The sequence below is a fragment of the Bubalus kerabau genome, chromosome 2 (genome assembly GCF_029407905.1).
Source record: "Bubalus kerabau isolate K-KA32 ecotype Philippines breed swamp buffalo chromosome 2, PCC_UOA_SB_1v2, whole genome shotgun sequence".
In the NCBI taxonomy this organism is placed as follows: Eukaryota; Metazoa; Chordata; class Mammalia; order Artiodactyla; family Bovidae; genus Bubalus; species Bubalus kerabau.
Genome location: NC_073625.1, coordinates 15,271,597 through 15,415,775, shown reverse-complemented (window position 1 = coordinate 15,415,775; position 144,179 = coordinate 15,271,597). Strand labels below are relative to the sequence as shown.

At 39.2% G+C, this 144,179-nt stretch overlaps 1 long non-coding RNA gene and 1 other non-coding gene across 2 annotated transcripts; both read right to left on the bottom strand.

The window, feature by feature from the left end:
- Positions 1-42,484: 42,484 nt before the first annotated feature.
- Positions 42,485-97,834, bottom strand: LOC129643041 (uncharacterized). Its single transcript, XR_008710031.1, has 4 exons — positions 97,251-97,834; positions 51,241-51,402; positions 45,859-45,920; positions 42,485-42,953 (listed from the first exon to the last, which is right to left on the bottom strand). It is a non-coding gene; the product is annotated as an uncharacterized LOC129643041 (long non-coding RNA).
- On the bottom strand, positions 88,387-88,459 carry TRNAK-CUU (transfer RNA lysine (anticodon CUU)). Its single transcript has one exon. It is a non-coding gene; the product is annotated as a tRNA-Lys (tRNA).
- Positions 97,835-144,179: the final 46,345 nt, after the last annotated feature.

Here is a 144,179-nt window from a genome sequence, read left to right as displayed (position 1 = left end):
TGATAAAGCTTGAAATATATGTTTATAAAACCATCACCATAGTCAAGATAACAGGTGTGTCCACCAGCACTAAGAATTTCTCATGCTCTTTGTAATCTCTCTCTCTCCCCACCTTCATTTTTAAGGAACAACTGTAGTTTGCATTTTCTAAAATTAGGTATACATTATGTTTTACTCTTTCTTTCTTTGTCTATTTCTTAGCATAATGGTTTTGAAACCTTCATATCAATAGCTTACTCTCTTATTTCTGAGTAGTATTCCACAGTATATAGTGTATACAAGATTGCGGAATAGAAGGACGCATGCTCAACTTCTCCTGCGAGAGCTCCAAAATTACAACTTACTGCCAAACAGCCATCGACAGGGGAATGTTCAGTCAGTTCAGTCGCTCAGTCATGTCCAGTCTTTGAGACCCCATGAATCGCAGCACGCCAGGCCTCCCTGTGCATCACTAACTCCTGGAGTTTACCCAAACTCATGTGCATCAAGTCAGTGATGCCATCCAGCCATCTCATCCTCTGTCGTCGCCTTCTCCTCCTGCCCCCAATCCCTCCCAACATCAGGGTCTTTTCCAATGAGTCAGCTCTTCACATGAGGTGGCCAAAGTATTGGAGTTTCAGCCTCAGCATCAGTCCTTCCAATGAACACCCAGGACTGATCTCCTTTAGGATGGACTGGATGGATCTCCTTGCAGTCCAAGGGACTCGCAAGAGTCTTCTCCAACACCACAGTTCAAAAGCATCAATTCCTCAATGTTCAGCTTTCTTCACAGGAGAATGTTGGATCCCACCAAAGAAAGATACCCTACATCCGAGGGCAAAGGAGAAGCCCCAGCAAGAGTGTAGGAGGGGCAAAATCATGTTTAGAATTAAACACTATACCTACTCCAGTATTTTTGCCTGGAGAATCCCATGGACAGAGAAGCCTGATAGGCTACAGTCCATGGGGTTGCAGAGTCAGACATGACTGAGAGACTTCATTTTCTTTTCACTTTCCATAACCACCAGAGATGCTTGGAGGGCTTAAGCAAAACCTTGGGCGAACCAGGAGACTCCACAGAGACTGAACCAGACCTGCTTTTGAGTGTTTGAGTGTCTCCTGTGGAGGTATGGGTCAACAGTGGCTCTGGGTGCCACAGACCTGGGTATGGCATAAGCCCTCTTGGAGGAGGTTGCCATTAACTCCACCATAGAGTCACCAGAACTGAAACAGGACTGGGGAAACAGACTCCTGGGGGGCACAAATAAAAGCTTGTGCACACCAGGACCCAGGACAAAGAAGCAGTGATCCCACAAAAGACTGACCCAGATTTGCCCGTGAGTGTCCAGGAGTCTCCTATGGAGGCGTGGGTCAGCAGTGGCCTGGTTCAGGGTCACGGGAATTGAGTGCAGAAGTGCTTGCATAGGACCTTTTGAAGGAGGTCACCATTATCTTCATTACCTCCACCATAGTTTGGACACAGGTCAAAGAACAGGAGGGAACACAGCCCCAACTATCAACAGAAAATTGGATTAAAGATTTACTGAGCATGGCCTATTAGATTAAGACCCAGTTTCCCCCTCAGTCAGTCTCTCCCATCAGGAAGCTTCCATAAGCCTCTTATCCTTATCCATCAGAGGACACACAAAATGAAAACCACAATCACAGAAGATTAATCAAGTTGATCATATGGACCACAGCCTTGGCTAACTCAAAGAAACTATGAGCCATGCTGTGTAGGGCCACCCAAAACAGATGGGTCATGGTGGAGAGTTCTGACAAAATGTGGTACACAGGAGAAGGGAATGGCAAACTACTTCAGCATTCTTGCCTTGAGAGCTCCATGAACAGTATGAAAAAGCAAAAAGATATGACACTGAAAGATGGGAGTCCCCAGGTCTGTAGGTGCCCAATATGCTACTGGAGAACAGTGGAGAAATAACTCCAGAGAGAATGAAGAGATGGAGCCAAAGCAAAAACAACACCCAGTTGTGAATATGACTGGTGATGGAAGGAAAGTCCGAAGCTGTAAAGAACAATATTGGATAGGAACCTGGAATGTTAGGTCCATGAATCAAGGTAAATTGGAAATGGTCAAACAGGAGATGGCAAGACTGAACATAGACATTTTAGAAATCAGTGAACTAAAATGGATGGGAATGGATGAACTTAGCTTGGTTGACCATTATATCTATTACTGTGGGCAAGAATCCCTTAAAAGAAATGAAGGAGCCCTCATAGTCAGAAAAAGAGTCCAAAATGCAGTTCTTGGATGCAATCTCAAAAGTGACAGAATGATCTCTGTTCATTTCCAAGGCAAAGCATTCAATATCACAGGAATCCAAGTCTATGCCCCAACCAATAATGCTGAAGAAGCTGAAGTTGAACATTTTGATGAAGACCTACAAGACCTTCTAGAACTAACACCCAAAAAAGATGTCTTTTTTTTCATAAGGGACTGGAATGCAAAAGTAGGAAGTCAAGAGATACCTGAAGTAGCAGGCAAATTTTGCCTTGGAGTACAAAATGAAGCAGGGCAAAGGCTAACACAGTTTTGCCAAGATAATGCACTGGTCATGGCAAACATTCTCTTCCAACAACACAAGAGAAGACTCTACACATGGATATCACCAGATGGTCAATACTGAAATCAGATTGATTATATTGTTTGCAGCCAGAGATGGAGAAGCTCTATACATTCAATAAAAACAAGACTGGGACCTGACTGTGGCTCAGATCATGAACTCCTTATTGCCAAATTCATATTGAAATTGAAGAAAGTAGGGAAAACCATTAGGCCATTCAGGTATGACTAAATCAAATCCCTTATGATTATACAGTGGATGTGACAAATAGTTTCAAGGGATTAGATCTGATAGACAGAGTGCTTGAAGAACTATGGATGGAGGTTCGTGACATTGTACAGGAGGCAGGAATCAAGACCATCCTCAAGAAAAAGAAATGCAAAAAAGCAAAATGGCAGTCTGAGGAGGACTTACAAATAGCTGAGCAAAGAAGAGAAGCTTAAGGCAAAGGAGAAAAGGAAAGATACACCCATTTGAATGCAGAGTTTCAAAGAATAGCAAGGAGAGATAAGAAAAACTTCCTCAGTGATCAATGCAAAGAAATAGAGGGAAAAAATAGAATGGGAAAGACTAGAGATCTCTTCAAGAAAATTAGACATACCAAGGGAACATTTCATGCAAAGATAGGCTCAATGAAGGACAGAAATGGTACGGACCTAACAAAAGCACAGAAGACTATACAGAAGACTACAGAGAAGACTATACAAAAAAGATCTTCCTGACCCAGATAAACACGATGGTGTGATCATTCACCTAGATCCAGATATCCTGGAATGCAAAGTCAAGTGGGCCTAAGGAAGTATTACTACGAACAAAGCTAGTGGAGGTGATAGAATTCCAGTTGAGCTATTTCAAATCCTAAAAGATGATGCTGTGAAAGTGCTGCACTCAATATGGCAGCAAATTTGGAAAACTTAGCAGTGGCCACAAGTCTGGAAAAGATAAGTTTTCATTCCAATCCCTAAGAAAGGCAAGGCCAAAGAATGTTCAAACAATACACAATTGCACTCATCCCACATGCTAGCAAAGTAATGCTCAAAATTCTCCAAGCCAGGCTTCAACAGTATATGAATCATGAACTTCCAGATGTTCAAGCTGGATTTAGAAAAGGCAGCAGAACCAGAGATCAGATTGCCAACATCCGTTGGATCTTTGAAAAAGCAAGAGAGTCACAGAAAAACATCTACTTCTGCTTCATTGATATGCCAAAGCCTTTGACTGTGTGGATCACAAGAAACTGTGGAAAATTCTGAAAGAGATAGGAATACCAGATCACCTGACCTGCCTCCTGAGAAATCTGTATGCAGGTCAAGAAGCTACAGTTAGAACTGGACATGGGACAAGGGACTGGTTCCAAATTGGAAAAGGAGTACATCAAGTCTGTATATTGTCACCCTGCTTATTCAATTAATATGCAGAGTACATCATGTGAAATGCTGGGCTGGATTAAGCACAAGCTGGAATCACAATTGGTAGGAGAAATATTAATAACCTCAGATGTGCAGATGATACCACCCTATGGCAGAAAGTGAAGAAGAACTAAAAAACCTCTTGATGCAAGTCAAAGAGGAGAGTGAAAAAGGTGGCTTAAAACTCAACATTCAGAAAACAAAGATCATGGCATCCAGTCCCATCACTTTCATGGCAAATAGATGGGGAAACAATGGAAACAGTGACAGACTTTCTTTTCTTGGGCTCCAAAATCACTGCAGATGGTGACTGCAGCCATGAAATTAAAAGATGCTTGCTCCTTGGAAGAAAAGCTATTACCAACCTAGAGAGCATATTACAAAGCAGAGATATTACTTGGCTAACAAAGGTCTGTCTAGTCAAAGCTATGATTTTTCCAGTGGTCATGTTGGATGTGAGAGTTGGACTATAAAGAAAGCTGACCACCGAAGAACTGATGCTTTTGAACTGTGGTGTTGGAGACAATGCTTGAGAATCCCTTGGACTGCAAGGAGATCCAACCAGTCAATGCTGAAGGAAATCAGTCCTGAATATTCATTGGAAGGACCGATGCTGAAGCTGAAGCTGAAGCTCCAATACTTTGGCCACCTGATGCAAAGAACTGACTCATTGAAAAGAGCCTGATGCTGGGAAGGATTGAAGGCAGGAGGATAAGGGGCTGATAAAGGACGAGATGGTTGGATGGCATTACTGACTTGATGGACACAAGTTTGAACAAGCTCTGGGAGTTGATGATAGACAGGGAAGCTTGGCGTGCTGCAGACCATGGGTTTACAAAGAGTTGGAGAAGGAAATGGCAACCCACTCCAGTATTCTTGCCTGGAGAATCCCAGAGACGGCGGAGCCTGGTGGGCTGCCATCTATGGGGTCGCACCGAGTCAGACACGACTGAAGCGACTTAGCATAGCATAGCATAGCAAGCAACTGAACTGAACTGAATTCTACTGTAAGAAAGTAACAGAATTTATCCATTCACCAGTGCATTATATTTGTACTATTTCCATTTGGGACAATGAGAAATTTAGCTACTATCAGCAAATCAAAAGAATATATGGTAGTATCACTGTGGTTTTGATTTGCATTTCCCCCACTGCTAATAATTTTCAACAATTGTTTTGTGCTATTTGTGACCCTTCCATCTTCTTGGTTCAGTCGGTTCAGTTGCTCAGTCGTGTCTGACTCTTTGCGACCCCATAAATCGCAGCACACCAGGCCTCCCTGTCCATCACCAACTTCCGGAGTTCACTCAGACTCACGTCCATCGAGTCAGTGATGCCATCCAGCCATCTCATCCTCTGTCATCCCCTTCTCCTCCTGCCCCCAATCCCTCCCAGCATCAGAGTCTTTTCCAATGAGTCAACTCTTCGCATGAGGTGGCCAAAGTACTGGAGTTTCAGCTTTAGCATCATTCCTTCCAAAGAACACCCAGGGCTGATCTCCTTCAGAATGGACTGGTTGGATCTCCTTGCAGTCCAAGGGACTCTCAAGAGTCTTCTCCAACACCACAGCTCAGAAGCATCAATTCTTCGGTGCTCAGCCTTCTTGGTTAAGTGTCTTTTAAAATCTACTGTTTATTTTTAAAATTGAATTGATAGAGTTTACATTCAAGACACAAGTCCAGCTTCAACATTCTTACAAATATTTTCTCTTTGCTGAAATAATGTCTTCTTGGTATGCCTTTTCAGTTTCTTCACATAATTATTGGAACAGTGAGTTTTAAATTCTACTGAAGATCAGTTTATAAATTTTCCTTCTCTGTCTCCTGGTTCTTCTTCCCTATTTAAGAAATCTTGGCCTCATTCAAGATCATTATGATTAAGATTTTCTCTTTTTTTTTAACTTCTTGAGGTTCTTTTTTAATTCATGTACTGCATCTATGATCCATTTTTAATTACTTTTTATATGTAGTATGAGGTAAAAGTTAAAGTCTTTTTTAAAAATAGATATCAAAATAATCCTATTCTTATTTAAAAGATTACCATTCTTCCATTGAATCATCTTGACATTTTGTAACCATCATATATATGTATATATAAAGATATTTGACATATATATATATACATATATATGTCATGTTTTATATTTCCCATCTGTTCAAAAAACATAATTTTATGATTTATCTTTGATGCATAAATTATTTCAAGATATGTTTATAATTCCAAAAATCTAAAGACTTTTCAAATATTTGAGTTCCTCTTTAGTTTAATTTTTTTGTACTCAGAAAATCTATTTTATATGACTTCAACTCTTTTAAATAAATAAGGACTTTTATATCTTCAAATATATGATCTATCTTGGTAAATGTTCTATGTATATTTGAAGAAAATATATATTCTGCTGTCTTGGGATGAAGAATCCTATAAATGTTGATTAACTCAAGTTGGTCAATAGTGTTCTATTCATTATTGACAAACGTACAGAATTTTCATGTCTTTCTCCTTGATGTTCTATCAGATTCTATATTATATATACTGAAATGATATTATTAGCCACATAAATATTTGAGATCATTATGCTCTCTTTATGAATCAATTCCTTATTACTGTAAAATGCTTCTTTTTATTCCTTATAAAATTCTTTTTTCCAAAATCTACTTTTTTAAATATATAGCCACTCCAATATTCTTTGATAAATATACACATGATATAGCCTTCCTTTTTATCTATACTTTTCCTTTAACTCTATCTGCAATTTGTAATTAATTTGTTCTTGTTGACAGCATATAATGGGAGCTTTTACTTCCAATATGATTATTTATGTCTTTTAATTGGTAGACATATTCAATTTATTTTAAAATGTGTTTATTGGCACAGTTGATTTAAACTTTTCATATTATTGCTTTCTATTAATCTTATATGCTATTTCATTTTTAATTTTATACCTTTTTTAGACCCAAATTTGATTTTTCCATTTTTTACCTCTGCCATAGGTTTATTAGCTCTATTATTTTTTCTTTTTTCAGTGATTTCTCAAACGGTTACAGTGTATAGCTTTAACTTATTGCAATCTACCTTCAATTTTTATACTATTACATCCATGGTATGAGGACTTTAAAATATTCTATTTTTGTTTCTCCCTTCCAGTCATTGTTCTGTGTTACTTGAGAAACCCTCAAATCCTTAAACAATCACTGAAGATCTACTATCTCATGCTAAACTTCCCTGTGAATTTTATCTCCCACTCTGATGTTTGACACGGAGAAGGCAATGGCACCCCACTCCAGTACTCTTGCCTGGAAAATCCCATGGACGGAGGAGCCTGGTAGGCTGCAGTCCATGGGGTCGCTAAGAGTCGGATACGACTGAGCGACTTCACTTTGACTTTTCACTTTCATGCATTGGAGAAGGAAATGGCAACCCACTTCAATGTTCTTGCCTGGAGAATCCCAGGGACAGGGGAGCCTGGTGGGCTGCCGTCTATGGGGTCGTACAGAGTCAGACACGACTGAAGTGACTTAGCAGCAGCAGCATGATGTTTGACAAGGTCTCTGTTCCTACCAAATATTGATGCAATTATGTGAACTCTTCTAATATTCTCCCCAGTTCATGTTATTTTTCCCCATGCCTCAAAATGTCTATCAACCATATTTTTAGTTTCCCTTATAAACATCTTTTAAGTTTCAGCTACTATCATTTAGCCTTATTAAAATTCTTCAGATATATTCTGATTTCCAAAAACATTAATGTCCTTCTCTGAGCTTTTCTAAAGCTCATTCTGTATAATACTCACAAAGTACTTAATGTATTATAATTATTACATACATATCCAGGTTCTATAATTTAAAAGTGCCTAAACACTTGCAGCTGAAGTTATAGCTAATGATTCTCTGAATTCTTTGCAGTGCCCAGCACAACATGTGTATGTCTCCTAGGTGCCAAAGCAACGTTTTGAAAAAAATTAGTCTTAGATAACACTTTAATCATGAAATGAAAACATTTACTCCCATAAATATGGTAATTATTCTAAGTTTGGGGATCACAAAGCATGTTAGCTAGAGTGCAGTCATAAGAAAAAAAATCACATCGGTTATTTTAACAGAGAATTTAAGATAAGCAATTATTGACCAAGTATTGAAAACCTGAAAATTTGAAAGACAACACTAAGGTTTTCTGTGACAAACAGCTACAGGACACAGCCACAACCCTTAGTCACTGGAGGAAAATGGAAAAGGTTGGAATTATTAAGATTAAGAAGCTTGGTGGAGAACTCCTGAGAGCTGAACTTACGTTAAGTAGTAGGTCTTATCGGTGGGGATTGTTGTCTATTAGTTCAAAGAGAGACCTTAGGGGCTAGGGGACAGACCTCTGTGAAGGACATCAGCTGGCAGGTGCTGAATTACTTGAAGGGTTGTGAGGCTGGTTCTATTAACAGAAGTATGGTTAAAAGCAGAAAACCCTTCAGACTGTAGTTAATTACTGCTATAAACAAATTGTTCCTGTTGTAGTGAAGTATTGCTGGAATGACAGTGTTAAAACTGGGAGAAAAAAAAAAACAAACCAGAAGAAAGTTGTGATTGGAAGAAGTATGTCCTCCCTCTTCCTGGTTTTGAGTCTTTTTCCAGGGCTCCAGATGATCAGGGGCTAAAAGAGAGAAGCTGGAGAAACTGAATGCAGATGGTGGAGTCCTAGCTCCAGCATTACAAAGAGTGAGTTTGAAACTGACAACTAATAGCTTAGTTACTGGCACAGTCTCACAACTCTCTGTGTCCAAATGCTGACTTCTCTCTTACAAACTACACTAAGTGAGGAATGTAAAATGAGCAAAAGAATATCACTTAAAATAAGTGGATGTCTTGGAACATTTAGTGATGTTCCAAAAACATCCCTGTTGTTTTGAAATACCAAGATGCATGTAGAAAGGACAGATAAGAAAAGTTACTGATTTTCTTAGAAAGCTCTTTGAAAGGGAAAACCAGCTTACAGAAAAAAAATAATTTTAGATGCTTATTGAGTGATCTTTGGATTGCCAATGGGCCAATGAAGTGGATTTTGTAATACATTTCTGTTAACTTTTACATTTAAGCGAGTCTCATTTATTTGATAGCATTCTATCAAACTGAAGTTTTTGCTACTAGAATATTCTCCAGTATGTCCCACAGATATCCTTTGGAATAGTTTCTTACACAACTGATCTACCCAAGAGGAACAAGTGTATTACGACAAATCCCTCTGAGACTTGCTCAGAAATCCTCTGAGCAAGGATTTGTCAAAAGAAAAATATATGCACTAGACTGCTGCTTCTCAGAACTGAATTCCTAAGACTTGTCTGTAAGGTCTGGGGAATTGTGAGAGGTACCATCACTAAGTCAGGAAGATTTGCAAACCAAGGAACACATGGTCCTATTATATAAAAATGTACCTTGAGGCTTTTATGTTCTCTGCCTCAGTTCAAGTTTATCAGGGAAATGCCATGTTGTGGCTGAATTAATACTGTTCAAACTGAATTTTGTTTTCAAGAGGAGATGAGAAGCAGAGAATGACAAACATAAATATGATATTTTTCATTAAACCAGATATACTAGTTTCCTTTGGATTATTTCAAATAGAAAAACTTTATTAACAGAAATGTGCTTTGTCTTCTCCAGATCTTTTGCAACCATGGTAGAGGATCCCAAGTGAAGGGTTTTGCACAATAACATGAGCCTATCATGATTGACACTAATGAAATTCTCAATGCTTAGTAAGAATATGCTTTATAGGAAATTATTCATTCATTCATCAAATATTAACTGAATGTCTACTATTCATGAATCACTGAATCAAGTAATTTAAGGCTTTTCTCTCTAATCTAAAAAGGCAACAATCTATTTATTTCTCATTACATTTGACCTTTCAACTTTAATCTATACTACAAATAGATCCTCCCCAAAACACTAAGAATTTCAACTGAAAGATTAGTCCTATTGAAGCAACTAATTCTATTTTTTCTTAAATCCATAAAGCTCACTTTTATTTCTCTAGTTGTCAGCTACACATTTTGCTATTCACTTGGAATAAAATATTACCTTTTCTTGCCTAATGCGCAAACATGGGTAACCATTTTTTTTTTTTTTTTTTTAAGTTCTGGACAATGAGATATAAGGAGAAAAGTTTTGTGAAGCTTGTGGTTAATCTTAAAGGAAGCTGACTTGTCTGCAAGTGTTGTTTTGCCATTTTACCTTTTATTCTTCTTTTGGCCCCAGATTCAAAGCCGCCATCTTAGACTTTGACATGAACTTAAAGAAACCCATAACTAGAAAAGTTAAATAGATGGGGATAAAATCACCAAGTAGTAATCCTGTACTGACCACACCATTAATTCTGTTCAGTATATTTTTCACCTCACATATTTTAGTTTTCACCTTTCAAGTTCAATTTTGGTCTTTCTAAAAGTATCAATATTGTCATGTTTCTACTTGATTTTGTGAATATACAGGGTACAGTTATAATAATTGTCTGAATATGTCTTTCTGCTATTTTTAGGCTATGCATGAGTTCTGGGTGAGTTTTGATGATTGAGTTTCCTTTTTAATAATTTGCTTATTCCTGTTTCTATACATATATCAATTTTTAATTGATGCCATCTTTTATGAATTTTCTCTTGTTGAGAGCTGGATCTGTTTATAGTCCTTAAAGGATTGTTGAGCTTCATTCTTAAATTACTTGGCAAAAAAATAATTTTTCCTTTCCCATCGGTCTTACTAGGCATTGTTGTTGCTCAGTTGCTAAGTCCTGTGATCCCATGGACTGCAGCCCACCAGGCTTCTCTGACCATGGGATTTTCCAGGCAAGAATACTGGAGTAGGTTACCACTTCTACTCCAGGGGATCTTCCCAACCCAGAGATCGAACTCAACTCCATTGGCAGATTCTTTACCACTTAGGTACCAGGGAAGCCATTACTAGGCATTTCCACATTCAAATTTTATCCCATTCAGTTCAGTTAGTCAGTTCAGTTCAGTTGCTAAGTCATGTCCAATTCTTTGTGACCCCATGGACTGCAGCACACCAGGCCTCCCTGTCCATCACCAACTTCTGGAGTTTACTCAAACTCATGTCCATTGAGTTGGTGACGCCATCCAACCATCTCATCCTCTGTTGTCCCCTTCTCCTCCTGCCTTCAATCTTTCCCAACATCAGGGTCTTTTCAAATGAGTCAGTTCTTCACATCAGATGGCCAAAGTATTGTAATTTCAGCTTCAACATCAGTCCTTTCGATCAACATTTAGGACTGATTTCATTTAGGATGGACTGGTTGGCTCTCCTTGCAGTCCAAGGGACTCTCAAGAGTCTTCTCCAACACCACAGTTCAAAAGCATCAATTCTTTGGTGCTCAGCTTTCTTTATAGTCCAACTCTCACATCCATACATGACCACTGGAAAAACCATAGCCTTGACTAGATGGACCTTTCCTGGCAAAGTAATGTCTCTGCTTTTTAATATGCTGTCTAGGTTGGTCATAACTTTCCTTCCAAGGAGTAAGCATCTTTTTATTTCATTACTAAAGCAAAACACTTCTGAGTGTATTACCCAATGCCCCATAAACTATGATGTTTTCAGCCTGGTTGTGGAGCATTGTAGGCACCAAGTACCGCTCTCCTCTGAAACATTTCTGGTTCTTTCCCTGACTTTGAGTATTTTCCTCACACATATGGCATAGGTACAGGAGGGGGCTGCCTAGTATTTGGCTGCATACGTGAGAGGGACCCTATTCGCTTTTTATCTGTGTAGCCCTCTCTTTTCTGGTACTTTGTCCTGTTATCTGTATTTTTGTCTCATTGGATTTTCAACTCTGCTTTGTCAATTTAAGGAATCCACCAGAGTCCAAGTTTCCTCTTCCCTGTGCTATAAGTTAGTAAGCTGGAACAATAACAGTGTTCACTTCAATTTTTTGTATTTTTAATTTTGTTTAACTTTTCAATTTTGTTTTGGAGTATAGCTAATTGACAATGTTGTGATAGTTTCAGGTAGACAGCAAAGGGATTCATCCATAACACGTACATTTATCCATTTCCCCCCAGACTCCCCTCCCATCCAGACAGCTTCATAACATTGAGAAAAGTTCCCTGTGCTCTATGGTAGGTCCTTGTTGGTTGTCCATTTTACATATAGCAGTGTGTACATGTCTATCCCAACTTTTTTCCCCATTTCTCTAGGATCAGTGTCTTTTAGTGGTTCTCATAAAATCTGATAATTTAGGAAAAAAAAACATATGGGTATATTCTGCTGTTATATGTAGGGAAGAACTGGGCTCAAAATACTTGATTTCTCTATTACTTACCAGTGTATTTAAAAAGTGCTTTTCACTATGTTACCTTGTCTTTTACAGAACATACACACTAGAATTGTTTCTATTCTGTTCTGCCTTCATGAACTATCTACTGGAAAATTTCCTCTTTGAGTTGGTAAGCTAGGAAGATTTCTTCTGGTTTTGTGTATGCAATGCTAATTAGTATGATGATATTGAACACTTACATGCAGGATTTTCAAACTTGTACTCCATAGTGTTTTTATTTATTTTAGTTATGTTTGCTGTAACAGTTGGAAAAATATATTGCACTCTCTAAAGCTTGATATAAAAATCTTAAAATATATGGTCCAAAAAACACCAAAGGAAAATAATGCTGAAATATGCCAAGTACTCCTCCAGATCCTTCAGTTCAATCTCTAAAACCTCTCTCAGGCAGATAGAGATAATCATTGGTCATTTTGGACTCATATTTCTATGCACCTTTCCAGCTGCTAGTAACTGATTTCAGATAACAATTCTAGAAAAAAAGATTAAGAGCCAAGCTCAGCATTTTACTTGTTTTCATTTATTTTTAAAAAGTGTTTACAACCACCTGAAAACTGCAGAGCCAAAAGAAGGGAAAGACATATTTGAAATACTCAACTTTAATAAATCTAAGTATACGGACAAACCAAACAGGAGCATAGCTCTGCTGCAATTCAAGAAAATTAAAATTGCCGTGCAGGATCTGAGACAATGTACAATTTCTGAAGGTCAGAGAGTACCTGGAATGTGTAAACAGAGATGAGCAAACTTCAGCTTCATTAGTTCTTCATTGAGGATCTTTATTTCTGATCCCCAAAGAAAATGTACTTTTTAATAATTGTAATATTACTGACCTTTCCCAACAGCTTGTTGATTGATTATATAACCTTTCACTCTGCTGTAGCACTGTGTGTCTTTGGTTTGTGTTCTGGACACCAATTTAACTCCTCGGGAGGAAAGACAGAGGTTGAACTATTGAATAAGAATTGTAAAGCATTTGGGCTATTGGGAATGCCCATTCTCCAAAAAATGATTTTTTTTAAAGGAATTAACTACTGATTAAGAAAAAAAAAAAAATCAAGAATATAGAGGCAAGAGACTCCTGCATGGAATCATAGTTACCCAGGTAACCATATCCTGATTTTGGTTTGTAGAGCTCCAGATCTGAATTTTGAAAGGAGAAAGATCTTTTGAAAACATCTATTTGTTTTGAACCAATAAGAAAATTATCACAGAGAATGTACCATTTGGAAGTCCAGACACAAATCAAGCACAAAACACAGATTAGCTGAACAGCAGAACAAATGTTGTACTGACTATTTAATTATTGCTTGAAGAAAGGAATGATTGAAATAACTGAAAAAAGGTTAAATAATATCATAACAAGTTAGAAGAACTGTTTCAGTCAAGCATTTAGATTGTGGCATCCTCTAATATAAAAGAAGAAACAAAATAAAAGATAAGGAGACACTAATAGATATTTTGAGTTTCCTAGGTGGTTCAGTGGTAAAGGACCAGCCTGCCAAGCAGGAAACATGGGTTCAACCCCTGGGCCAGAAAGATCTTCTGGAAAAGAAAATGGCAATACCCTTCAGTATTCTCGCCTGGGAAATCCACAGACAGAGAAGCCTGGCAAGCTACTGTCCATGGGGTTACAAAGAGTTGGACATGACTTAGCGACTAAATAAAAACAACACAACAACAACAGTAGATATTTTATTACTTTTAAAATTTTATACTTGCTTTTAGATCTATTTTTCTTGTATTTTCATATCTTCCAGAAGTCAATGATCAAATGTGTGCTGTTTTATCAAAAGCAGTTTTAAATATACAATATAAAATAGACATTATATTATCTCTAGGATGAAGAGATCCATGCATTGAATAAAATTTCCTTTTGAGCTTAAGTTGCCCTAAAGAGCAGCTCTTCCCCTCAGTGATAGCAATTGGGATTGAAGGGACAGGTTGTTAGTGGAAGAGAAAGAATGAACAACCAGCTATGAGCTTGTTTTGTGAACACAGTCTCCCTTGGTAATGTCAAAAGTCATCGCATCTTTCAGAATCAAACAATTTTTTTTTTTTTGAGATGAGGTATTTAAGGGATTCAGAAAAATGTAGTGTATTCACCTGGGGATCCCTTAGCAACACCTCTTAGAAAATTTATGTTCTTCCTAATCCTGAGTTCTGAGAATAAATGAATTGAGAAATAAGGAAATAAGAAATTATAATTCTGAGAGAATTAAAGCTGAACTATCAACACATAAATGTTCATGCTTTGAAAGAATTCACAGAGGTCAAGTTGAAGCAGAGTTAAAAAAGAAAAAAAAAGAAAAGAAAAAAGAGGCTGCAGGAGAAGTAGGGGTTTATGACCAAGATTTCTGGAAACCAGGGTAAGAACTGCTTAGGAAAGGACTGTGTTCATGATGTAATCAGTCCCTCTCGGTCCCTCTCACTTGTAGCCACTGGTATGTTACTCATGTGTACTGAGACCCTGTCTGCTGCTAAGAGCAATGCATTATTTCTTGCAAATAAAATACATATTAGCAAGTTCATACTCAAAGGGTACTTCATACTAATCCAGGAAATAGGATTCCAAGAAATAATAAGTTTAGATGCAAAAGAAACCTTGACACATGACCACTTGTAGAGATGTTATCTTTGCCGAAATATATTAATGCTGCTGTGTTTGCGTAGCATGTAAAAATGACCACTGGCATTCCCCAGTTTTGCATGTTGGCTATATTTGATTCTTCTTTATAACCCATTAGCAGAAGAAATGCGAAGAAAAGATGAGCACATAAGATGAAAATTTGATCTAAAATATGAATTAGCAAAAAACAATATCAATATCAAAATCAGGGCAAGCACACAAAATACTTAACTTAATCATTAAACAAAAAGAAACAAAAAAGAGCTTATATAAAACAATTTGTATTCAAATGCCCAGAATAAATGTGTTTTAGACACTTGATATTTCAACCAATTTTACTGCAAACTGGAAGGCATTTTTCTACATCTAGAATTTTTGTCAAGATCAAAACTAAAGGATATGGCAATCAATGTTTTAGATGTTTTAAAACTTCATTTTGAGTGTGATAAATTTTTGTGATATTATTTTTCAATTTGTAAAATGACTCCTAGTAGGCATTTTATAATCATCTTCGCATCTATCATGAAATATACTATTTAGATACTGATTATGTGTACATGATATTGAAATTTATAATCTAAACAAAATGTTTGTTGATAACAAAACATGCATCTGTTAATACTGTATATTTTAATAGAAAAACTCCAAAACTTTCTGTCATAGATTTCTATCACAGAAAAATGATTAATTTTTTAGTATTATAATCATTTATTATTATTAAAGATATATGTTATGGGAATTATAACATATATCTTTAATTATAATATGATTTGGAGACTTCTCAAGAAATCCCTGGAACTTTATTTTAAAATCCCCCAAATTAATATTTGTTAAGTATTTGCAAACACTAGGAAATCATAATTTTGTTTTTTTAAACTCCTGACCAACTTTTATTTCTACCTCCTGGTTATATTGTCCTAATATTCATCTGAAGACTTGCTTTCACTCCTCACTCATTCCATTTTGTTCTAACATGCCTCAAGCCCCACTCACTCTGTGGCTACAAAGCTGAGATTCTGATCACTCAGAGCTCTTCTCTGGAATTTCCCGAACTTGAGACAGAGCTGCAGCTCTCTCTTTCAACTTTTATGCTGTGCTATTGTACAGTTAAAAGTTCAGAGTGCTGGCAAAGAAAAACTGGAGAGAGGGTCAACACAATGACAGAAACTGTGACAAGGCAGAGAAAAAAAGGGAGAGAACAGGAAGCCAGACACTAAATTCCCGATACTGCTTGAGATTATGGATTCAGTTCAGCAACAAGACTAACTGCACCTCTTAATTTGTAAGGAATGAAGTCAATGTCTATTCTAGTACCATCCTGAGAAGCCCCACCCTTGTGATCTCACCTAAATCTAATCACCTCCCAAGGGCCCCAGCTCCTAATACCATCACACTGGGAGTTAGGGCTTCAACATGGGAATCTGAAAGGGACACAAGTACTGTTCCCTCAAATATTCAGCATTTCTCTTTCACAGAGATAGCATTTTGCTGACTCAAGACCTCCGGGATTTATACTTAATAAACAATACTTTTCTAAATTAAACACAGGGGATCCCGACCCAGGGATTAAACCCATGTCTCTTGTGTCTCTTGCATTGGCAGGTGGATTCTTTACCACTGAGCCACCTGGGAAGCTCCACATTTGGCAAGGCATTAGCAAATAATTTCTCTCCATTTGGATTTATGGATACACACAAATCATGCTTGGCCCTTCTCCATACTCTTGATAATATTTGTAATATGGGAAATGTTACTTTTATCCCACTTTTATTCACAGCTTTAATTAAACAAAATCAATATTGATTTAGTTTTCTCCATTAAAAAGAGGGGAAAACGGCTTATCTTCAACCACAATATCCAATCTTGTGCTTGTCCGATAATTGAACAGGTAAAGAGATTTAGGATCTCATGCCCCACTTATTTGGGCTTCCCAGGTGGCTCAATGGTAAAAAAAAAAAAAAAAAAAAAAATCCACCTGCCAATGCGGAAATGCAGGTTCCATCTATGGGTCAAGAAGATCCCCTGGAGGAGGAAATACCTACCCACTCCAGTATTCTTACCTGGAGAATCCCATGGACAGAGGAGACTGGCAGACTACAGTCTGTGAGGTGGCAGAGTCAGACATGACTGAACATGCATGCACACCCCACTTATTTGCTGATATTATGATAAAGTCTACTGAACTTTCTCCATCACCTTTTCTTTTTGAATTTAGGTAAAGAAGTGAAGTTAATTAAACTCTGATTCATGACCAATTGTCATCCTTACACCCAGCAAGTACTCTCTTGTTTTATTTATTCCCTTTACCCACATTTCTCTTTTCTGTTCTCCCAGCAGAGACAAACATTTTAACATGTTTCATGTGCACCTTTTTTTACTACATGTGTGTCATATATGACACATGTCTCTTCATAATCAGTTTTCTTGAACCTTGCCTACTTGCTCTACCTCGGCCATGGCCGGAGCCAGGAACCCAGGCGTGCCCATATGCATCCTTCATCTGAAGCTTGGGATTTTTAAATTCTCCCACCACTCCACAACATGCCACCCAGGAGGCATGGGGTCTGACTTCCCAAAGAGCCAACTACCTTTCTCAACCTTAAATTGAAGTGGAATGATTTACCTGTGAAGGATTTTGACCAACGGAGACAGGAGATGAGATCAACAAATTCCCTCTTTATTCCAAACTTCTGTTGACTTTTCTAAAGCATTGTTCCATAGAGTCTGTCCAGAAACATCTCACATGGCCACGCACGTGCACAGGACACAGGAGAGACAAGCTGTATCTTTTCGTAGCTCACCATGAAGCAGTGGCCACAGCAGTAACCATCACTCTGCTTTAGCATCTTATCCTTCGCCACCTCGCTTCTGTTTTCCCTGGACTTGTGCCTTCCAATAAATAATTAGGACTGACAACTTGCTTCTGCTCTGCTTTGCTAGATTCTCAAACCAAGATAGTATGAATTATGCATTCTTGCAAACTAAGAACTGTTATTTTGTGCGCATGAAATTTTTATTTACCTAATGGTACTCTGTTTATTTTTTCTTACCCAGCACTTGACTTTTAAGATCTGTCACGCTGCTATCTCTACTCTATTTCTTCTAACAGGTGCTTAGTACTCTTGTTTGCATTCACTGCATTTTATACGGACACTTTTCCTGTGCTGGATGGCCAAGTCTCCTTTTCTAAATGTGTGGCCCTCTGAATAACACTGTGAGAAACATCCTCACGCGTGTCTCTTCATGTATCTATGAGAAATCTCCATAAGGCTCCTACAGGAGTGGAACACAGTACCGGATGGCCAGCACTGTGTATGTTTACTTCAGTAAAAACTACTAGCCTGCTCTCCCACACTGTTTGATGGAGGTAACAGCCTACATTCTCACTGGCAGTATAGAAGCGTTCCAGCAGCCATTCATCACTGCCTGCTCTAGAGAGCATCACACTTTTCAGCATAAAGTAATTTTTCACAGTTGGTTTCACTTACATTTTTCTTATTGTTAATGAAATTGGATATTTGTAAACATGGCAGCCTTTTGGGTTTACTCTTATATGAATTGCCTCATCATATACTTCATATTTTGACCAGTTATTCTATTGAAGTGCCTTTCTTCATGTTGATTTGTAGAACATTATATTATGTACAACATACAATGTCATCTGTCTATTAACTTTATTCAAGTCTTCATTTTTTAAACAGATACAACATATATTTCGTATTCTTTAATGGCTATTGATGGGGTGGGATGCCTAACTTCTTTTCATTCCTGAATACTGTGGTATGGACGAACCAATGTTTGTTTATTAATTCCATCTATTGAAGCACATCCTGGTTGTGTCCAGATTTTTTTCAATTATGAATAAAGTTGCCATGGACTTCTCTGGTGGTCCAGTGGTTAGGAATCTGTGTTTCCACTGCAGGGGGCTTGGGTTCAGTCCCAGATTGGGGAACTAAGATCCTACATGCCACCCAGTACAGACAAAAAAATACAAAATACAGTTGCTATAAATGTACAGAGCTTTGTGTGAGCATACATTTTCAAGTCAATTATGTAAATATCTGGATGAGTGGTTACTGACTCATAAGAAAAAGCTATGTTTATCTCTGTAAGCAGTAGCCAAATGGGCTTCCCTGGTGGCTCAGTGGTTAAGAACCCACCTAGCAGTAGAGGATCTCTAATATGGGAAGATCCCACATGCTGCTGCGCAACTAAGCCTGTGTGCCACAGCTGTTGAGTTTGTGCTCTAGAGCCTAGGAACTGCAAGTGTTGAGCCCACATGCCTCAAGCACTGGAGCCTGTGCACCCTACAGCCCGAGCTCCGCAACAGGAGCCGCCGCTGCAGTGAGAAGCTCGCACACCACACTATGGAGTAGCCCCAGCTCACCACAACTAAATAAAAGCCCGGGCAGCAATGAAGACCCAGCACAGCCAAGAATAAATAAATAAACATTTTAAAAATAAAGTAGACAAATAGAAATAGTCAAACTATCTTTCAAAGTAGCTGTACCATTTTTCATTCTCATCAGCAATGAACAGAGTTCCTACTGATCTACATGCACGCCAGCAATTTATATTAGCAGGGTTTTTTTTTTTTTGTACCAATGTAATAGTTTTTAGTTATATTTCACTGTTGCTTTAATTTGCAAAACCCTAAGGACTCAAGCCCGCTTTTCTGGTGGCTCAGTGGTAAGAATGCACCTACCAATGCACGAAGCACAGGTTCAAGCCCTCGGTCAGGAAGATCCCCTGGAGTAGGAGATGGCACACTCCAGTATTCTTACCTAGGAAATCCCACAGACAGAGGAGCTCGGCGGGCTACAGTCCATGGGGCCACAAAGGAGTCAGACACAACTTACTGACTAAACAACAACAGGATACAAGACGCTGAACACTTTTCATGTGCTTGTTTATAATTTGTTTATCTTCTTGGGTGAACAATCTGTTACACCCATTTTTAACCTAGATTGTTTATTTTCTTATTGTTGAATTCTAAAAGTTCTTTGCATATTTTGGATACAAGTCCTTTATAAGATATGAGGACTTTGCAATTATTTTCACCTTTTCCTTGCCTTTTCATTCACTTAACCTTGTCTTTTACAAGGCAAAATTTTTTTGTTAACTTTTAATAAGTCCATCTTATCAACTTTTGTTTCATGGCTCATACTTCTGATGTTATATCTAAAAATGTATAACCAGACCTACATTTTCTCCTGTTTTTTCTAAAAATGTTTTAGTTTGCACTTTATTCATTTATTCATTCATTGCCTCTTATTATATTTTTGGTTCTTAATTTTGAGAGATGTGACATTTATAGCATATTCTCCTCCACCATATTGGCTTTATACACTCTTTTGAGTTAGTCTTCAACCTTTATTTGTGTATTTTTAAGTATAATTTTATAGAGAACATACTATCACATTTTCAAATTTAATCTGAGAAATATTGCTTTTAAGTATTTCCACTTATACAATATTAAAATTTATTTCTGCCATCATTTTTTCATGTTTTCTATATAATATTTTTCTTTATTTCCATTGTCAAATTAAGTTTCGTTGTCCTGGTTAAAAAGTTACACATTTTATTTTGAAAAGCTTTATTGAGATGTAATTCACACACCATATAACTCACCCATTTAAAGACATTCTCTTTTTATCTATAGCATGGTGGCCCTTGACCAAGGGCCCATTAACTAAGTAATTAATTTTTAAAGTTACATAAAGTTGCTTTGAGCTTGAACAGTTCTGAATTCTTATTTATAAATAGCATCCAATATCTGTGTTTACCTAGTGTAAAAGAACTGATCAGTTTCTTCATTAATAAGGCAAGAACTTATTAAAAAAAACAAAACAACTTCCCTCCTGCTTGAATGACCAATATTTAGAAAGACTCCATTTTTTAGAAGAAATTCTTCCCCTAACTCTTAGGAGCAGAGATTTAATCTATAACCAAAAACAGAAAAACTTATCAGAATAAAGATGTCAATTACCACATAAGGCATACAAAAGATCAATTTCTTATTCAACCAACACACAGATGAGTGTAGGAGACGGAAAAGAACATGAAATTTGACCTGGGAATTCTAGGTGCAGTTATATCCAATATATACTGAATTACTAAACTCAGAAACTAACAATAGTTGCATAAATCTACTCTGGTTATTTCAAAATGACATTAACACAAGTAAATATCATCAAAAAGCAAACACATATCCAAGCAGTTATTCTTTATTTTGGAAATTAAAACCCACTCCAGTATTCCCTTGCTTGGAGAATTTTATGAACAGAGTAGTCAGGCAGGCTACAGTCCATGGGATCCCAAACAGTCAGACACAACTATGCAACTAACTTTTAACTTGGACTTTCATAAAATCAATAAATGCTCATTATGAAAAAACAGAATATTTACAAGTTTATACAACAGAACATTCCATTTCTAGCTCTAATGATACTGTAGCATCTTTATTTTCAGTAATGTTAAATAATCTGCAAATAAAATCAAAATAATATACAGGACTTTACCTTATTTACATGCTTATAATTTTATTATAAGCATCTTTTAATGTCATTAAAAACAGTAACCTATCGCTATGGATCATACCACATCCAATTCTACTGTTGGATACAAATTATTTCCTTACCACTAAGTTAATACTGACATTTTTGTTTATAATTATTCAAAATGTTATATAATTCTTCAATTTCTGTATTCATGCTGCTGCTGCTGCTGCTAGGTCACTCAGTCGTGTCCGACTCTGTGCGACCCCATAGATGGCAGCCCACCAGGCTCCCCCGTCCCTGGGATTCTCCAGGCAAGAACACTGGAGTGGGTTGCCATTTCCTTCTCCATTCTGTATTCATACTTTTCTTTAAATTTTCTTAAGAGTATTTCTAAACTTAGAATCTTTTAACCACTGAATATTAATATTTTATATTACTTAAAATGGATTGTCAAATGTTTTTCCAAAAATATCTACTAATTTACACTTTCATCAGCAGAATAATGTAGTGTTTTTCATGCTGTGCTCTCACCAATATAGTTTTTAAACTTTGCTAATTAGAAAGGTGACAAGTAAAAACTTTGCAGTTATAATATTTATTATTCTGATTTATACTAAATTTGAATATTTATTTAGATATTTCTTCTTTTCTGAAAATTCAGAAATTTCATGATTAATCTATTTCTTGGCTTCTCTATTTCTCATTGTTTTTCATGTTCAGTTTGACTCCTTAAATATTAAGAATTTTAAAATTTTCTTATCTGAAGTAAATATTTATTTGTATTTTCTTGGTGGCTTTTTGGCATTTTGTGCCAGCAATTTAAACATTTTTATGTAATCAAATTAACTCTTTTTTTGAGGTTTTCTTCCCCCCTCATTTTCATTGTAATATGTGCATAATGTAGGAATGGGAAAAAGCTTTTCTCAACCCCTTAGGGTCTTTGGCTGCATCTGAAAGTAAAGGGACAAACACAGATTAGGAGAAAAGCATACAAATTGTGTTAACTTTTCACATGCACAAGGGGGCCTTCACAAGAGAATGAAAAGGTCTCCAGAATGGGAAACTTTTATAGCATTTAGATGAAGAAACAAAACATTTGTGAAGAATTAACAAGACAAAAGAGTTTGGGAGTGGGTAGTAAATGGTGAAGGAATAAGTTAGGAAGATAAGGGTTAGTATAACGAGGTTTATTTGTACCGCTTTCTCAGCCCTAAATTTCCAGTTTCTAGTAATAATAATGACTTCTTTCCTTCTGGTACTGGAAGGGTAAATTCTACATGAAAGATAGATGACCATTTCAGGGAACAAGGCTGAGAAAGGTGGGGAGGTCAGCATGACCTTTCTGCTTCTGCTGTTTCTCAGACTCCTTCAACTTAAAGATATTCGATTTGCCAAGGAAAAACATTAACATTTTGCAGTAGTATGTTCTGAACCCCATCATATAACAATGCAAAATGTATGAAGACAAAACAAATTGTTTTCTACTATTTACCCACTCCCCTAACAGCCTCTTTTTCTTTCCATGAATTTCTTTTTACTGATACAAATACATACACACCTATACACACATCTGAGAGCATTAGGGTTTTACTTATGGAATTTAAACACATTGAATATACTATACACATAACTACATTGTTCCCTGGTGGCTCATATGGTAAAGAATCTGCCTGCAAAGCAGAAGACCTGGTTCGATCTCTGGGTCAGTAAGATCCCTTGGAGAAGAGAAGGGCTACCCACTCCAGTATTCTTACCTGAAGAATTCCAAGGACACAGGAGCCTGGCAAGCTACAGTCCATGCGGTCACAAAGAGTCAGGACATGACTGAGTGACTAACACTTTCACTTCACATAATTACTAAATAAAAGAAATCCATGTTTCTTCTTAATGTAGTTCTTATTTCTCCATTTTCATCTTTGCTTGTCTTATTTCTAATCTCTTTTTGTTCTTTTCCAGCATCACCTATAACCCTATGTCAAATGATTTCTTCTAAAAAGACACATCTTCCATTTTTATCTTCTCACTCATAAACATGTGTCACTGTGGTTTTAAAAGGATGCTGATCTTATATAATGGCAAGTCACTCAAGTCCAGTCATCTTTCTGCTATATTCTTTAAAAATTATGGCATACTATTATATAATAAAAACATCATGATTTATTAAGCTACTTCGCTCACAATGATAATATGCATTCACTTTTCCCCAGTGTTTGGTCACTGTCAAAGTGTTGAAACAAAGATCTCCTTCATAGACTGGAGGTTTTACATATATGTGAGATATTTTAAAGGTGATATGTCTGAGTCAAATGATAATTTACTTCTTTTATTTTTTAACTTCTTTGGCTGTGCCAGGTCTTAGTCGTAGCATGTGGAATTTTTAGCTGTGGTATGTGGGATCCAGTTCCCTGACCAGGGATCGAACCTGGGCCCCCTGCACTTGGAGTACAGAGTCTTAACCCCATGGACAACCAGAGAAGGCCCTAATTTTTTGTTCATAAACAGTTATCTCTTGGTAAGTCTCCAGTTAGCCTTTAAAATTTCTGTTCATTGATGTCAGCAATAGTTCTCCCCCTTTCTTAACCAGTTTAATGGTTACACACTAGCATCTTCATATGACTTGTTCTTGCATTTTCCAATCTGAGAATATGAAAAACTTTAATAAATCTGTCAGCTTTTAAAATATCCTTTTCTTGAATTACCCATTTTTCTATTAGATCATTTTGTCCCTTATTAAAATGAAAAGCATTAATTATATATATCCTTTTGTATTAGATTACATATATTAACATTTTATGAACAATGAGCTTTACAAATATCATTTCCCTAAATATTTATTTGGTGACTTTGTTTCAAGTGTCTGCTTCTGTATAAAAACTTGTGTTTGTTTTTAATTTTTATATGATCAAGTGTGTCAATATTTTTTTATAGCTGCTGGAATTCTTGTCTTGTTTCTCCCAAGGTTATAGATATTAAATGTAGTGTCAGAGTTCTTTATTTCAAGAATTTTTAAAACATTTCAGTCTTTACTATGTCTGGATTTAATTTCTGGAGTAGGTTTGATAACAGTCCAGCTGTCTTTCTCTTGATGAAAATCTGCTGTGCCAGTATTCAGTTCAGTTCAGTCGCTCAGTTGTGTCCGACTCTTTGCGACCCCATGAACCACAGCACTCCAGGCCTCCCTGTCCATCACCAACTCCCCAAGTTTGCTCAGATTCATGTCCACTGAGTCAGTGATGCCCTCCAACCATCTCATCCTCTGTCGTCCCCTTCTCCTCTGCCTTCAATCTTTCCCAGCATCACTCATTTCAAATGAGCCAGTTCTTTGCATCAGGTGCCCAAAGTATTGGAGCTTCAGCATCAGTCCTTCCAATGAATATTCAGGACTGATTTCCTTTAGGATGGGCTGGTTTGATCTCCTTACAGTCCAAGGGACTTTCAAGAGTCTTCTCCAACACCACAGTTCAAAAGCATCAATTCTTCGGCACTCAGCTTTCTTTATGGTCCAACTCTCACATCCATACATGACTAATGGAAAAACCATAGCCTTGACTAGACGGACCTTTGTTGGCAAAGTAATGTCTCTGCTTTTTAATTTGCTGTCTAGGTCGGTCATAACTTTCCTTCCAAGGAGTAAGCGTCTTTTACTTTCATGGCTGCAATCACCATCTGCAGTGATTTTGGAGCCCAAAAAAATAAAGTCTGACACTGTTTCCACTGTTTGCCCATCTATTTGCCATGAAGTGATGGGACTGGATGCCATGATATTCGTTTTCTGAATGTTGAGCTTTAAGCCAACCTTTTCACTCTTCACTTTCACTTTCAACAAGAGGCTCTTAAGTTCTTCACTTTTTGCCATAAGGGTGCTGTCATCTGCATATCTGAGGTTATTGCTATTTCTCCTGGCAATCTTGATTCCAGCTTGTGCTTCTTCCAGCCCGCATTTCTCATGATGTACTCTGCATGTAAGTTAAATAAGCAGGGCAACAATATACAGCCTTGACGTACTCCTTTTCCTATTTGGAACCAGTCTGTTGTTCCATGTCCAGTTCTAACTGTTGCTTCCTGACCTGTATACAGGTTTCTCAAGAGACAGGTCAGGTGGTCTGGTATTCCCACCTCTTTCAGAATTTTCCACGGTTTATTGTGATCCACATAGTCAAAGGCTTTGGGATAGTCAATAAAGCAGAAATAGATGTTTTTCTGGAACTCTCTTGCTTTTTTGATGATCTGGCGGACTTTGGCAATTTGATCTCCGATTTCTATGCCTTTTCTAAAACCAGCTTGAACATCAGGAAGTTCACAGTTCACATATTGCTGAAGCCTGGCTTGGAGAATTTTGAGCATTACTTTACTAGCGTGTGAGATGAGTACACCACTACTATTTGTGAATTAATTTGCCTTTTGTCTCTGAACCCAATTAGGATCTATATATTAATTTTTCATATATTCTGGGTCTATTTCAAATTCATGTACTTTGAAAAATACCTGAGTCATAGTCATAATTGTTTTGTAATTATTTAATGGCAAGTACTTTATAATACTGTCTACCATCTGATAAGCCTGTGGTGCTTTATTATACTACTTTTTCATAATATTATTTGTTGTTCTTGGTAATTTATTCTTACATAAGATTTAATATCATCTTATCTAATTCACCCAATTCAGTGTATATTCTAATTACTATATTAGTTTCCTAGGACTGCCATAGTAAATTATACACTTGGTGGCTAAAAGCAACAGGAATTTATTATCTCACACCTCTGTAGTCCAGACATCCTAAATCAAGTTGTCAGCAAGGCTGCTCCCTTTTGGAAACTCGGAAGAAGAATCCATTTGGTGCTTCCATCCTAAGTCCTGTTGCCTGATAATGGTAGTATTGTAATAAAACTCAAAGAATAAAAGGTTGTTATTTAGTTGCTAAGTTGTCTCCGATTCTTTTGCAATCCCATGGACTATAGCCTGCCAGGCTCCTCTGTCCATGTGATTTCCCAGGCAAGAATACTGGAGTGGGTTGCCATTTCCTTCTCCAGGGGATCTTCCCAACCCAGGGATCAAAGCCGTGTCTCTTGCATTGCAAGTGGACTCTTTACAACTGAGCCACTGGGGAAGTTCAAAGAATAAAATGTGTCAACACATATATTACTGATATAAATAAGTAATTATGCAAGTAAATAGAGGAGAAGGAACAAATCTTCCTTACATATTATTTCCCAATAATAAATATAAAAACAATGAGAGAAACAGAAGATCACAATTAGAACACTGGTTAAAAGGACTTCAGGCAATATCCACCAATGAATGCTGAAATCACTGGGTTAAAGTAACAAAGTAACAATATTTGCCCAGTCCCAGACTAACTGCCCCAAATTGCTTATTAATTATTGTGGCAATTCTACCAGACAGCTGCAAGGTCATTGCTACTCTTTCTTCCTGAAAGGGGAGCTTAATTGCTCTCCCTTTGAATGTATACTGTGTTTAATTATGCATTTTTAATAAACAGAATATGGAATGGGGGATAAAGGTAACTTCACAGTGCAGAAACCAGGCAGACACTCTTAACAAACATAAACATTTTCAATGATTAGTGATGTGTCTATCATGAACTTCCTGATATATGATGTGAGGAGAATAGCATTTCATCTCTGTGGTATTCTTCCTAAAAGCCATTATGTCCACTCTAATCATGAAAGAACATCAGACGAATCCAAATTGAGGGACATTCTACAAAATTATTGACCAGTACTTCTTGAGGGCATTGTATCATAGATAACCAGGAAAGACTGGGAAAATGGTGTCAGATTGGAGGAAACTAGGGATACATGAAACATGACAGCTAAATGCAACATGGTGCCTGCGTTGGGTCCTGGAACAGGAATAGGGCAAAGGATGGGAAAATGCTAAAATCTGAATAAAGACACCAGTTAAGAGTATTGCTGCTGCTGCTGCTGCTAAGTTGCTTCAGTCGTGTCTGACTCTGTGTGACCCCATAGACAGCAGCCCACCAGGCTCCCCTGTCCCTGGGATTCTCCAGGCAAGAACACTGGAGTGGGTTGCCATTTCCTCCTCCAATGCATGAAAGTGAAAAGTGAAAGTGAAGTCGCTCAGTCGTGTCTGACCCTCAGCGACCCCATCGACTGCAGCCTACCAGGCTCCTCCTTCCATGGGATTTTCCAGGCAAGAGTACTGGAGTGGGGTGCCATTGCCAGAATATTGCAGTAATGTTAATCACCTCCTTTGCCTATTTCCAAAAACAGTCAGAAGGGAACTTAGGTTTTCAACATACAAATTTTAGGGCACACAATTTCGTCTACCACATAAGCATTTACTTTCCAAAAGCCTGAATCATAAATCATCAAATGTAAGAAATAGAATTCTGCATCAGTTGTTCCAGACTCAGCTATGGATAAGAACTTGGCAGAAGCTTTAAAAAATAATAATAAATTGTTGATCTCACTCTTGGAGGCAATGAATCAAAATCTTCAATGACTTCAGAGGATATCAAATTCAATTTTCACGTTGTCCAGATAAGAAATCTAAGGTTCAAGTTTTTGAAGTGACTGTACCGAAGGCTGCTGATGCCACAGTAAGCAGGAGAACTCACATTTCCCAATGCTTAGCCCAAGGAGGGTTCATTTCCTGCACATTGTTATTCTTAGTCCAACTCATGAAGATGGAATGAGAGTTGAGATGATATGTAAAGTAAGCAATTAGAAGCAAAAAACTAATTTCCCCAAATTGTCTAGAAATCTAATTCTAACTTGCAAATGTTATAACACCTCCACCTTCACCAATTTTTGTAAAGATAAATGTCTACAATAAGCCAATTTCATGTCATGGAAAGGAATGTGTGGAATATTAGCCACCTCAACTATAAGAAGTTTGATTTGTAAGAGTCCCAGTTTAAACTCATGGCACTCTGTAAATAATTGTTTTGTTCAGGCAGTCTTCACACTATCTGACTTTATTTAAATTCTGCTTATTCACAAGAATTTTATCAAATATTTGAAAGGCAGTGATTGGAAAGAAACACTTTTATTTTAGAAAAGACTTTTGAATTAATTGGAAACCACAAAATGGCAACTGTTGTAGGCTTGTTGTGAGAAGACTATGTTGATGGCACCCGAGCAATGTACCAGCGTAAGGATCAGAGTTAATCTACCTGTTCCCACCAGAAATGTTTTAAATCATTTTTTTCAAATTATGTTTGATTCATGACAGTGATCCGAAGTAAAATATAGTTTGGTTCCAATAACTAAAGTTGCTTATGGAAAAGAATTTTCACCTCTTACCAATCACATGCTACTCATTTCTTTGAAATAAACTGACTATTGAAAGTAACTCAACTTTATAAAAGGATACATAACAGACACTTACAAATCCACACACACACACAAGCACACGGCAGTAAATTTAACCTTGATGACAGTATTCCCCTCCTATTCCCTGCTGATAGGTAGGAAAGGTACTAATCTTACTAGCCAAATTAAAATTTTATTTTCCTGCTTTTCCTATGTTGATCAAATTAGGTGGATGGGTGAAGTTGAAGTGATTGCTTTATGCCCAAAAGGAAAAAAAAAAAAAAAGGAGAGAAGGGGATGTGGGGTGGGGCTGGAGATCATGTGAAGATTATAAGAGGGAATTAAAGAGGTCCCATGAAGAAGGCTCCTACCAGATGGAGCCATTGTTTCTGGGAGACTGCCCTCTGCATATCCCAGGAAATGTTCTGTAGCCCCAGCTGTGCCACCAATCTGTGGGTCCCAGCAAATATCCAAGAGCTCCTGGGCGTTAGAGAATGATGTTACTGGTATGGCAAGTCAGAATAGTCCCTAAAACTCTGAGGCCTTTGGATTTCACAAAGAGAGAAATATAGGGAAAGAACAGGGAAAGATGGGAGTGCAAGGTATTGAGAGATGGAATTGACACATACCCTATTTATACTAAGTATAAAATAGATAGGGCTTCCCAGGTGGCTCAGTGGTAGAAAATCTGCCTGCCAATGCAGGAGATGTAGGTTCAATCCCGGAGTGGAGAAGATCCCCTGAAAAAGAAAATGGCAACCCACTCCAGTATTCTTGCCTGGAGAATCCCATGGACAGAGGAGCCTGGCAGGCTACAGTCCTTGGAGTGGGAAAGAGTCAGATGCAACTTAGCAACTAAACAACAACAACATAAAATAGACAATTAAGGAGAACATACTGCATAGCACAAGGAACTCTACTTAATGCACTGTGGTGACCTGAATGGGAAGGAAGTCCAGAAGGGAGGGGATATATGCATATATATAGCTGATTCAATTTATTGTACAGTAGAAACACAACATTGTAAAGCAACTATACTGCAATAAAAGTTAATATAAAGAAAAAAACTTGCTTTTAAAAGAAAAATAACTCTGGCATCTTTCAAGGTTTCTATATTGATGGCTTCTGTCTAAACATAAAGATTAAGAGCCAATGCTCATATCATCTCAGGTCTTGGCTCCAGGATTTTAGTTTTATTATTTCCAATTTGGTCTTTGCTCACATCATACCAAGTCCTAGCTGCTCCTGAGCCAAGGAAGTACCATATTTGAGGCTCATTCTTCACAATGATTCTACTGTGACCTTCCCGATTTTATTTCTGATGGTTTAGCCTCAACTTTGTTAGAGATCTAGGTCCAAGTTGATCTTTGTCTATAAAACTATAATTTTCAATTCATCCTTAATTTTTTTTTTTTTCAAGCAAAAGCCAGAGGTTTATGTCAACTAGTAACTTCAGTTAATTGAATTTGTCTCCTGGAAACACTATAATAAGAAGGCTTTTGAAGGTTCAATGTTGGAGAGTGCTTTGATGAACAAAAAAATACCTTCCATTAAGCATGGCAAGTAGTGTGACATGCATTTACTGTCCCTGTCTTGTCCTTTCTTTTGAATCTCCACCAAGATACTGTGTTACTGTTTGGCAAATCAAGCTGTATCTACACCTGGTTGCCCATTTTTAAGCCACTGCTACATTGAAAGAAATATAATTAAAGAAATGTTAGCAAGTACAGGATTGGAGCAATGTAAACTGTTAAAAGTTTCTCCCCAAGACAATTCTTTTCCAAGAAAATCTTAAATATATTTACTCTATTCCCACCATTACTAGCTCCTAGCTTCCTTTCTATTTTACCAAATCCTGCTACTAACTGAACTAACTAGTGGTCTGTGTCTAATAACTAGTCTTTAGGTCTAACTGGTTTCTCTATAAACTAGGCAATTAAACAAGGATTACAATGTTAAAGATTTAGTGTAACATCACTTTCCATATCTCTGTGGAGTCAACACAATTGAGCATCACTATAAAGATACATAGTGATTAAGTAGTAAAAATAAATATAGTATAGCTATTTCATGCCAATAGAAATATTCTCAGAATCTGTCAATTAGCAGAGATTTTATGACACAAATAAAAAGAATGTTAATACATTACATATCCTCTCTTCTCTTCAGCTTTGGTTGATATTCATTCTTGAATGTACATGGTTAGTATTGCTTACATGGTCAAACTGTTTATTTTAAAACATTTATCTAACAAGACTCAACTGCAGTAAAGTGGCATATAGAAAGACCTTCCCATCTGAAAATGTGAACAGTGCAAAAGGTCGATGTATCAAAAATTTGACTAAACGACAGATACACAAAATGAAAAGAAACTCTGAGTAGAACTCTTCATAATGCTCTCACATAACTTTGACTTTTATGATGCAAATTTATCAATAAAAATTTAAGGTTTTATAATCTATATGAATAGACAATTGATTCATTTACTAAAGCTCAATAGCTTCTTTATGTTTTTAGATTAAGAAAGAAACACATACAGAATTTAGCCTATTTTTGTCTGCTCTCTTCTTCTAAGATACACTACACCATAGAGACTTCTACATTTAGTAAAATGATTAATTATCCAATATGCTTGTTTTCAGAAAGTAGCATAGGTCACAAAGAAGAACAAAATTCATAAAAGAAAAAAAAAGTAAATTGGACTTGATCATCATTTAAACTGTTTATTCTGTGAAAGATTCTGATCAGAGTATGACAAGACTAGCTAGACACAGGAGAAGGTATTTGCAAACCACCTATCTGACAAAGCACTAGTAGCTAGAACATATTTTATATATTTCCCCCAAAACTCAACAGCAAAAGAAAAAAAAAAAAACAAAAAACAAAATGTCTAACTAGAAAAGAGCAAAATAAATTTATCTCCCAAGAGAATTCAGATCTGACATAAGCACATAGGACAATTTTCAACATCATTAGGTATTAGGCAAAAGCTAGTTAAAAGTATAAAAAGGTATCCTTACAAATCAGAATGACTGAAATTAAAAACAGTGACAACTCTAAATGCTAGTAAAACGTGAAGAACCCAGGTCACGCCTATATTGCTGATAGGGATGTAAAATGACACTGTTACTGCTGCTGCTAAGTCGCTTCAGTCGTGTCCGACTCTGTGCGACCCCATAGACGGCAGCCCACCAGGCTCCACGTCCCTGGGATTCTCCAGGCAAGAACACTGGAGTGGGATGCCGTTTCCTTCTCCAATGCATGAAAGCGAAAAGTGAAAGTGAAGTCGCTCAGTCGTGTCTGACTCTCAGTGATCCCATGGACTGCAGCCTCCCAGGCTGCTCTGTCCATGGAATTTTCCAGACAAGAGTACTGGAGTGGAGTGCCATTAGTGAAGATGTAAAATCATACAGCCCCTTTGGAAAACAGTTGGTTGTTTCTTTAAAAAAAAAAAAATAAATGACATACAACTACTATATGATTTAGCAATTGCACTCCTGGGCTTTGTACCAGAGAAAAAAAGACATGTTTGTAATAGAGAAGAACAAACCTGACTCCATATTGGATCTTTCCCTTCAGTTCTAACCCTTGTGCTCTGCTGTCTGTGCTGAGTCATGCTGACTCTGCACCTTTTGTAAAAGAAAGTTACCTAAACCCTGAAAAACACATGGTTCTTAAGGCTCTGCCTCCCAGGCTTGACCTTTAAAGGTATAACACTTTTCAGTCATACAGATATAAAACGTTGCAAAACTGAGAATAATGTTTGTTTTGTTGGAGGCTTCTGGGAACATTGTGATTATATGTGGACAGGTGCAAGAACAAAGGATTATCACATCCCCTCTGGGGTCTGACAGGTATCAAGAAGTTTGCAGCAACCAGTTTTACGTCCTCCCCTTTCAGTATAAAAGAAGCCTGAATTCTAACTCCGGTAAGACGATTCTTTCCGACACTAGCCTGTCATCTTCTCCACCTTCTGGCTTTTTGAATGAAGTTGCTATTGTTTGCCCCAAGACCTCATTTCTCAATGTATTGGCTGGTTGTAATAAAACAGTATGTGCTTGCACTCAGTAAAATGTTTACAAGAAACCCTATCCAAAGATGTATATAGCATTTTTATTCATAATAGCCAAAAAAATCAAAACAACCCAGATGTCCTTCAGTGATGGTTAAATGTTAAATTGTGGCACATTCATGCTATGGAATAAGAACAAGAAAAAGAAATAAGCTACTGATACACATGAAAACCTGTATGAATCTCCAGAGAATTAGGGTGAATGAGAGAAAGCCAATTCCCAATGCTTGCAGAGTGTATGATTCCATGTATATACTAGTCTTGAAATGACAAATCTGTAGAAATTAAGAATAGATGAGCTGGTTTCAGGGGTTAAGGAAGGAGTGGAGGAGGGAGGACAGTGAGTGTGCTTATAGAATATAACACAAGCTAGTCTTTTGGTGGTGACTGATGTGTAAATACTTTTACTATATCAATGTCAATACTGTGCTTATGATATGGTACTACAGTTTTGCAAGTTGTTATCATGGAAGGACCAGGGCAAAAGATACAAGGGACCTCTTTCTATTTTTCCTTACAAATTCATGAGAACTTACCTATGATCTCAAAATAAAAATTTCAATTAAAATAAAGAAGATTCCAAGAGTTAGGGAGGAGGGAGGAAAGAACAGAGAGAGCGCAGAGGAAATTTAGGGCAGTGAAGCTACTCTGCAATACTATAATGATGAGTTCGTGTCATTATACATTTGTCAAAAACCACAGAATGTGCAACACCAAGACTTTGATGCCAATTATAGATTTTTGGTGATGGTGATGTATAAATGTATGTTTATCAATTATAACAAATATACTACTCTGGTGGAGGATTTGATAATGGGGGAGGCTAGACAGCATATTAAAAAGCAGAGACATTACTTTGTCAACAAAGGTCCATCTAGTCAAGGCTATGGTTTTTCCAGTAGTCATGTGTGGATGTGAGACTTGGACTATAAAGAAAGCTGAGCGCTGAAGAATTGATGCTTTTGAACTGTGGTGTTGGAGAAGACTCCTGAGAGTCCCTTGGCCTGCAAGAAGATCCATCTAGTCCATCCTAAAGGAAATTAGTCCTGGGTGTTCATTGGAAGGACTGATGCTGAAGCTGAAACTCCAGTACTTGGGCCACCTGATGGGAAGAACTGACTCATTGGAAAAGACCCTGATGCTGGGAAAGATTGAAGGTGGGAGGAGAAGGGGACAAAAGAGGATGAGATAGTTGGATGGCATCACTAATATGATGGACATGAGTGTGAGTAGGCTCCAGGAGTTGATGATGGACAAGGAGGCCTGATGTGCTGCAGTCCATGGGGTTGCAAAGAGTCAGACACGACTGAGTGACTGAACTGAACTGAGGCATGTATGAGGTAAGGTCTGTAAGGAAAATCTCTGTATCAATTTTAAAAAAGGAAAAAAGATTTTGAATAAAATGGAGATTTGCTTTGTTTTCTGTTATAAAGGCACACTAAAAATACTATATCACTCAAACAAACAAAAAAACAATCTGATGATTAGAGTAAATGGAATAGTTTGCTCATTTTTCTTTTTCTTCTTTTTGGTGGATTGTTGGTACTCAAAGTGATATTTCTTTGACCCATCATCATGGATGCAAAGCTATCCCTAACTGATATTTAAGCAAATAATGCAACATATGAATAGAATTCCTAAAACATCCAAGTCTAAAACAAATACTTTGATCACTTAACTAGTACGATTTTAAATTCATTCACCAATATCAGTATAGTCAATGAGTGTTTTCAAGTATTTTAAAACACTAATTATATAATGTTGTTTCTATTAGGTAATTTAACCTTTTTATTAGAAGTCCTGTTTATGTAACTCATTTCCTTAGGAGGGAGACATATTTATCCATAAAAAAGAAAAAGGAAACTTTAAACAAAGTAGTTCATATTGTCATATATTTTTACTTACTCACATATGGAATTGTCACAGAATCTTATAGATATTAGACATTAAACGGCCAAATCATGTGTGAGAGGGGCTTCTAATGTCTTTATTTGGGGGGAAAAAAAGATAAAAATATTACAGTTACAATTGACTTCCAGAGTTGCCAAAAGCATCGTATGAAATCATGCAATTTAAGAAGCTTCATAACCATAAAACTTTGCATATATAGTAGCTTTTACTATCAATAATAATTATTAGTATTTTACAATTATGGTTTGTTTTCTGAACATCAGTCTCCCTGAAATTCACTATATACCATTCTAAATTTATTGCAACTCCTCCGTAGCCTCAAGTTGCCTTTCATAATTCATGAAAAAAGTCTGTTTCCTCACTCTTTGTTATACTTGATGGTATAAGAAAACTGTGGTTTTAAACCAGCCTTTAAAAAAGTGGTTATAATATTTCTGTAAATTCTTAGCTCATTTCTGAGCCAGTGCTTAAGCAAAATATGATGATAGTTGTTTTTTTTTTTTTTTTCCAAATTGTTTACCATGATTTGAGTCATCATATTTTGCTTAAGCACTGGCTCAATGCACTTTAAAGGCTATCATTTGTCTACCTTGATTTGACACCTTCAATTTAATCTCTTAAGTGTTAGAGAACAAAGCATAATTTAAAAAGGGGTGGAAAGGGTTCCTCTAGAAGACTGTTTCTTGCATACAGATGAGTAATTAGAGTGACCTCAATATGGTGGCTTCCCTTTGTTGCTGAGAGGCAAATAGTTTTGTGTGGCATATAAACAAGCTTCCCTCTACAAACCCTTAATGCGAACTAACCCCCTGGATGTGAGTGAGACTTTGGTGTCTTTGCCCATAGATGAAAGGGAGCAGAACCTGCAGGGAAACAAGAGTAGGGAAGTTTAAAGTTTGACTTTGTTGTTATCTGGCCGTGCAAAGTTAACTCATTAGAAGTTTGCTCCTGCCAGAAATCCAGTCAAGATTCCACCATATTTCCTTTAAACACATACACAGAGGGGGAGAGAGAGAGAAAAACCAAAATAATTCTTTGAAAGTTTAGGAGAAAACAAGGTACGGTTTGTTTGGGTTTAGAATGTGTCATCTTAAAAACAAACTTTTCTAATGGTGAGAGTTATGAGCAATTAGAATTTGGTTTTCTGTAATGTGAGCAGTGGATTTTTGTTTGCTTTGTCTCTTGTTTGTTTGTTTGTTGCCTTTTATAAGGGTAGACTGTGTATAACACAGAACCAAAGATGTGATTATTAAAATAATGTGATTATTTCAGAAATAGTGGCAACCTACTAAAAAATGAATAGATTGAGTGGAAGTTATAGATATATCTAAGGAAGAATATTAATCTTCATTCTGTGTCTTTAAACAGATGTAAAACAGTCTTCAGTCTGGAATTGAGCATGGCAGGACCCCATAGGCAGCAGTAGAGCCTTCTAATGACTTAGCAACTGGGAGTGGATAGGGTGGGTGTTGGAATTAAGCAGTTGAGTCTCAAATCTTGGCTCTACCACTCAATTACATAATGACTTTAAATGGGACAGCTGACCTTGGGCTCTCAGGTTTTTCTTGAATAATAAAATTTATGAAAGCCCTACTCTAATTATTCTGAGATTTATGCATCTCTATCTAGCCAGAGTGTAGTTCAGGTTTAATACTCAAAAGCTCTTATTTTTCCTTTTCTGTGATCACTCCCTTTTATCTCTAATCCCAGGCCAGGAACACAGCCCAACTAAAGATTGGAATGTAACTGAGTAAAAACCAGCATTAACTATGGTATTGATGAATAGTCAAAATGTTAGCAAAAAGAGTTTGATTAGTCAGTCTACGCCAAGCAGAGAGAATAATGAAATTATACTGTCTTGGCGATACACACCAGTTTGTCCTTAAAGTCAGAATGTTAGATCCCCAAGGGATTCAAATAATGGTTTAGTCTGATCAATGCCTTTCATGAATGAGAGAATTAAGGCCAAAAAGATGAACTGTACTGTTTTCAGCAAATTAGTTAATGGAAAATCTGCTATTTAAGCCAACAAAATGGTTTCATGAATGGCAGTTGGATGTTCAATCTAGCACATTAAGAATACACTTTCTATGTGGTACATAGATATATTATAAGAATGTATATAAGAACCATTTGCTGCTGCGTCACTTCAGTCGTGTCCGACTCTGTGTGACCCCATAGACGGCAGCCCACCAGGCTCCCCCGTCCCTGGGATTCTCCAGGCAATAACACTGGAGTGGGTTGCCATTTCCTTCTCCAATGCATGAAGGTGAAAAAGTGAAAGTGAAGTCACTCAGTCGTGTCCGACTGTTCGCGACCCCATGGACTGCAGCCTACGAGGCCAATCCGTCCATGGGATTTTCCAGGCAAGAGTACTGGAGTGGGGTGCTATTGCCTTCTCCTATATGAGAACCATTAGAAAGAATGAAATAAGACCACTTGCAGCAACATAGATGGATCTGGAGATTACCATACTAAGGGAAGTCTGAAAAAAACAAATACCGTATGAGATCACTTAAATGCAGAATCTTAAAAAAAAAGATACAAATGAACTTATTTACAAAACAGAAACAGACTCACAGACTTAGAGAACAAACTTCTGGTTGCCAAGGGGTAAAGGTGGTGGGGAGGGACAGATTGGCAGATTGGGATGGACATATCACACTGTTATATTTAAAATAGACAAGCAACAAGAACCTACTGTATAGCACAGGGAATTCTGCTCAATATTCTGTAATAACCTAAATGGGAAAGGAATCTGAACATGTACAACTGATTCACCTTGCTGTACACCTGAAACTAACACAACATTGTTAATCAATTATACTTCAGTATCAAATAAAAATTTTTAAAAATTTCCTGCCTGGAGTAGAAGATGGCTACCCACTCCAGTATCCTTGCCTGGAAAATTCTATGGGCAAAGGAGCCTGCCTGGTGGGCTATAGTCCTTGAGGTCGCAAAGAGGCGGATACGACTAAGCACATATACATACATATGCATTTCCTGCCTAATATTCTGTTCCCAGGATAGTGGAATGTCTATGACCCAAAGAATCAGAGAATATGTTCTCTTGTTTTTTTTTTTTTTTTTTTTTCACAGAATAGGCCACAAATATCTGTTTCATGAGGAAGATTTGAAACTTAAGAATCGAATATGTTGTTCAGTATGGAAGCATACACGATGTACTGTTTGCACGCGAAATCTACATTCACTCTTACCTGAGAGGCTGAATCCAACATCAGAGAATTGCTGGAAACCACTGTAATCTTTACATGCTGTCATCTATGCACCCATTGTTTAGTTTTTCTGTTTAAAGTGACAGATTCGCAACTTTAACACAGCAACCAATTCATTCAACTAGTTTCCAAAACCATAAGCTTTTAGAAACAAGTCTAAAGAGAGAATTTTCAAATAGTAAGGCAAGAGCAGCAATTCACAAATTCGTTTCTTTTTTGGAAAATTTTGTTTCTGACTGTGTGATTTTCAGTGAGCCAAAAGCTCTTTGTACCACCTGCATTCTTTGTCACCATCAAAAGAAAAACATATGAGTAAGATTTTAATGGAAAATGATTCGTAGTAAAATTTTCATGAGACAGATAAAAAGGATAAATAAAAGGGGAACTAAACCAGGTATAAGACAAACAAGAAAAGGAATAAATGCAAGGATAGAAAAGCCCACAAAAAAGTGGGTAAGAGAGTCAAGATAGAAGATTGTGTCTCCTTAATCTTTTCATGGTTTCATGACCTATACACGACGGCCATTGACTCACACTTGGAATTATTCTCAGTGTTGGTCCATCTAAAGCCTCAAGACATCTCCGTACCCCAAACTCTGCTTAATGGATTCCCAAGAGGCAATTCTTTGGCAACTTACTGCTGAGGCTGTTTGGATTCCCAAGAGGCAATTCTTTGACAACTTACTGCTGAGGCTGTTAGCACCGTGAAGGGTTTATAATGAGGACTTTCTTGTGTGATCATTTATCCATTACATGTAGACCTGTCTATAAGAAGAAGTAGACAAGGAAGTGTTTCCAACAAGAGGGGCAACCTCCATCTTCTCCCTCTACCCTCCTCTGAAATAGCATCCATCAAGGAGAAAGTCTAGAAATCCAGGATCTGAGTCCATCCCTGTTGTTCTGAGGGTGTGGTGCTAGAAAAGGAAGCACCGCCATCTTTCTGCTATCACTTTTTTTTAAAGTATCACTTTTTTTAAAAGTATCAAAAGTGATACTTTTGCTATCACTCCTTAAGCCTAGAACCATACAAGGAAAACCACTTGGAGTGTTAAATCAGATATTGCTCCTCTTGAGACTGGGTAAGGTTGTACACCAGACTGCGTTTAACTAATAGGGTATTTTCTTTCTTTTTCTGCTACTTCAGAGAGAACAATATGATGGATTCATGGATAACTCTCACACTTGCTGTCATGCAGCCATGAAGGAAGAGGGTAATATTGGAATTGTACTAAAGTGTACTAGATTTGACTGAATGGCTGGTAGGCAGTAATTCTTCCCAGCCCCGTGAATCCCAGCAATCCATCACGGAGCATTACTGGTGAAAATGACAGAAAAATGTCATAAACCTTCCTTTCATTTGATTCCTGTTGATGTGAGGACTCGTGCAGTTTAAGCAGATTATGCTCCTGAACTGGAGCTTGGTTGAATGATTAAAAGATAAAACACATCCATTTAAATCTTTACCTAAATTTATCAGCCTGGATTTTCTGAATTGTACTGTGAAGTTTTGTCATAAAATGGAAATGTTTGATTCAAAGGTAATAAAAGCTATTGATCTACAGTGGAGCAATATTAATATTAACATACAGCTTTTATAATTAATTTGGTGCCAGATAAAAGAAAAAATCAAGATCTTTTAGCTTTGATGATTAAAGGGGGACCAGACCTTTGAAAATATATTTGTATGTATAGCAAGATGAATTTGTTTTAGAGGAGGTATAGAAAGGATTAGCTATTTGAATTGCATCCTAGATGTCCAATTAGCAGTGAGTTAGCTAAATGAGAAAGCAAAACATGTACATACTTTTGGTAAATTCCCATTTAAACATGTTAACACAGAAATATACTTTTTTGTGTTAAAGCCAAAGCAGCTTTCACTTGACCTAGAAAATCTAAAAATGGCTTGCCATCATGACACCATGAAAGTCCACCAAATGCTACTACTGTTTGTCTTAAAAGAGAACATGTCCCAAGGCAAAGATAGCAGATACAGTGGAGAAGAGAAAGGTTTATTCATTTATTTATCTTTTGCTTTACAGTAGGTCCTTGTTGGTTATCCATTTTAAATATAGCAGTGTGTACATGTCCATCCAGAACTCCCTAACTATCCCACCCCCCCCCCTCCCCCGACGCCATCCTCCCCGCAGCAACCAAAAGTTCATTTAGGATAGAGGTTTATTCTGACCCCAAGATCCTTATCAGTAATCTTACATAGTGAACACTGAACAATGTGAAACGGCATTGTCAGCCTGGGCTTCCAAACAAATGCTAGCTCAATATATATATATATATATATATATATATATATATATGCCCAGGAACTTCCCTGAGAAAAATTTCCCTCTCTCCAGAGGTCAGCTGCCTAGATTGTGAGAACAAATGGTGCCCTCTTTGTGATAGAAGGGGTCAATTTAAGCACCCTGTCATCAGGGACATGACCGCTCCCTAGAAGTTGTGGTACCACATGTAGGCTCCAGGTTGGTTACTGCTGGTGGTACATCAGGAAGTCAGCCATATCAAGAGCTAAGCCTGAACTGAAAAGAGAACATGAATGTATGGCCTCCACTTTCGCCATGAGTCTTGCTCGCAGTGAACACTTTGTTCTCGGCGACCACAAAAGTAACCATGCCAACTAATTTACTATATCATGCCATATGCTTCAAGGGACTCTTTGGGAACTATAATAAGGTTCTGAGCGCCCTCAGCTCCAAAGAGAAAACAAAGGCGTGTCTATGACAAAAGGCAAGCAAGTCTGAGGGGTGAGTCTTCTTTAAATATTTAAATCATTTAAAGCTGGATGAGAGACAGAATGAAACAAGAGTTATTAAAGGACAAAGGAAGGAAGTGATTGCTGATGAATAATGAACAGGAAACAAGGAGCAAAGACAGAAATAAGACAGAGAGCTTAAGAGGGATGCTCTAGGCTGGAACTCGCCTCTAATTAAGAAGGTGACATTCGGTAAATCACGTCAGGACTTTGCCTGCCTAATTGCAGAATGATATCACTGGACTGAATTTTATTTTCAAGGTAGCATCCTATTCGCTTTCATTTCACATCTGCACAGAAGTCCTTTTCTAGACCTAACCGATGTGCTCGAACTTTCAGAGCTGTGATTAGTGTTTGAAAGCATTAGTAAAGGCAAGATGTTCCTTTTAAAAAGTGAAATGATAATGGAGAAGCAGACATAGAGAATACACTTATGGACACAGGGAGAGGGGAGGAGAGGGTGAGATGTATGGAAAGAGTAACATGGAAACTTACATTACCATATGTAAAATAGATAGCCAGCAGGAATTTGCTGTATGGCTCAGGAAATTTAAAAAAAAAGTGAAATGATAGATTAGTATAAAATCACATTTTTATCTGTCAGTGGGATTCTCTTGGATGGAAGAAACTTGCAGGAAGCCACAGAAACTCTCATTTTCCTAAATATGGGGAAGGGGCACATACTATGATTCATGAATTTGGATGATGGCTTCCCGGTGACTCTAGGGAAATTCATCCAATATTGAAAGATTCAATTTATTAAAAAAAAAAAACAAATTAAATGCAATGATTCCTGCTACTGCATTAATTCACGATAATTGGATACTTAATTGAGACTATTTTAAGCCTTTCACAATATAAAACAGAAAATGATACAGAACAGTTAAGGTATTTGGAGTCACATTAACTGTGGTTAAAGTTATGTTAATGATCTCAGCTGAAAGGTTTATGTCTCTAAATTACTTCTCTTAAGTTCTTTTAGGCAATATTATCTGTAGAAAAATTAAAGAAAATTACTCCACTTTGTAAAAGAAAGCAAATCATAGCATAAATAACAAAGTTATTTCCCCCATGCAAATGTGAACCCCTCTGAGAGTTTTGTAAGCTTTTTCTTACACTTAATCTTCAGTGTTATTTGGTAATTACACTGCAAAGTTGTCTATCCTTACTCTCCAAACCCTATTAAATAGTTAATAAAATATTGAAACAATGATATCAAATTGTTGTTTATTTCAGTAACATTCTCTCTAATCTTGACCTATGGGTAATTAAACATTCCATTTCAAAAGTGGTGCATGGCACACACTCCTGCCCTTCCATTGTAAACTGTGTACATACACAGATCCATTAATGTGATCTGTATCCTTATTTACATACATTATTGTAATAATATTCTGAGTTGAGAGCTTCTTAGAAATTCTCAGTAAAATAGGTCAGACATTACCATCTGTTATTCTCATGGTGGAATCACCCAATCTGAATGAGAGTTTAAATCTTGGCAATGATGAGATTTTTAGTGCCACATGAAGAAGGAAGGAAGGACTGGGAAGGGAGGGGAAGAAAGGAGAAAAAGACTTGCTCACCATAATAGGTGCTCTTATTTATATAGAGTGGAAATTTCTACCTTCTTACTCTACACTTAAAGATAATGGGTCACTATTTCATTATATCATCACCACTGGGAAAAAAAAAACAAGTAAAATAGTCATTGATTAATAAAACAAACAAAATAAAACAATAGACCATTATTTATCTTTAATTTAGTTCTTTATTATTTTAAAGAATCTTAAATCATAGAAAATAAGATGAGAAACAATAATAAACACTGTAATTTCATGTCCAGGTGACCTAGCTTCAAATCCTCCACTTAATGATTATACAGTCCTCCACTTAATTATACAATTATACAACCCTCCACTTAATGATTAGGTGAATTTGGAGGGGATCATATATTTTCTCACATCCATTTTCTCATCTTTACAATGCAAATAACATACTTATGTCTCAAAATTGCCTACAAAGGTTAAATGAGATAATAAACCTCACTTAGTGCATAAGTCTTGTGAACCCATGGACTGTATCCCGCCAGGCTCCTCTGTCCATGGAACTCGCCAGGCAAGAAGACTAGAATGGGTAGCCATTCTGTTTTCCAGGGAATCTTCCGGATCCAGAGATTGAACCAGGTCTCCAGCATTGCAGGTGTATTCTTTACTGTCTGAGTCACAGGGAAGCTCTAGATACATAGTAAGAGCTATAAATGTTTGTTTACATTTAAAGTAGTGGATCACCAAGGCAGGATCCCCTCAATGAATGGCTCCAAAATTGGCAACTGCATTGTCACTAGGAAATATTCTCAAATGATTTAAAAGCACTCTTAAACAGCTTTTGCTGCTTCAGGAAAAACATAAAGTGAAGCACAGTTGAAATAAGAGGTTGAGGGAAAAACCTTGCAGGTTTCAGTGAAATAGACACTAGGAATGAATATGAAAGGCATGGGCTTTCTATGTGACCATCCTCATCTGTTTAATATTTTGAACTGTCAAGGTGACACTGAGTTGCAGAATAGATATTGCCTTGCTGCTGCTGCTGCTGCTAAGGCACTTGTCGTGGGGACCCATAATTTATGGAAAGTCAACAACACTTACTGATGGGAAACTTAAGGGATCGTTATGGTACATAGTTTTTTCCAATCCCTTAGTCCCAGATACAGTCTTGGTACTTAAGATATTACAAATAGTGAATATATTTTTCACAAGGCAAAAAGGAAAAGAGATAAACAGCTCTTATAAATAACCCTGCTGTTAGCCCAACCTGTGATTTCTAGATCTGGTTCATCTATTTATCCACTCAGTGGGTGGGATTTTATGATAAGACAGGGATGGAAATGATATTCTGCCTTTCTATTTTCAGATGCTTCACATTGATACCAATCTCAGAAACACAGAAATCAATTACAATGGAGACTGAGATCACATTAAGTAAAGATTTGTCCGTCAGGGAAAGTAACCCCATTGGTTTCAGAGGTTAAGTACCTTTCAGGACTTGGACAAATTGTAACTAATTTTTATTAATTTAAATAAAGGCTATATTTGATTTTGCACCTGATTCTGAAGAATCACACCCAGTTTACATTTGTCTCCATTATAGTGTCCTTGCAACTTAGCTGTGGAAACCAAAAAAAATGGAAAGAATAAAGCAATTTGATTTCCTATTTGGAGTCTACTTTTTTATAAAATCATAGCATCTTTTTTCCTAAATTGAAGTAATTCAGATTTTATAAGAAAGGAGGAGGAATGGGTATCACCATATTCACTATATAGCTGTGGGCATTTGGTTTCTTTTACAAATGCAATCAGATAGAGTATCATATGTATCGTCCTTGAATCTAAGAAAATGTAAAAAACGAAAGAAAAACAAATAAAAAGAGAAGGTAAAAGTTGATACCACTTGCACAGATATCTCCAGGATATAATTATATCAGAGTTACAATAATTCTAGAGGGGTAGAAGTTTCGTGAGCATAAAAGGGCTCAAAGAAAAACCATAAGGAAATCACTTTACTTAATTACATTTTAAAAGAATAATCATGGTCAGTGTCTCTGTCTACAGACAAGAGAAAGCAGTTAGTCCCCTCATTTTAATGGGTCTATTCTTCCCTGCACACTCTGCAGCACTCTGTTTTTTCCTACCCCGCAAATGCTTGCCTTCTCTTCTCCACTATTATCTGCACGAAACTGACACTGGTGATCAGGTCATGTGAACTGAGAATGAAAGTCGGTGGGGCTCTGTCATTGCTGCTCAATATGACTTGCCTCAGGGACTTCCCTGGTGGTCCAGTGACTAAGAATTCAGGCTCCCAAAGCCGGGAACTAGATCCCTGGTCAGGGAACTAGATGCCATGTGCCACAACTAAGAACGGCACAGCCAAATAAATAAAATATGACTTGCTGTTGGAATCCCTCTCTAGCAAGGCAGCAGAAAGGAACTGGGAACAGAGACTGGATTGAGAGATGAGGGCTGTTTGGGACCCTTTCCACTATTTTCATGTATCATACCAACAACGACAGTTCGAAGTCCCAACTAAACCTCTCAAATTTGTGATGGCTCTTTACCTAGCCGTTGTATGTATTTTGTAAGAAAAAGAGTTCTGAACCCTTAGGACGATTGTATTGAGCGGTTTTAATCCAAACTTGAGCCAACTGTGGGATGAGTATATTGTTTGGATTGGTTTGCTGGAGATGTAGAGCTTAGTATTGAATAGTTCAGTTGCAGCAAAGGCTGCCTAGACTCTCACACACAAAAAATTACCTGTGCTAATGTTTCCCACTCTATGGCTGTCACAGCCAGTCAAAATACTTCCAAGACTGAGCAGAGGGCAAGATTCTTAGCCTTCTCTTTCCAGCTTATGAGTAAGGGCAACATGTAGATCATAACCTCCACCTGTAGCTGAGGATTGGCTTGTACTACACAGCAAAATGCACACAGTCCTGACTGATGGTTCTGGCAATTGAGGTCCTCAGTTTCTAAGCAACAGGGACCTCAGACCAACAATACATGAGTCTTTATAGTTTATAGTTTTGGGTACACTGTCAATAAAAAAAGAAAACTAGCAATTATGGATTAAAAACAAGGCAGAGATGTGCCTTCAAACATTTCAATGATGAAATACCAAAGTGTAGATTGGTTATGCATGGTGAAAGGGTAAAGTTCAAAGGTTAGAACAGAGGCTATTTGTCAAATATCAACAAAGCACATTCAATTATTCTGTAGGAAATGAACTGAATTTCCAGAATAAGAGAGAGAAAACAGTCCATTAAGTTTTTAATACCAGTCTTTAAATGGCTGTAATTGAATTCGCATTGACTCATAAGTAGGATATTTCTATCAGCTTGTGCAATAAGGGGAGTGAACAGGAAACTAAGGATGATTTCCATTGGTATAAATAATAATAGATGACAGGAGAAATTATAAGCCAATTATAAGCCAATCCTAATCAGCTGAATGAACCTTCTTTATGGTCAAATATGGCTGTACAAATACAATACTGGGCTTGGAGTAGGAAAATTACTGTTTCAATTCAATTGAAAATGGGAAACGCTATTAGTCTGAAACATCATCCAACAAGATTTCTTTGCTTACCTTATTGGATTTTTGCAGTGGAAATCACAGCGGTTGAAAGACAGTGACAGTTTGTGGAAAAGCTAGAGATTGGAAGGAAAAATAAAAAGAAGCAAAAAAAAAAAAATCAATGAATTATAGTTACCTAAATACCTAAATTGGAGAAGGAAATGGCAACCCACTCCAGTATTCTTGCCTGGAAAATCCCATAGATGGAGGAGCCTGGTGGGCTATAGTCCATGGAGTTGAAAAGAGTTGGACACAATTGAGCGACTTCACTTTCACTTTTTACTTTCACGGGGACTTTGGAGAAACACTGGACAATGAATTTATAACCTCCAAGATTCTGTCCCTCCATCACTTTTATCTCTCACTAAATTCCACATTTAACTATGATGCCATATCGCTAAAGGAGAAATGACACGAGCTTAGAACTGTGATGAATTGCTTCCCAACATACTAAAGTCACATCTCTGTCAGGTTTGTGTTACTTTCGGGGCTCAGAATGGGAATGATAAAGAGGCAAAGATCAAAGTCAGGTAGAAAAGAGTGGAATTACATCAGCTAGAGGACGTTTGATTCTGTGGATGAGATGGAAAGCTCTACAATGTTTCTTTTCTAACCTTGGGAAGGTATCAGTTCAGTTCAGTCACTCAGGTGTGTCTGACTCTTTGTGACCCCATTAATTGCAGCACGCCAGGCCTCCCTGTCCATCACCAACTCCCGGAGTTCACTCAAACTCATGTCCATCGAGTCCATGATGCCATCCAGCCATCTCATCCTCTGTTGTCCCCTTCTCCTGGTATCCACTGAAGTCCTGGAAAATGCTCTCTGTTCTTCAGGCAGTGGCAGAGAGAATTCAGTTCACTATTTCAATTTTTATTTATTTGGCTGTGCTGGGTCTTCGTTGCATCACACAGCATCTTTAGTTGCAGTATGCGAACTCTTCATTGCAACATGTAGGATCTAGTCCACAAAGAGTTGGACACAACTGAGCGACTAACAACAATAAAATACTTAAATACTAGCCCAGGAGTCAAGACACCTATATTTACTCTAGATTTTGCTTTTTCTGGCTGTGTGAACTGGGCCAGGTCTCTTGCTTCCTCCAAACTTTAGTTTCCTCTTATTTAAAAATAGAATATTGTATACACGATCTCTAAATTGTCTCCCAGCTCTAAAATACTTCTGTATTATAAATTATTTTGAAACAGCTTTCACTTTAGCACCACCATCTTGAGTTCCATTTGGAAAAACCTCCACTGTATTTGGTGTGTTTGTCTATCATTTTAAATGTGTGTTGTTTATTTTTTGAGGGGGAAAAGGCATGCATTCCTAATGGTAAATTCAAAAAACAAGTTTGAAGACAAAATTCAAATTGTGGATGGAACAAGGAGAATCAGAGTATTACAAGACACTGAATAAACATTTATGCCAAAGGACTCCGCCTTTATCTCATAATCGTTAATGGCCATATTGCATTCAGAGCATTAGTTAAATATCATGTGTGCCGTCTCTGGGGGTATAGTTAGAATGGACTCAAACTCTAAAAGGAAGTAGTTCCTAATGTTGGAAGAAACAAGAAGAAGAAAGAGGAGGGGGAAGAGGGAGGGAGGGGAGAGAAGAAAGAGGATGGGAGAGGAGGAGAGGAGGGAGGAGAAGGAGACAAAAAATGAGACGAAGAAGCAGGAGGAGAAGGGGCGGGGTGAGAGGACAAGAGGGAGGAGGAGGAGGAGGAAGGGAAGAAGGGGGAAAAAGAGTGTGGCATCTTTTGGCAAAAGTCCAGTGGGCACCATTTCTACAGACAACAAGGGGAGTGTCTCTTCCGCCCTGCAATAAAGAGGCTCTTCTTTGCCAGAGCCACCATTATCCATGGACAAAACTTGGACAAAAGCTTTCTAACGTTTCTCTTTACAATTCCACACAACTCTCTCACTCTCCCACTCATGCTTCATGAAGACATTAGCAATTTTCCTGAAAAGAAAGACTGATCTCATTGTTTTCCTGCTTACAAACCTCAGTAGACTTTCCATTAAACTTGGAGTAAAATCTCAAAAGCTTCATTACATTGACCAAGGTCCTGGACAATCCAAGTCCTGACAAGTTCATTAACATCTTATGCCCAGTTCCAGCCACATTGGCCTTAAAAGTCTTCAAATACCAATCAGATTATGCCTTGGACAGAGTCTTCACACACAACATTCCTTTGGCCTGGAATGTTCCTGCTTGTCTTCCCATCACCTGGACCATTCCTTTGGATTCTGCTTGAATATTGCTTTCTCACAAACCTTTCTCTTGACCTTCCCTCTTTGTCCTACAACCCACATGGCAAACAAATTATCCTCCTATACATGTTGATTATATTCCATAATACTTTTCTCAAACTGGAATTATGTATTTGTGTCATTATTTGTTTGATTTTTATCTCCTCCACTAGCAAATAAACATCATACCTATTTTGTTCAGCTGTATATGTATATCCCATGGATGTAGAACAATGCTCAACGTATAGTTGACACTCAAATTACTGGCTGAATGAATGAATGAAATCTAGTCTCATGTTATAGAGAAAGTGAAATATCGAACTGCCTGGGTTGTTTTACTGGGACCAAAACCTCCAATTATGAGAAATCTGCAGAAAAGGACAACAGGGAATGGCAGGTGTGACATAAAACCTTTGGGTAATAACAGGGCCGGAGAAAGATGGCTCCATAAGGGACTGACTGGTTAACTTAGCAGAATATTGAAGGGTTTTCTCTGATCCTGTGTTTGTAAAGTAATAAACACTATATAATAAAAGTGCTTCTGGGCTAGAGAAGAAAGCAGGTCCCCTGAACACAAAATATCAAACGAAATAGAAAAACTAAAGATGAGGGAGGGAAAAGCCAAGGAAAAACAACAATGCTACCCTAAGGGAGCATAAATAAATTAAGGACAGAATTTGCAGGACACAGTCTGAGATGAAGGATGAGGACATGAGCAGTGGAATTAGCATTAAAATAGGAACTAAATCATTGAGCGGTAGAGACATAAGAGCTAGAGTCCGGAGGAATTCCTTGAAAAGAGCAGGGATCAGTGGAAAAATACTGAATTCAGGACATTGATCCTAGATCAGCTCCAGATCCTGCATGTGGCTGGAGTAGATGGTGGCATCACATATTCATAGGGGCTTCCCCAGTGGCTGAGCGGTAAAGAATCCACGTGCAATGCAGGAGACACAGGAGACGCCAGTTCGATCCCTGGGTGGGGAAGATCCCCTGCAGGAGGGCTTGGCAACCCACTCCAGTGTTCTTGCTGGGAAAATCCCATGGACAGAGGATCCTGGCGCACTACAGTCCATGGGGCTGCAAAGAGTTGGACATGACTGAAGCGACTGAGCATGCCTGCATGTTTATAGATATAATGAGGGCTTGGAAGTAAGGCTAGAATTTAGACAATTTCTGGGCTTTCCAGCTACAACAGTCTAAAGAAAATCAAGCACATCAAATTCCTATTTCAAGACAAAAGCCAGGGGGTTTCGGATAAACATGGAGAGAGCCCTCCAGCCAGTAAACCTCAGTGCTTGGTCCTTACTGCTTAGTCACTCTGTCGTGTCTGACTCTTTGCAACCCCACGGACTGCAGTCGGCCAGGCTCCTCTTTCCATGTGGATTTGCAGGCAACAATACTGGAATGGGTTGCCATGCTCTCCTCCAGGGGTTCTTCCCAACCCAGGGGTTGAACCCAGGTCTCCCGCATTGCAGGCAGATTCTTTACCAACTAAGACACCACAGAAGCCCATAAACCTCAGGGTGAAACACAAAACCCCAGACCCGTTCCTCACCTTGGTGACACTACGTTTACTCACATGTCCCATCACTGCTCAGATACTCACATGTGGGAGCCTGTTGGAAAGTTTGTAGGACTGATACAAATCTGTGTGTTCAAATACATTTCTAGCTTTCTAGAGGGCTGCATTATTTTTATTACTGCTGTTAACAATTTCTATGGAGTTCGACTTAGCGCCTGGCTATGGATGGCTTTTACTGCCCATCATGGTGATTCCAGGATGCAGCCTGAGGTGGTTACCATATTTTTCTTTTTACTAGGGTGCTTTGCTTTACCAAAATTAATACCGCTATTTTCAAATGAATGGCGGTTGTATCAAAAGGGCAGGATGATGGGACCCTTATGGCAACTCTCTGCAGGTCAGACCACCACACATCTTGAATCTTTATCTTCCTCTGTATCCACACGGCCTACTTCAGAAGCCTCCCGTCTCTCTTTTTTTAAGCTTTTTAATTTGTATTGGAGTATAGCCGATTAACAATGTTGTGATAGATTTGGATGGACAGGAAAGCGACCGCCATACATCTTTACATGTATCTATTCTCCCCCAAACTCCCCTCCCCTCCAGGCTGCCACATAACATTGAGCAGAGTTCCCTGAATTATACGGTAGGTCCCTGTTGGTAATCCATTTTAAATACAGCAGTATGTGTAGGCTGATCCCAAACTCCCTAACTATCCCTTCCCCTCAAGCTTCCCAGAACCCTCCCATCTCTTGATCAGATTATTTTAGCAGCATGCTAGCTGTTCTTCTGTGTCCCCTCAAATCCAGCATGCCTTTTGCCACTAAAGTGAATTTTCTAAAGTAATCAGGTTGTATCACTCTCCTGCTTAACAATTCTGAAGGATGAGGCTCAAATTCTTTGCATGACAGGGACATATGTTCACAGAGACCAAGTCTCCTTTCCAGCCACTTCATGACAAACCAGATGATTCTTTTCTGCCACATGTGCCATTTCAAGTCTCTTCATCTTGCTGTTGCTGTTTTAGTTGCTAAGGCATGTGCAACTCTTTGCAACCCCATGGACTAGCCCACCAGGCTCTTCTATCCATGGGATTTCCAGGCAAGAATACTGGAGTTCGTTGCCATTTCCTTCTCCAGGGGATCTTCCCGATCCAGGAATTGAACCCGTATCTCCTGTGTCTCCTGCATTGGTAGGCAGATTCTTTACCACTGATCCCCCTTTGCTCATGCTGTTCCTTTGCCCTGACAGGTGTTTCTACCTAATAATCACTGACTTACCTTTCAAACCCTAACTCAGCAATACCTTCCCCTCTGCAACCTTCTCTGATATTATGCTTCTCATAGCCTCACACCAACATTAGCTGTTTTCTGTCTATGCTCCTAAAACACTTCATTCATACTTTTCTGAGCTCTTTTAGCACCTTGCCAGATTTACTGTAATGGAAGCTATTTCTAGAAGGCATCTGTGTTTGAACCTCTGATGTTTTGTATAGTGTCTGACATCTAACCGGCATGCAACAAACAGTGATTGAATTCTTCAGAACCCAAATAAATTAAATTGAACTAAACAATAACAGATAGTCATGATATTGAGTATAAGAGATTGGGAGACCTTTTAACGTCAGGAGAATGATGGTAATGTGCCCTTTTGAGTTTACAGAGGAATGGAGCATCACTTGTTCTCTTCTTAAAACAAACATTCTGTCTTCTGCAGCCAGCTTGGCTGTCAAGAGAGGCACAGCTGTTTCCTCTTCAGAGATAAAATGATTTGGATCTACCAAAAGAAGGTGAGTGGGTAAGATAAATAGGAAAGCATTCACGAGTATATCAAGACATTTTCTATCAATCTTACTTTTTTCACATGCCCTTTGGTAGAACACAATAGCTTAGAAAACCCTGCAGGTAAAGTTATTTTGTGCTGAAATTTTTATGACACTGCATAAATCAGGAAATTAAGAAAAACAAGGGGCATACAAATACACAAGTATAGATGTGTATGTAAGAGCTCCAATGTCAAGTTGTCAACTGTCCTTTCTTAAGAAGCACTATCCTTCATTCCAAGATTAAATCCTTTCCAGTTTCTGCCTGTCAGTATTTGCTGGCTTATGAGAAATGATGGTGATAGTGTTACATTTGTTCTTTGGTTTCTATTTTGTTTTTGTTAGCTTTTTTATTTTTTCTTTTAAAAGACTTCTACTGGGACAAATTAGAATGTAGTAATATTTCAAACGAACTTATTTACAAAACAGAAGTAGAATCATGGATGTAGAAAACAAATTTATGGTTACCAGGGGATTATGTGGGGAGGGATTAAATTTGGAGACTGGGACTGACATATACACACTGCTATATATAAAATAAATAACTTTTAAGAACCTGATATTTAGCCCAGAAAACTATACTTGATTCTCTGTAATGGCATATATGAGAAACAAATCTTTTTAAAATAGAATGGATATATGAGGGAAAAAAGAAGATAGCAAAACTTTTGTGGAAATTTTAAGGATTTTTGAAATCTAACTGATCCAGAAAAGCCCATGTCTTAGGAATAAGAGAGTTTTCAAGAACCCAAAGTGTCATTGTTGATAGCTGGAAAAACAGCGAACTGGGGGTCAAAGGGCCAGGGTTTAAGCCCAGATTCTGTTACTGTCTGAATAGGAAATCATTTGCTAATTGCTTCTATGTAAATACAGGGAACCCATGTTTCTCCTTGGACACTGCGGAACTCAAACCAGTCAATCCTAAAGGAAATCAACCTTGAATACTCATTGGAAGGACTGAAGCTGAAGCTCCAATACTTTGGCCACCTGATATGAAGAGCCAACTCATTGGAAAAGACTGATGCTGGGGAAGATTGAGGGTAGGAGAAGAAGGGGGTGACAGAGGATGAGACGGTTGGATAGCCTCACGGATTCAATGGACATGAGTTTGAGCAAACGCAGGGAGATAGACAGTGAAGGACAGGGAAGCCTGGTGGGCTGCAGTCCACAGGGACACAAAGAGTCAGACATGACTTAGGGACTGAACAACATGTTTCTACATTTATAAATGAGGATGGTGAAGTAGGTTAATTTTTTCAAGATTTATTACAAAGGCTGCTGAGAAGGTACAGAGTTACGTCTAAAGCTGCAGAACCGGAAAGGTGAGTAAGCATGGAGAGAGTATTTATCCACTGTTTCTCCACTCATCCTCTCACTTCAACCCTACTAGTTTCTCTTTCGTATTTAAAACAAACCCCTGTGTATTGGCATCCCTACAGAGATGTCTAACAGAAGTCAAGTCCAAACTCAAACGCCAGGCTTCACCTTTATCTGCTCCATCCATGGCCTCTGCACCAGCTGATGCCACTCCACAAGTCTGGAGGCTCAGCCAGGAAACCTGAGAAGTCATCCTGATCCCTCTCTTTGTCTCACAATCTACAACAGGTTTTCTGCATATCTTGTCTGTGTCTTCAAAACACATCCAGAATCATACCACTTTACATTAGCTCTTTGGAGGCTGCCACCATCGTCTCTCACCTGGACCCACAGAAATGGCAACTTTCTCTGCCTTGACCTTTGTGCTCAAACAGCCCATTCTTCCCACAGCAGCCAGATGAATATAAGTACAATGGTAGTCGAATTACACCATTCGTTTGTTCAAACTCTCCACCTTCCTTGTTTTACTCACCTGGAGGGGTTAGGAATAGAAGTTTTTCAACAATCTTAAGGGGACTTTCTTGTGGACTTCCCTGGTGACTCAGACGGTAAAACGTCTGCCTACAGTAAGGGAACCCCAGGTTCAATCCCTGGGTTGGGAAGATCTTCCGGAGAAGGAAATGGCAACCCACTCCAGTATTCTTGCCTGGAAAATCCCATGGATGGAGGAGCCTGGGAGGCTACAGTCCATGGGTTCGATAAGAGTTGGACACAACTGAGCGACTTCACTTTCACTTTTCACTTTCACGGGGACTTTGGAGAAACACTGGACAATGAATTTATAACCTCCAAGATTCTGTCCCTCCATCACTTTTATCTCTCACTAGATTTCCACATTTAACTATGATGCCATATCGCTAAAGGAGAAATGACACGAGCTTAGAACTGTGTTGAATTGCTTCCCAACATACTAAAGTGACATCTCTGTCAGTTTTGTGTTACTTTCGGGGCTCAGAATGGGAATGATAAAGAGGCAAAGATCAAAGTCAGGTAGAAAGGGGTGGAATTACATCAGCTAGAGGACGTTTGATTCTGTGGATGAGATGGAAAGCTCTACAATGTTTCTTTTCTAACCTTGGGAAGGCATCAGTTCAGTTCAGTTCAGTTGCTCAGTCGGGTCTGACTCTTTGCGATCCAATGAATCGCAGCACGCCAGGCTTCCCTGTCCATCACCAACTCCCGGAGTTCATTCAAACTCATGTCCATCAAGTCAGTGATGCCATCCAGCCATCTCATCCTCTGGTGTCCCCTTCTCCTGGTATCCACTGAAGTCCTGGAAAATGCTCTCTGTTCTTCAGGCAGTGGCAGAAAGAATTCAGTTCACTATTTTAATTTTTTATTTATTTGGCTGTGCTGGGTCTTCGTTGCAGCACACAGCATCTTTAGTTGCAGTATGCGAACTCTTTGTTGCAACATATAGAATTTAGTTCCTCGACCAGGGATGGAACCCAGGGTCCCTGCATTGGGAGCAATGGATCACCAGGGAAGTCCCTCAGTTGACTTTTTGAAAAAAGTAGTGAAGGGAAGAATATTTGAGATGAATTTCTCATTTAAAATCTCAAAAATCTCAAAATTTTAAAAAATCATTAAAATCTCATTAAAAACTTCAAAATTCATTATAGGGTGAGCACACAATACAAAAGCGTACAACCTTAAGATGATTGTACAAACTGATTTTTGAAATCAGTGAAATTCCACCAGTCTGAAAGGCATTTGGAGAGTATGTTGGAGATTTTTACTTATTTGAATTCAACTGAGGAGAAAAGGAAAAGTTTTCAAATGGTGTGTCAGGTTGGCATTTCTGGCACATTTTGCCTTATTATCAGCTCTGAGTAGGCGGGATGTGTGGAAGCAGAAAAGTCAGTTTGCACCCTGAGGTCTTACTGATTTTACCCTCCTAACACTCTCTCTCCGTGCCCCTTTGTCTCTGTCTGGAAATGAAAATGGCACATCGAGCTCTACAGAATTACTGGCCATAAATTGGATGATGCAGTTGGCAGACGTCTAAGGTGACCCCTGGTGATCTCAGCTTCCTGGTAGTGAGTGGGGGCGGGACCACGTAACTTCCTTCTAACAAATATGGTACGACAAAAGTGGCAAAATGACTCCTGAGATTAGGTTATGAAACACGGTTACTTCCATTTGCTTACAATCTCTCTGGCTCTTCTCTTTCTCGGATGAAGAAAGCCGTGGTGTTGTGAGCGCCCCTACAGAGAGGTCCCCGTGGGAGGGGCTCAGAGTGGTCTCCAGGCAACAGCCAATGAAAACAGAGGCTGCAGTCTAGATGCAACACCCGGGTGAATTAGCATGGAAGAGGACCCTCCCCAGTGGATCTTTGCAATGACCGCTGAACCAGATGTCATCTTTTTTTTCTTTTCTTAATGTTTTTTATTGTAGTAAAAGTCACATAATATAAAACATACTATTTTAACCATATTTAACTGTGCAGCTCAGTGGCACTAAATACATTCACATTGCTGTGCAACTCTCACCATTATCCATCTCTCAAATTTTTCACTTTCCTGAACTGAAACTCTGATCCCTTTAAACACTAATTCCACCCCGCCCCCTCCCCAGGCATCTACCAATGCACCTTCTGACTCTATGAATTTGACTATTCCAGATACCTCGAACAAGTGGAGACTGCCATACAGAGTGAAGTAAGTCAGAAAGAGAAAAACAAACATTGTATAATAACACATATATGTAGAATCTAGAAAAACAACACAGATGAACCTATTTGCAAAGCAGAAATAGAGACAAAGATGAAGAAAACAAATACATGAACCAACTTCATCCTGATCACAGCCTGTAAAGTCCCTGAACACAGGACCCATCTAAGCCATGTGGGAGTCCTGACCCATAGAAACTATAAGAAAATAAATGTTGTTCTTTTAAGCCACTGAGTTTTGCTACTTGTATGGACCTTGCCTGAGGTGATTAATAAGCTTCTTCCAATTAGTTTGTAAATCTCATTTTTTGTAATTGAAGTAGGCACAGCACCGCACTTAGGTGTGAAAGATGCCTTTTCCAGCCTTCTGCAATGCAAAGGAAAGAGTGTGGAAGAAGCATTCCTTTTTTTTCCACCTCCACCACAGGGCATGGTAGGGGATATAGATATGGTTTTTATTTCAGGTTACTGGCAAAAATCCCCTAATCCTAAAACCTCTGGAATCTCCTGAGTCATTAGAGGGATAGAAGCATCTTTTGTTATTCATAAGCAGCACCTTTCAAAGATACCAGGGTTTACGCTAATGAGACTGACTCTTCCCAGGGGTCCCCAAGACAGTTTCTGGATGGAGCTGGTTACCAGTAAAAACAAACCTTGTTTAGAAAAACTTTCTGCCCCACCTCCTAATTTCTGAGAAGGAAAGAAGGGCTGAAGACTGAGTTCAATCACCAATGGCCAATAATCTAATCAATCACACCTACATAATGCTGTTGTTCAATTGCTAAGTCAGTCTGACTTTCTGCAACCCCAGGGAACTGCAGCACACCAGGCTCCTCTGTCCTCCAGTATCTCCTGGCATTTGCTCAAATTTGTGTCCACTGAGTTGGTGATGCTAACCAGCCGTCTCTTCCTCTGCATGAGACACCTCCATAAAAAGCCCTTAAGTGACCAAGTTCAGAAAGCCTTCAGGCTGGTGAGCACACTGAGGTTCAGGGAGGATGGCTCATCCATCAAGGACAGGGCAGCCCTCCTCCACCCCCACAGCCCCATCTTGGCCTATGCATTTCTTTCATGTGACTACATTTGAGTTGTATTACATCCTTCATAATAAACATGTAATAATAATTAAAGTTCTTTCCTGAGTTCTATGACTCCTTCTAGCAAAGTCTTGAGCCTGAGGGGTAGTCATGGGGAGCCTCACATTGCAGTCAGTGGAGCAGAGATATGCAGTTCAGTTCAGTTCAGTCGCTCAGTCATGTCCGACTCTTTGCGACCCCATGAACCGCAGCACGCCAGGGCTCCCTGTCCATCACCAACTCCCAGAGTCCACCCAAATGTTCATTGGGTCGGCGATGCCATCCAACCATCTCATCCTCTGCCATCTCCTTCTTCTTCTGCCCTCAATCTTTCCTAGCATCAGGGTCTTTTCAAATGAGTCAGCACTTCGCATCAGGTGGCCAAAGTATTGGCCTTATCTTCAACAGTCCTTCCAATGAACACCCAGGACTGATCTCCTTTAGGATGGACTGGTTGGATCTCCTTGCAGTCCAAGGGACTCTCAAGAGTCTTCTCCAACACCACAGTTCAAAAGCATCAATTCTTCGGCACTCAGCTTTCTTTATGGTCCAACTCTCACATCCATACATGACTACTGGAAAAACCATAGCCTTGACTAGACAGACCTTTGCTGACAAGTAATGTCTCTGCTTTTTAATATGCTGTCTAGGTTGGTCATAACTTTCCTTTCAAGGAGTAAGCGTCTTTTAATTTCATGGCTGCAGTCACCATCTGCAGTGATTTTGGAGCCCTCCAAAATAAAGTCAGACACTGTTTCCATTGTTTCCCCATCTATTTCCCATGAAGTGATGGGACCAGATGCCATGATCTTCATTTTCTGAATATTGAGCTCTAAGCCAACTTTTTCACTCTCCTCTTTCACTTTCATCAAGAGGCTCTTTAGTTATTCTTCACTTTCTGCCATAAGGGTGGTGTCATCTGCATATCTGAGGTTATTGATATTTCTCCTGGCAATCTTGATTCCAGCTTGTGCTTCTTCCAGTCCAGTGTTTCTCATGATATACTCTGCATATAAGTTAGATAAACAGGGTGACAATGTACAGCCTTGATGTACTCCTTTTCCTGTTTGGAACCAGTCTGTTGTTCCCATGTCCAGTTCTAACTGTTGCTTCCTGACCTGCATATAGGTTTCTCAAGAGGCAGATCAGGTGGTTTGGTATTCCCATCTCTTTCAGAAGCAGAAGATATTAAGAAGAGGTAGCAGGAATACACAGAAGAACTGTACAAAAAAGATCTTCACGACAAAGATAATCACGATGGTGTGATCACTCACCTAGAGCCAGACATCCTGGGATGTGAAGTCAAGTGGGCCTTAGAAAGCATCATTATCAACAAAGCTAGTGGAGGTGATGGAATTCCAGTTGAACTATTTCAAATCCTAAAAGATGATGCTGTGAAAATGCTGCACTCAATATGTCAGCAAATTTGGAAAACTCAGCAGTGGCCACAGGACTGGAAAAGGTCAGTTTTCATTCCAATCCCTAAGAAAGGTAATGCCAAAGAATGCTCGGTAACCTGTGCTAAGTCACTTTAGTTGTGTTCAACTCTTTGCAAACCCACAGACTGTAGCCTATCAGGATCCTCTGTTCATGGGGTTCTCCAGGTAGGAACACTGGAGTGCGTTGCCATTTCCTTCTCCAGGGGATCTTCCCCACCCAGGGATTGAACTCACATCTCAGATGTCTCCTGCATTGACAGGTGGGTTCTTTACCACTAGCGCCACCTGGGGTAGCCTGGGCAACCCATTTGTGGTGCGTGTGTCTGAAACAGGGCTGTCTGGTGCGATGGAGGGTCTGATCTAACTCTGACAGTATCAGAATTGAACTGAACTGCTAGACACCCAGAGGATGCCAGAGAACTGGAGAATCAGTAGTTGATGTGTGAAATAAACAGCATGTATGTGTCATCCAGGAGGACACCAACCTCAAAACTGCCCACTGTATGGAACTGGGCTAACCACAAAATTGTCTTAATCTGTTTCCTCATTTAGGCACAGTGCTTCCTTTGGAAGGCTATTGAACATCTCAGAACAAATATATAGCATCGTCAAATAAACCTTGACTTTAATAGGTGATCAATAAACTGTAGCTGTAATTATTTTTGTTTTTATCCTTTTCCCTATTCTCATTTTCAAGTGTGTTTTCCGGTTTCTTTTATTTACTGAGGGATTCTGTGTTATTACCAAGAAGCTAAGTAAATCATGAGAAAATATTTCTAAAATCCCTTTACACGATTTTTCTTTATTTGGGTGAATGATTTAGTGAACAATAATTAAATGTCAGGAAATGAGTCATAGATGAGCTACCAGTGTTTGGTAGTGTTTTGTAAATAAGGGAAATGAGTCCAGGGAGAGGTAGAATCTATTGATGTTTCCATAAAATGTCCATAGGGTCTCTGGAAGGTAACTACATCATTCGCTAAAAATTCATGAGCATAAACAGTGGCTGCAGAAGACTTTTCCAAATATTTAGTATACAGAGGAATAGCAACATCTGCTTAGCAACATCTGCTTCATTTTCTATCCTAATTCTTAGGTTTATTTTCTGATAATTAGCATTGTTTAATATTATTTTGCTTATCTTTTTATGTCTTTGTTTGATGTCTATTTCCTAACTATCAGCATGTCAGTTTTACAAGAGCTGCTTAGATGCTCATTCATGTCTGACTCTTTGCGGGCCCATGGACTGTAACTTGCCAGGCTCCTCTGTCCATGGAATTCTCCAGGCAAGAATACTGGAGTGGACTGCCATTTCCTCCTCCAGGGGATATTCCTGACCCAGGGGTCAAACCTGCATCTCTTTTGTCTCCTGCATTGGCAGGTGGATTCTTTATCACTAGTGCCACCTGGAAAGCCCTTTTACAAGAGTAGGAATGTCATTTTTTTTATGTCCATCACCCTCTGATTAGCATCCAGCACAATGTCCAGGTGACATTTCTAAATTCAGTGGTCTAGAGTAGAGTGAGACTGAGAAATATAGCCGGCCTGGTCACTCTAAATCCAAGCTCATGCTTTGCTCACTGCTCCAAGGCCACTTAGTGACAGCTTATCAGAAAGAGAACCAGAAACAACTCTGCTACCCAAACCCAAGACATCCCAAGAGTTCCGTCTGCAGCAACTTCCACATCTGCCACCAGATAATTCCTTAAATGTCCCATTACTATCCATGGAAAGTGGGCACTACATATTTTCTATTTTTTAAAAAATGAGTATTGGTGTTATTTTCGCATTTACACCTTCCTTGCCAACTACTGGGGCTTCCCTGATGGCTCAGATGGTAAAGAATCTGCCCATAATGTGGGAGATGCAGGTTTGATACCTGGGTCAGGAAGATCTCCTGGAGGAGGGCATAGTAACCCACTCCAGTATTCTTGCCAGGAAAATTCCATGGACAGTGGAGCCTGAGCAACTAAACACTTTTGCCAACTATATTAAATTTAACACAATTATAGTACGTTTTTACTCTTTCTCTAGATCTGGTTGAGACAGAAGGGTTTTCTCTAATTAGCGTATATATTAGAGTTTATGTTTCTTTCTGGAACTGTCTGGAGACTCACTGGTGCTTGTAGGTACAATATGTTAGTTCTTATCATGATAAAACCTCAATAAACACTGACTCAATGTAACATTATAATTTGGGGGAGTTAATGGAGGAATCTGAAATAGTTCAGATCATGAAAGATCCCATTATTAGAGGCTGCTGGGGTGGTTTCAGTAATGCATAGTGCTTCGTTCAGTTTTACCCTAGCTGTCCTCCCACACTATTTTACAGGCAAAAGCAATTAAAGTCACTGTTTTGGAACTTAGTTCATCTTCTTCGCCATTCCTCCTTCCAATCTTCTCTCTCATCCAATCTGTCATCGGCACACTCAGTGTTCTCTGGCCTTGAGCTGGCCTCAGCAGAGCTGTAGAAAGAGAAAAGCAATTTCCAGGAAAAAGGAAGCCCCATCACGAAGTGTGAAGGGCTTTGCATGAGGACTCAAGGGCCTAGAGGCCGCCTGTGCTTGCTGGTGCTTGAAGGTGTGTGTAGCACCAACTTAACCGGAAGCACAAATGTGCACACTCCTGAGGGCCAAGCTCAGAGAGACAGAGAAAGAGAAAGGTGGCCGGGGTTAAAGGAGGGAGCCTGATGAGACGCTGAAAGTTTGGGATGGACATGTACATGCTGCTATATTTAAAATGGATAACCAACAAGGACCTACTGTAAAGCACAAGGAACTCTGTGCAAGGTTAGGCGGCAGTCTGGATGGGAGAGGAATGTAGGGGAGAATGGATACATGTATATGTATGGCTAAGTCCCTTCGCTTTTCACCTGAAACTATCACAACTTTGTTAATTAGCTATACAATACAAAATAAAATACAAATAAAAGTCTTTTTAAAATAAAACCGCAATACAAAATAAAAGCCTTTTTGAAACACGACTACTTCCAGCTCTCAATAAATGCTGACAGCCTGGGCAAAGGCAAATGTAAAGGAGAGACTTGTGAGGCTGTATCATGGCTTTTTCTCATGTGTACGCGGTAGTCCGTTGCACACACAGAGAGAAATAGGCTTCTACAGCAAGAACCTCCTAATGCTGGAGTGATTATTGGAGGGGAGAACTTTGTCTAGTTTATTTGAGCCCCAGAACCTTAACTCTAATAGGTAAGTTCTAATAAACCATGCTAACTAGCTATACATTCAATATCTAGAGGGAATAAACTTGTTTAAAATGTATTCTCAAACTATATTAAACATACAAATCCTAAATGTGCAGCGATTAATTCACATATGTGCTGCTGCTGCTGCTGCTGCTAAGTCGCTTCAGTTGTGTCCGACTCTGTGCCACCCCATAGATGGCAGCCCACCAGGCTCCCCCGTCCCTGGGATTCTCCAGGCAAGAATACTGGAGTGGGTGGCCATTTCCTTCTCCAATGCATGAAAGTGAAAAGTGAAAGTGAAGTTGCTCAGTCAAGTCGGACTCTTAGCGACCCCATGGACTGCAACCTATCAGGCTCCTCTGTCCAAGGGATTTTCCAGGCAAGAGTACTGGAGTGGGGTGCCATTGCCTTCTCCGCACATATGTACACACCTATGTAACTACCACCCTCATAAAAATATACATTTTCATCATGCCCAATAGGAGGACCTCTAGGTCCTCCTCCAGAAGGGGCTCTGTACTATATGATTTTATGAAGTTGAGAAATTGTTTCAAGAAACGAATAATCCCACATTCTGCAATGGTGATATAGAAAGAAATAATATAAAGTGAGCGTAACCCTGTATTTCTGGTCAATTTCCAGATGCTTTTTGTTTAACCAGGAAACTAATAACTGTTCAATCGGGGTTCTTACAGGAACAGCTCTGACAGTCTGAATTTCTACTGGGAGCTCTGTCTTTTTGCCTCTTCTCTTTAGGGCCTTGCACCAGGGAGTCAATTTCTTACATCAAGGCCTCTGCCAATGAGACTTATGCATTTGGTCGAGATGAATTTCTTAAGATGCAACTCTTTTTTCACTTAATTTGCATGGAAAGAGTTACTTTCTTCTAACATAACCACCAAAGTACTGGGAGCGGCCATGGGGTGTTGTAACTGTCTAATCCATAAACAGAACACTCAGTTCTCTGTGTTCCCTATGACTGTCACATTTTTTTGTAGGATCTACACTCTCAGTGCTTCTAATATGATGAGTGGCACTTGATCATTTTGTTTTTATAGGAGTACAGTAGCTTTAAGATGTTGTGTTAGTTTCTGCTGTACAGCAAAGCGAATCAGCCACACATATACATGTATCCCCTCTTCCTTGACCTTCCCGTTTAGGTCACCACAGAGCACTGAGCAGAGTTCCCTGTGCAGTACAGTTGGTTCTCATTAGTGATGAGAGGCACTTCAATCTCTTTTTACAGATAGCATCACCTTCTGCTTGCATTCTCCATTTTCATAGTGCTGAAAGCCCCGCTGCGTGCACCCTCCCCACAGCAGCGGCTTCCACTGTGACTGTGATCAGGGGGTTATTGGATGGTATTACCTTGTGCACTCAAGGGGAGAAGGAAGGACGGAAAGAAGAAATAGAGAAAAAGTAACAGAAATGATCAGGGAAGACAGACTGGCCATGGCCATAAGCAAGAGGGAGGAGTCAGAAATGACCCCAAAGTTTCTGATGGGGAGACTGGGAAGAAAATGCTTATTTCCTAAGAGTGGAAATACACAGGTGTACAGAGAGGGCCAGACTTAGGGAAAAAATCATTTCAAATTTGTCTTATCAAACCTGAGTTTCCAGATGGAGATGTCAAATATCCAGAGTCTGGGATAGCAGGTTAAAGGTAAAAGCTGGTGTTTGTCTCTTTTAGTATTTACATTTTAGATAGAAAGACGTAGGAGTCAGTGATATAGCCAAGGATGATAATATGGAATAAGAAAAAATGGATACAGAGTACCAACTGTAGAAAAAATGACATTTGAGAGGTGAAAAAAAGATGACCATTCACCTCAGAGTATTCGATGGGAAGGTGTTTGGGGTGTGTGTGTGACAGCATTGTTAGTCATTACAAGATGATACGATAGACCTTATATCCACTTAATGCTGAGTCAAAAGTCTGTCATCTCAGTTACACTTGGGCTGCACGCTGTCTGCTCTCCCACCTGGGGACTGGCGCAAGTTGTATCCGAAAGCAGAGCTGCAGACTTCCCAAGTGTCCAGTGGTTAAGCCTCTGCCTTCCAAAGCTAGTGTACCTGAACCTGGTCATCGTCTGCTCCACAGTACTTGTCTCTGGTCTTTGAGAGGTGATATTTCTCCTAAGTGTGGCTGCAGTAGATTCTGATTCCAGGATTTCTCTTTCACCCACCTTTCACTCATATTTTTCATCTTCCATTAGAAAAAAAAAATTCTGCCTCCAGTTTAGCTATGTTAAACTCTGGGCAGATTTTTAGTAGATAACAGAGAATTCTTCTATCGGATTCTATTTTTCTAAGAGTCAGAATCTCTTAATTGCCATGTGAAGATTAATACGACAGTCACCTTTGTCTACAGGTTACCTGTTAATGACAATATCAAAACTGAAACTAAAAACAGATGCTCTTCATCATCATTTCAGCCCTCCTAATTATCCCAGATATAAACTAGGTAACTGAACGGAGTGTCTTTGAGATTCTCAACTGGTGACCTTATACTGAGGATAAAACCCCCGGAGGACTGCAGCCACATTGATCTCTCTGCGGTTTGACTCACTTTGTATTTATTGGCAGCCTGCACATCTGCTAGGTATTATATGTTGTTCTCCGCTTTAATTGTTCTGTAAAGCTATTGTTTGTCATTGTCTTCTGTAATAACTCATTAATTGTTCTGTGTGTGTGTGTACCTTCTTTCACAACAGTTAGCTTAAATTCTTCTTTGGAGGGGAGGAAACATGTTTTATACTTCTCTTGAATTCCACAGTTTGAGGCACAATGCTGATAAAGGAAAGTACTCAGTAAAGCATTTTGATTTATCAATTAATGCTTCAATTCTTTACTACCCGTATTAAATGAGCATGGGAGGTCAAACTGAAATACCGACGATGCCTTTGCCTGCCTCATATGGTATCCCGAGGATCAGGTATTAGAAGGAAAATTACTCCAATGATACACTACTACTATGGACGTGCATTAGATTATTACAGCAAATTCAGTTGAAATTGTTCTTTATTTTATAGGCTATACTTTCTTGCCTCCCTCTTTGAAATATCATCAAAGCAAAGAAAACAAATTTCGAATATGCACTGAATGGTTTGCATCTAAGTGGATGACTTTGGAGGTTTTTTTTTCCCCAGATCTGAGCTAAATCCAGTAGTGAAGACAACCCTGCAGGCTCGTTAGGAAATTGTTATGCAACTTAAAAGACAGAAAGAAGAAAGAGCTTTTTTGCATAAAATATTCTACTGTAGCAGGGAACTAGTTGTGATTTTGTTTTGAAGGTTTAAACTCTTTCCCTTGATTACCATGAATAAAGATAGTCCTCTAAGGTCAAAACAAAAATTTTGATCTGTGGATCCCAATCCCTGTGCCAAGGTGCCCCATAGACACTCCAGTGGGATATTTAAATTTTTCAAGGTAAACATGATAACAGTTGACTTTTATTGGATCCTGTGTTAACTACTAGTTCAGAGCTTCAACACTAAATCATGCTGTCCTCCTTTCAATGGCATGATTCATATATCTTTTGTCTCGGTGGTTGTGATAAAGAAGCAAACAGGGTGTGAAAATTGACACGGAACAGGAAATGATAATTGCAATGTACAATCTGATTCCAAAGTTTGGGAAGTCATGCAGTGCCCCAGAGGTACACACATCCTGTTCTTCAGTACTGGAGTTAAGAATTAAATAAACATATATCTTATCATTCATGTGTGTGTGTTTTTTTTCCTTCGGACAACTAATAGGTGGTTAAGACATAAATACTAAGTTTTTTGGGCCTATCTTCTTAATGAACAACTTGTGAGGTGTTTCTTTTCATCTGAGAGTGCTGTGAAAAAATTACTGAGCCATCAAGGACACTGAAAACCAAGAAAAATTGGGAGTCTTTTGCCTAATGCAATAAAATGTTTGATTTTCCTATGTAGCTAAGTACGCCACAGTTGATTCATTTCTGTGTTAAAGTTTCCTTCTTCTTTTATGGGGGTTTCAAGAAATTATTTTTTACCCAATCTAAACATAATAAAATAATTTACATGTGCTCCTCCCGGACAACTTGCAGAGACATCAGTGTTCTGATGTATTAGTGCCACCTTGGGATTAAGATAGTCACATCACCACTGTTGATCTTGACCTCCTCACCTGTGAAATAAGCCTGTATTCTATACCCTCAGATCCTTTCTAGTATTATACGGTGCTATAAACTTGAAAAATTCTTGAAATCTCATGATAGAGTCATCCAGGGTGGTAGGATGAGGAGAACCCCACCCCACTGCAATCCCACCACAGTTTAGGTGGAAGAGAATACATCTTCTGTCTAAAAGCAATGGCCCAATAAGGGCGTATCCCCCCCGCCTACCGCTTGGCAACCACAAACTCATTTTCTACATCTGTGATTCTATTTCTGTTTTATAAATAAGTTCATTTGCACCATCGTTTTAGATTCTACATATAAAAGACATCATGTGATATATATCTTTCTCTGACTTCTCTCAGTATGAAAATCTATGTGGTCCATGTTGCCGCAAATGGCATTGTGTGCTTAATTGCTCAGTTGTGTCTGACTCTTTGTGACCCCATGGACTGTAGCCTGCCACGCTCTTCTGTCCATGGGGATTCTCCAGGAAAAAATACTTCTCCAGGAGATTTTTCTGACCCAGGGATCAAACCTGGGCCTCCTGCATTGTAGGCGGATTCTTTATCATCTGAGCCACCAGGGAAGCCTGCAAATAGCATTAGGCTGTTCTTTTTTATGGCTGAGTAATACTCCATCATGTGTGTGTGTATACATATCCATATGCATGTGTGTGTGTGAGTGTATATATATATATATATATACACATACATATACACTGCATGCCAGGCTTCCCTGTCCTTCACCAACTCCCAGAGTTTACTCAAACTCATGTCCATGGAGTTGGTGATGCCATCTAACCATCTCATCCTCTGCCATACCCTTCTCCTCCTGCCTTCAACCCTTCCCAGCATCAGGGTTTTTCCAGTGAGTCAGTTCTTCACATCAGGTGGCCAGAGTATTGGAGTTTCAACTTTAGCATCAGTCCTTCCAACAAATATTCAGGGTTGACTTCCTTTAGGATTGACTGGTTTGACTTCCTTGTTGTCCAAGGGACTCTCAAGAGTCTTCTCCAACACCTCAGCTCAAAAGCATCCATTCTTTGGGGCTCAGCTTTCTTTATGGTCCAACTCTTGCATTCATACATGACTACTGGAAAAACCATAGCTTTGACTACAAGGACCTTTGTCAGCAAGGTAATGTCTCTGCTTTTCAATATGCTGTCTAGGTTGGTCATAGCTTTTCTTCCAAGGACACACACAATACATCTTCTTTATCCATTCATCCACCAGTGGACACTTACGTTTTTTCCATGTTCTGCTACTGTAAATAGTGTTACAGTGAACACTGGGGTGCATCTATTGTTTTCAATTATGGCTTGAAAAAATATTTTAAAAATCATAATATATTTGACATATTAATGACAAAGACATTGATTTCTCCCACTGTCTGGCTAAAGAGTGACATTTCACTTTAATTATTATTTTGAAGGTAATAATTTTTTCTAGATATTTTAGAAATAAATAAAACTGCATTTTAACAGTTTCATTCTGAGCACATGGGTTTGATTTCCTGTTTGCATTTTGTTTAAGGATTGTAAGGAAACTCAAATCTGTTGAATCTGTGGTTTATTGTCTATTTCCCCCTCTGGATATCTATCAGTCACTATTGAAGACCAAATTTGTGATATGTGTATGAAGGTTGCACTTATTCAGGTATGTACAAAATAAAGCACACCAGGGGGAGACCCTGGGTACCTGGGTATTGACACCTAGGTACCTACGGTTACCCAGATGCTAGGAAGTAAGCGATTCTTCTTCTCTTTTATTTTCAATTGGGTCTTCAAGTTGGAGGAAGGGTACAGAGGAAGAAAATGCCCACATTGTAGAGAACCCTACACTTAGAACTCAGTCTTGTTTTTCCAAATGTCCTGAAATTCATGTCATATCTATGAAGAAAAAGTTCAACACCATTTTCCTTTGATACTGAAATGCAGACTTCCAAGATACTTGCTTCAGGCGATAGAAATCTGTTCAATTTCATGTGCAGACAGTCAGTTGGTTCTCTAGATGTTTACGAAGATATAAGGGTCCGTGACTTTTCTAATATTGCAGTTGCTGCCTTTATGCATGAACAAACTCCTAATTACAGTTTTGAAAATACTTTTTATCATGTCAATGCTATGTAAAGCAGGGAATGCTTTCTCAGTAGATTTATTTTTTTTAAAAAAGCTCCGCCTATATGCTGCATGCATTTCTTTTCACGCCTGTGTCTGTCACCTACCTCCCCTCTTTTATGCTTTGAATAGATCTCTTGTGCCTTCTGTGTATTGTAATAATATCTGTCACTTACTCGCGTCTTTTATCCTTTTTATCTCCATCTTCTCGGTTCCTCTGTGGGCTGAACTTTAAATTATTTTTCCTCTTTTTATTTTCCTCACTCTGCTGTGTCTCTCTGATGTGTTCCTCTCGCACTGCTGTAATGTATTTATTGTTCCTTGCAAACGCTTCTTGTTGCTGTGTTCATTCATTTTCCAGTAATCTTTATTAGATCTTTCACTGTAATTTTTTCACTTCTTTTAATCCCTTTTTATGCAAATTTTTTTTTTTTTTAATTTAATGCCCTTTGTTTGCCTGTCTCTGATCATCCTTGGACAATTTTATTACAGTTTCCTCTCGATGTCTTTACTTTTTTTCCTTGATGTCTCTGAAACAGGATTCCCCTCCCCGCTCCACTTTCTTTTTAATGTTTCTATGGTTTTATCCCATCTGTTCCATCCCCTACTCAACCTTACAGTTTTAAATTCTTTATTCTCTTAGTTAATTTTTATCTTCTACTTTTCTGGTTTTTTTGTTATCGTTATTGCTGTTGATCTGTTTGTTTAGAATCCATCCCTCCAATTGGTCCCCAGGATTTCTTAGTTATTGAAAGGAGGATCAAACTGATATTGTCAACTACAAACTGGCACTTGCCATCTACCTCCTCAAGGATTAAATCAGGTGCTGCTACAGCTGCTGACCTTCAACACCCTCTGAAAGGAGTTCAAGGTGGAGATCAGGAATGAGACACTCTGTGCTCTGGGAAAAACTAGCACAACAGGTCTTCAGATAGTTAGAAATTTTCAGGAGCTGATTTTATGAGGTCAATTCTTTTATCTCCTCATATCTAGAGAAGCACTAAAATCGTTCATAGTAACTTCTGCTCCTTGTGACTAGCAGAACCTTCTGCAAAAAAACAACAATAACAAAAAAAAACCATGTGCTTGATTGCATGCACTTCCCCTTCACAAAATCACATACATACTGACCTTCCCTGGCCCCCACCCCCACCTCTTTGGAGCAGTCTCTCAGAGCTATCTGAGATGCTGTCTCCTGAGCTATAGTTCTCACTTGCCCCAAATAACACTTAACTCACAACTCTGACGTTGTGCTTTTTTTTTTTAGCTGGCAATATCCCTCAGCACCTAAAGCAACGAGCAAGACCTGAGAGATGACAACTTGAGAGACAGAGCTAGATATCAGCTATGACTTCAAAGTTCAAGTTAGGTTAAGGTGTAGGATTTTATAGGTCTCTTGCACCATATACACTCAGTGGTTTTCGATATCAGCCCAAGAAAACACAGCAGCCTGGTGGGCTTCTGGTGTCTTTTACTTTCTCTCTCTCCATTGGAAACTAAAATCCAAGTTTCTGACTCAGACATAAGGCTTGCACTTAAAGTGAAGACAATCCTGTCTTCAACCTGTGTATGAGCTAACTTGGGATGGGGGAAAAAAAAAGATACAGGAATAAACAAGTTGTTACATTCTGGTTTTCTCATCTACGCTTTTAAGGCTTAGCTGCTGCTTCTGTGTGATGTGAAATAAATATAAAGATAATTTATGCCCTCTTGTAACAGAATGCTCCATGAATAACAGCATAATTGTTCAACAGTACTTGACTCATTTGTATCCTCCAAGTAAGGTATTCACCATTTTCCTCACCACTTCTAGATGCAAAGTGTTAATGTACTTTAGGATAAAATGCCTGGAAGAGAATACCAGCTCTGGGTCCTGGAAGCCAGGAAGCTGATCCAGCTGCTGTTGCACATGAGTATTGGGTAGAAAGGACAGGAAATCTTTATTGCTGGTGGTAAGGAAGCTCCTAAGGGTTCCCACAGGGCACTTGCGACTTCAAGCAGACAAGCCTGTTATGAGTCTGAAAAGCAGGGTCTACTGGGTGTGACCTGTTATTCTCTCTCCTAAGTTTTCTCATCCATAAGATGAATTGGTTGCACTCAGTGAAATCTAAAATCCCTTTTAGCTCTTCTCCCCTGTCATAATGTTTCAGATTCCACCATTAAACATTGATTTCTTTTGGTTTTTAAGGCTTTTAGGTTTTTAAGGATTGCCATTAAAACATGTACCTTAGGGGAGGAATAACGTGTTAGAGTGTTTCTAGTCCATATACTTGAAGTGGTTTGAACGCTATCCTAAGAGGAAGGTCATTTGGGAATAAGTCACACATTCATCCACCAGAAAGAAGCAGGGCTACGAGGATCAGGCAGAGGCACAGATACGGTGCCAGAGTGCCAATGACACACACAAAGAACAACCAAATACTATTTTATTGTATATGTATTTGCCAGTTCTTACAGAGAATTTGAGAAGTAATCATTACCAAACCCATTTATCTTACAAAAAAAACACAAAATACCCAAAACTGAAGTTCAGATATGAAATGATTTATCTACAGTCACCCGTGGAAGAAGGAAAGCAAAGGCCCCAAGGCTGTCGGTCACCAGAGTCTGTGCACACATTTCCTCCGGAAAAGCATGTTGCTTTTTGCCTTGCTGCTTATTATTCACATCGTTATCTAAAGTGAGCTCTAAAAAATAGAAGAATTTCACATGGATCAGCACATTTAGCCCTAGTTAGGAGCTATCTTTCGGAGAAGGCAATGGCACCCCACTCCAGTACTTTTGCCTAGAAAATCCCATGGACGGAGGAGCCTGGTAGGCCGCAGTCCATGGGGTCACTAGAGTTGGACACGACTGAGCAACTTCACTTTCAGTTTTCACTTTCATGCATTGGAGAAGGAAATGGCAACCCACTCCAGTGTTCTTGCCTGGAGAATCCCAGGGACGGGGGAGCCTGGTGGGCTTCCGTCTATGGGGTTGCACAGAGTTGGACACGACTGAAGCGACTTAACAGCAGCAGCAGGAGCTGTCTTTATTTCCCCCAGTTTTCAGATAAAGATCCTGAAGTTTAAATATTTAGTTGTCTGACTAACAACTCATAGCTGGTATATGTCAGGGAGAGATAAAACGGGTACACACACGGAAAGTATGTTTTGGAACTTACAACAAAGACCCTAGCTGGTATCATACTGAGTTACTACTGCCAAAAACCCTTTCTTTCCACCTCTACAGATTTTCTATAACATTGGTAATTTTTTAATGTTTTTTAATTATGGTAAGAGTCACACAACATAAAACATACTATTTTAACCATATTTAACTACACAGTTCACTAAGTACATTCACATTATTGCACAACTCTCACCATCATCCATCTCCCAAATTTTTCACCTTCCTCAATTGAAACTCTGTCCCTATGACCCCTCTCTACCCTTCAGCCCCTGGCATCTGCCAATATACTTTCTGACTCTATGAATTCGACTATTCTAGATATCTCATATAACTGGTATCAAATGGTATTTGTCCATACTTAATGTTCTAACATTTAATAAATTAACTGTGCTAATTGCTCTTCTTGTGCAGAATGGTACAAATAACTTATCTCCTTCCCTATCCTTATTTTTTTATTAGCAAACTTATTCCTTGCAAGCCTCTTTTAATTCAAACTGTTCTAGTCTTTCATCTGAAAGACAGGTTTCACATCCTGATTTGTTCGAGTTGTACCAATTCAAAATTTAAGGAGACCCTTTTTCAAGCATCACATATTAAATTTAAATTCTTCTAATACTTGTTGATGAACAGCTGCTCCATCTCTGGAGCCAAAGATTTTATAAAGTTTGTTTGCTTTTAACATCACCAGAAGTAGATTTAAGTACATCTAAATTTGATGCTTACCCCTTGGAAGCAAAGTTATGACCAAACTAAACAGCATATTAAAAAGCAGAGACATTACTTTGCCAACAAAGGTCCATCTAGTCAAGGTTATGGTTTTTCCAGTAGTCATGTGTGGATGTGAGAGTTGGACTATAAAGAAAGCTGAGCGCTGAAGAATTGATGCTTTTGAACTGTGGTGTTGGAGAAGACTCCTGAGAGTCCTTTGGACTGCAAGAAGATCCATCTAGTCCATTCTAAAGGAAATCAGTCCTGGGTGTTCATCGGAAAGACTGATGTTGAAGCTGAAACTCCAATACTCTGGCCACCTGATGCGAAGAGCTGACTCATTTGAAAAGACCCTGATGCTGGGAAAGATCGAAGGCGAGAGGAGAAGGGGACGACAGAGGATGAGATGGTCGGATGGCATCACCAACTCAATGGACATGAGTCTGAGTAAACTCCGGGAGTTGGTGATGGACAGGGAGGCCTGGCGTGCCGTAGTCTGTCTCGAAGAGTTGGACACGACTGAGCGACTGAACTGAGCTGAAATTTAACATAACATTATAGGATGTCAACTGTATTTTGATAAAAAAAAAAATCTGTAACTATATATTAATAGTATTGGAAAAATTACATCATCTTTCTGAAACCAGTTTTCTGAGTATAAAATAAGGAGTTGTGCTAGACAGACTTTAAGATGCCTTCCAGCTCCAAAATGGCTTGCTTCTTATCAAGCCAAAGCCACCATTACTTCATTCATTTCAAAGATATTCGTCGAGAGCCTGGGGCATCCCTGGCAGCTCAGATGGTAAAGAATCTGCAATGCAGGAGACCCAGGTTCGACCCCTGGGTAAGGACAATCCCCAGGAGAAGGGAATGGGTGTCCACCCCAATGTTCTTGCCTGGAGAATTCCATGGAGAGAGAACCCTGAAAGGCTACAGCCCCCAGGATTGCATAAAGGTCACTCGTTTGAAAGACATTCTTTGAGAGCCTATGATATGCCAAATACTGTACAAAGCATTATAAACACAGTTATTACCTCTTGTATTTAGGGACTGAGAATCTGCTGGAGAGCTCATTGCAATAGAATAACATTTATGTTTGTATGTTTCTTTCCACGTTTTTCATGTACCTTTTCTATGTCCCTTCTCTTAGCCCTCACAGTATTCATTCCATAACAGAAGGCATCCTTGCTATTCTTTCATTTCATGATCAATCAATTTTAAATCTGCCCAACTTTCAGAGTTTTTCAGCTCCCCCCCGCCATTCCACACATGAAACCATAGTAGGAGGTAGGCTTAATTACAAACTGGGTAGGTATTTAACATCCTAATATGATTTGAGGGGCTTTCTCCTTGAATTTTATTTTGTATCAGTTTTAAAGTATTTAAAGATATATAGAGACAACAGAGGTTTCAGTTAGAGATATGATAAGCTAGGCAAAAAGTGATAGACAAAAGATGTAGTGATAAAGGGGTGTTCTGGTATGATGGTTATGTCCATTCAAGGTCTTTGGTTTACCGCAATTATTTCTGACTCCACTGTAGTTTAAACTTAATAGCCATAAATTGGGATGTAGTTGTCAGTTAGGTTAGAGCTCTATTACTGCCTTGGACAAGAAAAGGGAGAGTTCTATTTCACCATGATCATTATGTCCACTGTGGGGTACCAGCTTTTTAAAGCAATGATACAGAGGTCACTTAAAATAGAAGATCCATATAGTGGATAGGTTCAAAGCAATACATATAACGTGAAACAGTTGGAATAAATTATAGTTGTTGTGTCATTTTTAAGGATTTTTACTTTTTAAAATAGATTTTTATACAGTCTTAAATATTAGAACTAAATTTTCATGGAGATCAGCATTAACTCTTTTTACCATTTTAAAATATATTTTTTCTTTTTTTTAAACAGTTTTATTCATATATAATCCATACACCATAGAAGTCACCAGTATAAAAAATGGGAGAAAATGTTTGCAAAGCATATTTCAAATAAGGGGGTTAATATCTAAAGAACTCACATAAATCAATAGAAAAAAATTGCTAGAGAATCTGAAGAAACATTTTTCCAAAGACAGACAAATAACCAATAGATACATGAGAAAAGCCTCAACATCACTAATCATGAGGGCAGTGCAAATCACAGCCATAATGAGGTATCTCCTTACACCTATTAGGATTGTGCATTGTCTTTTTTTTTTTTTTCTGCTGCAATGCACAGCATGTGGAATCTTAGTTCCCTGATCAGGGATCAAACGTGTACCCCCTGCTTTGGGAGCACAGAGTCTTAACTACTGGACCACCAGGGAAGTCCCTTTCCCTTCATTTCTGTGAGACTTCTGCTTCATGTATTTTGATGCTGTTATTTGGTGCCAACATGTTTATAACTCTTCTAGCTTTCTGGGTTGGTCCTTTCATCATTACAAACATCCCCATTTATCTCTAGCTACAGTTCTTAGTTTAAAGTCTATTTTGTTTCATATTAGTATAGCCGCTTCTTTCTGTGATTACTGACTGCATGATATAATTTTTCTGCCTTTTTACATTCATCTATCCTTACCTTTTAATCTGAAGTGTGATAGCATATAGTTGGATTGTGTTTTTTTAGTTCAGTCTGACAAACTCTGACTTTTGAATGAATTTTGTTTAATTCATGTTATTTTTGATGTATACTTGACCCTTGAACAACACAGTGGTTAAGGATGCCAAACTTTCAATGGTTGAAAATTTATGAATATCTTTTGACTCCCTCAAAACTTAACTACTAATATACTACTGTTGATTGGAAGCCTTATCAATACAATAAATGGTTGGTTAATACCATGTTTTGTATGCTACATGCATTATATGCAGTATTCTTACAATAAAAACTAAAAATTAAAAAAAGTGTTGCTAAGAAAATCCTAAGAGAAAATACATTTACCAGCTGAGCCACAAGGAAAGCCCCACATTTACAGTACTATACTATATTTATCAATAATCAGAAGTTTCATATTCTGTTTGTAGGATAGTCTGTTAGTACCTACATCAATATTGTCTTTTTTTAAAATGAAGTATAATTGATTGACAATGCTGTACCAATCTCTACTGTACAACTAAGTGACTCAGTTTTACACATATATACATTCTTTTTTTGATATTCTTTTCCATTGTGATTTATCCCAGGCAATATTGTCTCACATAGAACACTGTGGAGTATGTTATCTGTACTACTTACATTACGCATTAAAAATGAAAACAATTTTCTGGAAGAGTTTGAGTAGGATAGGTGTTAGCTCTTCTCTAAATTTTTGGTAGAATTCAGCTGTGAAGCCGTCTGGACCTGGGCTTTTGGTTTGCTGGAAGATTTCTGATTACAGTTTCAATTTCCGTGCTTGTGAAGGGTCTGTTAAGATTTTCTATTTCTTCCTGGTCCAGTTTTGGAAAGTTGTACTTTTCTAAGAATTTGTCCATTTCTTCCACGTTGTCCATTTTATTGGCATATAATTGCTGATAGTCTTTTATGATCCTTTGTATTTCTGTGTTGTCTGTTGTGATCTCCCCTTTTTCATTTCTAATTTTATCAATTTGATTTTTCTCCCTTTGTTTCTTGATGAGTCTGGCTAATGGTTTGTCAATTTTATTTATCCTTTCAAAGAACCAGCTTTTGGCTTTGTTGATTTTTGCTATGGTCTCTTTTGTTTCTTTTGCATTTATTTCTGCCCTAATTTTTAAGATTTCTTTCCTTCTACTAACCCTGGGGTTCTTCATTTCATCCTTTTCTAGTTGCTTTAGGTGTAGAGTTAGGTTATTTATTTGACTTTTTACTTGTTTCTTGAGGTATCCCTGTATTGCTATGAACTTTCCCCTTAGGACTGCTTTTACAGTGTCCCACAGGTTTTGGGTTGTTGTGTTTTCATTTTCATTTGTTTCTATGCAAATTTTGATTTCTTTTTTGATTTCTTCTGTGATTTGTTGGTTATTCAGCAGCATGTTGTTCAGCCTCCATATGTTGAAATTTTTAATAGTTTTTCTCCTGTAATTGAGATCTAATCTTACTGCATTGTGGTCAGAAAAGATGCTTGGAATGATTTCAATTTTTTTGAATTTACCAAGGCTAGGTTTATGGCCCAGTATGTGATCTATCCTGGAGAAGGTTCCGTGTGCACTTGAGAAAAAGGTGAAATTCATTATTTTGGGATGAAATGTCCTATAGATATCAATTAGGTCTAACTGGTCTATTGTATTGTTTAAAGTTTGTGTTTAAAGAGACACTGATGTATAAAACAGTCTTTTGGACTCTGTGGGAGAGGGAGAGGGTGGGATGATTTGGGAGAATGGCATTGAAACATGTATAATATCATATATGAAATGACTCGCCTCATTTCATATATTGTGCATATATGAAATGCACGATACTGGATGCTTGGGGCTGGTGCACTGGGATGACCCAGAGGGATGGTACGGCGAGGGAGGAGGGAGGAGGCTTCAGGGTGGGGAACACGTGTATACCCGTGGTGGATTCATGTTGATATATGGCAAAACCAATACAATATTGTAAAGTTAAAAAATAAAATTAAATTAAATAAAAAAAATTAAAATGAAAACAATAATATGAAAAAGAAATTCACATATATTTATAGTTATAATTATTCATGCATTGATAATAAAGAAGCAGCAATATGACTTCTCCAGGGTAACCTAGTATTATCAATACAATTGATACAATTATTTCATGGCAACCTACTACAAACAGTAATGAAAGAATCATAAAACTTTTATGGCATACAATATTATAATCATATTAATAATACACCTTTAGAAACATTGTTATATTGTTTCTAGAAACCACTTCAGATCAGATCAGATCAGTCAGTCATGTCCGACTCTTTGCGACCTCATGAATCGCAGCACGCCAGGCCTCCCTGTCCATCACCAACTCCCGGAGTTCACTCAGACTCACGTCCATCGAGTCAGTGATGCCATCCAGCCATCTCATCCTCTGTCGTCCCCTTCTCCTCCTGCCGCCAATCCCTCCCAGCATCAGAGACTTTTCCAATGAGTCAACTCTTCGCATGAGGTGGCCAAAGTACTGGAGTTTCAGCTTTAGCATCATTCCCTCCAAAGAAATCCCAGGGCTGATCTTCAGAATGGACTGGTTGGATCTCCTTGCAGTCCAAGGGATTCTCAAGAGTCTTCTCCAACACCACAGTTCAAAAGCATCACTTCTTCGGTGCTCAGCCTTCTTCACAGTCCAACTCTCACATCCATACCTACCTATGGTTATATGCAGGTACAATTTCTCCAATTACATGAAAGACATGCTATACAGTAATGTAATTCTTTGAAAGCCAAATTATAAAGCTTAAGAAAATTAACAAATTATTGATTTTAAATAACCATTTTATAGTGCTATTTATTTAATGCAGCATATACAATATTAGTTCCCTGACCAGGGACTGAACCTGAGCCCCCTGCATTGGAAGCATAGAGTCTTAACCACTGGACTGCCAGGGAAGTCCTCAAATTATTAATTTCATGTGAAGTATGACTCATTTCTATTTAGGAACAGAATATCCACTTCAGTATAGTTCTTCCACATGAGGTTCTACACTATGGATACTTGGGTGATGATGATGCAAGACACAAAGGTCTCATTACAGTGCTTGCCATATAGTCATCAGGTGTTCATAGGAAGATACACACACACACACACACACACACACACACACACACACACACAACAGATGAGTTTCTTGGCTGCATGGCATGATGATGATTTACTATTTATTAAGTGGAAGTGAGCACCTCAAAGTCTTCATCCTCATCACCTTCACATTGCATAGGCCAAGGAGGAGGAGGAGGAGGAGGAGGAGCTGGTCTTGCTGTCTCAGAGGAGACAGAGGCAGAAGGGGTGGACAAGGTGGCTGGAGAGGCAAGCAGACTCAGCGTAACTTCACAGAAACACACTGTGCTTTCTGTCATATGTTTGCGTTACGGTTCTATACAGTACCAATCCTTCTTATATCATTTGCTTTAATTTCAGTGCCCATATCACAGAAGGGTCCATGTTGGAAAAGAAGTCAAAAGCAGTCTTGAATAAGCAGAACCATTTTGCTCGATTTCCTAACGTCAGTTTCTTTGCTGGCATTGCTTCTTCTATATCTTCTTCCTCACTATCTGGCACTGCTTTGGAAGCATTCATTTACATCATCTTCTGTTAATTCCTCAAGTGTGGCATCTATTAGTTCCTGAATTTCTCTAAAATCCCTATCTTAAAACCCCTCACTCTCCATCTTTTTTGCCATATCCACAATCTGTTTCACTATTTCCTTGACTATCATAAAGCCTGTGAAGGCACACACAACATCTGGACACAGTTTCCTGCAGCAGGACTTTATTGTTCCTGGCTTGATGGCTTTCACCGATTTTTCTATGGCAATGGCATCTTCCATGGTGTAATACTTTTAGACTTTCATGATGTTCTGTCCATCATCAATGATCCTTTCTGTAGAGTACTCTGTATAAAGAGTCTTAAAAGTCCTCATGATGCCCTGATCTAGCTGCTGCTGCTGCTAAGTAGCTTCAGTCGTGTCCAACTCTGTGTGACCCCATAGACGACAGCCCACCAGGCTCCTCTGACCCTGGGATTCTCCAGGCAAGAATACTAGAGTGGGTTGCCATTTCCTTCTCCAATGCTTGCATGCATGCTAAGTCACTTTAGTCATGTCTGACTCTGTGCGACCCTATGGACAGCAGCCCACCAGGCTCCTCCATCCACAGGATTCTCTAGGCAAGAATACTGGAGCGGGTTGCCATTTCCTTCTCTGCCCTGATCTAGAGACTAACTTAAAAACTTTCTTTTGGGTAAGAAAACCATTTTGACTCCTTTGGTGTTGAACTCCTGGGGTTCTGAGTAGCCAGGGGCATTGTTAAATATCAAAAGAACTTTAAAAGGAAGTCCCTTACTGGTGAGGTACTTCTAACTTCAGAGACAAAGCATCAAGGTGGAAACAATCCACCTTGTACAAACAAAAGACTGGCAGTTGCTGTTATACTTTTCGCTTCAAATCTCAAGGGTTAGCAGCTTTATAGATAAGGGCAGTCTTGGTCATACACCAACTGAATTTACACAAAACAGTAAGTTAATCTGTTTCAGCCTTAAACCCCAGTGCTTGCTTCTCTCCCTTTTAATGAATGTCCTTTGTGGCATTTTTTTTTTTCCCCCAGAATAGGGAAATTTCATTTGCATTAAAAACATGTTTACGGCAGATATCCTTTCTCTTCAAAGATTTTCTTAACAGCCATCTGTGAACTCTTCTGCTGTCTCTGCTGGCATATGCTTCTTCTTCTGTTATCTTGACATTTTTTTAAGCCAAACCTCTGTATAAAATGATCAAACCATCCTTTGCTGGCACTAAATTCTCTAGCTTCACACCCTTCACCTTTCTTTTGCTATAAGTTGTCATACAGTGACTTCACTTTTTCTTGAATAATGTTAGAGTCTATAGGGATGCCTTTCTTATAGCAACCTTGCACCCACATAAAAGCTGCATTTTCAATATGAGATTAAAAAAGTCACCCACAAAAAGAGCAAGGTTTTTGTGCCTGCTGGCATGGCTGCAGGGACAGCCTCACAAATTTCCTTTTCTTTTATAATGATGCTGGATTTCTCTTGAAATGGTGGGCAACAACAACCACAGACCTGAATCTTTGGTGCCTATCAGCCATTCTACTGTTTCTTGTAATGCCATCACTTTTCTCTGTTTCTTGGGAACACTTGCAACATTATTAGTGGTACTCTGTATGGGTTCAGCAGATTTATTCAAGGTTTGCTGTATTGCACTCAACACAATGAAAAACACAGGAGAACCACGAGAGGTGAGTTTTTGCTGTGATGCTCAAGTTACTGGAAAGATGAACTGCTCACATGGACAGACGCTTAGTGTCACATGGCACTTTAAGTGAACATTCAGAGCACGTGCAATCACCCAACAGCAACAGACGGCTGTGAAACTATTTCAGCAGTACAATGTGTACTAGAGTAAGCCTTATGCAGTTATAATATAATATACATCTTCACATTTGTATATATTTCCCTGGACTGTGAATAGCTACACACATATGATCCATGTTTGTGCACACAAGTTTTTGATACATTTTAACTTTTTATGATGGATTTGTGCAGATTTTATGTAAGCAAATGATAAACAGATGGGTATCTACTATATCTACATACATGTATTCAGATCACAACTTTTTCTTAATTTTTAAATTTTTTTATACTCCTAGGCTATGTGGTTTGTCAGTGAGATTTTTTAAATTTCAAAAACCTTCAAATGTTTTTTTTTCCAATGTATTTATTGAAAACAAATTTATGTATATGTGGACCTGTGCTGTTTCAGGATAAACTGTAGTTAGATTTTTATCTACCACATAATTTTTACCTTCTTACATGTCTCATGTCTATTTTGTTCCCCTCGTTCATCTTCTGACTTTGACATTAAGCAAATATTTTCTAGTGAAGTATTAAATTCTAAATTTTTTTGCACTTTTTAAATTTAGTTTTTTACTGGTTACTATACTGCTTATAATATACGTCATAACTAATCAGAAATATAATTGGAAATGTAACTAATAAGAACACAACTAATCAAAATGTAACTAATCAGAACATAACTAATGTTCAAGCTGGATATAGAAAAGGCAGAGGAACCAGAGATCAAATAGCTAACAGCCATTAGATCATAAAAAAAAGCAAGAGAGTTCCAGAAAAAGATCTACTTCTGCTTTATAGACTATGCGGAAGCTTTTGACTGATCACAACAAACTGTGGAAAATTCTTCAAGAGATGGGAATACCAAACCACCTGACCTGCCTTCTGAGAAATCTGTATGCAGGTCAAGAAGCAACAGTTAAAACCAGACATGGAACAACAGACCGGTTCCAAATAGGGAAAGGAGTACGTCAAGGTTGTATATTGTCACCCTGTTTTATTTAACATCTATGCAGACTACATTGTGTGAATCAGGACTGGAATCATCATGGAATCAAGATTGCCGGGAGAAATATCAATAACCTCAGATGTGTGGATGACAACACCCTTATGGCAGAAAGCAAAGAGAAGCTGAAGAGCCTCTTAATGAACGTGAAAGAGGAGAGTGAAGAAGTTGGCTTAAAACTCAACATTCAAAAAACTAAGATCATGGCATCTGGCACCATTCAGTTCAGTTCAGTTCAGTCACTCAGTCATGTCCGACTCTTTGCAACCCCATGAATCGTGGCACGCCAGGCCTCCCTGTCCATCACCAACTCCCAGAGTTCATTCAGACTCACGTCCATCGAGTCAGTGATGCCATCCAGCCATCTCATCCTCAGTCGTCCCCTTTTCCTCATGCCCCCAATCCCTCCCAGCATCAGAGTCTTTTCCAATGAGTCAACTCTTCGCATGAGGTGGCCAAAGTACTGGAGTTTCAGCTTTAGTATACTTCTTTCCAAAGAACACCCAGGACTGATCTCCTTTAGAATGGACTGGTTGGATCTCCTTGCAGTCCAAGGGACTCTCAAGAGTCTTCTCCAACACCACAGTTCAAAAGCATCAATTCTTTGGTGCTCAGCCTTCTTCACAGTCCAACTCTCACATCCATACATGACCACGGGAAAAACCATAGCCTTGACTAGACAGACCTTTGTTGGCAAAATAATGTCTCTGCTCTTCAATGTGCTATCTAGGTTGGTCATAACTTTCCTTCCAAGGACTAAGCGTCTTTTAATTTCATGGCTGTAGTCACCATCTGCAGTGTTTTTGGAGCCCAAAAAAATAAAGTCTGACACTGTTTCCACTGTTTCCCCATCTATTTCCCATGAAGTGATGGGACCAGATGCCATGATCTTCATGGCAAACAGATGGGGAAACAATGGAAAGAGTGACAGAATTTATTTTCTTGGGCTCCAAAATCACTGCAGATGCTGACCGCAGCCATGAAATTAAAAGACACTTGCTCCTTGGAGGAAAAGCTATGACCAACCTAGACAGCATTATTAAAAAGCAGAGACATTACTTTGCCGACTAAGGTCCATCTAGTCAAAGCTATGCTTTTTCCAGTAGTCATGTATGGATGTGAGAGTTGGACTATAAAGAAAGCTGAGAGCTGAAGACTTGATGCTTTTGAAGTGTGGTGTTGGAGAAGACTCTTGAGAGTCCCTTGGACTGTAAGTACATCAAACCAGTCCATCCTAAAGGAAATCAGTCCTGAATATTCATTGGAAGGACTGATGCTGAAGCTGAAGCTGAAGCTCCAATACTTTGGGCACCTGATGCAAAGAACTGACTCATTTGAAAAGACCTGATGCTGGGAAAGATTGAGGGTAGAGGAGAAGGGGATGACAGAGGATGAGATGGTGGGATGGCATCACTGACTCAGTGGACATGAATCTGAGCAAACTCGGGGAGTTGGTGATGGACAGGGAGGCCTGGTGTGCTGCAGTCTATGGGGTCACAGACAGTTGGATATGACTGAGTGACTGAACTGAACAGAAATAATCAGAACAACTTCAAGTTTATATTATTTTAACTCCCTGATAGCTAAGTTGATGGAGAAGGCAATGGCACCCCACTCGAGCACTCTTGCCTGGAAAATCCCATGGATGGAGGAGGCTGGTGGGCCACAGTCCATAGGGTCGCTAAGAGTCAGACACGACTGAGTGACTTCACTTTCACTTTTCACTTTCATGCATTGGAGAAGGAAATGGCAACCCACTCCAGTGTTCTTGCCTGGAGAATCTCAGGGATAGGGGAGCCTCATGGACTGCCATCTATGGGGTCACACAGAGTTGGACACGACTGAAGTGACTTAGCAGCAGCAGCTCAGTTGACAAAGAAGCCACCTGCAATGCAGGGGACACCGGTTCGATTCCTGGGTCTGCAAGATACCCTGGAGAAGGGAAAGACTACCCTCTCCTGTACTCTTGGGCTTCCCTTGTGGCTCAGTTGGTAAAGAATCTCCTGCAATGCAGGAGACCTGGGTTTGATCCCTGGGTTGAGAAGATCCCCAGAAGAAGGGAAAGGCTATCCACTCCAGTATTCTGGCCTGGAGATCCACGGACTGTATAGTCCAGTTCAGTTCAGTTCAGTCGCTCAGTCGTGTCTGACTCTTTGCAACCCCATGAATCGCAGCACGCCAGGCCTCCCTGTCCATCACCAACTCCCGGAGTTCACTCAGACTCACGTCCATCGAGTCAGTGATGCCATCCAGCCATCTCATCCTCTGTTGTCCCCTTCTCCTCTTGGCCCCAATCTCTCCCAGCATCAGGGTCTTTTCCAATGAGTCAACTCTTCACATGAGGTGGCCAAAGTACTGGAGTTTCAGCTTTAGCATCATTCCTTCCAAAGAAGTCCCAGGGCTGATCTCCTTCAGAATGGACTGGTTGGATCTCCTTGCAGTCCAAGGGACTCTCAAGAGTCTTCTCCAACACCACAGTTCAAAAGCATCAATTCTTTGGTGCTCAGCCTTCTTCACAGTCCAACTCTCACATCCATACATGACCACAGGAAAAACCATAGCCTTGACTAGATGAACCTTTGTTGGCAAAGTAATATCTCTGCTCTTGAATATGCTATCTAGGTTGGTCATAACTTTCCTTCCAAGGAGTAAGCGTGTTTTAATTTCATGGCTGCAGTCACCATCTGAAGTGATTTTTGGAGCCCAAAAAAGTAAAGTTTGACACTGTTTCCACTGTTTCCCCATCTATTTCCCATGAAGTGATGGTCCATGCAGTCACAAAGAGTTGGACGATTGAGCCACTTTCACTTTCAAGATACATAAACCCTACTCCTGTATAGCTCTATTAATTCTCCCTCTCTTTATGGTATGATTATATATATATATACATATATATATATATATCCCATATACTAATGTTACAAATCCAACAATTCACTTTTATAATTATTACTTTATATGCTGCTGCTGCTAAGTCGCTTCAGTCGTTTCCGACTCTGTGCGACCCCATAGACAGCAGCCCACCAGGCTCCCCCATCCCTGGGATTCTCCAGGCAAGAACACTGGAGTGGGTTGCTATTTCCTTCTCCAGTGCATGAAAGTGAAAAGTGAAAGTGAAGTCACTCAGTCGTGTCCGACTCTAGCGACCCCATGGACTGCAGCCCACCAGGCTCCTCCGTCCATGGGATTTTCCAGGCAAGAGTACTGGAGTGGGGTGCCATTGCCTTATCCATTACTTTATATAGTTTTCTTTTAAACCAGCTGAGAGAAGAAATGCGATCAAGTACATGTTTATAGGTTTTGACATATTAACCTTTTTTAAACATTTCTGATGGATTCAAGCTACTATTTGGAGTCACATTCTTACCCCTGCACAACTTTGTTCTTACCCACATATTTCCTTCATTAACTGTAACTTTCCTTAGCTCTTTAAACTTATTTCTCTTTTTTTCCCATAAGTTCCAGTTGCCATTCTGTCTCCTTCTATTTTTTAACATATTTTTAATTGGAGGATAATTGCTTTACAATGTGTTGGTTTCTGCTGTACACCATGAATCAGCTGTAAGTATACATATGTTTTCTCCCTCTTGAACCTCCCTTACATTTCCTCCCTATCTCACTCCTTTAGGTCATCCCAGAGCACCTGAGCTGAACTCCCTGTGTTATACAGCCACTTCCCATTAGCAATCTATTTTACCTATGGTAATGTATATGTTTCCATGCTACTTTAAACATATTTATAACAGATTATTTTGAAGTCTTTTTCTCCTAAATCCAACATCTGGTCACTTTCACAGTCAGTTTCTGTTGCATACTTGTTTCTTTCATTCCTTGCAAATAGGTCATACTTTGTTTCTTGGTATGTTTCATTACTTTTGTTGTTGGAAATTGGATTTTTAGAGAAGAGACGGTAGCAATTTGGGGTACTGTTTCTTGTCCAGGGCTTGTTACTGTTACTAGCTTGTTTATTTCTTTAGTTACTAGTTATATTATTTTACTGACACGTATTTCTCTCTTTCAATATTTAGCTTCTGATATGGCCCCGAAGGCAATGGCACCCCACTCCAGTACTCTTGCCTGGAAAATCCCATGGACAGAGGAGCCTGGTGGGCTGCAGTCCATGGGGTTGCTAAGAGTCGGACAAGACTGAGCGACTTCACTTTTCACTTTCATGCATTGGAGAAGGAAATGGCAACCCATTCCAGTGTTCTTGCCTGGAGAATCCTAGGGACGGGGGAGCCTGGTGGGCTGCTGTCTATGGGGTCGCACAGAGTTGGAAATGACTAAAGCGACTGAGCAGCAGCATGGTCCCCAGGGAGACTCAGCTTTGAATATGCACCAGAAGAGCCTCCAGAAAAGGCCAACACCTGGAGAGCCAACACTTGCTTTCAGACTGGTGAGACCCTAAGCTACAAATTCAGCCAAGCTCGCTCAGATTTCTTTATCTACAGAATTGTGAACCGGTAAATGAGTTTTGTTTAAGCCACTACATCTGTGGTAATCTGTTCTGCATTAATAGAAAACTAATACAATGGTTAACCAGTGTCCAGTGTTATTCAACTCTAATCTATTCCCCAGAGAATCTTGTCTAAAAGGGAAATTAGATTGTCATTCATCTTTGCTTCCCAGTAACTTCAGAATAAAATTTAAACTTAGCATCGTGTCCAAAGCTTTACCTAAATATATCATTTGTGCTGATCAAAAGGTGAATTTGTACCCTTGTAACATGCTGGGTTTCTCATTCACCTCCAGGTGATTTCACAAAGCATCTTGGTAACTTCATGGGCCATTTAAAATGAAATCTGAACTCTTTACTCTTGTCATTTTTTACCTACACAATCTGTCCCTCCTCTCGTTAGGTCACTGGGTTTATCTAGTCTCACTGTCTTAATGCTCACTACACTCCAGTCACACATGTTCTCATATACAGCCTTTGAACTACCTCTTCTCTCTGCCTTAAATATTCTTTTCCAGATCACTGCTTGGCTGGAGAATTCTTACCACTCAGAGCTTAGCTTAAATGTTGTATCTTCAGAAATGCCCTTCCTGACCACTTATGCTAAAAGGGCCCACAAGTCACTTTCACAGTATCCCCACTTTATTTTAATCACACATACAACTATATCAACTCAGCAGAAAGATAAAACAATTATAAACATGTAGTCACCTAATATTTGTTATTGTGTGGATCAAAATAGATGAAGCAAAAGTCTGAGAAAAACGAAGGGAAGAAATTGACCATTTACCATTCTAACAGGTGTAAGATAGTATCTCATTGTGATATATGTTCTTGATTATTTATTTCCACCCCTCCCCACATACACTAAAATACCAGTTCTATAAAACAGATAATTAGATCTTGTTAAACTACATCTTCATTCTTTTAGGAAGAGACACACAATTAGCCCTCAATGTTTGAATGAAATAATAACTGTCCTCAGTGTGGGTGCAAGGTCATTAAGTATGATTGCACAGTGCACAACCTGCCCAACCACCCATGGGAGGCAGCCACTGAAGGATAAAGCATAAAAAACCCATTATACTATAATTTAATCTTCATAAAAGAGTTATAGAGTTATAAGGGGTAAGTGAGAAGTTTTTATTTAAAACAGTTTCTCCCCAGTACTCAAGATAACATGATTTATTACCTTGACAAAAGTCTTGATCACTCTAATATCAGAACTGTGGCCAAGTATTACATCCACAGAAAGGCAGGTCAGGGGATAGTGGTTGATTTATTCAGCAGGAGAATATAATTACACTAATTATTATTTTATAATAAATTAGCAGTGATCAAATTCTATAATGGAGCTGTTCAGCACTTTTGGCCTGGAAACCAGCAGGCTTAAATTCATTGGGCAATTTATAAAATAGATCTATTAAGGAGTATACTTTTCTAAAAGCTCAGAGGCTAATATTGGCATAGTAGTCTTTATTAAAACCAGTATGGATCACTCAAATCATACAACATGAACTCTAAATCAAATGAAATTCGATAGTCATAGGGTACCACTTGCCAAGAAAACCCTATTAAAAAGGGGAAGATATTTAGTGAATCAGGAGTTTGAGACTCATTGGCATAAGTGTGCAAGATTTTTCTATGAGAAATATTTTGGAGATCTATGCCAACAAAAATGTAACTAACCTTCATCGCCACTGACTAGCATTTTCTAGAGGAAGGCATCTCTGGATCTAGTATTCAACAATCATTGCTGCCTTCATAGTTTTGTATAAATAAAGTTCCATGAGTCTTCCATTTTTTACTACCAGGGACAAAAAACGCATAACAACAGCAATGTGCCTTTCCATTACATATGCCAGTTAGAGGCTCAAATGCAAAAACTATGATACCATTTCATAAACTACAAGGCAATAATAAAAACGAGCTATGCATTTTAGTAATAATGATACTAGATTTGCTAGGCATTGAATCCTCCAACACATAGCAACATGCCAACTCACTTATATTTTGTTTTCACAGCACCAATTGCTATCACCATTGAATGAAAATTTAATAGAGTAAGAGATACAGCAACAATATACTGAACCCGCTGTCTCCTTTTACACCCCAGGGATACCAAAGCCCTAGGATCAAAGGCCAGGGTGAATTTCTGTGGCTAGGTTAACACATCAGAGGTCAGGGTTGTAAACTTCTTGCCCCCGTGTTCAAATCTCAAGAGTCTGTGTGACTTTAAGACTTCCTCCCTGTCCCTGAAAGGGTCTCTGGTCATAAGGTTATATGTATCTTGTGGCCTCGTGCTTTTTTTTCTCTCCATTCCCTTCACGTGGCATTTCTGTCACTGCATCTAAGTCCCTTGAGGCCTCAGCGTCAGCAGTCACAGCTGGCAGGAGTGATGTCTGGAAAGCCTTTTGGGGTGAAAGGTGCTCTATCCCCCTACAATGCTATCATTATCAGTCATCTCAGCAAAATCAGAGCTGAGCCTCCTTCCAGCGTGACAGCAGCTGCAGGCTGCTGATATCCTCTTGATATGGATTCCTTGATTGTTAACCCAGAATAAAATGTATATTGCTTTGATAAAAAATGCATGCAGAAAAGCTTCTTATTTGAAGGATTAAAAGTAAAATCGGTTTTTGTTCTAATTTCCTTCTGTTCTCTTTGGACAGCGGGAGTACAGACTTATTTTTTTTTTACTATCCTTCTGCTCAAGGCGATGGTATTTTTATATTAAACAAAGGAAGGGATTTACTGCAAATATCCAGGCTGAGGCTAAGGAACCAGGGCTACCAGTCAGTGACATGAAAACTGGACTTTGTTACATGAGATGCAATGCTAGATATTTTCTTCCTTAATTGACTCAGTGACTGCACAAAAGTTCATTTACTGCAATCAATATTCCTTTACATTGTGCCTCAATCAAAAACTACTTTCTGTGGTCAATAGCAATTAGACAGATGTTAAGAAATGGCAATGTGAATGGTGATGAAACTCAAGATTTATACCTGCCATTCTTCTCAAAAAAAAAAAAAAAAAAGCCAGGGAAACAGCTAATGGCATTATATTGAATTCGCCACCTTGCAGGGAAGACCTATAACAGGCTTTGGAAAAAAAGTCAGAAAGATCACAGGCCAGGAAAGTGAGATGAAAAATCTTGCTAAAGCTTTATTTCTGATGTCTTTCTAAGTTAAGCAAGATCTAATAAACAACAGGAAAAAATATCAAAGCAGAAAAAACACAAAGGACACAAGAGGGATATAAAGTGTTACATTATAGGAATTTTCAAAGAAGTAGAATAATTTCACAGGAGAAGAGCTTTACAGACAGTTGTCTCTGGTGTTAGTAGTAAAGACTGATAGTTGGTGAACACTGGAAAGATAATAAAGATGAAAGGAAATCAGAGCAGGAGGCATATTAAACAGAAATGATGAGACATGAGTGAGCACCTGTAAAGAATTGAATGGTTTCCCTGAATCAATTCACTTTTCCCTAACAGAGCTTTTTTCTTTTCTTTTTTTTTTTTTTTAGATAGAAGTGGACAACTGGGAACAGAAAGCAAACCCACATAGGACTGGAATCCACAATAAGCAGTGAAAACCCCACCTGACCTTGGACTCGAACCAAGGACCCTGAGATTAAGGGTCTCATGTTCTACCAACTGAGCTAGCCAGACAGCCATTACCTAAAAGAACACAGCAAGGTATTTGCCTCCTGCCAGAGTGTGTCGGGCTTCCCTGGTGGATCAGCGGTAAAGAATCTGCCTGCCATGCAGGAGATACAGGAGATGCATGTTCAGTCCCTGGGTTGGGTAGATCCCCTGGAAGAGGGTATGGCAACCTACTCCAGCATTCCTGTCTGTAGAATTCCATGTACAGAAAAGCCTGGTGGCTACAGTCCATGGAGTTGGAAAGAGTCAAACACGACTTTGCAATTAAACAGTGACAGCAACAGCATGGTATATATGAATGTTGTTAAAACAGTGGATGGGATCACTGACTCAATGGACATGAGTTTGAGTGAGCTCTGGGAGTTGGTGATGGACAGGGAAGCCTGGCATGCTGCAGTCCATGGGGTCGCAAAGAGTCGGACACAACTGAGCAACTGAACTGAAAACAGTAAATCCTAACAGTTCTCATCACTCTGTATCTATAAGAGATGACGGATTGTTCACTAAACTTATTGTGATAATCGCTTCATGATGTATGTAAATTAAGTCATTATGCAGTACACCTTAAACGTATACAGTGCTGTATATCAATAATATCTCAATAAAACTGGAAGAAAAAAATAAGCAGCTATATTTGATCAAAGCAAAGTTAAAAATGAAATGATGTTATCAACTCTAAGATACTGAAGGGGAGCTGAAAAGGCCACCCCAAAATGTGCCACTTTGTCATATGAATTATTTTGAGCTGAAGGCAATCAAGACCCAGCAGATTCAGGAGGAACTTTTACCTTTTCCTAACTCCCTAAAATAATCCCGATAGGGCACCTGGCTCAGAAAGACAACTGTTACCAGAGATGTGTGTGTGTGCTCGGATGTTCAGTCATGTCTAACTCTGTGCAGCCCCATGGACTGTAGCCTGCCAGGCTCCTCTGTCCATGGGATTTCCCTGGCAAGAAGACTAGAGTGGGTTGTCACTTCCTCCTCCAGGGGATCTTCCCAGCCCAGGGATGGAACCCACATCTCTTATGTCTCCTGCATATGGTCAGAGATAACATTTTCATTTGAAAGACTTACCTGTGTGGTGGGGCAAACATCTAATTACCAAACATTTGCTCATCTTATCAACGTGAATTATCTTCCTCCCCTTTGAAGCCCCATCCCGCATCCCATTCCTTAGCTCAGGATGATAGCATATAAACACTAATTGCCTGACTTGCCCTTGAGTCTCAAGAGTTTTATGAGTGTCTCAAACACAAGAAATTAAGCCGCTTTTCTCCTATTAATCTGTCTTATGTAAACTTAATTATTAAATGACCTAAAGAATCTAGGAGGGTAGAAGGAAATTTTTCTTCCCCTATAAATAAAAAGACACAGCAGTTCACAAAGTAGCAAGATACTGGAACTGGAAATCTAGATGACGTCTGTTAGGTAGACTGCTTATAACCCAAGTTACAGTGGGACGCCAAGCCTTGGGAAATACAAGAAGAGACATACTTGGATTCTCTTGGTGGTCCAGTGGTTAAGAGTCTACCTGCCAATGCAGAGGACAAGGGTTTTATCCCTGGTCCGGGAAGATCTCATATGTCACAAAGCAACTGCACCTGCAAGCTGGAACTATTGAGCCCATGTGCCTAGAGCCTGGCTCTGCAACAAGAGAAGCCACCTCAGTGAGAAGCTCGAACACCACAATGAAGAGTGGCCCTCACTCACCGCAACTAGAGAAAGTTCACGCAGCACCAAAGACCCAGCATAGCCAAAAATAAGCGAATAATTTTTTTTGAAGAGAGATATACTTGCACCACAATCATGCTAACTCTCTGATTTTTCTGGAGACTTTGCTGTCTGCTAATAGAAATTCCTCTGGGGTAGTGGGGAGAAAGAAAATCTAGAAATAGAAACCTCACTTTTGTGTCCTGGTTTGAAGATGCTATTTAACTGTTTGAGAAATGTCCACAAATACTTATGAGCAGACTCTTTCACCCTGCACCAGGGACCCTTAACTTTCTTTGAGCATCTTGTCTTTTAGCTTTTATCCTTGTCATCCTCTTCATTCATTTTTCTTGACACACTCAGAAGAATTTTTCGAAAACAGAGTTAATTGGTAATACCATTCTTCTATCTAAACTCTTTCAATAACTTCCTGTTAGGTTCTGAATACATTCAAAACTTCTTCTAATGGCCTGGAAGAACCTGCAGGATACACCTCACTCAACTGGATGGCTGTACCCCATGCTGTTCTCCCCAGGCTGAGATTCTCAGTACCCCAAATACCTCTACACCTGAACAACCTAACATCTCATTCTCCCTTCCTTTCCCTTTTGTTAAGAACTCTCCCTAGTGCCTGAAGTTACCAGATGATGTATGGATGTTTGTCCTAGAGAGAGAGAGAATTAGCCAGAAGTCTTGATGATCTCCCATCATATTTATTTTATTCTATTCAAATCAGCATTGATGGGCATTCCATCTTAATTCTTAGTGGTACAGACTCAGCAATCAGCATCAAAGGGGATTATAGGAAGACCTAAGGGATAGGAAAAAAGGGAGGCAGATGTAAAACCAATTATTAGAGTTATAGCTATAAGTATGGAAAATTATCCAGGATTCAGGATGAGTAAAGAGGCTGTTGTCTACAGGAGAAACCTCAGCAAGGAATGAATATGAAATTAACAAAAGTAAAGTATCAATGGACCCAAAAAGTCAAATGGAATTACTGAATGATACAGTCAGGGAAAGTCTGTCAATGTAAATAGTGGAGTGAGAATGAATATTGAGAAATATCGTTTATATTTTGAATTGACTTGTATAACAGGAGAATGAGTAAAAAAAATAAGTTTAAATCTTTTTAAAAATTATGATTCTTAAAACGCTAACCTGATATAAATTGAGCCTAGAGGCCAAGATGTCATTGCTCCCAAACTAAGCTGCATTAACATTCTTACTATATCCCAAAGGGGCTAAATAGATATTAGTGTTTCAGATAGATTTGTTTTCCTTCAGTTGCGCTATTTACTTTCTGCAGTGCAGTGCCTTTTGTGAATGATCTTCTGCCAAAAAATATGCTCCAGGTACAATGCACACACATCCTGTTGAAAACAGGACAGGGCTTTTATTGTTCTAGCTTCATTCAGGCATCTAGCACAAGTCTGCTGTTATCTTAAACTGTATTGTGCCCCAACCTTCTCACTTAACAATGACACAAAGATCCAATTTATAACCAGCAGAGAGGAGGGGGTGCTCATCTCGTGTGAGGCTACACACAAGTGCAGGAGGCACAAATGGGTTTGCAGCACTTGTCACAGTCCACTGGAAGCTGAAGATGAATCAACGACAAAGAGGACATTTTAAATTATCATTTTGATTTCAATTTGCTGCTACACCCACAAGTAAAAAAGCAAATAAATAATCATTCTATAACAGAAAAACCATCCATCCTTTACACCAACCAAAAGGGCTGTAATCATTACAGGAGACTTAAGTGGGATGATATTGTGAATTAAAAGCCAGAAAAAGCAACATTAATACTTTGAATCCAAACCTAAGCTCAGAAGATATTTTATTTTACTTTATTTTGAGTTTACTCTGCTATTGAACCATGAACCAAACAAAAGTGTTGGGGGTTTGCTTCTTTGTTCTTAATGTCTTAGAGAAACAAGATAAACAAAATATACATATATACACACACAATATAGTTTCTATATACAATATATAGTCACATGTTCTTGTTTAGTTGCTAAGTCATGTTAGACTCTTCATGACCCATGGACTGTAGCCTGCCAGGCTCCTCTGTCCATGGGATTTCCCAGGCAAGAATACTGGAGTGGGTTGCCATTTCCTTCTCTAGGGGATCTTCCCAATCCAGGGATCAAACCCTCCTCTCCTGCACTGCAGGCAGATTCTTTACTGTGGAGCCACAAGAGAAGCCATATATATAGTTCCTAAAATGATTCACTTAGAACTAAACAAGAATATAAAAACAGTCTCTAAACTAGAAGAACATTTTCTTTCAGTACTTCAATTATATACTATATAATCAGAGACACAATCCTAATCATATGCAGAATGTTGGGTGTGTGTCAATGTGTGCACACAGTACATGAGTATTAGCTATTTGAAGATTAATTTGGGGGGAGTATAAACTGGTATCCATATTTTTCTGTCTTGCAACATAAAAACAAACAGCATGACATGGAAATGTTTTTTCTTTTACATTAATTTATTTTTTAATTGAAGGATAATTGCTTTACAGAATCTTGCTGTTTTCTGTCAAAGCTCAACATGAGTCAGCCATAGGTATACATATATCGTCTCCCTTTTGAACCTCCCTACCATCTTCCTCCCCATCCCACCCCTCTAGGTTGATACAGAGCCCCTGTTTGAGTTTCCTGAGCCATACAGCAAATTCCCGTTGGCTATCTATTTTACATATGGTAATATAAGTTTCCATGTTACTCTTTCCATACATCTCACCTTCTCTTCCCCTCCCACCATGTCCATAAGTTTATTCTCTATGTCTGTTTCTCCATTGCTGCCCTGTAAATAAATTCTTCAGTACCATCTTTCTATATGCATTAAGATAAGATACAATATTTCTCTTTCTGACTTACTTCAGTCTGTATAATAGGTTCTAGGTTCATCCACCTCATTAGAACTGACTCAAGTGGGTTCTTTTTTATGGCTGAGTTATATTCCATTATGTATATGTACCACAACTTCTTTATCCATTCATCTGTTGATGGACATCTAGGTTGTTTCCATGTTCTAGCTATTGTAAATAGTGCTGCAATGAACAATGGGATACATGTGTCTTTTCCATTTTGGTTATCTCAAGTTATATGCCTTGGAATGGGATTGTTGGGTCATATGGTGGTTTTATTCCTAGTTTTTAAAGGAATCTCCATACTATCTTGCATAGTGGCTGTATCAACTTATATTCCCACCAACAGTGTAAGAGACACCCTTTTCTCCACACCCTTTCCAGCATTAATTGTTTGTAGACTTTTTGATGATGGTCATTCTGACTTGTGTGAGGTGATATCTCATTGTAGTTTTGATTTGCATTTCTCTAATAATGAGTGATGCTGAGCATCTTTTCAAGTGTTTTTTAGCCATCTGCATGTCTTCTTTGGAGAAATGTCTGTTTAGGTCTTTTTCCCACTTTTTGATTGGGTTGTTTTTCTGGTATTGAGTTGTATGAGCTGCTTGTATATTTTGGAAATTAATCCTTTGTCAGTTGTTTCACTTGTGGCCCAAGATGTGGTCTATCTCGGAGAATGTTCCACGTGCACTTGAGAAGAAGGTGCATTCTTCTGCATTTGGAATGTCCTGAGGATATCAATGAGATTCATCTCATCTAATGTTAAGAATTGTGTTTCCTTATTAATTTTCTGTTTTGATGATCTGTCCATTGGTGTGAGTAGGGTGTTAAAGTCTCCTACTATTGCGTTACTGTCAATTTCTCCTTTTATGTCTGTTCGTGTTTGTCTTATGTATTGAGGTGCTCCTATGTTGGGTGAATAGATATTTACAATTGTTAACGTCTTCCTCTTGGATTGATCCTTTTATTATTAGGTAGTGTTCTTCCTTATCTCTTGTAATCTTCTTTATTTTAAGGTCTATTTTGTCTGATATGAAGATTGCTACTCCAGCTTTCTTTTGTTTCCCAATTGCATGGAATATATTTTTCCATTCTTTCACATTTAGTCTATATGTGTCTCTAGGTCTGAAGTGGGTTTCTTGTAGACAGCATATATATGGGTCTTATTTTTGTATCCATTCAGCCAGTCTGTGTCTTTTGGTTGAAGCATTTAATCCATTTACACTTAATTATTGATATATAAGTTCCTATTGCAATTTTCTTAATTGGGGTTGATTTTGTAGATCTTTTTTCTTCTCTTGTATTTCTTGACTACATAAGTTCCTTTAACATTTGTTGTAAAGCTGATTTGGTGGTACTGAATTCTCTTAACTTTTGCTTGTCTGAAAAGCTTTTTATTTCTCCATCAATTTTGAATGAGATCCTTGCTGGGTAAAGTAATCTTTGTTGTAGATTTTCCCCTTTCAGTACTTTAAATATATCCTGCCATTCTTGTCTGGCCTGCAGAGTTTCTGCAGAAAGATCAACTGTTAAACATATGGGGTTTCCCTTGTATGTTACTTGCTGCTTTTAATATTCTTTCTTTGTGTTTAGTCTTTGTTAGTTTGATTAGTATGTGTCTTGGCATTTTTCTCCTTGGGCTTATCTTGTATGGGACTCTTTGCACCTCTTGGATTTGACTATTTCCTTTTTCATGTTGGAGGAATTTTCAACTATAATCTCTTCAAAAATTTTCTCATACACTTTCTTTTTCTCTTCTTCTTCTGGGACCCCATATAAGTCGAATGTTGGTATGTTTGATATTGTCCCAGAGGTCTCTGAGACTATCCTCAGTTCTTTTCATTCTTTTTACTTTATTCTGCTCTTCAGAAGCTATTTGCACCACTTTATCTTCCAGCTCACTGATTTATTCTTCTGCTTCAGATATTCTGCTATTGATTTCTTCCAGAGTATTTTTAATTTCAGTAACTCCGTTGTTCATCTCTATATGTTTATTCTTTAAATCTTCTAGGTCTTTGTTAATTGATTCTTGGTATTTTCTCCATTTTGTTTTCAAGGTTTTTGATCATTTTTACTATCATCATTCTGAGTTCTTTCTCAGGTAGCTTGCCTATTTCATCTTCATTTATTTGGACTTCTGTGTTTCTAGTTTGTTCCTTAATTTGTGTAGTATTTCTCTGCCTTTTCATTATTTTTTTAAACTTATTGTGTTTAAGGTCTCCTTTTCCCTGGCTTCAAGGTTGATTTCTTTCTTCCTTTTGGTTTCTGCCCTCCTAAGGTACACTTACTCCTTGGAAGGAAAGTTATGACCAACCTAGATAACATATTCAAAAGCAGAGACATTACTTTGCCAACAAAGGTTCGTCTAGTCAAGGCTATGGTTTTTTCAGTGGTCATGTATGGATGTGAGAGTTGGACTGTGAAGAAGGCTGCGCACTGAAGAATTGATGCTTTTGAACTGTGGTGTTGGAGAAGACTCTTGAGAGACCCTTGGACTGCAAGGAGATCCAACCAGTCCATTCTGAAGGAGATCAGCCCTGGGATTTCTTTGGAAGGAATGATGCTAAAGCTGAAACTCCAGTACTTTGGCCACCTCATGTGAAGAGTTGACTCATTGGAAAAGACTCTGATGCTAGGAGGCATTGGGGGCAGGAGGAGAAGGGGACGACAGAAGTTGAGATGGCTGGATGGCATCACTGACTCAATGGACATGAATCTGGGTGAACTCCGGGAGTTGGTGATTGACAGGGAGGCCTGGCGTGCTGCGATTCATGGGGTCGCAAAGAGTCGGACACGACTGAGCGACTGAACTGAATTGAACTGAAGGTTGGTCTGGTAGTTTGTTTAAGTTTCCTACAGGGTGAGATTTGTGCTGAGTTTTTGTTTGTTTGTTCTCTGATGGGCAAGGTTGAGTGAGGTCATAATCCTGTCTGTTGATGACTGGGTTTGTATTTTTGTTTTGTTTGTTGTTTAGATGAGGCATCCTGCACAGGGTGCTGCTCATGGTTGGGCGACGCTGGCTTTTGTATTCAAGTGGTGTCCTTTGTGTTAGTTCTCACTATTTGATACTACCTATGGTTCGTTCTTTCATAGTCTAGGGTCTTGGAGTCAGTGCTCCCACTCCAAAGGCTCAGGGCTTGATCTCTGGTCAGGAACAAAGATTCCACAAGTGGTTTGTTATGGCATTAAGTGAGATTAAAGCAAATACCCAAAAATGAGAAACCAAAGATGAATCCCAGACAAATGGCAGTTACAAAATCAGGCAAATAATAGTTAAAATAATGGAATATATACATATACACCCATAAGCAAAGTCAAAACAGTCCAACAAAAATAAAGTATAGTAGATTTACCTGGTGAACAAAGTAAATAAAAAATTATACTTCCCAGTTGAGAACAAAACTAACTAAAACACAAACTAGGAAACAAAACTAAAGCAAGGTGTCAAGTGTGGAATAAAGTAGGTTTCAGTTTTTTAAATCAGCTTGTTTTTATTTGCCTTTCACTTATAGCATCTCATCTCCACATTCGGCACATGAAAGAGACATCAATAGCTCAAAAGAGGCAGATTTTTCTGATTTCCATTTAAAGAGCTGAGAAAACAAGAGCATCTGACTTGATCTAGGTGGATTTGTTTTAACCCCAACAACTCTTGCTTCAGGCATTAAATTGAGCTTAAAGTCAAGGCCTCTTCCTTCTTCCACAACCCCTCCCCGCCCCCAACCCCCACGCAAGGCCAATTCGGCCTTAAGCAAGTTTTAAGAGTTAAAAAAATATTCCATCCATCCCAGAACAAGTAGGTAATTTGAAAAGGGAAAAATTTTTTCAGTAATCCTTCGTGTTGGTCGGTTTGTGCTGCATGAGTCAGCAAAACTCTTAAATGGAAGAAAAAATAACATTAAAAAAAAGAATCGGCGAGTAGAACTTTCGGTTTTCAATTGCTACCTCTGATTTGAAAAGCACAGCCTCTGTGAGGCGGCAAAGCGGCGAACACCTTGGTAAATGAAAAAGCCTAGTCCAGCTTGCCACACTTGGCCTTGAACGCCAGGCCTCTGAATACAGCATCTCAAAAAATCAAAGAAAAAAGGTCATTAGAGATTCTTCCCCTCTCTTCCCGTGTTTCTTTTTAATTATTTAACTTAATCTAACTAAGTTAAGTTGATCCAGGAAGAGCTCCATTCGCCATCTCACCGGCATCCTTACCTTCAGCTTGGTCCCCTCCTGCAGTTGACTGCTCCTCGTCCGCGAAGCTGATCAGAACGGCTGGGTTTGGCCACGCGAAAGCCTCCCGGCTTTCGTCACCACAGAGTGTAAGCCCCTCCAGGGCCCCGTAGAGCTCCACCAGTTTCTGGTAGTGGGGCCCAATTCAACAGGAAGTGGACGCTCAGCTCGAGTCTGGGGTGGAGGGCTTCAGGGAGCGCAGGAACCGGCAGACAGAGCCCTCCCTTTAAAACGGGCAAGTCTGTCAAAAGTGCACTTTGGTAAATTAGTCAAAGTGCGGGGCCTGTGGCTCTTAGAACTTGGTCTAGACCTCTTAGAACTTGGTCTGCACGTAGCCGTGAAAAGTGCTGTGGATCGACCTTTGAGGTACGTACTGCTGCTGCTGCTAAGTCATTTCAGTCGTGTCTGACTCTGTGCGACCCCATAGACGGCAGCCCACCAGGCTTCCCCATCCCTGGGATTCTCCAGGCAAGAACACTGGAGTGGGTTGAGGTACCTACAGGGAAACGCTAATGGTCTCAAAATAGATTCTGCCGCATCTTGCGGGCGCCTCCCACCCATGCCTCCTGAATAGTTTCTTAAAGAGCCTGATTGGTTACAGGCCCTGAATTCATGCTAGCTTTTTTTCCCCTGTGTTTTTCCTTTTGTTTTTTTTAATTATTTTTACAGGAGGTCCTTGTTGATTATCTATATTTTAAATATAGCTGTGTGTACTTGTCAATACTGACCTCCCAATCTATCCCTCCCCCTTCCCCCACCCTTTGGCCCTGATAACTATAAATTTTATTCTTTTGCATGTGAGTCTGTTTCTCTTTTCTAAATAAATTCATTTTTATCATTTTTTTTAGATTCCACATGTAAACGATAGTGTATGATATTTGTCTGTCTCTGTTTAAGTCTGTAGTATGATAGTCTCCAGGTTCCTTCATGGACAGGTGAATGGATAAAGAAGATGCGATACATATATACAATAGAATCGGAGAAGGCAATGGCACCCCACTCCAGTACTCTTTCCTGGAAAATCCATGGACAGAGGAACCTGATAGGCTGCAGTCCATGGGGTTGCTAAGAGTCCGACATGACTGAGCGACTTCACTTTTGACTTCACTTTGATTTTTCTCTTTCATGCATTGGAGAAGGAAATGGCAACCCACTCCAGTATTCTTGCCTGGAGAATCCCAGGGACGGTGGAGCCTGGTGGGCTGCTGTCTAATGGGGTCACACAGAGTCGAACACGACTGAAGCGACTTAGCATACAATAGAATATTACCCATTTAAAAGAATGAGATAATGCCATTTGCAGCAACGTGGATGGGCCTGAGAATTATTTTCCCCTTTGGATACTGGTTAAGATAGGGATTTTTTAATATTACTTCTCTGTGGACTAACAGTGTTGAATACCTGCCTTATAAGAGGAACCTATAAGTAAAACATTTCATTGGTTCTTTACAACAAACCAGTTATTTGGGCACTGTAAGTTATGACCAACCTAGATAGCATATTCAAAAGCAGAGACATTACTTTGTCAACAAAGGTCCGTCTAGTCAAGGCAGTGGTTTCTCCAGTGGTCACGTATGGATGTGAGAGTTGGACTGTGAAGAAGGCTGCGCACTGAAGAATTGATGCCTTTGAACTGTGGTGTTGGAGAAGACTCTCGAGAGTCCCTTGGACTGCAAGGAGATTCAACAAGTCCATTCTAAAGGAGATCAGTCCTGGGTGTTCTTTGGAAGGAATTATGCTAAAGCTGAAACTCCAGTACTTTGGCCACCTCATGCGAAGAGTTGACTCATTGGAAAGGACTCTGATGCTGGGAGGGATTGGGGGCAAGAGGAGAAGGGGACAACAGAGGATGAGACAGCTGGATGGCATCATGGATGTGACTCTATGGATGTGAGTTTGAGTGAACTCTGGGAGTTGGTGATGGACAGGGAGACCTTGGCGTGCTGCAATTCATGGGGTTGCAAAGAGTTGGATCTGACTGAGCAACTGAACTGAACTGAATTCCTAGTTTGGAAAAGAAACAAAGAAGACCTAGTAAAAATAACTTGTCTAAATGCACACAGTTGGATAGAGGTGAAGGTGGTAGGGAACACAATTTTTGACTCCTGTTATGGGTTGAATTGCATCTTGCTCAAAAGTTATATTGAAGTCTTACCCCCTAGTACTTCAGACTGTGACCCTATTAAGAAATAGGGTGGTTACAGATATAATTGGTCAAGACAAGGTCATATTATAGTAGGATAATATGTTAACCATAAACCACATGACTGGTGCCCTCATAAAACAAGGGTAGAGACCCACAAGGACAAAGTTTCTATGTGACAAGGAGCAGCTATTGCAGTGATGTATCTCCAAGCAAGGAACTTCAAGGATGGCCACCAAAACACCAGAAAGCAGAAGCCCCTAAGATGGAGTCACCGTCTAAGATTTCAGAGGGAGCAGGGTGCTGTCACCATCTCAAAGTCTGGCCTCCAGAGCCATGTGGTTTTCTAGACAACATGATATTTAATCCAGAACCTTAAGAAAGAATAAGTATGTTCCAGGTGAAGTAAGTTTAAAGTCATATTTCTGTTTTATTTCTGTTGTTGGAGGTGAAGTTGGTAGTGAAGGTGGTATTTGAACAGCAATACACTCAATATGGTTACCTTAAATTATGGTGAGTGTATTCTAAGGATACACATGAGAATAAGTAAGCAAGGATCTTAGCCATATGCCCGAGGCTGGAGAGAAGCTAGGCAAAGCCAAACACCCAGGCAGGGGAGAGCAGGAACAAAGCAAACTAAGGGCCCTGAGCTTGAACTAGGGAGATCATTTGAAACCCAAAGCAGATCTAGGAATCTTGGAAGCAAAACTTCTGAGGTTTCACTCTTGTTGTCTACCATTAATTCATATCCTTTGTGATTGCCCACTTTTCTGTTAATTTGCTAATTTCTCCCCTTGTTTTCTAGCACAGATTCCAAGAAGTAAATCAGATTGGCTCATTTAATAATCATCATTTATATTAGGGCAGTATTTTTCCCACCAGGTTGTGTCATAAGCTACTGGTCATCCCATTCCATTTTTCCAGGTCGACCCACTGAAAGAGATAACAGGTGGGACAATCCTAGAAGAGGCTGTACAGCAGTAGACTTTCTGAAGGACACTTCTGATATGGTTGTGAGGGGCCTTATATGTCTGTCTAAAGAATTCTAATTTTATTTTATTGCAATTAAAAGATGTTTTTACACAGCGAAGTGTCATGATTAATGTTGCTTTTTAGTAAGGCCTGGGGAAACAGTGTCAGACTTTATTTTTTTGGACTCCAAAATCACTGCAAATGGTGACTGCAGCCATGAAATTAAAAGATGCTTACTCCTTGGAAGGAAAGTTATGACCAACCTAGATAGCATATTCAAAAGCAGAGACATTACTTTGCCAACAAAGGTTCATCTAGTCAAGGCTATGGTTTTTCCTGTGGTCATGTATGGATGTGAGAGTTGGACTGAGAAGAAGGCTGAGCGCCGAAGAATTGACGCCTTTGAACTGTGGTGTTGGAGAAGACTCTTGAGAGTCCCTTGGACTGCAAGGAGATCCAACCAGTCCATTCTAAAAGAGATCAGCCCTGGGATTTCTTTGGAAGGAATGATGCTAAAGCTGAAACTCCAGTACTTTGGCCACCTCATGCAAAGAGTTTACTCATTGGAAAAGACTCTGATGCTGGGAGGGATTGGGGGCAGGAGGAGAAGGGGACGACAGAGGATGAGATGGCTGGATGGCATCACTGACTCCATGGACATGAGTCTGAGTGAACTCCGGGAGTTGGTGATGGACAGGGAGGCCTGGCGTGCTGCGATTCATGGGTCACAAAGAGTCGGACACGACTGAGTGACTGAACTGAATTGGGAGAAGAAAAGACAAATGCACTGAGAGCAGTGGGTAAGATATTAGTGAGAGGCTTTGCAAGCATCCAAGCTGGTTAAGGGCAGAAGTCTGACTAGAACACAGGGCTTTTCTGCCTTCTGCTCCTTGGTGGTGTCACACAGAAAGCTGATCAAATATCTCAGACGTGGATCACTTGAGATAGTCTGCCTTGTGGTGGTGGTGGTGGTTTAGTTGCTAAGTCATGTCTGACTGTTTTGCAACCTCATGGACTGTAGCCCCCCAGGCTCCTCTGTCCATGGGATTTCCTAGGCAAGAATACTGGAGTGGGTAGCCATTGCCTTCTCCAGGGGATCTTCCTGAAACAGGGATCGAACCCACATCTCTTGCTTGGCAGGAGAATTCTTTACCAATTGAATGACCTGGGAAGCCCAGTCTGTCTTGACCTTTGCTTTTTATCCAGCTTTATTTAGCAATAATTTATCAGTACAAGGGATGTGTGGATTTAGGGCGCTGGACACTGATATACCATGCCTCTACACAGGGGGAGAAAACACACACAAAAAACAAAAACCTGTGCTGTCCCTCCCCATGATTTTAACAGCTGAGTTATATAAATGCTTTTTGGTTCAGAAAAGTAAAGCATCAACCAGAAAGCTTCCACAAAATGGCACTGTAATAAAGATTAAGTGCGGAGAGACCCATTTTGCTTTAGGTAAAAGACACCCTGCATACTTACCATCCTCCTCTGACTTTCTTCTTTTTTTAATATTTATTTTATTTTTAGTTGATTGACGATTGCTGTACAATATTGATTTGATTTCTGTCATACATCAAACAACTTTGCTTGAGTTCTAAAGATTCTAATCACATTGCTGTGAAGCCACTTCAGAGAGGGAGGAAGGTTTGACAGGAGTTGGGTGTGTCTGAATCCCCATGTATTCAATACTATGGACACAGAACAGAAAACATTGACTCATGTCACCCAGGGATTTTCTGTCTTACATTTCAAACAGTTGTTCTAGATGGAAAAATACAGATATTTCTGAGCAACGGGAAAAGGCAAGCAGGCTGTTGTGGTTGTCGTGGTGGTTTGTTTCCACTTTGCATCTTAGTGAGTTTCCTAATAGTGCCTTTGACAAGTAACATGGTTTTCCACTTGTGATCAAAATTGTTACAGAATAGGTACCTCTCCTCTCCCTATCAGCTTTCTCTGTTGCCCCAGGAGATTTTTTGTTTTTATTCATAAATTAAATCATCTAAAGCCACAACTAGAAAGGAAGATGTTTTATAGTGAATAATTACAGCAAGATCATTCCATTAACCCTTCATTGCCCTCAAATCTGATTTAAAACTTTCCCCCAAAAGAACATTATTGGAAATATAGGAAATCTATCACAGTAAATGACAGAGCTGGAAGAGTCATGCTCGCATGGCGTGTGATGGAAAAAATGCACCTTGAGGGACACTGCCTGACCTTTTCAAGAAATCAGCAGTTGTAATTATGCACTAGAAACACACTGAGTTTCCAAAGAGACCAACGGAGGAAGGCATGAGGACAGCATATTAGATCCAATGCACGTCTCTTCCTTTTACACCGAGTGTGTTGTGTAGTTTGTAAGAGCAAGTCAGACGGAAAGCCTGGATTTAGATTTTGCATGTTGTCTACCACCTTCCAAGTTCTCCTGTGATAATGGAGGTTATGCTAGTTTCTAATCCGTAAAGGACTCTGATGATTCTGTGCAGTCATGTACATAAATTTATAAGCAGAGAGGTTGGTGCATAGAAGACCCCTAAGAAACGTTAGCTTTTTAAGGTAAAATAAGCTCCTTGCCTTGCACTAAAGGAATTTGTCATCTAATGGAAAGCATAAAGATCTGGAAGAAGTTACTGTTCTTGATTAATTTGGTTAATTGATGTTGATTCTAGGTATATTTGGAACCACTTATTTCCTCAATCACTGTCCGTTTGGTTGTGATATTGCAGAACTATTCCTGGCCTCTGTTGTCCTCTAAAGTAGGAATATGTTATTGTTAGTGTCTGTTGCATTAGGTGATGTGAATAAAAGAGATGATACTTATCTCATTCAATTTTAGAGCTCATCAACCAGGGAAAGATTTAGCGGTTTAGCTTATTGGGAAAACCTGTTCATAGTAGTCAGCTCAATTTGGGTCTAACATCTTATTTGTTTAGTAATATTAATGTATATAATTTCTATCTGTTCTTACTCTCTTTATCCTTGCCTACAACAGTTATTAATATGCTGAGTATGGTAATTTCTTTTTCATTCCATTATTCTTGCTTTTTAGTTGGAATTTTACTATAAGGAAGAGCTGTTCTTCATTTATTTACTTACATCAGTACAGACTTGTGCATCATTAGTTTATTCTGTGGATTATAATCCATTATTACTGTTACATATTTTGTTGCTCAGGTGTCCAACAGTTGGCCTTTGGGAGTACATCTTGGCCCCTGTACTATTTGGACATGCCCCTATCTTCTTTTGAACATTAATCTACTTTCAGGCACCACAAAGAATTATCCCAAGCTCTGTTTTTATTTTTTTCTACACCAGCCTTGAAATCAGCTATTTTTCCAGGGAGCTCTGGTTCCTTTTATTGAAGAATGGAATTTAGAAATTAAAATCTGGATACAAGGTGTGCTAATTTCTATCAAAATAGCATTTCTTCTAGGTCCTCTCATCAGACAGAGCTAGGAAATTCTTATCTATATATTCCTGCATTCACACATCTACATTTTTGTATTTATCTGTCTTTATATATATAGGAACACACAGATTCATTCTGATTCCTATTGTCCTCTAAGTTACTGCTACTGCTTCTGCTGCTAAGTTGCTTCAGTCGTGTCCAACTCTGTGCAACCCCATAGACGGCAGCCCACCAGGCTCCCCTGTCCCTGGGATTCTCCAGGCAAGAACACTGGAGTGGGTTGCCATTTCCTTCTCCAATGCGTGAAAGTGAAGTCACTCAGTTGTATCCGACTCTTAGCGACTCCATGGACTGCAGCCTCCCAGGCTCCTCCATCCATGGGATTTTCCAGGCAAGAGTCGTGGACTGGGGTGCCATTGCCTTCTCCACCTCTAAGTTAGGAATTCAATTAAGTACTACAGAGTTCAGTTTAACATTCCTTCTTTCCTTATCCAGAATTCCTTTTTCCAGCATTGAGGAATGTGACTCTCGTTACTTGCAGTCTATTTACTTATTTGTTCAGTCTCTGTATGTGCACAAAGTTGTTTCAGAATTGCTAGACTATACTCCTATGAAAACCGAACTTAGAAAATAGAGGACACTATCGTGGACGGATTCTTTGGTCTTTTTGAATTACAAAATACATAGTCAAAATGTTATATTCCAGTTATTTAAATTATTTATTTTCTTCCTTCACGTATTTCAATGTACTTATTTACTTTTACTACAGTTGGATTCATTTGTTTGTATTCCCTTTTGCATTCCCCCAGCAATTCAGTGCATTTCATTGATTTATGATTCATTCATTCTTTCATTTTAGGATATTCTAAAGGTCAGGACTGTAACAAAAGCTGTCCTCAGAGCTGTGCTCTCCTCCCTCATCGTATTAGCTCATTGCCATTCTCACAGTCTTTTCATCCCAATCCCACCTTCCCCCTTTAAGTAATCAGTCTCATAAGTTTCTAGTTTAGTCTTCCTGTATTTATTTTTGCACATATAATCAGAGACATATATAGCTTCTTATATCCCTTTTTTTTTCTTCCTCAAAAGTAGCACACTGTAGATACTTGTATGTGCTTTTTTGTTTTCACTTGCACTTAATAGTATATGCAGAAAATTTTTCCATATCACTTTTTAGAGATCTTTCTCATTCTTTGGTAGCTGCATGGTTTCTGTGCTGTTAGGATATATCATAGTTTAATCAGTCCTTCTTCTATGCATGGACATTGGGGATATTTCCAGTATTTTGCTTTTAATAAAGAATGCTGAAATTAATAAACTTGTATAGATATATTTTTGTATTGTTGAAGGTATTATAATATTTTTATAGTTTCTGGTATATAATAAATGTTAGTTACCAATCCTCCCAAGCATGAGAGGGCCTGAGCTACATTCTAGGAGGTTATTATTGACTGCTCATGTCCAGTGTCTAAAGAGGAAAAAAAAATGTTCTAGGTTGGAAATCAAGAGACAGTCTAAAGGACAAAGTCTACTAAAAGGAAAGAGGAGGATTAAACTCGACATGACTTAAAAAAATCTGCAAATCCAGTTGAACCAGCTTGTTTGGGGAGAAGAAAATCAAAGTCAGAAGAAAAAGTCCAAGGCCACAGTGAATGGAGTCCTTTTCCGGGAATGGATAGCAAACTATTGTTAAAGCCATAAAGGAAGTAAATGACTCATTGCAGAAGGGCTGGCAAGTGTGCTTTTTTGGGGGGAAAAAAAAAATTCTCGACTATTATTGATGGAAATGTAATGGATTTAGGCTATGGGAAGTAAAATGATGACTTCTTCTCTTTCTGACTTTTTTTGGTGACTGCATCTAGGGCTTCCTGACCCACATCCCTCCATTCAAGAATTCTCCCCTAAGACAGTTCTCCAATTTGTATAACTTCAAGTTGATGCATATTAAAAAATTATTTCTGGCTCTGTGACTTTTCCTTTTATCTTTATCCTGGTTTGCCTTAAATCAAAAAGATATTACAAGTCCATTAATGTAACAAAGGATAACAGAAAATTGTTAAAAGTTCTCATTATGGTATCCAGGCATTTCTCCCACTAGGTGAAAGAGGTGTTTGAGGCACCAATAAATACATTCATCTTCTGTGTCTAAATTCTAAAATAATTGAAAGACAGACACAGACATCAGAAGGCAGAAAACAAAACAGCATCTTTAATACAAACAAAACAAAAAATGAAGTAAACCGAAAAAAAAAAAAAATCCGAGAATGTGGTTTAATCTCTGTGATAACAGTGATCTTGTTAACACCACATCTCTATTAAAATTTCTGTGATACAGCGATCTTGTTAATGCCATGTCTCTAGCACAGAAGCAACAGGAAAATCAAAGGCTTTCTTCGTGGGGATCTGTCTAGCAGAAAATAGAAGCTTCCTGCCAACAGATTGAGTGTAAAAGGGGTGGAACTGAGCACACTCAGGTATACTTTCCAAATTCATCAATCAAGTAACTTAATTTCTGTTTCCATGTTCAGACTGATTAAAGATGGGGGAAGAGGCGAGTGTCTCTCTCTGTGCATAAATTAGTAGTGAGGAAAGTTGGTTCTTCTCTAATACTGCACACCCATCCACACCACTGGGAAAATAACTCCCAGTACACACACTTCCAAACATGAGAGAGTAGAGCTTTTATACTCCAAGTGCATTTTTCAAAGACACACTTTTTGCCTTCTGAGGTGGCCATATGTTCAGACTCTGGGTTTTATTGTATATATTTTGGTGCATCAGGGCCCAGCTGGCTCCTGATCTCAGAAGAATGCTTGGTGGCAAAGCACTTAGCGAGGGTCCTGGGCTCCTAATCCATGATAATTAAACACCCTGGACTCCCACTGCTTCTGTCTCTCGTTTTGGAAGGGTTTTTACTTATTTTTAATTTTTTTAAAAGTCAGATGCTGCTTTTACATCTTGAACTAATTATTCTTCCAGAGCTCCTTGATTTGTTTGTCTCATGCAGGGAGAGACAGGTACGAGAGTTAATTAAATATCCTCTTGTCAGACAGCTGATGAAATCTTCAGTGCCACTGGTTTCTGGTGTGTGTACGTGGCTGTGTGTGTTGATGTTGGTAACTTATTCTTCTGTGAGGAGACTGAACGGCCATATTGGCCTCCTTATCTATTTTAATGGCTGGGTGGACTTTGCTTTGAAAAAGATCAAACCACCACAGCACAGAAGCAGGGTGGCGGCAGGGGTCTAACTGGGTGATTGAGCTGACAGCGCTCATAAGTAATTAGGGCCATGTCATCGCCAAAACCTCTTTCCTTGGCTCCGCACTAGACCGTGTGTCTCCAGATCTATTTCATTGTGTCCTTTGTGCTGATGGGGATGGACACAGCCCATTGCCTACAGGGATATAGGAGGCTGTTGGGGAGAATTCTGTTGCTACAAGAGGAACAAGATTATTACAAGAGCAGATATCTGGGTGAGGGACAGGGAGTGAGTGATTGGGATACTGGCAGGGCTTAAATGTCATCTGGGAGGGGAGGGCACTTTGTTTTCAGCTTTACGTACAACAAAGAATTATTCCCAGGCTTTTTATATTTATGGTCACAGATATTGTTTATTTTAGTTTCTTTTTAAAGAAGTCCATGTGTTGTCTTTGGGGAGAGGATAAGTGAGAGGAAGAAATAGCAGATATAAGTCTTTGAAATTTATCTCTAATTCTAGTTTATTTAAGAGACAAACTCTTATTTCTTGAACGTTAAATCAATTTATCACAGTTAGCCAGATATATTAGGCTAGGGGCACTTATTTATTTATTTTTTTTTTACTAGAAGGATATAATTTAGGAAAATAAGTTTATTTCCTGTTTTATTTATTTTTGGCTTTGAAATTCCCTGGCTCAGCTGGTAAAGAATCTGCCTGCAATGTGGGAGATCTGGGTTCGATTCCTGGGTTGGGAAGATCCCCTGGAGAAGGGATAGGCTACCCACTCCAGTATTCTGGCGTGGAGAATTCCATGAACTGGATAGTCCATAGGGTCACAAAGAGTTGGAGACAACTGAGTGACTTTCACTTTCACTTTGAAATCGCGAAGAAAAAGTGCCACACATTTCTTCATTTTAGTAACAAGGAAGTTTCCTGCCCACCCCCCACCACCCCACATCATAAAAAACCAATAATGAACTCCCTGGAAGGGCCATGGCTGCCTTATCTGGCATCCCTTCCCTTATTCATGCAACAAGATTTGGGGTTCATCATCCACACGTCTTGAAGAATATCTAGCTATACTTTCTCCAGGATCATATTTATCTAAAACCAACTGCAGGTCTCAGACCCTTGACCAATTAAGTAAAAGACCTCCTGCATCATGAAGTTTTCCCAATTCATTCCAGCTACAAGCCATCTTACCTTGAACACCTATACTCTGTGGCCTGACCTCATCTATAATACTTTTCACATGTTATCTTTAATGGCTGTTTTGTTCTACTTTCTACAGGAAGGGACTATGTCTTAAATGGGCTGATGTATAAACTCAACATTCATTCAACAAGGTCCTGATCACATGAGCTTATTTCTAGTTGGAGATGGGGGGTGGGGAAGATAGAAAAATAAGCAAGTTAATAAAAATATGAACAGATAGTAATAATTTCTGAAAAAAAATAATGAGATGGCAGAGAGTGAGCTGAGGAGGGGGAATTGTCTGCAAGCATAAGTAGGCTGTAGGTAAGTTGAATAGTCAGGGAAGACCACTCTGTTGTGCAAAATGAAGCCTGAATGAAAAGACAGGAAGAAAATGCCAATATCTGGGATCAGGTGATTTTAGGGAAAAGAAATAGAATGAGAAAGTCCCTTAGATAATCATGAGCTTACTATTATGTGTGGAAAGAGAATGGAAAATGGAAGAGGTTGAAGGTGAAGTTGGAAGAGCCATCAGGTAGCAAATAACATAGGAACTTGTCGGCTGTGAAAAGGAAGATCTTAGGTCCAGGGGTTACACAGACTGATTCTCATTAGTAGAGATCATTCTGGATGCTGTGTAGGTTAGGATTGTGAGGGAGCCACCATAGAGGAGGAGGACCAGTTATGAGGATGAAGCATTAGTCCAGGTGAGAATGCATGGGGCTTGGACTAGGGTGGATTGTAGCATATAACGCTGAGCTTTGTTGAACAGTAACAAATTTATGGGAGGTTAAATAAATGAAGAGGAAGCTTTTCCTGGGATGAGAATATCTCCATTTTGGAAATTTCCTTTCATAAATCGAAAATCTGAGGCAGTCTTAACCCAAACCCTAATTCACTCTCTTAATGAAGTGAGTGAGGTCGCTCAGTCGTGTCCAACCCTTTGCGATCCTGTGGACTGTAGCCCACCAGGCTCCTCTGTCCATGGGATTATCCAGGCAAGAATACTAGAGTGGGTTGCCATTTCCTTCTCCAGGGGATCTTCCCAACCCAGGGATTGAACCCAGGTCTCCCACATTACAGGCAGATGCTTTAACCTCTAAGCCACCAGGGAACCCCAATTCACACTCTTACCCTAACCCAAATCTTAACCCTACTCAAACTAAAAGGATTATACTGGGAAAAGCCTTATTCTTCTTTGGACATTTTGATACAGGTTTGGAAAAAAAAAAGAAAAGTGCAATTTTAAAGATGGACCGAAGACTCTGAAATTTATTAGAGCAGAAAACACAGACTCTATGTCTTAATTAATATTCCCCAAGTAAGGGGCTCTCCTCTCTCTTTTTGTCTGAACAGAGCTGAATCAACTACTGAGAATCTAGGCAGATGCAGTACTAAATTAGTCCAGAAATTACAGGAATCAAGAGAACCTATGTTTCATTGCCCTATAATGCCCCTGATTACATCAGTTGCAGATCCTTGAAATACCCACCTCAGTACTCCAGTAGAATTCTATTTACCTGGTTTCCTTGGGCTTTTTTGTCCCCTTGAGAAATCACTTCTCTGTTTATCTATGAATTTTGCCTCCAAAAACTCAAATGAAATATTTGGAAAAGCATAGTTGGAGTCTTAACATTGTACTCTCAACACCTGTGAAGTCATGCGTACAGCAGTGTTCAATAAATGTTTTAGGGTGCTACTAATGAGAAAATCACCACCTCTAAAATGACCTCTGTACTTTGACATGAGGGAAGGGCCTTTACCTAATGAAGGAATTCTTACTAGGTCATCTCAAATCACACGCAGGTGGATAGTTCTCTCTAGAGGATTATGACCCATGACCTCCTGCTTGGAAATCTTGACCCTGGTCCATTGATCTTATTTACATAGCATTTTTGACAATCTCTTCTCTGTCCAAGGGCAGTGACAGGCTGATACGCTAAAAGCTAATAGTTCTTTCTTGTGTCTTCACTATTCAATCCTAAGAAGAAAGATGCCATGTCAATAAAATACGTTTTTATTCCTTTTGCATTATCCAGTGAGAATAAGATGAGCCAAGCCACTTAACTGCCTTGAAGCTGTGGCATTCAGCAACCCTGACCGCTCTCTTAGCCTGAGCTAAATGTGCAGTGACCTCAAGGTGAAGATTTTCATTGACCCTTCCTAAATGCCTAACCCTCCATTCCTCCAGCATCTTAAATGTTTTCTTTGCAAACAGAAATGTCAAAAGGTTTATTTATGAATTTATATCACTAGAGTGACCCAGCAGAAAAATTTGGCCCAAGAATTAATTTATTGGGGGAATGGTTCATAAGCTCAGAGTTAGCTGGAGGGGTGTGGATAAAAGTAAAAGATGGTCATGGTTTCCTAAAAGGCAGTGCCCTCCACCCTCTGTGTCACCTTGTCAGAGGCGCTGGCCTTTGCTTTGAGCTGGAGGATGAGCTGCCCATTTACTCTGCTTTGGGGAAGCGTGATGAGAATCAGCACAGCGATGGAGATTTTTAAAGATGTTTTATTAATGTGTCCCTTGACTGTTCATTTGCAAAGGGTTTACAAATGCTTTATCAATTATTAATGGTCTTGATACCTAGCTTTAAAAAAAAAAAAAATCCTTAAAGTTGGGAAGGATATGGGCATTGAATAATTCACACCCAGTGCTACTTCTACTAAACTAATGCCTTTTAACAGATAAGGCCAGAGTAATCTGGATTAAATTTGTTTATATCTGGGTTTGTCTCCTTTCCCTTCCTTTAAGCATAGGGACTATACCTTCCAGAACAAGGCATGCCATCTTGCTGTTAAAATTGGAACCTGGGAGCCAGGACTTTCATGGTTTCAAGCTCATGTTTCCCCTGACCTTGGGTAACAGTTGGAAAGTCATTTAATAGGTCTCTCTTCTTGACGTTTTCAGATTTCTCTGGCTTTTTTTCTGCTACTCATTTCTAAATGAATTATTGAAGATGAATTTAACCACCCACCCGTTAGTTTGCACTTTTCTCACTCTTCATATGTCACTTTTGGCCTCTTTTGATTTTTTTTTTTTTTGCTTGCAAAGATTGAAATCATGACTAGTTCTGCATTCTGACTCTCAGAGATGTTTATTCTGCTTTCTCACTTCCTCACACTTCCATTTTGTTGCTTTTAACCAAATGTGGTTATATATCAAAGGGCATTTTACATTCCGTGCATGTGTGTGTGTCTAAATATATGGATTTTTCAAGGTCAAGAAGCATAGTGCATTTTCAGATAGATAAGATAGTAGGAGTTTAGAATGGGAAAAACTTAAGATGAGCGTCATGCAGTGACTCAAGATGAAGCCTCTTGGTTGGAGTCCCTTGTCTGAGTTGTGAATACAGGCCTGGGGCAGCTAACTTGACTATAGAAATTGGTCTCGGCAAGCACATCCAGGAAACTATGCTTATTTTTTTAAAGTTTTATTGGAACACATTCAAGCCTATTTGTTTACTTATTGCTTTGGGCTGCTTTCACATATCTCCAGATGGGTAGTTATAACATCTGGAGGGGTCATGTAACAAATCATGTGACCAACAGAACTCTGTGTGTGTGTGTGTGTGTGTGTGTGTGTGCGCTTGATCACTCAGTTATGCCCAGCTCTTTGTGACCCCATGAACAGTAGCCCACCAGGCTCCTCTGTCCATGGGATCTCCAGGCAAAAATACTGGAGTGGGTTGCCATTTCCTTCTCCATATATATATATATATATATATTTTTTTTTTTTTTTTTCTCTTGGTTTTTATGGAAAAAGTTTGCTGGCATTTAATCTGCAGAAACAGAACATGTAAAGTGCCCTGTATTGTGTGTAGGGGTAGTGGTGCTAAGACAAGGTTGCCGGTTGGTTTTCTCCCCCTAATCCCTGTATGCCTTTCTAATAAGTGCTTCTGTGCCCCATAAACAGTGTTTACTTTGTAGTCAAAGACATCACAGTGGTTCAACCCTTGATTCCACTACAGTGGAATCTACTTTGCTCATCTGGACATCTTTTTTTAATTAGTGAGTAGGTTGAAAAATTATAATAGTAAGACAGTATGGGATCTTTCAGAAGTCTATAAAAATTGCAATGGAAATAATAAGAGCAGTAATAAATTCCTACAAAGTTCCCTATACTCTGGGCTCTATTCTAAATGTAAAATAAGTTGTTCAAAATTTAAAATAACGTTAATGAGTGGTTACTTTTATTATGATCACCACCATTTTATAGATAAGGAAATAAAAGTACACAGAGGTTAAGTCATGAGTCCAAGCTCAAGAAGCTGGTGTGTGACAAAGTTGGGATTTAAATCCAGGTAGTCTGCCTCCAACAGTCCTGTTTATATTCCCTATAAAATGTACTTCAGCTTTTGCAGTTGATAATATCCAAAAGTGTCATGATGTCCAATAGTATGCTCTGATGATGGACATGTTTCAGCTAATGGAAAGTAGAACATACCAAATGAGAATTACCATGCTAAACAATTTTTATAGTAGATTTATCCCCCATACTCTATGAACTATCTAAATTAATAATTTAAAAAGTATGTCCAGAGTTCACGGCCCTGAATTATAATAAACTGCTTAGTTGGCAATGAGTGAAGCCTTGGCTAATAAAGGTTTCTAGGAAGAAAAATAAAGCCTTAAAATAGGAAACATGAAGTTTTTTTAAATCAAATTCCCATAACACAGTTGGGGATAGAGGAATATATATGGACATGACTGAACAGCTGATTAGTTATATGACATAAGATGGAGAAGTGGAAATTTACAAGCCTATCCCAAAGTCAAGACATTGGGCTAGTTCATGACTTGATTCATGCAGTATTCTCGTGTCAAGTCTCTTTTTTTCTAGTCTTAGGTTGAAACAAATGATGTACATGCATCATTTTCCCTGAAGCTCTCTCAGAAATGTCTTATCACAAAGCAGTTGCCAAACTCTTCTTTCCAGTCTCTGATTTTAATTGGTTCACCTCTTGTCATTGAGAAATCACTTTGTTTGGAATTTTCAAGATACCTTTTATACTGCTCACACAAATACATTAATGTGTTCTGTGCTGTGGCGGCAACATAAAATAAAACTTTTTTCTTCCTGCTCTGAAATTACCATCTTAGTACTGAGAATAATGATGTGCCTTTAAAATGCCAGCAATTGAAAAAGGAAATGCTTTCTGGATGAATTGAATTCTTACTTGTTTTTACTCCTGTGATCTTTAACATCCCCCACTCCTATGTCATCACTGAATCATAAAAGCATTAGAAATGATTCCCTAAGTACTCTTCCAGGCCCTATTCCTATGTTCAGAAAGCGCTTCCTGTAGACCGTCTTGGGGAGATCCATTCATTCTTTCATTCAATAGTTATTGAATGCTTACCATGCGCCCAAAACTCCCACCTAGCCCAGGTGACACAAAAGATGAAAGGACAGTGCCTCTTCTTTTGATGAGCTCACTCTCTGGAGAAGACAGATACAAAGGATAAAAAGAAAAGTGGACATTATGATAAATACTTGCGTAGATCCTAGCTGGGGAAAATCTCAGAGGACAGAATAGTTTATTGTGCCTCAGGGAGGGAGAAGAAACAGCTTCACCAGGAAGCTGATACTTAAAGATGCACAAGTAAGGCCATTAACAACCCTTTTTTAATTTAAAATGATAGATTTAAAATCAAATGAGGACATAGTTACAGTTATTTTTAAATTTTAAAAATTAAAAGTATGTATTCAAGAAATGGGTTGGCTAAGTCAATGACAATCCTTGGCATTCACTGGAGAGTAGGCCCCATAATGAAGCAGATTCATTTTTGCTAGCCAAGGACTTAAACTTTTTTTTTTTTTAAGGTTACTTTGAAATCAGGGTTTTCTTCTAAATGAGCTTTATATTCTCTTTCATCCATGGACCCTGAAAGATGTGGATTGGATTGAAGCTTTCCTGTCTGTTCCTCTGTGATAATGGTTTACCTCTGGATTCACAACATTTCTTTGTCACTGGAGCTTTAGAAAAAGTCCTGATCCAGGAAGGCAAGAATGTCCCTCACTGCTCCAGAAGTTCCTGTCTATTCTTGGCTCCTTATTCTTCCAAGTAAATTTTATGATGATACTATGTTGTCCATATCAAGTTCATAAAAGACTTAGGAATTATTACCCATGGATTGAAGGTATAGGTAAACTTAGAATTTATATTATCACAATATTCTTCTCCATGAAATAATATATATTTTCATTTACTTAGATCTTTTAAAATGTCTCTTCCTGCAGTTCTATACTTCTTTTCTCTTCCCTTTCCTTCTCCTCTCTATAGAATTCTGAAAGTAACCTCGAGACACCTGCTCTCCCAGGGCCCAGATTTCTCAGTTCAGTTCAGTCGCTCAGTCCTGTCTGACTCTTTGCACAGGGATTGCATCATGCCAGACTTCCCTGTCCATTACTAATTCCAAGAGTTTATGCAAACTCATGTCCATTGAGTCAGTGATGCTATCCAATGATCTCATCCTCTGTCATCCCCTTCTCCTCCTGCCTTCAATCTTTCCCAGCATCAGGCTCTTTTCCAGTGAGTCAGTTCTTCATATCAGGTGGCCAAAGTCTTGGGAGTTTCAGTTTCAGCATCAGTTCTTCTAATGCATATTCAGGACTGATTTCCTTTAGGATGGACAGGTTGGATCTCCTTGCAGTCCAAAGAACTCTCAAGAGTCTTTTCCAACACCACAGTTCAAAAGCATCAAGTCTTCAGTTCCCAGCTTTCTTTATAGTCCAACTCTCACATCCATACATGACTACTGGAAAAACCATAGCTTTGACTAGATGGACCTTAGTCAGCAAAGTAATGTCTCTGCTTTTTAATAATGCTGTCTAGGTTGGTCATAGCTTTTCTTCCAAGAAGTAAGCGTCTTTTAATTTCATGGCTGCAGTCACCATCTGCAATGATTTTGGAGCCCAAGAAAATAAAATCTGTCACTGTTGCCATTGTTTTCCCATCTGTTTGCCATGAAGTAATGGTGCCAGATGCCATGATCTTAGTTTTTTGAATGTTGAGTTTTAAGCCAACTTTTTCACTCTCCTCTTTCACTTTCATCAAGAGGCTCTTTAGTTCTTCACTTTCTACCATGAGGAAGGTATCATCTGCATATCTGAGGTTATTGTATTTCTCCTGGAAATCTTGATTCCAGCTTGTGCTTCTTCCAGCCCAGTGTTTCTCATGATGTACTCTGCACATAAGTTAAATAAGCAGGGTGACAATATACAGCCTTGACGTATTCCTTTTCCTATTTGGAACCAGTCTGTTGTTCCATGTCCAGTTCTAACTGTTACTTCCTGACTTTCATAAAGATTTCTCAAGAGGCAAGTCAGGTGGTCTGGTATTCCCATCTCTTTAAGAATTTTGCACAGTTTGTTATCCACACAGTCAAAGGCTTTGGCATAGTTAATAAAACAGAAGCAGATGTTTTTCTGGAGGTCTTGCTTTTTCCAGGGGATGTTGGCAATTTGATATCTGGTTTCTTTGTCTTTTCTAAATCCAGCTTGAACATCTGGAAGTTCACAGTTCAAGTACTGTTGAAGCCTGGCTTGGTGAATTTTGAGCGTTACTTTGCTAGCATATGAGATGAGTGCAATTGTGTGGTAGTTTAAGCATTCTTTGGCTTTGCCTTTCTTTGGGATTGGAATGAAAACTGACCTTTTCCAGTCCTGTGGCCACTTCTGAGTTTTCCATATTTGCTGGCATATTGAGTGCAGCACTTTCACAGCATCATCTTTTAGGATTTGAAATAGCTCAACTGCAATTCATCACCTCCACTAGCTTTGTTCGTAGTGATGCTTCCTAAGGCCCACTTGACTTCACATTCCAGGATGTCTGGCTCTAGGTGAGTGATCACACCATCGTGGTTATCTAGGTCGTGAAGATCTTTTTTGTACAGTTCTGTGTATTCTTGCCACCTCTTCTTAATATCTTCTGCTTCTGTTAGGTTCATGCCATTTCTGACCTTTATTGAGCCCATCTTTGCATGAAATGTTCCCTTGGTATCTAATTTTCTTGAAGAGATCTCTAGTCTTTCCTATTGTATTGTTTTCCTCTATTTCTTTGCATTGATCACTGAGCAAGGCTCTCTTATTTCTCCTTGCTATTCTTTGGAACTCTGCATTCAAATGGGTATATCTTTCCTTTTTTTCTTTTGCCTTTCACTTCTCTTCTTTTCACAGCTATTTGTGAGGCCTCCTCAGACAACCATTTTGCCTTATTGCATTTCTTTTTCTTGGGAATGGTCTTGATCCCTTTCTCCTGTCTAATGTCATGAACCTCCATCCATAGTTCTTCAGGCACTCTGTTAGAGCTAATCCCTTGAATCTATTTCTCACTTCTGCTGCATAATCATAAGGGATTTGATTTAGGTTATACCTGAATGGTCTAGTGGTTTTCCTTACTTTCTTCAATGTAAGTCTGAATTTGGCAATAAGGAGTTCATGATCTGAGCCACAGTCAGATCCCAGTCTCATTTTTACTTAATGTATAGAGCTTCTCCATCTTTGGCTGCAAAGAATATAATCAATCTGATTTTGGTATTGACCATCTGGTGATCTATGTGTAACGTCTTTTGTGTCATTGGAAGAGGGTGTTTACTATGACCAGTATGTTCTCTTAGCAAAACTCTATTAGCCTTTGCTCTGCTTCATTCTGTACTCCAAGGACAAATTTGCCTGTTACTCCAGGTATCTCTTGACTTCCTACTTTTGCTTTCCAGTCCCCTATAATGAAAAGGACATCTTTTTGGGGTGTTAATTCTAGGAGGTCTTGTAGGTCTTCCTAGAATCATGTAACTTCAGCTTCTTCAGCATTGCTGGTCATGGCATAGACTTGGATTCCTGTGATATTAAATGGTTTGCCTTGGAAACAAACAGAGATCATTCTGTCATTTTTGAGATTGCATCCAAGTACTGCATTTCAGACTCTTTGGTTGACTACCATGGCTACTCCATTTCTTCTAAGGGATTCTTGCCCACAGTAGTAGATATAATGGTCATCTGAGTTAAAGTTGCCCATTCCAGTCAATTTTAGTTCACTGATTTCTAAAATGGCATTCACTCTTGCCATCTCCTATTTGACCACTTCCAATTTGACTTGATTTGTGGACCTAACATTCAAGGTTCCTATGCAATGCTGCTGACTTTAATTCCATCACTACTCACATCCACAACTGGGTGTTGTTTTTGCTTTGACTCCATCTCATCATTCTTTCTGGAGTTATTTCTCCACTGATCTCCAGTAGCATATTGGGTACCTAACAACCCGGGGAGTTCATCTTTCATTGTCCTTTCTCTTTGCCTTTTTGTACTGTTCATGGGGTTCTCAAGGCAAGAATGCTGAAGTTTGCCATTCCCTTCTGCAGTGGACCACATCTTTTCAGAACTCTCCACCATGACCCATCCATCTTGGGTGGCCCTACAAGCATAGCTCATAGTTTCACTGAGTTAGACAAGGCTGTGGTTCATGTGATCAGATTGGTTAGTTTTCTGTGATTGTGGTTTCAGTCTGTCTGCCCTCTGATGAAGAAGGATAAGAGGCTTATGGAAGCTACCTGATGGGAGAGACTGATTGAGGTGAAAACTGGGTCTTGTTCTGATGGACAGGGCCATGTTCAGTAAATCTTTAATCCAATTTTCTGTTGATGGGTGGGGCTGTGTTCCCTCCCTGTTATTTACCTGGGGCCAAACTATGGTGGAGGTGATGAAGACAATGGCGACCTCCTTCAAAAGGTCCCATGCATGCACTGCTGCACTCAGTGCCCCCAACTCTGCAGCAGGCCACCACTGACCCATGCCTCCACCAGAGACTCCTGGACACTCATGGACAAGTCTGCGTCAGTCTCTTGTGGGGACCCTTTCTCCTGGGGTCTGGTGCACACAAGCTTCTGTTGTGCCCTCCAAGAGTCTATTTCCCCAGTCCTGTGTAAGTTCAGGCAGCTCTATGGTGGGGTTAATGGTGCCTCCTCCAAGAGGGCTTATGCCGTACCCAGGCCTCTGCACCCAGAGGCCCTACCCCTGCGGCAGACCACTGCTGACCCATATCTCCGCAGGAGACACTCAAACACAGTGCTGTCTCAGTCTCTGTGGGGTTTTGGGGTCCTGGTGTGCACAAAGTATGTTTGAGCCCTCTGAGCATCTCTGGCAGGTATGGGTTTTGATTCTAAATGTGATTTCACCCCTCCTACCCTCTTCTGGGGCTTCTCCTTTGCCCTTGGACATGGGTATCTCTGCACAGCTGCTGTTCCAGCTCCAGGTTTCTAAAAATGCCTAAATCCAATCGAAGTTCAAGACCCTATTTTTTTTCCTCTGAAGTCTTCCCTGGTAAATTTTATCCCATCAGGATCCCTTTCTTGCTCTTTTTCCACTTCCACATATATTTTTGCTGGACTTCAGTGTGCAGTTGTAATAAGGCCTTTTCAGTGGTCTTTGGTTCTCTGTTCTTTTTTTTGTTGCTTGTCATGTTTTTTCTCTTGTAGAGCCTATGACTGCTCTGCTTTGTCATTCCTCCAATGGACTTAGTAAAGAGCTTGACATTAGTTAGGCTGGCATTCAAAATTGTTTATTAAAGGAACAAAAGGCTTCCACAAGTGGTTCTTTTATCCAGAGAGTCTCTTATTTTTAGAGTCAACCCCACTTGGTGATGGATCATGAGGAAAGAAAGCGTCCCCCTGTCTCTGTTACTTCTTTCAGAATTGTCAACATGGCTTTCTTCACACTGAAGATAAATAATCTTATCACTTAGCATCAAACTCTTTGCTTTTCAAATTGAATATCTCAGAATAATAAATCATAAGAAAAAGGCCATGAATCAAAAATGCCACCTGAACACATCCTGTTTTTTTTTTTTTCCCTTCAGCACAGCCCAAAGTGATTGCTACACTGGAATGAATCATCAGATAATCAACACAAAAGGCCTCATTTAAGTTCATTATTCACTGCAAAAGACTGGCTTTGAGTCCTGATACACTTCAGGACTTTGGTTTACAGAGATAATAAAAACATTGAAAGATATGTCAGGCTAACCTGAGCGTTCCCATCTCTGTATACATGGTGTGATCCTCAGGGGGCCTCAGTCTCTCGGGGCAGCCTCCTCCTCAGCTCACGTCCTCTAAACAACCTCTTTCCCTGGCAGTGCCTCTGGACAGTGGGCACTCTGTGCCTTGGTTAAGCAGCAACACTCCTCACTCTTTCTTTCTTCATCCCTCTGTCAAGTCAAATAATACACTGTCACTCTGAAAAAAGGGAGCAGATTTCTTTTGCCATATATTCAGCAAACATTGGAAGTCCACCCTGCCTGGGAGAGAGTGTTTGTTGTGGAGGAAAGACGGATGGATCAGACCTGATCCACCCACAACTTACACTGACGATGAAAAGTAAGTGGACACACAACTTTACATACAAAGCTGGTCAAATGGAGACGTGAGAGAGATGTCCCAGAGCAGCACAGAGGGCTGCTGCCTGAACAGACCCTCACACAACTTTACAAACAAAGCTGGTCAAATGGAGACACGAGAGAGACGTCCCAGAGCAGCACAGAGGGCTGCTGCCTGAACAGACCATCAGAGCAGGACACACTCAGAGGGTAACAAAAAGTGCTGTGGAAGTGAGGGGTTGGGAAGAGGGCACTGTTTCTGTAAGAGACCTCTATTCTGTTGCTATAATACCTGCCTATATAGCAGTGTTCTTCAAGGCTTTGAGGTCGAGATTGCCGTCATCCCACCAGAGTAAGAAGTCTGCTGTCCTTTAAATGCAGTGCCCATTCCCTTCAGGATGACACCGAAATAGCACATGCCTTCTTCTCCTCCCTGTTTTTTAAAGATATTCCTATTAGCCTTCTTGAAAGTGGTCATTTCTGTATTTCTCTGAAGCATTCCCACATCCTGTCCTCTACGCGCCCGCTGCCCCCAACCTCTCCCTCCATGAAATTGCAGCTCTGACCACCACCAACAAAAAACACTTCTCAAATACTAGACTTCTTTTCTCATTACTTTAACTGACATTTGCCAATCTTTTGAGGGTCCTACCTCCTTTAATACCCTCTGAGGTGGTGGCTGTTTATTTTCTCAAACATCCTATCCTCAAACTAGAGATGGATCTAGAGTCATACTTGCTACCCACTGCTGCCTTCAGATCATTATCCTACCAATATAATTTTAACATCCTATCCCTTTGAGGCCCATGACATTCTGTTATATCATCCTTTCTGCTCTTCACTATTATCATTTATCATGCCTCTGATAACTCCTTTTCATTCATCAAAAAGGTTGGTACCTGGGACAAGCTTCTTCCCTGCTCCAAGGGGTGCTCTCAGTTGGAACAACATTAACATCCATTTCCCTGACTCATCCAAACATGCCTCTCAGTTCCTCACCTCATTTCCAAGGACATTCTGCCCCCTGCCTTGGCTGTTTCATTATTTATAACTGCTCCACCTCCCAAACTTCAATTAAACATCTCATGTCAACCACAGCCTTTTTCTTTATCCAAGTTGTTTCTTGTGTAACTATCACTACTACTCACTTTGAAAAATTATCTTTCTGGTTTAGTCTCAGAAAAATCTCTAGTTTCCTTCTACTGCCTAGGCTTCCCCTCTTCCTCAGCAACAGAAAACTTGTATGTTGTCTTGGTACATGAACATCTGGAGTAAATACCAAATTTAATCTTGTTCTCTTAACCAACCAGCAGTCGCAGGAGCAGGTGGGATGAATTTCTTTTTTTTTTTTTTTTTTTTGGATGAATTTCTTTACCTTGAAATAGAGAACGCAAGGAGTGTCCGGTCCGGGCTGGGAAATCTTAGGATTTGAATTAAGCTGATGCAGTGTGACCGGCAAATGCCCAGTGTTTCTCCAGCACAATCTCAGTCGGTCTAATAGCAGGAGACAGCAGAGTCCCTGCAGATGTCCCAGGAGTTCCAGACAGACATAGGATCCAGAGTCATCCCTGTCTGTATCTGACCAGGAGCGGACAGCTACTGTGTGGTGGAAAGGTGCAGCCAGGACTTGGACAAATGTGGATCACGTAGCCGGACCCGTCTAACTACCAGCATGATAGTTACACAGGTCATTTCATTAACCTTGAAATAACGGAACTTCACATCTTATATGGTTGAAATTTTTGGACTCTGTGCATTGGATTACAGCACAGTCTTCTGAAATCATGCTCTGCTTCCACTACTCTTTGACCCTGTGTAATCGGGTTTTACTCTCCCACACTTGACTGAAGCTGTTTTTGTCAAGGTCGCTGGTGATAACCATAGTGCTAAATTGACTATACAAATTATTTGTCTTTATTTTACTTGACCTGCATTCAGTATACTTAACCACATCCGCTTTTTTTTTTTCTAAAACACTTCTAACTTGGATTCCATGACAACATCCTCTAATTTATTTTTTCCCCTTACCTCTAGGGCTATTCTTTCTTAAATTTCTTTGATGTCTGACTTCTTCCATTTGACCTCTAAGTACTGCAGCTCCTCAGGGCTCTATCCTAAATCCTTCTGTCTAGATGATCTCATTCACTTCCATGGACTTAAGTAGCGTATTGATGTTGAATATTCTCAAATTTATATTTCTACTATATAATTCTCTTTTGCGTTTTATGATTGCATATCCAATGGTCATCTGGGCTTGATTTTCTTAAATTTTATTAGGACAAGATTTTATTATAAAAATCTTTCCCCCTCTTCCCATGTGCCCTAGAAATAACCTCTTTCTTTCTGAATTCTCCATCTAAGCAATTCTCAAGGGTAGTATATTCAGAAACTAAGGGGTCATACTTGATTCTTTTCTTATTTCCTGTTAATTATGTAAGTTATATTTCTGAGTCATCCACTTCCTCTCTTTCCAAAATCATACCCTTAGTCAGACAACCACCGTCTCCTGTCTGAACTACTATGGTTGACTACTACTGACTGATCTCTCAGTGACTTCCTTTCCCTCCATCTCTTCTCTACATCTTAGGAAAAGGGGTCCTCTTCGGGGTAAATTAAATCATATTTTCCTATACAAAATCCCTTAGTGGCTTCCCTATCAGCTCAGAAGAAACCCTGACTTTTTAATCCATGCCTGCATGAAATGGTCTCAGAAATAAATCACTATCCCCATTTCTCACTGGAAAGTGGCCCCACCAAAGCTTCCTTTAACATGCAAGGTCTTCGTCATCTCAGAACTTTTGTATTTTCTCCCTCTATGAGATGATTTCCCTATGTCCTCCTTTCTGTGGGTCTCAGCATAAATGCAACCTCCTCAAGGAAGACTTCCTTGATCATCCCAATTAAAATTGGTCTCTCCAGGGACTTTTTTATTTCAGCCTTTTAAAGCACTTAGTTTCATGTGGAAGTGAAACAAAGTGCTAAGATTTATTAGTCATCAGTATTCTTAACATTATCACAGGGCCTGGTACCTAGTGGACAATCACTGTGGGTGCTAGACCTTTTCTATACAGGAATTATCAGAAGGAGTTATCATAGAGGAAAAACATTTATAATTTTACTTGGCAGTTTCTGGCATATTTTATGAACTCAATAAATGTTAACTGTTAGTCCCTGTTACTGTATCTGTGATTTAAGTCTCAGTTCCCTGATAGCTCAGTTGGTAAAGAATCCACCTGCAATGCCGGAGACCCTGTTTTGATTCTTGGGTCAAGAAGATCTCCTGGAGAAGGGATAGGCTACCCACTCCAGTATTCTTGGGCTTCCCTTGTGGCTCAACTGGTAAAGAATACACCTGCAGTGGGGGAGACCTGGGTTCAATCCCTGGGTTGAGAAGATCCCCTGGAGAAGGGAAAGGCTACCCACTCCAGTCTTCTCACCTGGAGAATTCCAGGGGGCAGCAAAGAGTCATCAGACATGACTGAGCAACCTTTACTTTCACTTTGCCAATAATAGATTTCTTTCCCAGGTGACAAATCCAGCCTTGGCTAAGGTTCATACCTATCTCAACTCTCTCATTGTCAAACCATGGCATGCTTAAGGTATAGTTTGCATCTGAATCACGTGGGAAGACTGTTCTACATGCACAGTCCTAGGACATGTCCCCAGAGATTCTTTCATTATAAATCTCTGGAAAGATTCAGAAATATGTGCTTATAATAAACACTCCAGGCCTTTATTTATGAAGATGGGGGTTCTAGGACATCACTTGGGGATAAGTTGACATGGGATCAATCTATTTCCTCATTGTGTTCAGTCACTAAATCTTCTCCAACTCTCAATCCCATGGACACTGCAGCATACCAGTCTTCCCTGTGCTTCACTGTCTCCCAGAGTTTGCTAAAGCACATGTTCATTGAGTCAGTGATGCCATCCAACCATCTCATGCTCTCTTGCCCCCTTCTCCTCTTGCCCTCAATCTTTCTCATCACCATGGTCTTTTCCAGTGAGTTAGCTCTTCGCTTCAGGGAGCCAAAGTAGAAACTTCAGCTTTAGCATCTGTCCTTCCAATGAATATTCAGGACTGATTTCCTTTAGGATTGACTGGTTTGATCTCCTTGCAGTTCAAGGGACTCTCAAGAGTCTTCTCCAACACCACAGTTCAAAAGTATCAGTTCTTCACTGCTCAGCTTTCTTTATGATCCAACTCTCACTTCCATACATGACTACTGGAAAAACCATAGCTTTGACTATACAGACCTTTGTTGACAAACCAATGTCTCTGCTTTTTAATAGACTGTCTAGGTTTCCAATATTTTTAGCTTATCTTATAGGGTTGAGAAAAAATGTTTTTTGCTGAACAGGAAGGAGGTTTGTTAAAGAGAAACTTTATAAGGAAATGTATGAAAAGAGGGCTTGTTCTAGAAGACCATGACATAGGGAAACCCATTGGAGAAAGTCAGTAAGCATCAGAGCCTTAGACCTTTGTCAAAACAGATTTTCCTCTCTCATCTCTGTCTCTCTCCTTTCCTCTTTCTCTCTCTCTCTCTCTCTACATCTGCCTCCCAGTTCTTAGTCATTCATTGATCTTTCTACTCATATTTGTGTGGGTACAAAATATCTATATCAGTAACATCATCACTATATACAAAAATCTATAAAGCTTTGAAAGATAGCTAAAGGGGGCCTTAGTTCTTTTGTTGAGGCTGGGCTTAATCACTCAGTCATGTCCAACTCATTGCGACCCCGTAGACTGTAGTCTGCCAGGCGCCTCTGTCCATGGGGATTCTCCGGCAAGAATACTAGAGTGGGTTGCCATGCCCTCCTCCAGGGGATCTTCCCAACCCCTTTGTGAGGCTAAATCTGCTATATAGGGTTCTTAGTCTTAAAGGGAGTAGCTGTTATGCAAGTCATGAATATGCTACATGGCACATTGATCTTGATAACATCCAACATGTCTATTTAATTTTTCTATCAATGCAATCTATGTTTTGCCAGTTCCTTCTCTGCACCATTGGTAACTAGACCCAAGTCACAATGGAGAAAAAAAATCTCATATACCAAAAAACTTTCTAATATGTAACACATTTCTTACAAAAAACTGTTTAAATCATGAGCTTCATTATGTGAATCAGTGAATTTTATCCTCAAAGTCATTTTCTTCTATTTATCCACAGACAAATTTAATTGAATCATTGGGGTTGAATGTCATGCTTCTGAATTGACTTTATTAAAAACCAAAAGATCAGATTTTTTTGAGCATTTCTCCATGAGGTTGAGTGTCAAAATACTAAACCTTTAATTTGAAACCAGAATAAAACAAGAAATTCTTTGTTCTCCAGCTCTTTCTTAAGAAAGGAGATGTACATGTTGATCCACCTTCTGTAATCAGATTGTCATCACAAAGGTGTTTGTTGGTAACAGAAGTGGCCCATCAAATTCTAACCTTGCACTTTCAATATGAATTCTGCCATCTCCTTTGAGGGTTATAGTAATGAATGCTTTCATTTTAAGTGCAATAGAATAAGCATCCTCAGGGAAGATCAGAATTTCTTTGTTGTATTTACATCAGATCTTCCCTCAATTGTCACCATTTAGCTCCCAGTGTAATTGTAGATGATACCCTGTGTCTGGATGCCACAGAATCAAAAATGATTGAGCAGAAGCAATTGCTAGCTCTCCTTACTTACCTTACTAGAAAGTTGACAATAAATTGAGAAGAGGGCACTCAGGTGAAGTACTTCAGAGAAGGTGTGCACTGAGGGGTATTGCCTTTATTGCCTGCAGGAAGTCCTGGAGGACTCAAATCCCTCAATCATTTATCCTCAAATTATCTTCCTAACTTCCACACTCCTGACAGTTCCCATAGATCTTTAACTCAAAACACATCAACCTAACCGGTCCCTGATCGTACTGAGCCACTGGGTCTGTTGCAGTGCAGCTAACCAACATTCTAATAGTGTAATTGTTTAATTGATGAATATTTATGGGTTCCCTCATGTTCCATGTATTATGCTAAGCACCAGAGATATAGGAATGAATAAGACATTTGTGATCACTAATGCATGAACTTTCAGTCTAGTAGAAAAAAATGAGACACAGTTAAACAAGGAATTATCATAAATTCTGAAAATAATATATAGTGAGCATATTAGGAAGTATTAGCAAATGAAAAGGAGGATTGATCTCCTGTACCTGCTACGGTGATATAGGCATTCTAAGGGCAGAGACAGAAACGCTGAACCTGGATTGAGGAATTGAGAAAACAAAGAAGTATTAGAACTTCAGGAAGAAAAAAACCACATATTCAGATGACCTTTCATAGTACATTTGAATATCTAAAAGAAGTGTAATATAGGTAGAGCCTAGAATGTAAGAGTGTATGAAGCTTAATGAGAGACCCTAGAAATAGCTAGGAGTTACATTATGGAAGAATGACTCAAGAAGTTTGGGTCTCATACTGATACCAATGGAAAGCCATAGAAGGATTTTAAGCAGGAAAGTGAAATCATTATATCCTTGCTATTGAAATGTTCACTCTGAAAAGAACCTAGGGGATGACTAGGTAGAGAAAAAGACTCAAGAGGAAAGAGGAAATGAATGCTTGAAATCTGAAGCTTAGTGTTTAGAGCGTGTTAGACATTTAATTTCCCAGGATAATGACAGGACTTGGCATGGAGAAAGAGACAATGAACCAGAAACTAAATTCTTAATGAGTGAGACAGCAGACGATAACAGTGAGGAGTAGCAAGATTCAGTTTATGTATTTCAACCCTTTGCTTGTATTACATCTTACAACATCTTTTACCCAAATCAAAGACATGGCAAAGCTCACAATCAATGATGTAGGAAACTGTTCTTTACCCAGAGGATGAGGTGAGACTATTTGCTGAACCCAGACCCCAGTACGGATTATATTCCTTAAATTAAAAGTCATGGTAATAAATGGGGCTCTGAAATTGCTTTGTGAGAACTGAGAAGGAAACTGCCTGGCATATATTGGCATTCAGTAAATATTTGTTGAGTTACTGGATTTTTTTTTCCTAGTCTCTCATCCAACTGAGTGTCATTTGTTGTATATTCTGTGCCAAGGAAAATACTAGTGAAGACTAATATTGTACTTAGTGTGTATCAGTTCAGTCGCTCAGTCGTGTCCGACTCTTTGCAACCCCATGAATCGCAGCACACCAGGTCTCCCTGTCCATCACCAACTCCCAGAGTTTACCCAAACTCATATGCATCGAGTCAGTGATACCATCCAGCCATCTCATCCTCTGTCATCCCCTTCTCCTCCTGCCCGCAATCCCTCCCAGCATCAGAGTCTTTTCCAATGAGTCAACTCTTTGCATGAGGTGGCCAAAGTACTGGAGTTTCAGCTTTAGCATCATACCTTCCAAAGAACACCCAGGATTGATCTTTAGGATGGACTGTTTGGATCTCCTTGCAGTCCAAGGGACTCTCAAGAGTCTTCTCCAACACCACAGTTCAAAAGCATCAATTATTTGGCACTCAGCCTTCTTCACAGTCCAACTCTCATATCCATTCATGACCACAGGAAAAACCATAGCCTTGACTAGATGAACCTTTGTTGGCAAAGTAATGTCTCTGCTTTTGAATATGCTATCTAGGTTGGTCATAACTTTCCTTCCAAGGAGTAAGCGTCTTTTAATTTCATGGCTGCAGTCACCATCTGCAGTGATTTTGGAGACCCAAAAAATAAAGTCTAACACTGTTTCCACTGTTTCCCCATCTATTTCCCATGAAGTGATGGGACCAGATGCCATGATCTTCATTTTCTGAATGTTGAGCTTTAAGCCAACTTTTTCACTCTCCTCTTTCACTTTCATCAAGAGGCTTTTTAGTTCCTCTTCACTTTCTGCCATAAGGGTGGTGTTATCTGCATATCTGAGGTTATTGATATTTCTTTCGGCAATCTTGATTCCAGCTTGTGCTTCTTCTAGCCCAGCGTTTCTCATGAAGTACTCTGCATAGAAGTTAAATTAGCAGGGTGACAATATACAGCCGTGATGAACTCCTTTTCCTATTTGGAACCAGTCTGTTGTTCCATGTCCAGTTCTAACTGTTGCTTCCTGACCTGCATATAGGTTTCTCAAGAGGCAGGTCAGATGGTCTGGTATTCCCATCGCTTGAAGAATTTTCCACAGTTTATTGTGATCCACACAGTCAAAGGCATTGGCATAGTCAATAAAGCAGAAATAGATCTTTTTCTGGACTCTCTTGCTTTTTCGATGATCCAGTGGATATTGGCAATTTGATCTCTGGTTCCTCGCCTTTTCTAAAACCAGCTTGAGCATCTGGAAGTTCATGGTTCATGTATTGCTGAAGCCTGGGTTGGAGAATTTTGAGCATTACTTTACTAGCCTGTGAGATGAGTGCAATTGTGCGGTAGTTTGAGCATCCTTTGGCATTGCCTTTCTTTAGGATTGGAATGAAAACTGACCTTTTCCAGTCCTGTGGCCACTGCTGAGTTTTCCAAGTTTTTTGGCATATTGAGTGCAGCACTTTCACAGCATCATCTTTCAGGATTTGAAATAGCTCAACTGGAATTCCATCACCTCCACTAGCTTTGTTTGTAGTGATCCTTTCTAAGGCCCACTTGACTTCACATTCCAGGATATCTGGCTCTAGGTAAGTGATCACACCATCGTGATTATCTTGGTCATGAAGATCTTTTTTGTACAGTTCTTCTGTGTATTCTTGCCACCCCTTCTTAATATCTGCTGTTTCCGTTAGGTCCATACCATTTCTGTCCTTTATTGAGTCCATCTTTACATGAAATGCTCCCTTGATATCTCTAATTTTCTTGAAGAGATCTCTAGTCTTTCCCATTCTGTTGTTTTCCTCTATTTCTTTGCATTGATCACTGAGGAAGGCTTTCTTACCTCTTCTTGCTATTCTTTGGAACTCTGCATTCAGATGGTTATATCTTTCATTTTCTCCTTTGCATTTCACTTCTCTTCTTTTCACAGCTATTTGTAAGGCCTCCCCAGACAGCAATTTTGCTTTTTTGCATTTGTTTTCCATGGAGTTGGTCTTGATCCCTGTCTCCTGTACAATGTCATGAACCTCTGTCCATAGTCCATCAGGCACTCTATCTATCAGATCTAGTCCCTTAAATCTATTTCTCACTTCCACTGTATAATCATAAGGGATTTGATTTAGGTCATCCCTGAATGGTCTAGTGGTTTTCCCTACTTTCTTCAATTTAAGTCTGAATTTGGCAACCAGGGGTTCATGATCTGAGCCACAGTCAGCTCCCAGTCTTGCTTTTGCTGACTGTGTAGAGCTTCTCCATCTTTGGCTGCAAAGAATACAATCAATCTGATTTCGGTGTTGACCATCTGGTGATGTCCATGTGTAGAGTCCTCTCTTGTGTTCTTGGAAGAGAGTGTTTGCTATGACCAGTGCATTGTCTTGGCAAAACTCTTATTAGTCTTTGCCCTGCTTCATTCCATATTCCAAGGTCAACTTTGCCTGTTACTCCAGGTGTTTCTTGACTTCCTACTTTTGCATTCCAGTCCCCTATAATGAAAAGGACATCTTTTAGGGGTGTTAATTCTAAAAGGTCTTGTAGGTCTTCATAGAATCGTTCAACTTCAGCTTCTTCAGCTTTACTGGTTGGGGCATAGACTTGGATTACTGTGATATTGAATGGTTTGCATTGGAAATGAACAGAGATCATTCTGTCGTTTTTGAGATTGCATCCAAGTACTGCATTTTGGATTCTTTTGTTGACCATGATGGCTACTCCATTCTTCTAAGGGATTCCTGCCCACAGTAGTAGATATAATGGTCATCTGAGTTAAATTCACCCATTCCAGTCCGTTTTAGTTCGCTGATTCCTAGAATGTTGATGTTCACTCTTGCCATCTCCTATTTGACCACTTCCAATTTGCCTTGATTCATGGACCTAACATTCCAGGATCGTATGCAATATTGCTCTTTACGGCATCAGACCTTGCTTCTATCACGAGTCACCTCCACAACTGGGTATTGTTTTTGCTTTGACTCCATCCCTTCATTCTTTCTGGAATTATTTCTCTACTGATCTCCAGTAGCATATTGGTCACCTATGGACCTGGGGAGTTCCTCTTTCAGTATCCTATCATTTTGCCATTTCATACTTTTCAAGAGCCTCTTGATAAAAGTAAAAGAGAGTGAAAAAGTTGGCTTAAAACTCAACATTCAGAAAACGAAAATCATGGCATCTGGTCCCATAACTTTATGGCAAATAGATGGCAAAACAATGCAAACAGTGGCTGACTTTAGTTTTGGGGCTCCAAAATCACTGCAGATGGTGACTGCAGCCATGAAGTTAAAAGCTGCTCCTTGGAAGAAAAGCTATGACTAACTTAGACAGCATATTAAAAAACAGAGACATTACTTTGCCAACAAAGGTCTGGCTAGTCCAAGCTATGGTTTTTCCAGTAGTCATGCATGTATGGATGTGAGAGTTGGACTAAAAAGGAAGCTGAGGGTTGAATAATTGATGCTTTTGAACTGTGGTGTTGGAGAAGACTCTTGAGAGTCCCTTGGACTGCAAGGAGATCCAACCAGTCCATTCTGAAGGAGATCAGCCCTGGGATTTCTTTGGAAGGAATGATGCTAAAGCTGAAACTCCAGTACTTTGGCCACCTCATGTGAAGAGTTGACTCACTGGAAAAGACTGATGGTGGGAGGGATTGGGGGCAGGAGGGGAAGGGGACGACAGAGGATGAGATGATTGGATGGCATCACTGACTTAATGGACATGAGTTTGAATGAACTCCAGGAGTTGGTGATGGACAGGGAAGCCTGGCGTGCTACAGTCCATGGGGTCTCAAAAAGTCAGACACAACTGAGTGATTGAACTGAACTGGTTTTAAGTAAAATCCACTTTCCACTTCAGGGAATATCATGAACTTTCCAGCCTTTCGGGCATCAATTGTTACAACACATATGTCCCAAATTCAAAATCTTTAGCTTTGAAGCTTCATTTTTTGAAACTTTATTAATATAAATAAGTTCTCATGAAGTATTAATGTATCCTCTCCAGGCCACAAGGAAAAAAAGCCATAATGAATAAACGAATGAAGAGACTCCAAGTAACTTTAGAATCATAATGAAAGAGCATGTTTATAAAGCAATAATCTAAAAATTAAGTTACTAGTAATAAGTCATTTAATATTTTCCCCCCAAATAGGAAAAAAATGCTACCATACTACACACAATAAAAGACACAGGAGTGTGTAATGTGATAGTGATCAGGATCTCAGAGCAAAGAACACGGCGCAGGAGACGTTATTTTCTCCCATGGAGTTTGAATTCCTTAACGACCATTAATACTTTAAAGGGAAGTTCCAGGAAAGTAGAGATCTCACTATGTAGAATGATTACAGTTTAGAATGGGGACTGCATAAATCTTTTTTTAATGTTGTGTTTCCTTGAACACATCACACAGGTTATTTTATATATAATATGAATACTTATATTGTTATATTAATAAAATATATTAAGATATTGATAAATATTTGTTCACTGATTCACTCACATTTTTCACATTGCAGGGGGGCAGGGTTTATATCTATAAACTCTGTGCCAAGAAAAATACTAGTGAAGACTAGTATTGTACTTAGTATGTATAGTCATTCTTCTAAGCGTGTTATTGTAAATGTATTTTAACAACATAACAATCCTATTATCATCCCCAATTTACAGATGAAAACGTTGAGGCACTCTGAGGATAAGTCGCATACTGAAAGCCACAAAGTTAAAGTATCAGTGAGTGGGATTTGAACTCAGATTTTCTAAGTCCCTTAATCTGTGCTGTTAACCATTTTGTGACCACATCAACTTGGAAGATGCACACTTCTTTAGGAAGGCATCATAGCATAGTGATGAAGGACATTGGTTTTTAGAACAAAGAGGTTTCAATTAAAATCCCATTTCTATTCTTTATTAGCTCTGTACCTTGGGCAGTTTTCTTACATCTGTAAACCTCAGTTTTTTCTCTGTGTCAATGAAGAGTGTATTTACTTAGAAAAGGGTTATTAATGAGATAAGAAAGTATACTTAGCAGAGTATTGGCATTTAATAAACTAGAATTATTAATACTATTTCATCTCAGTACCCAGGGAAATTAAATGGCTTGCCCAAGGTCACATATCTAGTTATGGAAAAGAAAAGTTTAAACTATGGATTTCTTGGTTCAGATAATACCTAATACCGTACACTCTGGCAATGGCCGGTCCCTAGGGATCTCTTACATTACTTGATCAGGTGAGATGACCCAGGAAAGAAACATATCCCCTCACAATGTGGTTACAAACCACACAGGGTGGCCAAGCTTTACCAGCGTGTTACGTCACTTCCGTCAGCCTGCATGCCGCTGTCATCCTGTTTTATGCAACAAATCAGAAACAATAACAGGCTATTCACAACAGAGTCAATCTTCTTCATGAGATTTTTCCAATTAAAATTTGAAGGTGCAGTTAAATTTACACCATTAACACCCCCATCCCCGTATTAAGTGTTGCTCTGTTTTTTCTACACCCTAACATTTATCATCATTCACTTAAGAATTTCACACATTTATAGATTTCCATATCAGCATTCATCTGCTAGTTTCCTGCTTAATATAAGGTTATATGAAGAATGTTTAAAAATCTACTTGTTTCCAAATCACTGAATTATCTTTTTACCCTCCCATGTTTAATAGGAGGAGATGTACATGTAAGGGTTGGAGAAGGAAATGGCAACCCACTCCAGTGTTCTTGCCTGGAGAATCCCAGGGACAAGGGAGCCTGGTGGGCTGCCGTCTACGGGGTCACACAGAGTCAGACACGACTGAAGTGACTTAGCAGCAGCAACAGCAGCAGTACATGTAAGGGATGTTTACTATTTGCCTGATATTTTTTATTTTTTAAACCTATTCATAGACATTGTAACACCTAAGCCTTATTGTGCCCTTCTTATATAGTACATTAGTAAAATTGTTCCAGTTGCATTTAGTTTCTGGGAGTTCAGTTAATGCAGGCATGCTCAAAAGTGGTTTTAAACATTTGGCACAGCATTCTTGCAGGAAGGCCCTAAACCTTGTTCTTTCAAGTCATAGTTTTGATGACCCACGTGCACTTTCTGCTAATATTTTCTTTAGATTCTCCAAATCTGATTTGATTTAGCCCCATAGCTTTATAAATGTGCCTGAAACACATGGGGTAGAACTATAACCGATGACTCAGCACATTTCCATCACATAAAAATCTAATTTCCAGTGGCACCACTTACTCTTTCATGCTGAGATCAATAGTTGGAGGGACCCTTAACCCAGCCATGTACCTGTCTACCCAACTTGTATTCGTAATACCAGTCTATAAATTCAATAGAGATATTAGGTCACAGGGACATTCATGCTCAGAATAGCAAAATTTCCTCTTTTTTGAGTGTGGCTTCAGACAAACCACTCTTCTGACTAACCATGGTCTTCCTGAGTGAAAGTGAGCCACAGAGCAGAACTCTGAGTGCTTACTGTTGTGTGTGCTGAGTAGACGGACAGAATGAGTTCTGGGATGTTTTGAAGACTGGTAAAAAGTCAGTCTTTCCATCTACTTAGTTGGTTTTAAGAACTGATTCTTGGATAAATACATATTTTTCAGTTGCTGGACTTCTTCAAATAGCTTGTTGAGATCCTTCTTTTTCTGAGTCAGAAAGGGAGCTCTCGGCATCATACCGTGGAGAGTTGAATGAATATGTACTCAGAGCTATTTATTCACCTGGTCATGCTTTTCTTCTTATTCATGCTTTTCTTCTTATTCATGCTTTTCTTGTCTATTTATAGGACATGCAACTGTGCATCTTCTCAATGCCACACCTAAACTCTAATGAGATATTTAACTGGAAAAGAGGCATTTGACACAAGCAATCAAAACCCACAAAGTTCAGAAGCACCTTTGAAATGCTTCTTAAACCAAGGGTGAAGCACTTTTAAATAGGTTTCTCTGGTAAATTTTAATGCTTTCTAGTTTACATTGTTTTAAAAAGCATGAAACAAAACAGACATTGCTTTCTTATACTTTTCCTCAAGCTAGCTCATTGGTATATGTGTATGCTAAATCACTTTAGTTGTGTCTTGACTCTTTGCAACCTCTTATACTATAGCCAGCCAGGCTCCTCTGTCGATGTGATTTTCCAGAGAAGAATCCTGGAGTGGATTGCATTTCCTTCTCTAGGGGATCTTCCCGACCCAGAGATGGAACCTGCAGTTCTTTACCATTAGCAGCACCTGGGAAGCTCACTGGTAACTGACCTAAGTCTAAGCTCCTTCCCCCATCAAAAGTTTACTTTGAATGGTCTTTTACTGAATTGTACCCGAACTGAGATTCCATAGTAAGACTTTGCTCTTTCAAGGCAGGAAAATTAGATTGGGAAATGAGCTGTCTTTTGTTTACCAAAAAGACTTGATTAATTATTTTGATGTTAGATTTCAGAGAAGAAGAGAGGAGTAAGACTAAGAGAAAGCTGTGTTGCTATGCATGATAAAATAAGGAAAACAATGGAGTTTCTAGGTGTGGCCTGGAAAGACAGGATGGGAGGGCCCAGGGATGGAGAGAAGAAAAGACAGACATGAAAATAGGAACAAGAGGCAGAGGTGGTCCTATAGCAGGAGACCTGGTATCTGAAGGAAAAAGCAATCGAGACATGATGGTGAGCATGCCCGAACATTTTATGAGAAGAGACAGGTTAGTGTTCAAGTGTTGACTCTACCATGACTCTGTGTAATCTCATTTATTCTCTTGATCTTCCTCAAAAAGTCTGATACACATTGGTTTATATGAATTGCATTTTTTTTAAAGCTGAGAAAACAGAATTTGTACCAAAGTGGTAGGCTACAGTCCATGGGGTCACAGAGAGTTGGATACAACTCAGTGACTAGGAACACATGCATGTGGGTTACAGAAGAGCTCAGGGATGTGGAAGTGTATTTACACTCCAATGTTTATATGTGTGTGTGTGTATGTATATATATATATATATATATATTTATTAGTTCAGTTCATTCGCTCAGTCATGTCTGACTCTTTGCAACCCCATGGACTGCAACATGCCAGGCTTCCCTGTCCATCACCAGCTCCCAGAGCTTGCTCAAACTCATGTCCATCGAGTTGGTAATGCCATTCAATCATCTGATTTTCTGTCATCATCCCCTTCTCCTCTTGCCTTCAATCTTTCCCAGAATCAGAAGCTTTTCCAATGAGTCAGTTCTTTGCATCAGATGGCCAAAGTATTGGAGTTTCAGCTTCAACATCAGTCCTTTCAATGCATATTCAGGACTGGTTTCCTTTAGGATAGACTGGGTGGATCTCCTTGCAGTCCAAGGGACTCTCAAGAGTCTTCTCCAACACCACAGTCCAAAAGCATCAATTCTTCAGCTCTCAGCTTTCTTTATAGTTCAACTCTCACATCCATACATGACTACTGGAAAAACCATAGCTTTAACTAGATGGACCTTTGTTGGCAAAGTAACGTTTCTATTTCTTAGTATGCTGTCTAGGTTGGTCATACCTTTTCTTCCAAGGAGCAAGCGTCTTTTAATTTCATGGCTGCAGTCACCATCTGCAGTGATTTTGGAGCCCAAGAAAAGAAAGTCAGTCACTGTTTCCATTGTTTCCCAAATATTTGCCCCGAGGTCATGGGACCAGATACCATGAACTTAGTTTTTTGAGTGTTGACTTTTAAGCCAGCTTTTTTCACTCTATTCTTCTCACTTTCATCAAGAAGCTCTTTAGTTATTCTTTGCTTTCTGGTATAAGGGTGGTATCATCTGCATATCTGAGGCTATCGACATTTCTCTTGACAAGCTTGATTCCAGCTTGTGCTTCATCCAGCTCTGCATTTCACATGATGTACTCTGCATAGAAGTTAAATAAGCAGGTGACAGTATACAGCCTTGATGTACTCCTTTCCCAATTTGGAACCAGTCCCTTGTTCCATGTTCGGTTCTAACTGTTGCTTCTTGACCTGAATACAGATTTCTCAGGAGTCAGGTCAGGTGGTCTGGTATTCCCATTTCTTTAAGAATTTTCCACTGTTTTTTGCAACCCATACAGTCAAAGGCTTTGGTGTAGTCAATGAAGCAAAAGTAGATGTTTTTCTGGAACACTCACTTTTTCTATGATCCAGCAGATGTTGGCAGTTTGATCTCTGGTTCCTCTGCCTTTTCTAAATCCAGCCTGAACATCTGGAATTTCTTGGTTTACATATTGTTGAAGCCTGGCTTGGAGAATTTTGAGCATTACTTGGCTAGAGTGTGAGATGAGTGAAATTGTGCAGTAGTTTGAACATTCTTTGGCATTGCTTTCTTTGGAATTGGGATGAAAACTGATCTCTTCCAGTCCTGTGGCCCCTGCTGTTCTCCAAATTTACTGGCATATTGAGCACAGTACTTTCACAGCATCATCTTTTAGGATTTGAAATAGCTCATCTGGAGCTTTGTTCATAGTGATGTACCTAAGGCCCACTTGACTTCTAATTCCAGGATGTCTGGGTCTAGGTGAGTGATCACACCATCATGGTTATCTGGATCATGAAGATCTTTTTTGTATAGTTCTCCTTTGTATTCTTGCCACCTCTTCTTAATATCTTATATTTCTGTTAGGTCCATACCATTTCTGTCTTTTATCATGCCCGTCTTTCATGAAATGTTCCCTCAGTATCTCTAATTTTCTTGAAGAAATCTCTAGTCTTTTCCATTCTATTGTTTTCCTTTATTTCTTTGCATTGATCACTAAGGAAGGCTTTCTTATCTCTCCTTGTTGTTCTTTGAAACTTTGCATTCAAATGGATATATCTTTCCTTTTCTCCACTGCTTTTCTTTTCTTTTCTCAGCTATTTGTAAGGCCTCCTAAGACAAGCATTTTGCGTTTTTACATTTCTTTTTCTTGGGGATAGTCTTGATCACCGCCTCCTGTCCAGTGTCATTAACCTCCATCCCTAGTTCTTCAGGCACTCTTTGTCTATCAGATCTAATCCCTTGAATCTATCTGTCACTTCCACTATAATCATCATGGATTTAATTTAGGTCATACCTGAATGGTCTAATGGTTTTCTGTAGTTTCGTCAATTTAAGTCTGAATTTGGCAATAAAGAATTCAACATCTAAGCCACCACAGTCAGCTCCTGGTGTTGTTTTTTGCTGACTGTATAGAGCTTCTCCATCTTTGGCTGCAAAGAATATAATCAGTCTGATTTTGGTGTTGACCGTCTGGTGATGTCCATGTGTAGAGTTATTTCTTGTGTTGTTGGAAAATGGTGTTTGCTATGACCAGTGTATTCTCTTGGAAAAACTGTTAACCTTTGCCCTGCTTCATTTTGTACTCCAAGGCCAAACTTGCCTGTTACTCCAGGTATCTCTTGACTTCCTACTTTTGCATTCCAATCCCCTATGATGAAAAAAAAAAAAGGACTTTTTTTTTTTTTTTTTTTTGGTGCTAGTTCTCGAAGGTCTTGTAGGTCTTCATAGAACCCTTCAACTTCAGCTTCTTCAGCATTAGTGGTTGGGGCATAGACTTGGATTACTGTGATACTGAATTGTTTGCCTTGGAAACAAACAGAGATAATTCTCTCATTTTTGAGATTGCACCCAAGTACTGTATTTCAGACTCTGTTGTTGACTATGAGGCTACTCCATTTCTTCTAAGGGATTCTTGCCCACAGTAATAGATATAATGGTCATCTCAATTAAATTTGCCGATTCCCATCCCTAGTTTACTAATTCCTAAAATGTCGATGTTCACTCTCGCCAGCTCCTATTTGACCACTACGAGTTTACCTACCTGACATTCACTGACCTAACATTGCAGATTCCTATGCAGTATTGTTCTTTCAGCATCGGACTCTACTTCCATCACCAGTCATATCCACAACTGGATGTTGTTTTCACTTTGGCTCTGTCTCTTCTTTCATTCTGGAGTCATTTCTCTTCTCTTTTCCAGTAGCATATGGGTACCTTCCAACCTGGAGAGTTCATCTTTCAGTGTTATACCTTTTTCCCTTTTCATACTGTTCATGGGGTTCCCAAGGCAAGAATGCTGAAGTGGTTTGCCATTCCCTTCTCCAGTGGACCACGTTTTGTGACAACTCTCCACCATGTCCCATCTGTCTTATTGTTTATATTTATATACAAATTCTAGATTTGAAGATTTTTATGTACCAAGCATTGAAATGAATCTTTTCAATAGGATTGAAAAAAATTAAGCAAATGTAAATCACTGCCTTGAGACAGAACAGAAACAGTTCAAGAATGGTGTGGCGTGATACTACTAAGTGTCTGAGAGCATAAATGCAATTCTTACTCCTCCACAGATGCTGTGTGATTATGAGACAAAAGAATGTGATAAGGTTCCCATGGCTTGTCTTTGCTTCTTTTTGAGAAGTGATTAATATCTTATTGAATTTTTCACAACAAATGTACACATCAACTGAATGATACTTCTATCAGGATATCCCTAATGCTGAATCGGAGATGACCACTTACACAAGTATTATGATCAGGAAGGCAGAATGATACATTTTAGTTTCTTTAATGTCTCTTTGGAAAACCTACTGTTGAATCCCATGATCAGCTAGACCTTTGCCCCCAACCTCCAATGGCATAAAACCTCAGACACACACTTTACATGCAGTAAGATATTTTAGAACATATACAGGAAAACACAGATACCAAAACATAGATACATTCTGCCATTTCTTTATTATGAAGTTTGGGGCAAATCAGTTCACACATCTGAAATCTCCATTTCTCATCTGGAAAACGGAATTATCATAACCAAGAATGCTTTGTGAGAGTTAAAACATAACATTTTAAAAGTGATTTTTAACAAATAGGTAAATGCTTAAGAATGCCTTTTAGTTTCAGTCTGTAGAGCCTTCTGGGCTCTCTCTCCCAGACTGTTGTCTCTCCTCCCCCATCACACCATGGCTTCTGCCATTTGTAATTACCAGCAAAGCCAAACTACCGCATAGGGTAAACACATTTTCATTGCTCAGAGGCAGGAGTCTTTCTAGTCACTGCACTGAGATAGATTTTTGGCCCTGCTTGATTGTAGCAATTACATTCCGACAAATGGAAGGGCTAAAAGGCAGTATATCAGCCAAGCAAATGCTACCAATGCCTGATCTTTTAAAACAGTTAAAAGCTATATTTTGAAAGGAAATATACATACACACACACACACATAAACCATACTGCAGTACCATCTCCACCACCACTGCCAAGCCATTAGCCATTCGCTTTCCAAAGCCAAAATAAACTATTTGTGTTTTACTTTCACTTTTGCTTTCTTGAAATATTTTTCTATAGTAGGTAAATGTATCTAATTTCCTACCTAACCCATATAAATTCATGAATCTCACCTCTTCTTTAATGACTCTAAAAGAACAGGTAATTTTGCTAAGAGTTTTGCATCTTGGCTGTGACACCTCACACTTAATTGTCCTTAATTTACACCTACAGAGAAGTAACTCCCTCAGTGTTCTGTGAGTGTTGAGTGCAAAATCCTAACTCTCGAGTTCAGGCTATTACATGTCATTTCACATTGCCTCCCAAGTTCTTCATTATTAACATTACACATAGTATTAATGTATTCTTTATGCATATTAACAGTTATGTTAACACATTATTTATACATGTTATTAACCTTATTTAGTATACTTATATGTGACAAGCACTGTTCTTAGTTCTTTAGGTAAATATTTCATTTGATCCTTTAAATCATACCATGAAGTTGGAATTGCTTTATTATTTCTGACTTCCAGAAGAGAAAACTGAAGCTTGCATAGGGTGGTAACTTGCTAAAATCACACTGTTACTAAATTGGAGGACAGGATACAGATTCAAAACCTCTAACTCTGCACCACACATCCCTCTTCTTCCAGGGCCCACACTCAGGATTGATAATCACTGAAACTTGGTCACAGGCTACATTTTCTACTTTTTTTAAAATTGAAGTATAGTTAATCTAAGTTCAGTTCAGTTCAGTAACTCAGTTATGTCCGACTCTTTGTGACCCCATGGACTGCAGCACACCAGGCTTCCCTGTCCATCACCAACTCCCAGACCTTACTCAAACTCATGTCCATGGAGTTGGTGATGCCATCCAAGCATCTCGTCCTCTGTTGTCCCCTTCTCCTCCCACCTTCAATCTTTGCCAGCATCAGAGTCTTTTCCAATGAGTCAGTTCTTCACATCAGGTGGGCAAAGTATTGGAGTTTCAGCCTCAACATCAGTTCTTCCAATGAACGCTCAGGATTGATCTCCTTTATGATGGACTGGTTGGATCTCCTTGCAGTCCAAGGGTCTCTCAAGAGTCTTCTCCAACACCACAGTTCAAAAGAATCAGTTCTTTGGTGCTTAGCCTTCTTTATGGTCCAACTCTCACATCCATACATGACTACTGGAAAAACCATGGCTTTGACTAGATGGACCTTTGTTGGCAAAGTAATGTCTCAGCTTTTTAATATGCTGTCTAGGTTGGTCATAGCTTTTCTTCCACGGAGCAAGTGTCTTTTAATTTCATGGCTGCAGTCACCATCTGCAGTGATTTTGGATCTAAGTTACAGGTGTATAATATAGTGATTCACAACATTTAAAGATCATGCTCCGTTTGTAGTTATTATAAAATATTGACTATATTGCTTGTATTGTACAATATATCCTTATAGCTTATTTATACCTAATAGTTTGTACTTCTTAATTCCCTACACCTATATTGCCCCTCCCTGCTTCCCTCTCCCCACTGATAGCCACTAGTTTAATCTCTATATCTGTGAGTCTGCTTCTTTTTGTTTTATCAGCTAATTCACTGCGTTTCTTAGATTTCACATTTAACTGACATCATACAGTACCTGCTTTTCTCTGTCTGATTTACTTCACTTAGTGTAATGCCCTCTCACCCCCATGTGTGCTGAGTTGTCGCCCCACTAGACTGCCTACTGTTTGCAATGTGCCCATGCTTGCCTGGGATTTTCCTCCCCTTCCCTCTTCCCTGTGCTCACCTGGAGAAACTCCATCTTCCAAGGCCGCCAATGTCACTGTCCCCTGTGAATTTCTCTGCCTACCTCCTGTCCCTAGATGCCATTTGATTACTCCATGGCACTATGATCCATCTTCCATCATGCCAGAATGTGTTTTATGTCACTGGTGACTGTTTACTGCTCTAGCTCTTTAAAGCGGGGATGGTGTTGCAGGAGGTCATTGACGGTCATTGATAGTATGTGACTATAGATTGACCCTTGAGCTGGACCTAGGCAAGTAGGTCTCCTTACGGATCTTCTGTTCTTTAACTATGCCTTCCACCCATTGTTCCCACACATTGAGACCATTTGGACAGTATATGTGACTTAACCCCCTTAAGGCTTCTACATAAACTCCGAAGATTCTGGAGGTCGGTGCAGAGATTACTCATCTTGTGGTGCCCAACACAAGCCTCGTATGAAGATTCCCTTGCTTATTAAATCTGCCACCCACCAATCTGAGTGGACTGCCTCTTTTTTTGGTCTCTCCATGGTTTCTAAGTCTGAGGACCAGTTTTCACTCAGGGAAGCTCCCAGGTTTCACATCAATAGATGGCATTTTATTCAGAGTGACGGGCATATACCAGATGCGAATGCCCTTCATTACATTTTGAACTGATTTGGCACAACTGCTTTAGCTGTCCTTTTGATTCTGCCCCTAGTTAGGATTAGAACCAAATAAATCAGAGATCCTTTCACCTAGTTTTGCTCTCCCTGGACCTTTTTTAGTAAATAAATCACAGGTTTGAGTCCTTTTTCAGAATGTCTCGATCTGATTTTTGTTTCTGTGAGGTAATTTTAGTCCAATAAAAATAGCTGTTAGGTGTGTCAGATCATCAGTGTGAGTGTGGTGGCTTGAGTTTTCAGTTTTCTTTGTTTCAACCCAATGACATTTCTCTCTCTCTCATTTCCTTTCCATTAATGGTTGGTTTTCAGGCCTTTCATAAATTACTTTTGGCTATTAGTGAAATTGCCAAACAATTTAAACTCTTCTTTAAAGTACCATGTGTTCAGATACAGGCAGCCATTTTAAGACCATCTTGAATAAAACCTTATTTTATGCTTTTTTGTATGATGCTAGTATTAGTTTATTCATGGGTTCTAAAATTTCACTCTTCATATGGTTTCATTATAAGAAGTCAAGAGAGATCAAATATGATGTTTGATGTGTGAAAAATTTAACTTAATCTACCAGTCCTGCAACAGTCTTTCAAGTTGATGTCAGAAGCTCTCCCAGTCCCCTGAAAGAATAGAGAGGGGAGGTGGGAAATGGGATTCCTGCCCTGCTGACAGGCACCTTCCAAGGCCAAGTGGAGCAGTCGTGCCCATTCTATGGAATTGTGCCATAAGACCATTGCTTGAAGATCTTGGTTTTCTTCCCTCTGATGCTCCCCACAGCATCTTGTGTCTCTCGGTTGGCTTGGCTTGCACCTCTGTGTCTGCTTTCCTTGGATGATTACCATCTGATTATTGTTCCCACTAGGCTGTGATTATGTCTGATGCTTCAGCTTTCTTCCAAAGTCTTCCCCTATTTCTGTTACTCTGAATGTTGCCACCCCTACTATTCCACCTCTAGTCTCATTCTTTCCCAGACTCACACAGTTTACCAGTGACTGTGGATTGGACCATTTAGATCCTTTTACTCCCAAAGCTGCCCACGTCTAGATTGTCTCACCTGGTGCACAGGGCTTTGTCTTTGACTTAAGTTTCTCATCCTCAGAATATGGCAATACAAGAGAAATGACTGTATTTGTATTTTTTTCCTTAGATGTCATAATAGAAATATTACTAAAATATATTACAACTTGTTTCTGGTCCAGATTCTGTTCTTGGTGAGCTCTGTAACCTAAGGCAAACAGTCAGCGATGAGTCGACATCAGAATAACCTGTACAGCCTTTTCAATACTCAAATTCTTGTGCTCAGTCATGGACTAATTGAATTGGAATCTCAGGAATATGTACTTTTCAGATCTAGGTGATGCTCTTGTTTTTGTTATCTCAAATTTCCCCCCAGGAATAAAATTTTTCCCTATCAAAAGTGTTTAAGAATTCAGGAGAATTAGAAATAGTAAACATTTGACTTCATATTTATTGTGTTGTTGTTGTTTAGCCACTATGTAGTGTCTGACTCTTTTGTGACCTCATGGGATTTCCTAGGCAAGAATACTGGAGTGGGTTGCTATTTCCTTCTCCAAGGGATCTTCCCACCCCAGGGATTGAACTCCCATCTCCTGCATTTACAGGCAAGTTCTTTACTACTAAGCCACCTGAGAAGTCTTATATCTATCTAAACAGCAATAATTTTTTCTTTAATGTTTATGCTGCTTATCCCTGTTTTAGCATATTATTTCAGGAGGTTATCATGACCCAGGCTGCATTCTTATTTTTGAAATAAAATACACAGAACTTGAGTCATGGAAGAGTAACTATAAATACTACTTTAAAGTTCTGAGTAGTTGTGGCACAGATTTCTCAGAATCTCTAGGACTCGTTGTTAATGGTCATTCTTGATAATGTCATATGACTTCTGAGTAACTGATTGTCCCCTAAAAAACCAGTGGGATTTCACCAGACATCATGCCTCATACACGCAGTAACTATTGTCCCGTGACAGTACAGTCTGTACTCTGGAGCTTGAAAATTCTAAATAGAAAAAAAAAAAAAATTCACCAGTGCCAACAGAGGTGCTTGCTGGAGGTGAAGAGATAGCATTAAAGGGGGAAGAGAAGAGTTAATTTATAACATAGGAAGAGAAGTTTATCCAATCATTAGCTTCTGCTTAACAGGGTAGGTTTTTTCACTTAATGCCCAAGTTGAAAATCTTTTCTTCATACCCCCAAACAGGGCAATTTACACAGTCTCTTCAACCACCACATCCAAAGGCAGAGCAAATAAAGTTGTCATTTGAGGGTAACTGGTACCAGTCATCTTGTAGGGAAGACTGACAGAAATGGAGCTTTTAACATAAAATAGGAAATCAGAAGAGAGATAAATAAGGCTATGGATTTACAGCTGATAAAGAATATGTGTCTTGAAATCTTGATATTTTTGCAGTTGAGCTAAAAGACTGAGAATTCTCTGCATTTATTGTAAAAGCCACAATCATGAAAAAAGTTCATGATTAAGAACAGTACAGGCAATGAACAAAAGGCATGAAATCAGAATAAGATCTGGAAGGTACTAAAGCTGAGAGAATTCATTACAGATGCCCCCAACTGTAGATCTGTCATGTTCTTAGTAGGCAAGAGTTGGCCCTGCACACAGTATGTATAGCGGGCTTTCACTTTGTCTCTCTGCATAATTAATAATAGTTTGGTAAACTCCAGGTCATCCATTTCAGGATATTTTCCAATCATTTTTCTAAGCAGTTTTGTTGTTTTTCTATGTAAAATTAGAAACCTTTAGTTATACTCAGTTATACTCAGGTGGGTGGACCTATTTGGCAATGAAGCAGAACATAGACCAAAGTTCCAACATTCACAGAATGGTGAGTGAGCATAGTCAAGCACTGTTTTGCTTTCTGTTGGGGAGGTAAATTCCCCGAGAAGGT